The 141,398-nt window shown below is 53.7% G+C and overlaps 2 protein-coding genes and 1 long non-coding RNA gene across 9 annotated transcripts in view; 2 read left to right on the top strand and 1 right to left on the bottom strand.

Moving 5' to 3' along the window:
- The window catches only part of TRAPPC9 (trafficking protein particle complex subunit 9), a 556,901-nt gene extending 547,554 nt beyond the window's left edge, over positions 1 to 9,347 (top strand). For all 5 annotated transcript variants that reach the window (XM_082433781.1, XM_082433777.1, XM_082433780.1 and 2 more), the window contains 2 exons: positions 7,722 to 7,942; positions 8,586 to 9,347. In XM_082433781.1, coding sequence (XP_082289907.1) covers positions 7,722 to 7,942; positions 8,586 to 8,753 — 389 coding nt within the window. In that variant the 3' untranslated portion in view covers positions 8,754 to 9,347. The remainder of the gene's footprint in view (positions 1 to 7,721; positions 7,943 to 8,585) is intronic.
- A 21,056-nt stretch (positions 9,348 to 30,403) lies between these two features.
- Positions 30,404 to 37,700, bottom strand: LOC309646984. 3 transcript variants are annotated; one of them, XR_014255709.1, is made up of 4 exons: positions 37,610 to 37,700; positions 32,814 to 34,279; positions 31,317 to 31,405; positions 30,404 to 31,167 (listed from the first exon to the last, which is right to left on the bottom strand). It is a non-coding gene; the product is annotated as an uncharacterized lncRNA (long non-coding RNA). The 3 variants fall into 3 exon arrangements; XR_014255711.1 differs by lacking the exon at positions 37,610 to 37,700 and having other exon boundaries at positions 32,814 to 33,916; positions 34,105 to 36,005; XR_014255710.1 differs by lacking the exon at positions 37,610 to 37,700 and having other exon boundaries at positions 32,814 to 36,005.
- On the top strand, positions 37,556 to 126,200 carry KCNK9 (potassium two pore domain channel subfamily K member 9; the record flags this gene model as incomplete). Its single annotated transcript, XM_082433848.1, has 2 exons — positions 37,556 to 37,838; positions 123,345 to 126,200. 2 exons carry the CDS (start codon positions 37,556 to 37,558, stop codon positions 124,184 to 124,186), a joined length of 1,125 nt encoding a protein of 374 aa, XP_082289974.1. The 3' UTR covers positions 124,187 to 126,200.
- Positions 126,201 to 141,398: the final 15,198 nt, after the last annotated feature.

The following is a 141,398-nucleotide window of genomic DNA, read 5'->3' as shown; positions in this document are numbered from 1 at the left end:
TCACTCCAGCGTGAAGAGGAGGGAAGTGCGGGCTCCCACAGGGCTGAACCTTGACAACGTCACGCTCAGGGAGGGAAGCCAGTCCTTAAAGACCGAATATATATGATGGTACTCATGTGAAAGTCCAGATGTGGGGCGTCTGGAGAGCTAGAAACTCGATTCGTGGCTGTTCAGGGCTGGGGGACGGGGAGAGGGGCAGGGATGGTGAAGGCATATGAGGTTTCTTTTTGACGTGATGAAAATGCCCTCACATTGCCCGTAGTGATGGTTGCACAGATCTGGGAATCTATGGAAAGCCATGGAATTGTACACTTTAGTAGGTGAGCTGTGTTGTTTGTGAACTAAATCCCAGTAAAGCTGTTTAAAAAATAACACAAGCCCCTGTGCCCAGGGTTCGGGTGGGAGCTGGGCTCTTGGCTGGGCGCCTCTCCACACCGGAGCAGGTTCACCTGTAACGTGGGGCAGTGACAGCGCCAGCCTGATGGGGTTGGTCTGAGGACCGTGTGAGGCAGTGCCTGTGAAGGCTTAGAACAGTGGCCAGGGTGCCACTGGGAGCTCCTGTCACCAATAAGACTAATAACAGTGAGAAGCACAGCGGGCTGGTGCCCGCGGGGGAGGGCGAGGGGGGCGCCTGGGTGCAGAGGGCCGTGCCGGGACAGGCTCCTTCCACCGCGCTCTCCACCTGCTCCCGGGCTCACGTGGGCCCGGAACCCTCTGGAGTGCAGTGGGCATGAGAGGTTGGCAGGTCCCCAGGGCGGTGTCTGCCTGTGTCCTGGGCCGAGAAAGGCCGGCCCCCTCCAGGCGCAGCGTGCAGTAGGGGCGGCATTTGGCGAGGCCAGGCGGGGGTCTAAACCGGCCCCGAATGGGAAAGCAGAGCTGTTGCAGCCCGTCCTGGGGCAAGAGGGGAGACCGAGGCTGGAGGACAGAGCCGCCCCCTCCAGAAGCAGGACTCCAGCCCCCATGCTGATGCCAAGCCCTGGATGACGGGCACTCCGTCGGGGCAGCGTCTGGGGCGGGCCAGAGGCCCCGGGCCCCGGCAGCCCCATCGCAGCCCCATCACTTCCCGGACCTCAGCCTCCCTGCTCAAAACCCGCTAAACCCGCCCCTGTTCTCTCTGCCCTCCAGGAGCACATGAGGGTGGGGGGGAGGGAGTGGGCAGCGGAAGACTCGCCTGACCTCCTGGTGGCGCCTCGGGGTGCGGGCACCGCCCCTTTTCAGCGGCTCTCACTTCGTGAAGCCCCGCCCGCTGGCCGCAGGGTGGCTGCCCTTGGCCAGAGCGCAGGCTGGCACCGCCGGCTGCCTTCCCCCTCGTGCCTTCCTCGCCAGCGTGGGCCCCGCAGGCCCTTCCCTCGTCGTGCCTTCTATTTATAGCATGGGTTCCTGCCAGAGCCTGTCAACGTGCTATAGCATAAACGTGGCAGCCGTTTCAGGAGCCATTCTGGGCCAGATAAAATTAAGTCCGTGACTCTGGCTGGTATTAAAAATGAAGGAGAAGCAGGGCCGGGGGCGGCGGGAGAAGATGGACTGTGGCCCAGTTTAACGCTTTGAGGGAAGACTAATCCGCTCCCCGGAGATTTCTCACAATATGAGATTCTCCTGCATAAATAATCTCCTCCACGAAAGCCGGGTCTGCGAGTCAGGACCAGAGCCGGGCAGTGGCAGCTTGGTCCTAACATCCTCTCTGCAGGGGCGCTTCGGGGACGTGGCCCAGTCCCCTCAAGTCCCAGGGGGCCCGAAGGGGGCAGGGCACGGCTGGGATTTGAGCCCAGGTACCCCAGCCCCAAAGCCCACTCATCTACTCCTTCATTCATCCACTCATTCACTCAAAAAATATGAACTAGAAGAGTGCCTGCCTGGCCTGGGTGTTGGGGCGAGGAGGGAGGGACACACAATGGTTAACAAACAAATGGGTAAAGAAGAACTTCAGATAAGATGTTGAGGGTCACGAGAAAATGAAGAGAGTGGAAGAGTGACGGGGCAGGAAGGCTCTTTACTGTGTGGTCAGAGACAGCCTCCCTGAGGAGAGGGCCAAGGTGGTGCGAACAGCAGGTGCAAAGGCCCTGGGGCAGGGATGTGCTGGGCCTGCTGGCCTAACAGGGAGGAGGGAGGCAACGTGGTAGGAGCGCGGGGATGGGGGAACCTGGCTCAGGGCCGTGCAGGGCCCTGGAGACCAGGGTCAGTGGCCGTAATGTGATCAAAACTCCCTCTTATTCTGGGACTGGGCAAGGGGCGAGCGAGGACGTGACAAGGTGGGACCATGGTTCATGCCGCTGTGAACCGTTGGCTGCCATGCGGGAAGCTGGCCTGGGCTAGGATGGAGTGGGTCGGGGTGGAGATGGGGATGGCCGCCGGGCGGGCTGGTAGACTGGGTGTGGGTGCCCGGGGAACACCTCAGTGTGACCTCCGGGCGCCAGGCGGGCCTGCCGGGTAGGGCCCCTTATGCACGGAAAACCCTGGGGAGGCGGGGTTTCAGGGAGAAAGTGGGAGGGTTTCGTTTGGGCCAAGTTAAGGGTGAGACCCCGCTGGACACCTGGGAGAGGAGGTCAGGGCTGCCCAGAGGAGCCGACGCCTGGTTGCGGCCCTCACTGGGTCCTGAGCCCCTCCTGCTCGGTCCTGCAGGGTGGCCACCTTTCCTGTCCAGGAGTCCCTCCCACCTGGAGCTGCTGGAGGGCAGGGCCACATCCAGGGTGTTCCACAGACGCTCGTTAAGATAACGAGTGCTGTGGCCTTGGCCTCGGGCCTTGGGTTTCAGAAACTGGGGGCTTGGGGGCAGGTCGGGCAGAAACGAACCCGAACCTTTGAGCACTTCCCTTTGGCGCTTTTCACAGAGAGTGTGACACTTGCTGCGTTTCCAGATGAGGGACGCAGGCAGGGTTCAGACCGCGCGGTCCATCCGCCCTCCCCTTGGGCCTGGGAGGCGGCGGCAGCTCTTTGGTCCCTGAGCGCTGCCGGGTTGGGCTCCTCAGCCACTCTGACAAGTGAGCGCCAGCCTAGTGGCTGAGAACAACACGAGCTACTACCCCACGGTCCTGTAGGCCGGTCTAAGAGGTGGCGGCAGGCTGCGGGCTGGGGAGACCCCGGTTCCCGCCTTCTGGGCTCCAGGGACGCCTGCACCCCTTGGCCCCGTCCTGTCTTCAAAGCCAGCCGTGCAGCTCCTCCCAGCCTCCCTCCGCCACCATGGTCACGCAGCCTTCCAGGCGTTCTCCTGCCCCCTCTTGCCCTTGTAAGGACCTTTGTGACCACATTGGGCCCACCCAGATACTCCAAGATACTTGCCGTCTCAGGGTCCTTAACTGAATGTCACCTGCAGAGTCCCTTTACCGTGTGCGGGAACACGCTGCACGGGATCCAGGGATTAGGACGTGGACATCTTTGGGGGTGTCATTCTGTCTAGCACACCACCCCCTCTGGCGGCACAGACTCAGGGTTCCGGGAGCTTCTCGGGGACAAGACTGGACCTCACAGAGCCAGAGTTCTGTCTCTCCCGCCCACCACTGTCGAGGTCCCCCATGCGCAGCTCCCCGGCAGCCTGGGGGTCAGGAGATGGGCTTCCAGGCTGGGACCCCCCTCCCTGCCTCCCCGGGGGGGTGGGGGGCTGCCTCTCCCCTGAGGCTGGGACGTTCCAGGTCGCGATGTGGCCCACCTGCAGCTTGGCTGTGGGTCTGCATCCCTCCTGGACAGAGTGGCCGGGAGAGGCTGAAGGGACTCGTCCTGCTGCCTCGGTCCCCTCTGTCCATCGCATCAGCGCCGTGCTGGTCACCTTTCCCCATCAGCATTCACGGCCAGCCTGCGGGTGAGGAGCGGCCCTGGAGAAGCTATATAAATGCAAAGCGTCCTCCTCGGCTGGGGATTAGAGCTGGTCAGGGACCTGGCCCGCCCCGCGCATTCTCCGCTGCCCAGGGTGGGTGTGAGCCTAATGGAGGTAATGATCCAGCCGTCCCGCTGCGGCCGCTGTGTGCCCCGCCCCCTCCGCTGTGTGCCCCGCCCCCTCCGCTGTGTGCCCCGCCCCCTCCGCCTGCGCGTTTCCAGTTCTCACAGAACCTCTTTGAGGTGGGCTTTCCTGTCAGCCCTTCTAAAGGTGAGGAAACTGAGGCTCAGAGAGGGCAAGCGGGGGGGAGTCAAGGAGAAACTACTCAAAAGTGCGCAGCAGCAGGGATCCCTCTACCCCAGCCTGGAGACGGGCAGGGGGGTCACCACCCCAGGAAGTGGACAGTGGCAGTGGCCTGACGGGCCGACCCTGGAGGCCAAGGGGAGCAACTAGACCCCGCACACCCGGACATCAGACCTGGGGTTCCCACGGGGGTCTTAACGAGCCCACCCTGGATGCTGCGGGAAGGCTCCCAGGGTGATTGTGAGGAATCCTTGGGGCGGGGAGGCGCCAGCTGCGCGGGACACACTCGGACTGGTGTGCCCACCCCCTCCCTGCAGCTGGCCAGCCTGCTGCGGACACAGAGGGAGTGCTAACCCGCCGTCCCTGGCAGGGGCCCCGGTCTGGCGATCGAGTGGACGCGGCGCCCACCTTCCCCACCTGAGGGTGGAGGGGCCGGGCCAGGCGCCCCCCGGGGACGGTGGTCGGGAAGTTGAGCTGAGCCCTGCACGTGCCACAGGGCGGCTGAACTCCCGGCCGTGCCGCGATTTAACATGTGGTTTTCATTCCTCTGGGCAATTTAGAAACGGCTCCGACACAGCTTGCCTTTGAGAAATTTTTAATTATTTGTTCCCTGCTCCTTCCTGGTGAGTTCTGTGACTCTCTGGTGGACGGCTGGGGCTTCTCCTTGCTGGTCTCAGCTGCTCCTTCCAGCCTGGCGCAGCGGGGCTTCCACGCGAGAAGGGTCCCCTCTCCCCAGCATGGGGCACAGCTGCCCTGGTCCAGAGTCAGAGAAGCGAATTCACTACAGCAAGGGGTGTGCTGGGACATGAGTGCCGGTGGAGTTACGACCCCCGACCTGAGCACAGCCGTCACGGTCACCGTCAACACTGTTATCTCAGGTGCATTTTCACTAGACTTCTCGCCCAGTACCCCGTGGGTCCCAGGAGAGGCCAGCCCTGGCATCCTTTTCAATTCAGGAAGCATGTCATATTCTCGGAGAAAACGGACCTCTGCTGTTTCCTCCCAGTGAGGGACGTGGGAAGGTTTGATGCTCTCGGACCCAGGTTGGAGGTGCTGGAGCTGCAGAGTGGAAGGAGACAGCTGCTTGCTGAGCCCAGAAAGTCGTGAGTTTGGCAGGCAGTTATTGTGGGTGCCAGGCATGGGTGTGGCGTGACCAACTCTCCCAGTGTGCCTGGCACTGAGGGGTTCCCGGGACGCAGAAGTTTCAGGACTAAAGCCAGGATGGATGAACCATGACAGTTGGTCACCTGTGACTGGGGACACATCAGGGAGCAAGACAGGTGGGTCCTGCCCCTCTTGAGGGTCGCCCTTCTCCCCGGGGAGGCAGACGAGGAAGCAAGCAGCTCTCCCCAGACTAGGGCCGGGCAGGCCTGGCTGGGTCCTCTGTCTGCCTCTGGGTCATTACCCCGGTTTTGCAGATGAAGTGAAGGAGGCTCAGTTCGGCAGAGGGCCTCCTCCAGGGTGAAGGGTTGGGGCAAAGCCAAGATCCCAGCCCGGCCTGCTGCTCAGCCAGGGGCCAGCTCCGTCCCCCATCCCTGCCACCCTGGCCTGACCTCGGGACCATGCCCCTGCCCCTCATTTAGAGAATGCCAAGGAAAGAGTCCCACTGGGAACTGTGTCCACAGCCTCATTTCCCCTCTTCATTGCCCCAGGGGCCAAGTAGAGCTGGGCATCAGGGAAGGGTTAAACGGGCACCACCAGGTGAGCTGGGGCTGCTCTGCAGATGAGCCCATGGGCCAGTGCCTGTGGCCCACGCGGTTCTCTACAAGGGAGGACAGAGGGGGCAGAGATGCAGCGAGCCGGCCACCCTCCGCTGATTTGCAGATAATCCTGTCTTCCCCTTAATGGAACCATCAGCCGAGGCTCTCCTACACCTGCTCTCTCCACACGAGGCTCAGACTTGCCTGGCTGGGTTCATTGTTCAGCACGCATTACTGGGGCCCGGCCTGAGCAGGAGAGGGACCAAGGACTGTCATTACGCCCACTTCTCAGGTTTGAAAGAGGCCCAGGACAGAAGCCAGTGTCTCTTGTTCCTGATATATCCTCTCTACACACTCACGCACACACACACACACACTCTCTCACTCCGAGCCCTGGATGTGCTATGGAAAGGTCAGCTGAAGAGATTCCAGCACTCCTTGGGGATATCCACCTGCCTTGGAGGGAGGGTCTGCATGGCCCGTCCAGGGCTGGCCACTCTCCAGACCCGTGCCTTCCAGGAACCCCAGTGAGGCGCTGGCCTCCTCCCATGGGCACCGAGGCCCCATAGCTGTTGGGCAGGAGGGTCTTCTGTGCAGTCGCCTGGTGTCTAGAGCAGTGTCAGTGACTTAGGGGGTGTCCCCGACTAGCCTCCACTGCGGGATGCTGGTAATGGCGGGGTCAAGGTTGAGACACACGTGACGAGTCCTTAAACAGCAAGGTGGGCAGGCGTGAGGAAGTACACAGGTGACACTGTCACACCATTACTCCTGGGCCTGCAGATGTGACGAGGCCAGGGCTCAGGGTCGGCGCTTGGTAGCCCCACGGCCAGTACCGTGTGGTGTGAAGTCCCATTGCAGGTCTAGGACCCCCTTCCCTGGCCTCCGTGGCCGGATCAACAAGCCGGTGACCTTCTGGTGTCAGGAAGGACCCTTACTGACCGTATCAGCATCCAGCACTGCCATAGCAAATTACCACAGACTGGGGGCCTCGAGACAACGGGGCTTGACTGACTCTCTCACTGTTCTGGAGGCTGGAAGTCCACGTTCAAGGTGCGGGCGGTGCTCTGGGGGAGGACCCCCAGCTCCTGGAGCTGTGGCTGCGTCACTGCAGTCTCTGCCTCTGTCTTCACCTGGGCTCCCCTCTGAGTCAGTTTTCTCCTCTTCTGCCTCTTTTAAGGACACTTGTCGCTCTCAAATCCCAGCCCATGCCTCGCACCCATGCTTGAAGGCGGGTCCCCCAGACTACCCCCCCTGCCGTCCTGCTGGGGTGTCTGGTGGTCTGAGGAGAGTGGGGGTCACAGCACAGCCTCTCCAGTCTACCTGCCCCATCACCCCACCCCCTTGCTGCCCCTCGTTCCCTGTTCCCTGCCTGAGGGGCGCTCGCCCTGCTCCGTGACTCCCAGACCTTCCCCCAGCTGGCGTCCCGCCTCCGTGGTGCCCCAGGGCCACCCCGGCCCTCAATGCGGCAATCTGGGCGGGTCGGTCTGCGGGTGACTTGGTAGAGGCCCAGCCACGTGCCGGTTGGCTCCTTGGCCCCGGCCTGTGCACGCTCCCCGCCAGTTCTTAGTCCCTCCCCTGGCTGTCCTCCACCTGCAGGAGCCCCTGGGGTCCAGGCCAGAGCTCAGCCCTTCCAGGCGGGGGCAGCTAGGAGGCCCTTCAGGACCCCCAGGTGACCCTGGGGCCCTCTCGGCCTCTCCAGCGTGGCACAGACCGCCCCCCCGGGGTACAGCTCCGGCCCCGAAGCCTGTCTCTGCTGGCCTGCACGTCAGGAGAGCAGGAACCAGGGCCCTTCATCTGTTTTCCAGGAGGCAGCCTTGGTGGGTGAAGGAGCGGGGAATGAATGAATGAATGGAGGGAGGGAGGCCGGCTGGGCGGTGCCCTGACAGTCTCGTGCCCCGTGTCCCTTGCAGACGTGCTGGTGGACGGACAGCCCTGTGACCGCGAGGCGGCGGCCTGCCGGGTGGGCGACCCCGTGCGCCTGGAGGTGAGGCTGACCAACCGGAGCCCGCGCAGCGTGGGGCCCTTCGCGCTCGGCGTGGTGCCCTTCCAGGACCACCAGAACGGCGTGCACACCTACGACCTGCGCCATGCCGTCTCCTTCGTGGGCTCCGGCACCTTCTACCTGGACAAGGTGCGTGTGGCCCCGGTCACTGTCCCCTGTCCCACCCCTCCCCCAGTGGCAGACTTAGGGGTTGGTAGACGTGGCGGCCTCTCTGCGTTGACCCTCGTCCCCCTGACTCGCCCTGAGACCTCAGACGAGTTCACGTCTCTGTCCCTGAGTCCTGGGAGCAGAGCTAGGATGGGGACACCAGCCCCCGAGGGTTGTTAAGGAGCAGAGGACGAGTGTGTCGGGGGAGCGGCAGGGCAGCGTCAGATCTCTGTGCCGCTGGCACCGTTGCCCTGGCCCATGTGGCCGGCTCCTCCCTGCTCGCGGTCACGGCACGCAGGCCCGAGGGGCTGATGGGGTCACGAGGCACAGTACTCATTCTCCACTTACCTGTTGAGATGGTGCCTTTGCCCCAGACGCTCCCCACTCTCCCCGACCCCCAGACGGCCCAGGGAGGGAAGTGTGATTAGCGCCATCCTAGGATAGGAGCTGAGGCCCAGAGAGGTGCAGTGACTCGCCTGGGGCAGCACAGCAGGGAAGCCCTGGAGGGCCACGGGAGCAAGTGCTGGGGGCCCGCCCGCCCCCGTATCTAGGTAGGTTCAGGGGTCTCCTGGAGGCTCTGGGGGTCCGCGCTGCTCCCGCCTGATGCCCCTCCTCCTCCCCTCAGGTGCGGCCGTCGGGCCAGTCAGCCTGCCTCGGGGCCCTTCTGTTCCTCTGCACGGGCGACTTCTTCCTCCGCATCCGCTTCCACGAGGACAGCTCCAGCAAGGGGCTGCCCCCCTCCTGGTTCCGCCTGCCCAGCGTGCACGTGCGTGCCCTGGGGGCCCCGGCCTGAGCCGCTGCTCCCGTGGGGAGAGGTGACCAGAGTGCCCCCGGGCAGGGGACAGGCCTTTGCTGCAACTCCTGTCCACTCCTCCCACCCCTCACCTCCCCTCCTACCTGCGGCGTCCTCTCTGGGCTTTGCAGGGGCCCCCAGACTTGGCAGCCGTGCCCCTTCCCACACTGGCCATCAGGGATCCCCTGCAAGAGGCCGCTGCTAGGGTGAATGCTGACCAAACCCCAAAGTGTGGCCCTGGGTCCCTGCACCTGTTCTGTGACCTGGGGTTCACAGCCCAGCCAGCAGGAAGAAAAGGTGAGCGTGAGGGAGGGGCACAGGCGGGGTGGGTCTGGGGAGCCTCCCTTGGCCCCCTCGGCCCTTGGAATCCCCCGAGGGCTGGCTCTTCTCCCAGGGGCCCTGAGGCAGCCCAGCCAGGAGAGATGGCACCGTGGTTGACTCCAAGAGGAGCCACCTGCCCCCGGTGGGTAGACGGTCACCTGTGTCAGCTGTTCTGGCCCCTGGGCTGGTTCCAGGCTGGGCTCTGGGGGGCCACGGCCTGTGTGTGTCTGCGTGTCGGTGGCAGATTCTCCAATAAAGGGCCTGCCTCGCTTCTCTGCTGGTCCGCCTGCATCCCTGCCTCTGCTGGTCCGGTGCGGTCAGGGGGCCGCCCCCCAGCTCGTCAGCCCCCAGCGCAGGTAGGGACTCCCACGACCCCACACAGCACACACGGCTGGTGGCCGGCAGGGTCGGGCCTGTGTCTGTCTGTCCCTGTGGCCCCCCCAGGCCCCTCCCATGCGTGTGCTCTTTGGGCCTCTATGCCGCCCCTCTCAGAACACCGTCTCGAGTCCCGCACTATGGTCCTCAGCCCCCGCGATGGCTGTGGCCATCTCGGCCTCTCACTTTCTCTCCTGAGGTCCACACACACTCGGGAAGATGTTTGGGGGTGACACACGCGTCCAGAAGTTGAGGTGCAGATTGGAGGTGGGCGTTCCGCAGCCACCCTCGGACCCACCTACCCACCCACCGCGAGGGCTGCCTCGCCCCTACTCCCTCCTCGCTCCCCTCCGGGTCGCCCAGCCCCCTGCCCCCTGCAGCCTCACTCCCAGCCCTGGAGGGTCAGACCACCTCTGCCCAGGCATCCTCAGGCCCTGTCTAGCAAACTCCACCTCCTGAGCGGAGTTCTGGGGCCAGAGAGAGGGCGAGGGTCCCAAGGCACAGAGCAGGGTGGGGTGAGGCCGGAGGCGTCCAAGGCTCCCGGGTCACCCCGTTTAAACGAGGCCACCCAGGCAGCAGGCGTGTGGCCAGCCCACACACAGGGACAGAGGAGGACGGGCAGTGAGCGGGCTGTCGTGGGCCTGGGGCGCATGGCCCGTGGGGTCCCCACGACTTCAGAGGTGGGTGCCCTTCACGTGTACCGGCACACCCCGATTAGAAAACATCTCAACGAGAGCTCTGGGCTCAGGGCAGCGAAGAACTTCCCTGGCCCGCCTCACATGGGCTGCACGTGTTCCTGGCACGCCTCCCAGTGCCGGGACTTCGCCCTGCTGTGCCGTCCTCAAACCCTCTGGGCCCTGGGGCACCGCCCCATCTCGGGGCCTGGGGGACTGGGTCTCCAGGTGCCCGGAGCACAGAGCCAGAGGCGGCTGAGCAGAATCCCGCTGCCCTGGCAGGGTCACCCCAGGAGACACCTGGCAGGAGCCGCCTTCTCCCACACTCCACCTCTCTGACGATGCTTATGGCCCCTCGCAGGCTCTCGGGGCCCAAGTCCAGGCCTCAGGGGCCAGGCTGCCACCCGTGGCTTTGCAGGCTGCTTGTCGCCCACAGGGAGGTCGAGTGAGGGCCAGAGCCCTGTCTTGCCCCTCGTGGGGCTGTGCCGCCTGGGTTGGGCGGGGGATGCTTATTCAAACTGCACAAGCTGCCACGTGGCCTGGGGTAGCCCGTTCTCCCCACTCCATCAGCCTCCACCCTCGCAGACCTTGCTTCTCCCAGAGCCCTGCCCTTAGCCGGCCCTCCCTTCTGCCCAGGGCGCACACACCTGGTTCCTCGCAGAGGCTGGCCCAGGGAGGCTCTTCGTTTGAGTGCCCCACGGCAAACCCTGAATCTGAGCACAAGTTCACCTGGGAGATGGGGGGGTCCCCCGCGGGGAGTGAGGGGTCAGGGGCAGGGACGAGCCAGTGCATTGTTGGGCCCCCGGGCTGAAATCCTGGCGGGACTTGCGGGGAGCGAGAACACAGCCTCAGACTCCTGCTACCGGCGGTGAGAGCTGACCCGCGTGTCCCCCAACCTCAGGGGTTCATTCCCGCCATGCCAGCTGTTCTCGGACCTGAACAGGTCAGATGCCAGCCTTGGGAGCCCCAGGGATGCTGGACATTCCAAGGAATCTTGGGGGCTGGGAGTGAGGGCTCGTCCACAGCCATGTTCTGGGACTGGCCGAGTGTAACACGGTAGGAGTTTGGTCTCTGCCCTCAGTTCCTGACAGAGCTGTTTCATCCCTTGGAACTTCCTGGGTGACAGGAGTATCTTTTGTTCGAAAAAAGGCGGCTCTGGGTGGGCTCCTGGATGGCTTCAGGATGGGGGCTGGTCACCAGAAAGGCCCAGCGCGACTGGAAGCTTGGGCCTCCCTCTCCCACCTCATCCTCCGGGGAGGGGAGGGGGACTGGAAATCGAGTTAATTGATCACGCCTACAAGATGAAGCCCCCGTAAAATTCCCTCGGCTGTGGGGTGTGGAGAGCTTCCTGGTTGGTGAACACGCCCACGAGCTGGAGGCCGTGCCCCCCACCTCCACGGGGACAGAAGCTCCTGCACCCAGAATCCTCCCAACCTCACCCTGGGCACCTCGTCATCTGGCCATTCATCTGTATCCTTTATGACGTCATTTGTCATCAATTGGTCAACATAAGGGGTAAGTAAAGTGTCTTCCTGAGTTCTGTGAGCTGCTCTAGCAAATTATCACACCCGAGGAGGGGGTCATGGGAACCCCATGTGTTTTTTAGTTTCCAGAACAAATACAACAGTTGCCAGTTACTGAATGCACCGAGAGAGAAGTCTCAAAGGGCTTCTTGGGGGAGGGGGTGTTGGAACTAACCCGGGCACCCTGAAAGGTGACCCATGTGAGGCCTGTGTCCCGAGTGCCCCCCACGGCGGAGGAGATGAGCTGTATCCGGTCCAAGGACACCCTGTGTGGACCAGGAGCATTTGGAGCTTTCTCGGAGGGTCAGCGGGAGCCCGGGAACCGTGTAGAGCAGGGATGTTACTGTCGGCCTTGGCACGGCTGGATCGTTCCAGCGTGGAGGTGTGTGGCCGAGGCAGAGAACCCAGGCGCAGGTGTCTGGGTGACAGCTCGGCGTCCTGGTTCTTCAGGTCCCATGCTGTCGGCTCCTGAGCACGACAGTCCTACAGCTGCTGTGTCTGCAACCCTCCTCCCCCCACAAGGCCGGAGGAGGCTAAGCCCGGAATAGACTGTGTCCTTTTCATTTCACTAGCTGAGCTGGCTTGGTTTTGCCTCCTGACATTGTTCCCTTTGGCCAGGACAGGCCTGCAATGACCCCGTAATCACCCAGCCATCTCACTCTTGTCATCCGAAATTCACCAAGCAGAGCCCGGATCCATGGGAGGGGGTCTGAGGAACTGAACTCCAACTCAGGCACTTGTCAACTCTGTGACCTCAGACACGTCACTTAAGACTCCATTTCTTTTCGTCCGAATAAATGGAGATAAAAATACTTATTTCATGGGCACTTTTACGCTAAGAGTTTGGTTTGATCTCCTCAACATTCCTACATATGAGGGCAACTCCTCGTGAATACTGGTTCCCTCCTCGTACCCCTCCCATCGCCTGTGTGCTCCCATCCACATCCCCGGCGTGTGCCTGGAATTCCACCATTCCCCTGGGAAGCTTAACAAGGGATATTGCTGTTTCCCATTAGACCCCTGCACAGGTTAATTTATTAGGTAACATGAAATAATATAAGGCAGGTATTTCTAACACAAATGCTCAAATGGGAAAGGGATTGTCTGACAAAGGGGTGAGCTCCGTGACTCTTTGTAGTCAAGCAAAAGCTGGAACTGTGGATGGTTTCAAAAGATGCAGGTGTCGGATGAGGCCTGTGAGCCCAGAAGCCACTGTCATTAGATGTCTTAAGAGCCAGCCGGGTCCCAGTAAGCAGAGAAGAGAGTGAGGTGCATGTGATCACCTGGTTCCTGGGGCCTCTGAGCAATGTCTTAAGGGATTAAAACAAATAATAAGTAAAGATCAAAAGAGGGTGTCAACATGATGGAATAGGGGCTCAGACTAAGCTCCTATTGAAAGTGACTAAAAATGATGGTAATTATATAAAAACACATTTGTGAGTACATCCACAAAGCTGGCAGGGGAGTAAGAAATACTCAGTCCAGTACCTGTGTGTAGGCAGAATCCAAAAAGGCAAGCAGTGAACTGATGCCAACTTTCATTTTGAGGGTTTTTGCCAAAGCAGGAGCATCAGTTTTTTGCAGTCTCACAAAACAGGAAGGAGGAAGACAAATCCTAGGACCCGTCAGGTGGGAAGTCTAATAGAAGACCACTCCCCAGTAACTTGGGAGCCCTACCATACTTAGAGAGTGGAAATAAAACTACTCTGTCTCTGGGCTTCCCTGGTGGCACAGTGGTTGAGAGTCTGCCTGCTAGTGCAGGGGACGTGGGTTCGAGCCCTGGTCTGGGAAGATCCCACATGCCGCGGAGCAACTGGGCCCGTGAGCCACAATTACTGAGCCTGAGTGTCTGGAGCCTGTTCTCTGCAACAAGAGAGGCTGCGATAGTGAGAGGCCTGCGCACCGCGATGAAGAGTGGCCCCCGCTTGCCGCAACTAGAGAAAGCCCTCGCACAGAAACGAAGACCCAACACAGTCATAAATTAATTAATTAATTAATTAATTAAAGTAAAAAAAACTACTCTGTCTCAACCCTTTGATTCCAATCCACATTGGCCTTCCCTTGAATCTGCAGTCCCAAGGCACACTCCCTGAAAGCCGCCCCCAAACTTCAAGTCATTCATTAATTTGAAAATGACCCTAAATATACACACCCCTACCGCCACATACCAGACATTTTACAGAAGTAAATGCATCCTTTCTGGAGGAATCTACTCTTGTCCCAAGCTCCAAGGGTTTCTACAAGGAAAATGAATAATTCAGAGTTTCAAAAGAAAGAAAGTCATTAAATACACAAGGAAACAATGCATCATGTGTGAGAGCCAGAAGAAACAAAAGCAGCAAACTTGGGCTTGAAAAGGAATCGGACATTGGCTTTATCAGACATAGACTACAAAATAAGTATGCTTTATATGTTTTGAGAAATGAGGAAGAAGATTAAAATGGGTAAAGACCTAGAACATCATAAAATAATCAAATGGAACTCCTATAATTGGAAAATAGAGCTGAAATTAAATACTTAACAAATAGGTTGAAGAGCAGATTAAACCCGGCTTGGAGGAGAACTAGTGAATGAAAAATAGAGCTGAAGATGTTAAGGAAAAAAATGCAGCCCAGAAAGGCCAAAAAATATGAAAGAGACTTAAACACAGAGGACAGAGTGAGACACTCTCTCATACATCTAATCAAGTTCCTGGAGAAGTGGGTAAAGAGACTAGAGAAAAGGCAGTATTTGAAGGGATAATGACTGAGAACTTCTCAGAACTGATAAAGACAAAAGTCCACATATTTTAACAAGCCTGATAAATTCCAAGTAGCATAACATTTAAAAGACACAATAGACACATCATAATACAATTTCAAGGACCAGATACAAAGGGATGATTTAAAAGGAGCTGGAAAGAAAAGACAGATTACCTTCAAAGAAGTGGCAATTTGATTGACAGCTGACTTTCCATCAGCAAAAACAAAGTCCAGAAGTCAGTGGTATAGTATCGGAGAATGTGCTGAGTGATGCAAATATTTTTCAATAGATAAAATGATTATATTTTCATATAAACAAAAATAGGGGTTCCACCACCAAAACCTCATTAAAGGGAGTTCTGAAGGATGAATCTCAGGCAGAAAGAAATTGATGCCAGATAGAAAGTCAGAGATGCAAGGAAGAAGGAACAACAGATTGAGTGGTACACATGTGGATAAATCTAAACAAACATTTACTGTATAGTAATAATTATTAACTTAAAACAATTAACATATAGCAAAACAACACAAGTGTTGGTAAGGGGATGATTGGAATTAAAGTATTCTAAAATGCTTTAATTTCAATTTTAAAGGTTCAGGAGGAGGGTAAAGATATTGAGTAATTTAGACTTAAGCTTTGGTGCTTTGTTTATGGAAGTTTCCATTTCTGGGATAAGCACAAAGAAAATGAGAAATAACATGAACAACTTCTAAACTAGATGCTCCAAAAAAATGGAATAAGGAAAATTAATTATTCAATCAAAAAGTAGGAAAGACAGAAAAGAAAATGACCAAAGAAATTAATGGAAATGACAGAACAAATAGAACAAAATGACAACCATAATGGTATTATCCCCATATTACAGGTGAAAAAAATGAGGCACAGAGCAATTAAGTAACACCTAGAAGTGGTTATAAAATAAGTTGTAGAAATAAAGCATATCCATACTTAGAGTAAATTAAACTAAATATCCTAGATAAAAGACTAGACAAAACCCACAAAATCATGTTTATGATATTTACAAGAAACACTACAACCTAAAGATATAGTAGGTTGAAATGAAATGTTGGAAAAAATGTACCAGAAAAATCCTAATTAAAAAGTAAGTCTAAAGCAAAAAATAAAGTACTTTAAGAAATAAAAACAATAACATCATGAAAAAAGTAATAACATCAGGAGGCCTATAATAACTCCAAATATGTATGCAGCCAATAATACTGCCTTCAGTACATAAAGAAAAACTTGGTAGAACTAAAAGGAGAAATAGACAAACCTCTCACAGTAACTAAAAGATCAAGAAGATAAAAATTGTTAAAGACATAAAAGATTTGTAAAATGCCATCATTAAATTTGATTTAATGGATTTATATAGAATACTCAGCAGCTTAGAAAGACATTTTTATCAAGGGCATATGTTAAAGATTTGCTTTATGGCCCAGTAAGTAGTTGAAGGACTGTTATCATACGGATACATTATCTGAACCCAATATACTTAACTTAGAAATCAGAAAAAGATGATTATAAAATTCTCATGTGTTCGAAATCTAGTAAACACTTCTAGATAACTCAGAGTTGAGAGAGGAAGTAACCATGGAAAGTAGGAAATACTGAAATTGAACAGTTAATAAAGTATATCAGAACTTGTGTGATGCACATAAATCAGTATTTAGAAGAAGGTTTTATAAACTTAAATGCTTACATTCAAAAGAAGAAAGTGTGAAAGTTAATGAACAAAGCACTATATCCAGGAGCTAAAAAAGATGGCGTAAGAAATCAAAGAAAACAGAAGACTATAATAAACATAAGATCATAAATTAATAAAATAAGAAAGACACACACAATAACAAAAAGCCAAAGGTTGTTTCTTGAAAAGGCTAATAAAATTGAGAAACCTCTGAGTAGATTAATAAAGAAAAAAGAAAAGGCACAAATAGCCACACTACAAGTAAAGAGGGGACGTTGGATACTGCAGACAATAATAGGAGACTATTATAAGAGGAAATTATGAAGAAATTCATAACAATAAACTTGAAAATGTAAATGAAATATAAAATTTCTAATAAGTATAATAACAATTAAAATGTCTGGTAATAAATAGGATGAATAATCCTAAAACCATTAAAGAAATCAAATCTGTAGTTAAAAATCTTAAAAATCTTTTCAAAAAGAAAACTCCAGGCCCAGATGGTTTTTTTACCAGTGAATTCTAATTCAAGGAACAAAAAATTCTAATGCTACACAATATATTTCTGAACATGGGAAAAGAGGTGAAACACTCAGGTATATTTTATGAGGCTGGTATAACCTTGATATCAAACTCTAACAAACACAGCATAAGAAAAGAAAATTTTAGGCTAAATCCTAAAATTTTGCATCAACGTAGATGCAAAAAATTTGAATCTAAATGTTAGCAAACAGATTCAGTGATATGTGTAAAAGAATACCATCATCAAGTGTTTGTTGGCAATCTGTATATCTTCTTTGGAGAAATGTCTATTTAGGTCTTCCGCCCATTTTTGGATTGGGTTGTTTGTTTTTTTGATATTGAGCTGCATGAGCTGCTTGTATATTTTGGAGATTAATCCTTTGTCAGTTGCTTCGTTTTGAAAGGATGATCAGCATCACTAATCGTTAGAGAAATGCAAATCAAAACCACAATGAGGCTGAGTAATATTCCATTGTATATATGTGCCACATCTTCTTTATCCATTCATCAGGGGATCAGCTCGGTGCTTTGCGACCACCTAGAGGAGTGAGATAAGGAAGGTGAGAGGGAGACGCAAGAGGGAGGGGATATGGGGATATATGTATGCATATAGCCAATTCACTTTGTTATACAGCAGAAACTAACACAAAACTGGAAAGCAATTATACTCCAATAAAGATGTTAAAAAAAAAAATCAAAAACCACAAGGTATCACCTCACACCTGTCAGAATGGCCATCATCAAAAAATCTACAAACAATAGATGCTGGAGAGGGTGTGGTGAAAAGCGAACCCTCTTGCCCTGTTGGTGGGAATGTAAATTGGTACAGCCGCTATGGAGAACAGTATGGAGGTTCCTTAAAAAACTAAAAATAGAACTACCATATGACCCAGCAATCCCACTACTGGGCATATATCCTGAGAAAACCATAATTCCAAAAGAGACATGTACCACAGTGTTCATTGCAGCACTGTTTACAATAGCCAGGACATGGAAGCAACCTAAGTGTCCATCAACAGATGAATGGATAAAGAAGATGTGGCACATATATACAATGGAATATTGCTCAGCCATAAAAAGAAATGAAATTGAGTTATTTGTAGTGAGGTGGATGGACCTAGAGTCTGTCATACAGGGTGAAGTAAGTCAGAAAGAGAAAAACAAATACTGTATGCTGACACATATATATGGGATCTTAAAAAAAAAAATGGTTGTGATGAAACTAGGGACAGGACAGGAATAAAGACGCAGACGTAGAGAATGGACTTGAGGACACGGGGAGGGGGAAGGGGAAGCTGGGACAAAGTAAAAGAGTAGCATCGACCTATATACACTACCAAATGTAAAATAGACAGCTAGTGGGAAGCCAGCTGCATAGCACAGGGAGATCAGCTCAGTGCTTTGTGACTACCTAGAGGGGTGGGATAGGGAGGGTGGGAGGGAGATGCAAGAGGGAGGGGATATGGGGATATATGTATACATATAACTGATTCACTTTGTTATACAGCAGAAACTAACATGACATTGTAAAGCAATTATACTCCAATAAAGATGTTAAAAAAATAAAATAAAAATTATTTTTCACAGCAAAAAGAAAAAAAAAGAATACTATGATCAAGCTGTATTTATTCAGAGAATACAAGGTTGATTTTACATTGGAAAAGATAGTAATGAATCCACCACTCTAACAAATTAAAGAAGAAAAATCATATCATTCTTATAGATGTGGGAAAAGTCTTTGATAAGAGTTAACATCCTTTTATGACTTTCAAAAAAAACCCCAAAACCCCGCAAAAACCTCTTAGTAATCTAGGTCTAGAAGAGTTTCTTTAACCTAATAAAAGGATATCTATTAAAAGTATACATACAGAAAACATAATTCTTTTTTTTTTTTAGGGTACTTGTTTTATTTTTTATTTTTTTAAACATCTTTATTGGAGTATAATTGCTTTACAATGGTGTGTTAGTTTCTGTTTTATAACAAAGTGAATCAGCTATACACTGATGGGAATATACATATATTCCCTTATCTCTTCCCTCTTGCATCTCCCTGCCTCCCACCCTCCCTATCCCACCCCTCTAGGTGGTCACAAAGCACCAAGCTGATCTCCCTGTGTTATGCGGCTGCTTCCCACTAGCTATCTATTTTACATTTGGTAGTGTAGATATGTCCATGCCACTCTTTCACTTTGTCCCAGCTTACCCTTCCCCCTCCCCGTGTCCTCAAGTCCATTCTGTAGTAGGTCTGAATCTTTATTCCCATCTTGCCCCTAGGTTCTTCATGACCTTTTTTTTTTTTTTTTAATTCCATATATATGTGTTAGCATACAGTATTTGTTTTTCTCTTTCTGACTTACTTCACTCTGTATGACAGACTCTAGGTCCATCCACCTCACTACAAATAACTCAATTTCGTTCCTTTTTATGGCTGAGTAATATTCCATTGTATATATGTGCCACATCTTCTTTATCCATTCATCTGTCGATGGACACTTAGGTTGCTTCCATGTCCTGGCTATTGTAAATAGAGCTGCAATGAACATTGTGGTAAAGAAAACATTATTCTTAATGTTGAAATGTAAGCACTCTCTTTAAGATCAGGAACAAAACAAGGATGCTCATTATCTCCACTTTTATTCAACATTGTATAATTGGTCCATGCCAGCACAGAAACTTAGATACAAGAGCAAATAAAAGGCATAAGGGCTGGAAAGGAAGAAGCAAAACTGTCATTATTTGCAAATTATATCATCAATTACACTAAAAAATCCTAAAGAATCTTCAGGTTTATCAGAATTAGTAAGTGCTTAAGCAATGTTGTTGGATACAAAATCAATATAGAAAATCCACTGTATTTTGGTACCACAACAAAAACCAGCTAGAAAATAAAATCATAAACATTACCATTTATAGAACTACAAAAAATATAAAGAATCTGTGGTAGGCAGAATAATGACATTCCACACATGTCCACGTCCTAATTCCCAGAACTTGTGAAAATGATGGGTTCATGGCAAAGAGTAATTATGGGTACAGATAAAATTGAAGTTGCCAATCACCTGACTTTAAAATAGGGAGATTATCCTGGATTATCCGTGTGGGTCCAATATATTCACAAGGTTTCTTAAAAGGGAAAGAGAGAAACAAAAGAGAACCGGAGAGATGACAGCATGAGAAGAATTTAGCCCGATGTTGCTGGCTTTGAAGATGGAGGAAGGGGCCGTGAGCCAAGAGGCGCCTCAACCTCTAGGAGCTGGAAAAGGCAAGGAAACAGATTGTCCCCCTAGAGCCTCCACAAGAACAAAGCCCTGCCCACATCTTGACTTTTGCTCAGCAAGACTCATTTTGGACTCTGACTTCAAGAACTGTAAGATAATCAGTTTGTGTTGTTTAAGCCACCAAGTTTGTAGTAACTTGTTACAGAAACAATAGGAAACAAACACAGAATCCAGGAATAAATCTTTAATGTGTAAGACCATTATGGAGGAAGTTATAAAAATTTATTGGAAGACATTAAAGGAGATCTAAGTAAATGGTTGGAAGACTCTTTCATAAAGATGTAACTTCTCACTAAATTGATCTATAGGTTCAATGCAACACCAGTAAAAATCTTAATTTTTTTGTGGGGTGGTGAAGATTGGCAAGGTGATTCTAAAATTCATATATAAATGCAAAGGCCCAATAATAGCCAACATACTCTTGAAGAATAAGTCAAAATGTATTATAATGCTAAACAAGTACACACTGTGGAATAGAAGAATGGGTCAATGGAAAGCCCAGAAACAGACCTATGCATATAGAGACCGACGATGTATGAAATATTGCTGTCACATGCCAGTGGGAAGAGGATGGACTTTTCCTTAAATAGTGCTCAGAAGGTAAGTGAGTAGAGTAGCCGTAGGGAAAGAGAGATACTGGGCCCTGCTACACACCGTACATAAAAATTATTCTAGGTTAAGACCTAAATGTGAAAGGCAAAGTATAAAACATTTAGAAGACATTAAAGATATCTACGATCTTGGGGTAGGGATAGATATCCTAAATAAGACACAAAAAGCACAAGCCATAAAAATGATAAGTTTCACTATATTAAAACTAAGAACTTCCATTCATCAAAAGACCATAAAGAAGATGGAAAGACAAGTCACAAACTGGGAGAAATATGAAGAGGTTCTTACACCATAATGAGATTATTCAACCTGGAAATGGCCTCGCCTGACTGCAAACAAGGCATGTCTCTTTTAGGGAGGAGGGGAGAATGAGCACCAGAAGTTTCTACCACACCTAGTGAGGTTGAACTGGTCATACCCTAGGACCCAACGATTCTACTACCATGTACATAACGTAATGAATGTACAGTGGCTTGTGTAACATGAGCTGTGTGCCAGAATGTTTATAGCAGAATTGTTCATAGTGGGAAAAAAAGGACATAAGTTCACATTCCATAGTAAGAATGGAATGTACAGATCCGTTTTAGCATATTCATATAGCAGAATAGTATACAATGATGAATATGCAACAATGTGGATCCACTTCCAAAACATAATGTTGATGGAAGAAAGCAGACAACAGAAAAGCACATGCAATATGATTCTAATTACATGAAGTCCAAAAAGCAAATCAGTGTATTTGTTAAGGATACATACCAAGTTGTTACAAAAAAAAAAAAAAAGACAATAGAGACAAGTGAGTAACTGACACAAAATTTAGCATAGATTCCCTCTGGATTCCCTCAGATCCCTCATGGGACCTGAGAGGGGAAACGGGGCTCTGGGAATCAGGTAATATTCCATTTATTCACCTGGGCAGTGAAAACTTAGTTCTCTTCCTCTCTCCAAAAATTGAGATGTTCAATTCAGGCCCAGGTGATGAGAATTGTCAAAGACATGGCTTTCGGTAAAAAAAAAAAAAAAAAAAAAGAAAAAAAGCTCCTTTGGCACAGATTCAGCAAACCAATAAAGAAATTCTTTCCTTCCACCTTTAGTTTGCCATTTCAAACCTGCTGATTAATCACAGTGTGTTCCTGGCAGCTGCCCAGACCAGCTCCTCTGAAAATAGGTGAAGTGGGAGCCCTCGGACAAGAGCACCTTCAGCACCACGGACAGCAACCCACGGCTGGCCCTTCTGAGACCAGCTATGTAGGGATTCAGAATGTTGCAGAAGGGCAGAGGATGAAATAGAACCCAGGTCTCCTGATACCTCATCTAGTCTTCATTCGATCTCTCCTGGCTTTGGCTAAATGAACTGCAGCTCCTCCCTAAACCAAGAAGTCGCCAGGGGACTTCCACACGTGGCGTTCACATATGCCATTGAAAGCTTGGGCTTTGCAGTCAGTGTCAGCAGGGTTGAGATCTGACTCTGCCTGCATCATCTGAGTGCTGTCGGAAGTCTCTTCACCTCTCCAAGCCTCAGTGTCAACCATATCAACTCCCCACGGAGCTGCTGCGAGAATTCAGTCATATTAGATCTTGTGCTCTGGTGTGCATTTAAAACCAAGAAAATTCCCTTTCCCTCAGTGGATTTCATATAGAAAAAAAAAAAAATTGGTTCTTTGGAACATTTAAAAGATGCTGAAACAACTAGAGGCTGTTTTGGAAATAAACCCCACAAAATCTCCATGTAAAATCTTGGCATTTGCTAACAGATACTAAGGCTCCCTTGGATGTCGATGTCTTCGTTTTGTCCAGTCTGGTTCATTAGAGCCCCCTGATCGTTGCCTAATATGTCCTTACTTTGTCATGCCAAGAGACGCTCAGAGAAGAGGGGTGAAAATATGCCTACAAAATGTCCCCAAGGCTAAGGGTCCTAAACCACACACTGCTTTCCCACAATGAACCTGAAGGGTAATACATTGTTCTCTTGATTAGTTGCTAGATTCTATTTGCTAGTATTTTATTTAGAAATGTTCACCTATATGTGTGCCATCAGTCTATAGTTCCCCTTATTTTGTATTATTTGTATTAAAGATATTCTAGATGCATAGAATGAATAAGGGTATTCCTCTCCTATCCTTTTCTATGGCCTCAAATAGCTTAAACAGTATTAAAATGATTCATTCTTTAGAAATTAGATAAAACTCAGCTGTGAGCCTGTCTGATTCTGCTGTCTTTTCACTGATAGATCTCCAGTCACCTTCTAATCTCTTCTATGGTAATTGGTCTATTAAAATTTTCCATTTTTTCTTGGACTGATTTTGGTAATTTACTAGGAAATCATCCATTTCCCTGAGGTTTTCAATTTGTTATCACAGAGTTGCATGTAATATTCTCTCATAATTATTTTTATCTCTCCTGTATCTGTAGTTATATTGGTATGTCTGCCTTCTTACTCCTAATCTTGTCTAATTTTACTCTCTCTCTTCATTCTCCATAATTGGACTCACGAGGGTTTTTTCTATTTTATTAGCAATTTCAAAGAATAAGCTTTTGCATTTACATATTCTTCCCACTATTTAAATTTTTTTTCTATTTCATCAATTTCAGTTCTTTATGAATTCCCCTTTTCTTGTTTCTTTTGTTGTTTCTTTTCCTAATTGCTTGAGACAAGTACTGAAAATGATGTTATGTTTAGCCTTTGCCCCTTCGAATGAAGGCATTTAGGCTGTGTGTTTCTAAGCTGTTAACTTTACTCCATATGTTTTAACATGAAGCATTTTCTTTTTCTTTGTTTTCCAGATGATATATAATTTCTCCCTTGATTTTTCTCTTCGATCCAAGAGTTATGCATGAATGTTTTAAATTTGCAAGTAAAGTGTTTGGCTCCCATTTTATTATTAATTACTACTTGTATTGAATATGGCTGGAACATGAGGCCTGTGAAAACTTCATTCTTGGGTTCTTGAATTTGGTAATGTTTTCTTGTCAGCCTATTATATATATACTGATTTTCCTCAGTGACATTTGGGCACATAAAAAGGGATTCACTATTTGAAAAAAAATATATATATATCTATATCTGTATATATATATAACTATATTATATATACAGTCACAGTTATTGGTTGCATTATTCAGTTCTGGTGTTATTACTTTGTTGTTTTTGAATTTCAAATATACATAAAAGCAGAGAGATAACGTATACTATACATCCATCATCAAGATTCAATAACTGTGTACATTTTGCTATGTTTGTTTTTTACTGAGGTATTTAGAATTAAATTATAGGCTTCATGGCATTCCACCCCTAGATACTTCAGTTTATCTCTTTACTAAAGAAGGATGCTTCCCTACTTAACCATGATACCATTACTGCACCTGAGAAAGTAACAGTGATGTTCTATAATCTTCTAAAACTCCATCCATATCAAATTTCCCTAATTGTCCCTAAAACGGCTTTTAAAAATCTGATTTGTTCAAACTAGAATCTAATCAATGGCCATGCAATAAATTTGATTGCCTCTTAACTTCTAACAGTTTCTTAATTTCTAATACTCTTGTCCATTTCTCACAGAGATCGTGCAATGGTCTCTCACTCTAATTATATTTTTATCAGGTTCTCTTTCCTTTCCTAATAGGTTTTGCTTATATATTTAACTCTTTTTTTCTTTTTAAATACAGGCTTATGACTGTATAGCATTTCACTGTATAACATTCTAATTTATCACATATAAATATTTTAAACCTTTTTGAGATTACTATCTACCCGTCCTACTTTATTTTCATTTGCTTTATCCTTGTAGATATTTTCCCAGCAACTTATTTTATTTTATTATTATTTTTTTAATGTTTTTTCTTTAACATCTTTACTGGAGTATAATTGCTTTACAATGTTGTGTTGGACTTCCAGCCTCCAGAACTGTAAGAAACAAATATGAGTTGTGTAAGCCCCCCAGACTGTGGTATTTTGTTATGATCGCCCAAACAGATAGACCCTAAGACCCCTTCCATTGCACTGATGGCCATTCTCTCTTCCCTGTTTGCCAGATCTCTCTACTTTGAAAATAAGATACCACCTATTCCACACAATAAGATATTCTATTTTTCCCTTGATTATTCCTCCCCAGTCTAATAAGATGACACTTCTAGACATCTTTTATTTTCTTCCTTTCCCCTCCCCCTCCAAGATGAGATCCTTGGAAAGTTTATAAATTTCCTTCCTGGCCGTAACTTGTAGCTATTGCTGAGCTATGACTTTTATAAATAGACTATCATTACAATTTTTCCTTTCAGTACGGACCTTCAATTTTAGGAACCCTTACTTAGCAGTTAGATGATACAGTGCGAGACAGGTCTATCCTTATTCATTTTTATTTAATTTACCACATAGCGAGTTCCATTGCTCACCGTTATGTCTTTCCCTTTTCATCATTTCGTGGGCTCTGTTCTGTCTTCTTTATTTTCAGGTTTGGGTCTTCTCTTGAGTCTTTTCTTCAAATGAAGGATGCAGGGGATAGAAGAGAATTTGGGAAGTGTACTCTCAGAATCTTCCTTTTGCTTTCACGGGTGAGTGGGAACTTGCCTAGAGACAGGATTCTTGGGTGAAGGTCTTTGCCGGGTATGAGGGTGGACAGAAGACCCCAGGCTTGGCCATGTGGCCTGCTTTGGCCAACACAGTGCATTCAGAAGTGATGGAGGATGTTTCTGGGCAGAAGCTTTTGGGACCACGGTGAAATCTGTCAGGTTCTGTCTCCCTGTCGGGGATGGTGGAAGCCTAGGGCAGGGGAGCGTCTGTCAGCCTGGGTCTCAGGGGGCCAGTGAACAGAGCTACTATCAACTCGCATGAGCAGGAAATAAGCCTTTGTAATTTGAACCACTGATTTTTTTATTTAAAAATTTTTCTGGTACTGCTATGTCTCAGCGCAGGCTGCTGTGACAAAATACTGCAGACAGTGGTGGGGATGGGGGGTGACTTAAACAACAGACATTTATTTCTCACGGTTCTGGAGGCTGGAGTGTCCAAGACTGGGTGCTGGCAGATCGGGCACCTGGCAAGAGCCCTCTTCCTGGTTTGCAGATGCCCTTTCTCACTGTGTCCTCACGTGGCCGAGAGATAGTGAGAGAGAGAGGGCTCTGATCTCTTCCTCTTACTATAAGGGCACTAATGCCATTACGGGGCCACACTCTCATGACCTCATCTAAACCTGATCACCTCCCAAAGGCCCCACCACCAAATGCCATCACACTGAGGGTTAGGTTTCAACATATGAACGTGGGGGACACAGACATTCCGTCCATAACATGCTGTATAATCTGTCCCATCCTGACTGATTCAGAAACCGATAGGATGCGGGGAGAGTTCTCACTCTCCAGGTACAACTCTCCCCGTCCTGTCTGGCTCTGGGCACCCCCACCGAGATGCCATGATTTTTCTTTGTCAGCTCTTTGGAGGCTCAGATCTGATAGCTGAGTGCCCCTGTGTTAATCTGGGTCCTCCAAGAAGCAGATGTTGAGACGCAGCTAAACACACAAGAAGTTTACTAGGGAGGACACGTAAGAGAGGAGACGGGGAGGGAGCTGGGAGGGCCATCACGCCGCGATCTGCCCCAAGTGAAAGAGGGAGGGAAGGAAGGATGGTAGGGTGGAAACCGAGTACTCAGTTAAATTTAGCTGCCAAAAGGCTACTGCTCAGAAAAGGCAAACAGGCAGGAGGTGAAGTGAGGCCTGGCCCCGGAGTCTGGCCTGACCCTTTTCCTGATGCTTCCCACGGCAGCTGAGGTGCAGGCCAGAACACAGGTCAGTGTGGCCAAGCATGGGCTGCACAGGAGAGAAAGGGGTGTGGGGTGCATTTGGGACTGAACTGTGGACGGTATTGATGATGAAGGATCATGGAAGCCAACATGTACACAGTACCTTGGTCTGTGACGTGTAAGCATCCTGACCTCACCTTTGCAGCCTCCAGGGCCTGGACCAGGAACTGGCCGAGTCGATGCTTAACAGACATTCGTGTCAAGAAAGAGTGAAGACCTGTATCTCTACTCTGGTCTCAGATTCTAAGACATAGTCTGGGAGAGAGAGACTTTGGGTGGAAGCACCAAGGAGGTGTCCACCAGGACCAGAGTCAGGGAAACTTACCCTGATCGTTTCACCCCCGCCCGTCATCGCTCCCCCCTTCTACCTCGTCTGCACCCCACATTCTCCCTCCTCTTTGGTTCCTGCATCTCTCCTTCTTCTCCCTGATCCCCCAGTCTCTCCACCCTTCTCTCTGGTCCTCCACTTTCCCTTCCTCTTTCCGATGTCCCACTTCTCCCGCTCCTGCCCCTGCTCTGCTGGGTTCAAAATCTCAGGACTGTTGTGCAGGAGTCACTGGTGACCCTGCATTTGGAGTAGCACCAGTAGCTCATGAGAGAGTGAAATTCAAAGCTAGGGGCAGAGACAAACACAACCAGCTCGCCTTCCTTCACTGCTTACCTGTGCCAGGCACTCTGCTAAGTGCAAAACACACCACATCCCCATTTCACAGATGAGGAAATTGAGACTTGGGTGAAGTGACAGGCCCAAGGTCAATCAGCCAGTATATGGTGGAGCCAGGATTCAAACCCAGGACCATCTGACTCCAAAGCCCACCTGTTTGCACTACCTCCACCCCAAGCTTGGAGACTGTGCCAGTGTGGTACCTGGCTTTTCATCCTCCCCACCATCCAATCAGCCAGGAGCCCTCATTCCACCCATTCTGCAAGGGACGGGCCTGAGGCTTGAAGTCCGGGGGTTCACCCAGGAAGTCGGTGCCCAGATCTGAGCCAGGTCGGCCCTAGTGCACACGCAGACTGAGTCCTTGACCATTATGGGCCACCTCCTTGCACAAGGTGTCCCCTCCAGCCCTCCTCCACCCCCAGCATCGTGGTCCTGATGCGCCCATGCTCCAGCCGGCCTTGATCCGGGGCTATTCACTTGCGCTGTGTTAGGACTGCACGGTTGTCACATACTCAAGGGACAGAATCTCTGCCTGGCTCCATCCAAGCTGCACAGCGGCAACTGAGCGTGAGGAAAACAGGAGTGCAACCTGTGATGTGGTCCTTCTCAGCTCAGCCTTCTCTCCTGGGCGTCCTCCTCTCTAACCGTATCCTCGAACCTTCTTGAACATCCATCCCCTTTGCGTTCTCACCTGCTCCCTTGCACTTGACACTTAAGGAAGGTCTTACATCAGCATCCGTGGACTTTAGGGTGTAAAAGTCAGTGTTTCCCAGGGCCGGACCTGTTGCTGAAATGGTGCTAACTTCCCTGGGGAAAATCCTTAGGATTTTGTTTCTTTATATTTCTATCTACTTTTTATATTTTATGCAAAAAGTATTGTTTGTGATCAAGAATAAATAAATTAAAAGGGTACAATGATTATAAAGCGTCAGTAATTCAACCTGCCACCATTAAAGAGATTTTAGGCATCTGAGTGGAGGTGTGGGAGGGATTTGGGGAATTGGGGACTCTTCCTGTTGCTGCGGAAATCACACCTTGTCCACCAGGCCTGTCCTAGGTCGTTGGAGACCAGAGAGCATCAGAAGCTGCAGTGATTTCACCCAACTCACCCCCGGGGCGCCTGGTCCCCTGTGAGTGGACCCCAGCCCCGACAAGAGACGCTCAGCAGTGGCCCCTGGGAGGCTGGGGCCGTGGGCTGTGTGCACTGCAGGCCCCGCCCCTTCACAGTCATCAGAATTGGAGTCATCATTGTTTTAATTGACCACCCGTTTCTTGGGGACCTTTCTTCTTCCAGGCTGGAGAGCTCCCCAGGTGCCCTGTGGTGCTGATTCCGCAGGACGTGGGTGCCCCACGCCGTCCAGTGAAGCAGATGTGCCTCCTCTCCCTCCCCACACAGTGCACGCGTGGACTTCCGTGAATGCACAAGTGAAATCCATCTTCCTCCCATGGGCTGCGAGAACCTCCGTGATATGGCCCTGCCTCCCGTCCTCCTGGGGGGGGCTCGGAGCCCTGACCTCTGACCTCATCTTGTGCCAACTTCCTCTGGGCCAGCATCCCAGCCACATTTGCCTTCTGGCTCTTCCCTGGATAAGCCAGTGTCCCTCCCCTGGCCCCAGGGCCCTTGCACAGGCTGTTCCCTCTGCTTAGACACCCTTTCCTGGGTCCAAACGTGTCATTGAAGTCTCAGTTCCAGTGTCATCTCCACGGGGTGGCCACCCCTGACCACTGCACCTCAAATCTCTCTCTGCCCAGTACACTTTTCACCATCCCGTGTTTCTCATCTTCCTGCAATCACCTGTCTCTGGCTTTTCCCTGATGGTTAACTGGTTTGCTGTTCACTTTTCCAGCAGGACGATTGCTCCGTGACAGCAGAGACATTGCTGCTGGCTCCCCAATACTCCTCGAGGCAAGGGCTGGATTGCCAAGCTATGTGGACTCCCTGGAGACCCTCTGAGGGGCCCTGGACCTGGGCTCGGGGGCCTGGGAGGTGGATGGTGTCCCAGCTCTGCAGACAATGGTGACTCTGTGACCTCCCATAAGTCCCTGGACTTCTCCGGGCTGCGGTCTCCTTATTCATCAAACGAGGAAGGAGACCTAATTGCCAGTGTACCTTCTGGCCCTGTGGGAAGAGACTTAAACCCTGGATGGGGCCCTACAGTGTGTGCATCCTCAGAGTGTAGTTGTGCCTGCTTCACGCCCATAGCAACCAGAGAGCTGGGATCAGCCCATCCCACGGCCTGGGGACTGGCCAGGAGGAAGCCCTTTGGAGTCCCACAGTCTAGGCTGGTCTGAGCTCCCACAGCCCCCGTGACTCACGGGTCTCCAGCTCCAGACTTGCCATGGCCATCTCCCATCTATCTTGTGTCACAAACTCCCAGCCCCTGCCTGGCACGGCGGCCCCGAGCCCGGCAGGTGATGTTGGGGCAGAGAGCAGCTCAGGGGCAGAGAAAGCCTCTCTGAAGCCCCAGACCCTTGCAGAGCTCCCATCAACTCAGTGGATGTTTCCTGATCCCTGCTCCGTGCTGGGGACACAGACAGGTCGGACAGGCCCTGTCCTAGGAATCTCGAGGCCTGGACCGGAGCCGGGGATGGAGCAACAGAGCTGAGGACGGGCTGTTCGCACTGGGGCACGTGGGCCACGCCCAGACCCCACCTGGGCCAGGAGGGCTTCCAGGGGAAGGCTCCCGTGGAAGAGGAGCCTCTGGAAGCACCCCACCCTCTCTTCCCTCCCCCCGGGAGGTGACAGGCCCGTGATGATACAAACGATACACCTGCGAGTCCCCAAAATAGCAGCAGTGTGTACAGGGATGCCGTGTCTCGGTGCGAAATCGCTGCTACCTCGGGTGCGTTTGCAAAAATACCTTCTGCCACACAAAGGTGAAAATGGCAGAGGCGAGAACCAGGCTTCTGAAAAGGAAAAATATTTAAACACCTTCCGCGGGGATCTGTAAACTCTCGGCACAGGGACAACGATGGCGCCACGTGACCGGACTAAAGTTAGCTCCCACCCGGAGGAAGCTGGCTCCCGGCCGGGGAGGTGGAGGGAGGAGGGCAGCGTGTCCTCCGCGGGGCGGGCGGGACGAGCTCCCGCACCGCGTGGCCCCGCCTGCGGGCCAGGCCTCCGCCCGGGAGCCGCACACGCCTCCCCGCGCTTCATCCGGATGGACGGAGAGCCCTCTTCAGCCCTTGCCAGCCAACCGGTGGGGTGGGGGGCAGGGGCACGGAGCGGGTCGCCCACTCGCCCACGGTCGCGCCGGGTGGAAACGACAAGCTTGGGATTTGGATCCGGCCGCCTGACTCAGAAGCCGGTCCTTATCCCACAGCCCGAGCGCCAGTCGGGGTCCGTCTGGGAGAACTGATCTGCTGGTGATGGACAGGCTGCTCACAGCCCGTGTGCGCTTTAGGGACGCTGCTTCGGGCGGGGGGTGGGGGGGGGGGTCCGCAGAGCAGCCCCCGCGCCCCGGCTCTGCCCCGAGCCCGTGCTGGACAACTTCCAGGCGTTCCTGTCCGCAGCCGCATCAACAACCGCGGGTCAGCCCGTCTCACTCCCGAGTGCAAGCTTCCCCACGTCCCGCGTTTAGAGCGTTTTCCATAAGCTATTGTTTGTTTTTAAGAGCGGAAGATTTTTTATTTTTAATTAATCTTATTTACATCAGCATTAGTATTACAAAGGAGAAGAGCTGGGTTCAACAAATGTCCCCTCTCTATGGGCGCCTAATTATTTTACGTACTGGGTGGTGATGAGGAGGTGACTGAGAGAAAGGTCACCAATGCCATTTCCTGGCCACCGGTATGTCGTTCTTGAATCCATTTCATTAATCTAGTCAGCAACTGCCCAGGAGCCTCTGCTCTGCCAAGCCCCGCGTACCCAGAAGCGGAGGCTGGGGACAGGCTGCCCTCCCCACGGCCCAGGAGTCCCGCTGTGGGTGTAGACGTGCTGCCCTCCCATCTCCTGGGCCTGGCTTTCGAACAGCCTCCCTCAGGGGTTGGCCCTGCCGCTCCGGCCTCGGTTAATGAGACCCTCCTGGTGGGCACAGGGTTCGTGCCCCTCCAGCAGCCCCCCTCAGGAGCTGTCAGCTGGTGAAGCCTCTGCCGATGGCCTGATTGATCCTGGCAGCACTGGGGCTCCGTGGGGAACACGATGGAGCTATTTATGGACCAGGTGTGGAGCTGGGCAGTGGTTCAGGCTGCGTTAAGAAGCCTGAAATCCACTAATCATATTTCCTGCAGTAAAGCAAGGGCTTGTGTGTGTGTGGGGGGGGGGGGGGCGGGGTTGGGGGCCGCCCTTGGCTCGAAGGCGGGGCCCCTGGCCTTGCCTCTGCCGTCGTTCGCATGTCACCCTGAGTCCCAGAGAGGGCTGGCTGGCTCCTCACCTGCTAGATGAACTTCCCACTCTTGAGTCCTCTAACTCCGGGGGCAGATCGGATCCTCCCTGAGCCTCGAATCTGCACACCGATCGTTCCTGCAACAGTTTAGAGTGTGAATCTCCCAGGCGTCTTTGCCCACGTGGTCACAATTGGAGACATCACCGCACAAGGAGAACTCTGGGGCTCAGAAATTCCAAGTAAGACCCCCCTTGGGCTTCACATCTCAGGGAGGAGGCCCACCCATCTGGGGCTTTGTGTCCTCACATCACCTGTTGATGGACTTAGGGGGCAGCTGGAGGTCCAGCAGCCCCAGGTCACAGGCTCTGACTGTCCACCCTATGAACTACTTCCCCTGCCCCTGACATGACATTCTGGAACCCTCTGGGCAGACTGAGCCTGGCCGGCCTCAGTTTCCCTTTTCTGGCATTGGCTCTGCCTCTTGTGTCTTAGAAGCCCTGGGCCATTTTCCTGCTTCCCTCCCCCGGCTCTCACCACATCAGCCCTGGGACCAGCCTTAGCATATTTGGGATTCAATCACGGAGCCAATGAAACAACTTTTAGCACCTCCTGTGTACCAGGGGCTGGGCTGACTCCCTCTTCCTTCTCAGCCTTTTCGCCATCACACTGGTCCAGCCTGGTTGCCTGTGCCTGGAGAGAAGGACGCAGCCCCCCAGCTCCCACCCCACCCCACGAAGGATCTGCAGTCATGGTCACTGTCCTAAGCTTAGAGCCTTGGCTTCATCTCCGGCCAAGGGGATGACGATGGCCTCACAGGGTCATCATGAGTGCTCAATGCCCAGCTCAGGCTGAACACCCAGCAGGTGCTCAAGAAAGACTCACTCAGGACCGGCCCACCAGGGCGCCATACACCACCATCACGGTGCCACTTGCTCACGGCTCCCTACGTCCTCTCACGATGGGTGTAAACACTTCTTTGCCATCTCAGCTGGGGCCAGATTGGTGATGGCCTTGAAAGGAAACAGGTGAGCATTGAGCCCAGGATGAGCCCTGTGTGGACCCCTGTGTTCAAGATTCTCAGGCTGTAACAGATCTCGACCAAAGACAGGGCTGGGGTTGATTAGCAATGTCTGCCGTGGGCCCAGGCCAAGGGAAGGCAGCCTGTGTGTCAATATTGGTGAGCTCACCCTTGGACCCACTCCCCTCTCCAGGCTCACTCCTCACTCCTTCCACTGTCTGAGCTCTTGTTGCTTTCTGCCCTCTCTTCCACCTCTGCGTTTCATGTTCTTTCTCCTCCTTCTTCATTGTGTTGGACCCCCAGGGACATCAGAGTCAAGGCCTAAACCTCAGAGACTCTCGGGGTCCTGGCAGGCAACCACCTTTGCCATCTGCACAGCTATTTTTTTTTTTTTCTCTCACTCTTCTGCATCTACCTCTTCCTGCCTTCCTTTGAGAGATCTCACTTGGGGTGATGACTTCAGACACACTGGCATGTGAACTCAACTCTGCTCTTTAGTTTTTAACAAACATTTATTGTGCACCTACTGTGTGGCAGGTCCTGCATGACCAAGTTGAGGCTGGCGTGGCCCCTGCCCTCAAGGAGCTCACAGTCTGGCAGGGGAGGTGTGACTGGCACCAAAGGGGTCACAGGATAGAAGTATGTGCAGGGACACAGGCGCCTCATCCAGGCTGGGGACAGGGGAAGCTTCTGGAGGAGATGCTGCCAGAGCTGAATCTTGAAAGATGAGGAGACGGGAGCCTGAAGAGGACAGGGAAAGGTATATAGGCAGAGGGAACAGCATGAGCAAAGGCACGGAGGTGTGATGTGCTGCACTGGGTAGCTGGCCTGGAGCACGGTACCTCCCTGCTTCCCGCCCGCAGCTGAGTCTTTCACAGACACATAGCGCTGATGTAGAAGCAGCACTAGACTGGGAGTGAGGTCCACTCTGACTCACTGAGGGGCCCGAATAAGCTGGTCGGCCTCTCTGGGTAACACAGGGTAGTGATTCTTAGCCCCAGGGGCTACGGACACGCCAACTGTGTGTAAAGAAACTAGCAAACAACTAGGTGGTAGATAGCGTTATAAAACCATGATGTTCTCTATTATCAGATACATCTGTTTTTACTAAAGAAGACACTGAGGTCCAGGGAGGCCCAGGGACAGATCACTGGAGGAGCACAGACAGGCTGCCAGCTCACAGGCACCAGCAGCACCGGTCTGCTTGGAACCAACTCACAGTGGCCTAAACCAAAAAGTGAATGTATTTGCTCCCTGTAGGGGAGTGGCCTGCAGCCTCAGTACCTGCCTCCCTCCCACGCCTCCTCAAAGAAATGCTTTCCCAGGGTTCTCATTGGTTGAGAGGTGAGCCACGCCCAGCCAATCACCGTGGCTGGGGGAACCTGGCTCTGATTGGCCACACCTGAGCTCTGAATCCACCTCTAGGCTGAGCTGGAGTTGGTGCTCCCAGACCACAGGGGCAGAGAGGGAGGTGGTCTCCCCAGACGCACTGCCACCAGCCTAACCGCTTTCTGGACTGTCATGCGGCAGCAACCCACAGTGCTAGCTGAGCACCTGCCTTGGGGATGAGTGCTGGGGACACAGGGAAGATGTCAAGACCCAGGCTCTGCTTCAAGGAGTTCACTTCCACCTGCAGGTCAAGACCATGGAAGGAGAGTGTAGGGTGAGGAGAGGAGTGTGGGTGCTGGATGGACAGACCAGGAAACCCTCCTTTTACCCCCCTCTCCGACCAAGAACCCTCCAGAGGCCCGGCTCCCAGGCTTGTTTCTCTTGAGTCCAAAGGCCATATTTGGGGAGGGGGGGAAGTAAAGGAAGAACCGGCGTTTGGGAGTGGTCTGTGGCTATTCGTGGCACTGTGAACTTGGGGTCAGAAGGCAGCTGGGTCCTTGAAGGAACGCAGGACAGAAGCCAGGAGGAGGTTCAGTGCTGGTTCTGGATCCAAATTGCCTGTGTCCCTGGGCACGTGATCCTCTCCGGTTGGAAGTGTTCCCATCTGCAAAACAAGCGGTTTGGACTAGTTTATCTCTGAGGTCCCTTCCAGTACTCACACAAAGCGGCTCCGTTTTCCTGAAAGGTTGTATGTAAACTGAATAAAAGCGGCTCCCTACAAAGCTTGGAATCTGTGGGTGGACAGCATCCCATCCCCCGCTCCCGCACCTGCCAGCGGGGACAGCTTGGACTTTCCTACGAGGGGTTGACTCAAAGCGGGGCGACCTGTGGGTCGGAGTCCAGTGCCCCCTGGTGGCGTCCAGGCGGGCAGGCTGCTTCCGGACGGCGTAGGCCCGACGGCTGTGACTCAGGGGTGGCGCCGCTGCAGGGCGGCGGGAGGCCCGACTGGGGTTCCGTCGTGGGCCGAGCCACGGCGCAATTAATTACCAGCTGCTGGGAATCCTTGTCGCCCGCTCGCGGTGACTCACCGGGCGGCCAGGCTCATTCGCCGAGCGCGGGGGCCTCGGTTTCCAAAATGAATTCTGGGGAGAGCGCCTGCTAGGGGTGGGGCTCCCCGCCCCCGCGGGCGAGCTCAGACCCAGTGGAGACCGGGCGGCCCAGACGTCGCCCACAGCGGGGGCCCCCTTCCCTGGTGCGCCCGGGGCGCAAGCACCCGCGAGTCCCCAAAATGTGATGGAGAGCATCCCCGCCGGGGAGCCTCCGTGGGTCCCTAGACTCGCTCGACCCAGACAGAGTCCCGTGGGCGGGGAGCCCAAGCACGGCCCGAGGGGGCGACGCAGAGGGGTCAGGGCTCCCGGAGCGAGCTGCGCGAGGGTTGAGTGTAATTCCCTGGCCTACCCCTCATAGCCCATGGCTAGCCTCTGCCCCGTTTTTTAGCCCGCCGCCGGGGCGGGGCGCCCCTTTCCCCAAGTCTCCATCTCTTTCTTGTCTGGGGTCCAAGGGAGATCGCCTGACCCAGGGAAGTGGAGCCCGGGGGTCTCCGCCACTTGCGCTTGCCGCTTTCGGGCTCCATTGCTCAAGAGGCAATTAAAGGGGCCGGTGGTTGAGGGAAACCCCCTCGACGACCTGAAGGGAGATGGGGGGAAGAGGGCAAAGGAGGCTGAAATAGAAAGGGGGTAAAGCCGAGCGAGGACCCCTCTCTGGACTCAGGGAATAGCTACGCCCAGGCCGAGCCTCGGGTTTCCTCCCCAGGCTGGTCCCGAGAGGCGCCGTCGCGCGGTGCGGGGAGCAGGGGGGAGGGTCAGGGTTGAGTTCTGGGTGCACCCCGCGCCCAACCTCGGGGAACCAAGGAGTGTTTCTCGGAAAAGCAACAGGAAGCAGACAGGGAAAGGGGAATGCGGCGTCCTCCCCAGCGGCCCCGATCCCAAGAGTGGCGGCTCCTGCCATCCTCAGCGCTCTCCCTGGGAATGGCTCAGGTCGGCCGGTGCTGGGCCAACCGGCCGGCGATGCTCTCCGGGTCTGACGCGGCCCTTGGGACCCCAGCACGCGACGAGGAGGTGCCCCAGGCCAATGACACGCACCCGCGCCCGGGCCAGGTGGCTGACCCCGGGGGAGCCGCGTGAGCCGCCGCGCTCCCGGGAGCCCACCGACCCTCCCCTCGTGCTCCCACCCTCCGCCGGATTTCCCCTCTCCCTTAAGCCGCCTGTCTGCCTTCTCCGGCTGGGCTGCATCCCGTTTCTTCTCCCAACCCCGGGTCCCTCAAACTCTCCGCCTCTCGTGGTTGCATGTGCTCTCGGGGAGCTGGCCTAGAACGGCCCAAGCAGCCTCATTTATCCTCCCATCCCCCGCCAAAACCTGCTGGTGGCTCCGCCCCCCACCCCCTCTCGGGCGACACACAGTCCTCGGCCCGCCTCCGCCCCCTCCCCGGCTGCACCGGCCGCCCCTCCCGAGCTCTCTTCGCGTGCGCCCTGCGCCGCGTTCGGTCTGCAGCGGGAGCCGCCGCGGCAGCCTCTCCAGCTGGCTGGTGACCAGGCGGGAGGTGGCGCGCCCGGGAGGCTGCGGGAGGGAGGGAAGGAGGGAGGGAAGGAGGGAGGCCGGGCCTCGGCTTAGCCCGGCCCCCGCCCCCCGTGGCCCTCCCGCTGGAGCAGGGCTGCCGCGCGCGCGCGCGCACACACACGCCCGCCCGCGCGCACACGCGCGCGTCCGCGCGCGCATACACACACACACACATATACACACACACAGGCACACATACGCACAGACACACGCACACACACTCGGGCTCCCTCCGGCGCGCACGCACGCAGCGCTCCAGGCAGAGCGGCGCTGCGGCCGCCTCCCCGGACGCCCGGACGCCGGAGGGCCCCGACCCCCGCGCGGCTCATGCGCCCGCGCCCACCCCGCATCTCCGCGAGGCCCGCGGGACCCCTCCCGCCGCCGCCTCCGCCGCGCCCGCCGCCCCCGGAGGAGCGGGCTGGGCGACCGCCGCCGCGCCGTTCCCCGGCCGCCCCCGAGGCCGCTCCGCCGCGGGCCCTGCCACCCGGGGGCCGCGCCCCGCTCCCGCGCCTCGGGGGCTGAGCCGAGCAAACTTCGTGGACCGGCCGACGCCTGGCTGGGACCCCGCCGCGTCCCGGCTCGCCCGGGTGGACGCAGCGCGCCCGGACCTTCGGGCACCCGGCCGCCCCAACCGCTGCACCTGCTCGGCCCCCTCCCCGCTCGCTGGGGACTCCGGAGACGCCGCCACTTCGCAAACTTTTTCACCCCCCCTCGAAGGGGAACGCGGAGGGGTAAAAGGGGCAGGAGGTCCCGCGGGGCGCGTGCGGACCTGTGGTCTCCTAGCTGGGCGCCGCCTCCCCGGAGCCGGCCCCGGAGGGGCGCGGGCCCCGGCGGCCGCGCTCCGGCTCCCGCTCCCGCCCCTGCTTTTCCGGCGGGAGCTGGGGGCGGGGTGCGGAGGGCAGCGAGGCCCGCGCGGTGCCCGGCGGGGCCGCCGTGCATGGCCCTGCGCAGTGGGGCGGGCTGTTTCGGCCGGGTCTGGCGCAGGGTGTCGGGGCTCCCGGACGCCTGGCCCCGGCGCTCGAGCAGCCTCCTGTGCCTGTCCGCCTTCTCGCCGGAGCCCGGGCCCGCGCCGCCCCTGCCCCGCCAGCCGCCTCGCGGTGGCGGCGGCTGTGGCGGCCCCGGCGGAGGGGGGCCCCCCCAGCCTCCCCGCCCCCCGCCTCCCCGCTGCTGCTGCTGCTGCTGCTGCTGCCGCCGCCGCTTACAACTTGGAGGCGGCGGCGGCGGCGGCGGAGGAGGCGGCGGCGGCCGCCGGGCGCTGCAGTGGGACGCGCGCGGCTGCGAGCCTGCGGGACATGCCCCCCGCGCCGGCTCCTTGCTGGCGGCCATGAAGAGGCAGAACGTGCGGACTCTGTCCCTCATCGTCTGCACCTTCACCTACCTGCTGGTGGGCGCCGCCGTCTTCGACGCCCTCGAGTCGGACCACGAGATGCGCGAGGAGGAAAAACTCAAAGCCGAGGAGATCCGGATCAAGGGCAAGTACAACATCAGCAGCGAGGACTACCGGCAGCTGGAGCTGGTGATCCTGCAGTCGGAGCCACACCGCGCTGGCGTCCAGTGGAAATTCGCCGGCTCCTTCTACTTTGCCATCACGGTCATCACCACCATAGGTAAGGGCTGGGCGCGCCGCCGCCCGGCTCCCCGCGTCCCGGGAGGAGTCCGGGGAGGCGGCTGAGCGCGCGGCGCAGGGCTGGGTGCGGGGCGCCGAGGGTTAAACGCAGCCTGTCGCCGGGGCCCCTCCCGCAGCGCCCCCTCCTCTCCGGGAGCCCCCGCCTCTCCTGCGCCTCCGCGCCGTCTCACCCCTCGCGGACCCCACCCGGTGCTCTCCTCCGCGCCGGTGTCTGGGCCGGGCGTGCGAGCCCGGAGCGAGCGTGCCGGAGCCTGGAGGGCGGAGGCGCCACTTTTGCGAAGAGAGTGGAGCGCTAAGAATAATCCCACAGCAGACACCCACCCACCCACCGCCCCGGCGCGGGCTGGGCTGCGCGGGCCTCCAAGCCTTACACTTACTACCTCTCCGGGAGTTGGAGAGGGCTGGCCTGGCACCTGCGGCGCGGAGACCGACTCAGGTGGCCGCGGACGGCTCTCGGAGCGAGGCAGGCGCTGACCCTCGCCAGCCTCCAGCCTTCTCCGAGCCCAGGTTTCAGTTTTCCTGCCTCCTGGCTCCTCTTCTTCCATGCTGGAACCTGGTCGTGCCAGGCCCCTGGGAGGAGAGGGTTTGCTCTTTGGTGATGGGGGGGCGGGGCGGTGGCAGCCTGGTGAGAGGCTCTAGGAGTGCGGCGGAGGGCCCGTGGGGGGGCAGGACCAGCCCACCCCCAGGCTGTGCCGGTGGGTAAGGCACGTGTGCGTATTGCCCAGAAGCCGGGGAAGTTCAGCTCCGGTCTGGGGAGAGAGTCCAGTTGGTACACCCTGGGGATTCCTGGGGGTCTGAGCCCAAAGGTGCTGCCCGTGAAGCAGCCTCTCGTGGGCACCTAGGGCAGGACCCCCACTGAAGCCAAGGGGTTCGGGCAACTTGCGTCCATCATACTTGTAGACCTGTGGGGAATAGAGCAGGTCACTTCATCCCAGTGGGTTTGGGGCTGCCCTCCCCACGGCTGCAGGAGGCAGGGTGGTGTCTCTGTGGTGTGCACCTTGTCCCAGCGCGGCACCCGGCCTCTCATGGCCACCTCCTTGGACCTGTCAGGGCCACTGTATTGGCTTGGGGCCACCTCTAGTTTGCTCCCCTCCAGTTCTTTGTGCCCCTGTGCCCTGAGAAGAGGCCTCCTCTTCCCCATCCTTCTCTCCGTCCCTCCTGCCTGACTTCTCTGGACCTCCTTCTCTGATTTTCCCCTTGATATTTTTCCTTCTCTGGAAAGCTCTGCGTGCTGAAAAAACAGGATTTCTCAGTGCCATATGCAACAGGAAGCGCCAGCACAGGACGGCTTGTCTTTCCTTCTTGGTTGAAAAGAGTTTTTAGAGAGTCATCTTGTTTGAAATGTTTAATTCATTGGTGTAGGTTTTTATGTTTTCAGGAGGAAATTGTCCTTCTGTTGTCTGTGGAAGCAGCTTTGCTCCTCTTGCCACACGCCCTTGGCCCAGGGGCCAAAACACAGTAAAGTCCTTCCTTTCCCACCCTGTGCTTCCAGCTCCTGAAAGGGCCAGCCAGTCATAACCATCGTTTCTGTTCTTTACACTTCCAGTGTGAGCTGTGGCCATGACACACATGCACGGGGCGTCCATCCTGCGGGGCAGGGGCCTGCTTACACGAGAGCCAGAGAGCCGGGGATATGCCTCCAAAACTGACCACCCCTGGGGAGGGGAAGAACTCATCACTCCCTAAAGTGCCTTGAGTGATGTAGACCCAAATCAGATGAAATCTGCGAGCACGCTGGCCACCAGTAGTGAAATGAGCACAGGAAACCTTGGGCTGGTCCCAAGAGTTGAACTGCAGCATTGAAGAGACGGTTGGAGTTAAAATCAAACCCAGAGATGTTCCATTTACCTGATAAGGTTCTTATCGATTGCGTTTATTGATCCTGATTGGCAGTTCTGGGCATGTGCCTCTGACGGTTAGGGCTCCAAAGAGAAAGGGTCAAGGCAGGGTGGCCAGGTGAAGCGTGTAGAGGGGCAGCTGGTGACTGTGCCGACTTCTTTTGTTGAGTTTCCAGCTGATTTTCCAGAAAGAAAGGATGGAATATATGTGTAAGGCTAGGAAGAAAAGACTGTCCTAACTCAGCTGCCCTGCGGTGGAAAGATGCGAACCTGGAGCCTGCTGACTGGGCTTGGAACCTGAGTCCTGTCAGACGGGAAGACCATGAAGGGGAGGGTGGTGTGCTGACTCCCAGCCTGTTTCCCCACATGTAGAAGGGGCGTGACACGGTAACCTCCCGCCAGGGTGACTCTGAAGGGCCAGTGGGATCCCTCGTGCCTGCAGCCGCCTGGTACAGCGCTGTGTGCGCTTCGTAGGTGAGAATCCATGAATTTTGACATCAGCTGAGCCTCGGACTCTGCCCTAGGAAGTTGTTGAGCTCTGAAGAGCTCAGATTTACGGGAAACCAAGCACCTTTCTAGTTAATTCTGTTTGTTTTCTTCTTTTTTAATATAAATGCAAATTAAGGTGCTCCTAGGCCTAGACCAAAACCCAGCCCCAAGCCAGGCCCTCCAAGGAACCTCCTCCTATCGGGCAGTGATATTAATGAGTCAGGTGCATCTTCACGGGCGTTCTTCTTTTTAATCTAACCTTGAGCGGTTTCTTGAGCATGCGTGCTTCAACTTTGCGCTCCAGTCTCCAAGGTGGGGCAGGAACCACCCTCACTCCCTCTGCTAGTGTACGCTGCTTCCCGGATGCAGTTAGTAGCGCACTCGGTGAACGGGATCTTAAGAACATATATAATTACCACTTTGCCTTGGATCTGTGGCCGCTGTTTTCGTCAGAGGCTTTGTTGGGCTCTCACGCTGACCGCCGCCCAGCTCTCCCGGGAGCCCAGGCACAGGCACCTTTGTCCTAAGGCGGGACGAGCACAGGTCCCACTGGCTCCAAGAAGGCAGATTCACTCCCATCGCTGCTCCAGTTCTGGGTGCCATCCGTCCCCGCTCGCTGCTTCTGATGTCTGTGCCACTTGTAGCTGCTGCCCAGGAGATGGTATTGTTGCGTTCTAAATTTGGCGAGCCCGAGGCCTTCGGAACTCTCCATCATGTTCAAGATGAAAACTCCTTCTGCATCCCCTGCCGTGCCCATCTGATTAGCAGGCGGGTTGGAAACCCTCCCACCTGCCTTCCTGAGCTGTTGGTAGGAGTGGTGGCAGTCAGGAGTCGCGGCGGCCAGGGGCTGTAGAGCGCCTGCTCTGAATTGCTCTGCTCAGGGCTAAGGCCTGGGTGGGAAGGAACCCCCAGCACACTGGGGCTCTTCCTACAGGAGGCGCTTGAGGCCAAAATTGTGTCCCGCCATCAGCGACTACTTCTGACAACAGCGGGAATCTCCAGACACTTCTCTTTCGACTCTAACATCTGTGTTGCAAGTAGTTACCACCTTCAGGATCATTAAAGAGGAAACTGTGCTTAGAATTCAGATCTCATTTGGAGGATCTAAGAGGACGATTTAAAAACTGGGCCTCACAGGGGAAGGAGGGAAAGAAGGGCCCTGGGTTTTGTTTGTGCTGCTGTTTGGAGGAGGAGCAGACTGACGTCAGGCCCTTTGGGCCCGGCTGATGAGGGCCCCGGCTCAGGAGGTGGGTCCCTGGCAGGGGGTGGGGCACAGTCCGAGAAGGTTCTGCGCTCCTGCGGGCTCCCTGCTCAAGGTCCCCCACCCCAGCATGCGGTGGGGCACCCCCTTTTCTCGCTCATCCGCAGGACCTTGAAGAGACTTCTCACCAAGTGGAAAGCGTCTCCCATGTCCTCTTCTCGCGCTCTGGGGTGCAGGTTTCGATCCACGGTTTACACTCTCGCTGCGTGCCAGCCCCTGCCTGGCCTGTGCTGCCTCTGAGGCTCTGGGGACCGTCTAGATGACAAGATAAGGCCTGGCCTTGAGGCAGGAGGGGAGCTGGAAACCCAAACAGTTGGGTGCAGTCCAGCGTGAAGCGTGGGGACAGCTAAACTCAGTTAACCCTTCCCGAGCCGCCGGCAGACAGCCCAGGGGCTGGGCTGGGGGATCCCGGTGGGCCCTCGCCCTCCAGGACGGCGCGGCTTGCCCTCTGCCCCTCACTGCCCCCGAGCTGTGCCCTCTGCCCTCCGCACCTCCCAGCTCCAGCATTGTTGGTGCCATTTATTCTGCCCCTGGAGGAACCGTGTCTCCTCCGGGCACCGGCGGGGCCTGCACAGAGCCCCACACAGAGTGGTCACCTCCAGAAGGACCGAGGATGGAAGCACCACTTCTACGCACACGCGCTCACGTCACCCCCGAGGCGGGAGGAGGTGTTGCCCCACTTTACAGATGGGGAAACTGAGGCCCAGAGAAGGCAGTGCCCACTGAGGCCGAGGGCCTGGAACTCTGCAGTCGGGATCTCCTTACCGCAGGCTCCAAGGGTGGATTCCACCCAGGAGCCAGGGATGGGCCTGTGGAATGTTCCATCTGTGTCTTTCTGCTTCTCCCTTTACCTTCACGGTTCAGGAAACCTGCTCAGCCAGGCCCGAGTGAAGGACCCGGCCACCCAGCACACGGTGGGCTGGACGGGAAGGCTGGGGTCTCCTTGTGACTTTCAGTATGGCAGCTGGTCGGGTGCAGGAGGAGCATGAGGTGCCGTGTTCAGCTCCTCCTCCCAGGCCTGCCCGGACCTGGCCTTGCTCGACGTGGCCCTGGCCCTCCAGCAAGCACGGACTATTTATAGATGTCCTGGGGGAGGCAAAGGGGTGGGTTCCTTGACTTGGGGTGACCTGAGAGAGACGGCTCTCCCGAGGCGTGTGAGACACCACGCTGAGGGCTCTGAGACGGCAGGGATCACTTGAGACCCCGTGTGCAGACACCTATTGCCTTCACCTGCTCTTTCCTGACGGCCTGGACTTTCATCTGCTAAGTCCGGGGAGGTCAGAGCGGGAGGTGAGCCAGGCTTCCGTGTACATCTCTTCCCCTGTGGACCTGCGTTCGCACCTGCACCCATCCATCCCCGACTCTGCCCCTCAGGCAGCCCTCCCCGCACCTGTGTGTCAGGCTCCACACGTCCCCGCATCCGTCCGTTCTTCCCTCCGCGCTGTCGTTCACTTACTCGTTCGCTCACTCCTCATTGCTCGGAGCACTCACTCAGCTCCATGCGTCGTTCGTCTTCCCTCCGTCAGTGGGATGTTACCCAGTTCCTCCCATGGGCAGGTCAGGGTGGGCGCACGGTGGTGAGGAGGAGGGGCACGGCACCCCTGGCAGGGCTCAGTGAGTGTTAATGCCTCGATGGCGGGGGATCTTCAAGTTGTTCCAGCCTCATCTCCTTCCTGCCAAATGGTCAGCCGATCCCAGTCACTTTTTTAATTTTTAAGAGAGTAGAATGTTCGTATGGAGAAGCGCACGTGTCACAAGTGTACTGCTCAGTGATTCCGATAAACTCTGCCATGCAACCAGCACTCAGATCAAGAAACAGAACATTACCAGCACCCGCGATCCTGCCTCATCAGCTGGCCTTTTCTTGAATGCCTCTAGTGACAGGGAGCTCATCACTTCACATGTGATGAAGTGTGTGTGCTTAGATGAATGTTGAGGTTATTGTGTGAAGTTCTGATCTGTGGGCTTCCATGTGGAAGGGGGTGTGTGTACTGGGGGGGTCTTCTCTTAAAGGGCTGGCCAGTCTCTATGGTGGTCACCTGAGGAGGGGCCAGAAGGTCTCCATTTAGAAAGTGGAACTCGGGGGCCCAGGCCCAGGAAAGGAGAGGGAACTCAGCACACAGAGTGCAGGTGAGTCTGGAGTGGGATGTGTGTGGAGTGGTCCAGCCCTGGGCACCTGCCCCTGTGAGTCAGAACACAGAGCAGCCCCGCTCTGCCTTCACACCAGCCGCGCCAGAGGACCAGGGAAAATGCCAGAGGAGATGAATGTAACGCTGGTCCTGGCAGTGCTCTGGGAGGGAGTTAGGAGGCAAGGACCCTGGAATTCCCCGGTGGCGCAGTGGTTAAGAATCCGCCTGCCAATGCAGGGGATCCGGGTTTGAACCCTGGTCCCGGAAGATCCCACATGCCGCGGAGCAACAAGCCTGTACGCCACAACTACTGAGCCTGAGCTCTAGAGCCCACGAGCCACAAGTACTGAAGCCCGTGTGCCTAGAGCCCGTGCTCCGCAACAAGAGAAGCCACTGCAGTGAGAAGCCCGCACACCGCAACGAAGAGTAGCCCCTGCTTGCCGCAACTAGAGAAAGCCCGCGCGCAGCAATGAAGACCCAGTGCAGCCAAATAAAAAAAAAAGAGTCCGTGGGCAGTGGAATCTGGGACGTGAGAGTCTGGTTGAGGGTCTTCCCCTCCGCCTCGGGGATATCCTCCCCCAGGCCACCCATGGACGGCGGGCGATGTCGGGGTCCGGTGTTCAGTTTCTTAAGGGATTTTGTTCAACGTTCCCTTCTCCTGCCTGTCCCAACTCTGGGACCTCCGTCTGTAGAAGGTTCTCCCTTTTAAGCTGAAGGTACCCACCCTGTGGCTTACAGTTCTCCAACAGAAGGGCTGAGTCGAGCTTGGTTCACTTCCTGTCCTGTAACAGTCTAGGGAATTTGGAGATGGCCCCAGGGCCCCTGAGTTTCTCTTGATAACGCCTTTGTAAGCCGGCCGCTCTCCTCTGAGCAGCTCTGGTGCACACGTGCGCCCTCCAGGTCGGGTCTGATCACGCGGGGAGAGCACACATGTGGGAGAGCAGAGGGTCGCCTGCACTGGTCTGCACTGGACTACTGTTCACGCTCCCAGTCAGTACCCCAGTGTTTCTGGGCAGCCCCCTCCCTGCATTGACGTGTTTCCAGCTTCTGGCTCACGTGAACTTCTGTTATTCTCTGTCTTGGACTGGGGTGAATCCAGGCCCTGACGTTGATCTCGGAGCGCAAAACAACTATGTGCTGTGGACCCAGAGAAGAAGGGATGGTTGATGGAAAAATTTGCAGCAGGGGAAGATGAGAAAATTTAGGAGCGTCTGTGAGTGCATTGGCCCGGCTTGCCAGGACTCTGTGAGATGTCTGCCCCGGGGCCCGGGGGAAACAGGGAGTCCCCAGCTGAGGACCATCTGCTGCCCTCAGCCACCTCCGCAACCGTGCTCCTTCCTGGGGTCCTGAGCGATGACGGGCCTGGCCGGGAAACAGCTGCTCCAAGGCGGGGCTGCCCCGTGCGGTGGGCTTGCCCTGAACTGCCCTCAACCTTGTCGTGTCCCCAGCCCTGGGAGGAGCCCTGGGTGGCAGTGAGGTGAAGGATGGGGCCAGACCAGAGGCGGATGAGCTGTGGCTGGCGTGAGGGTGCAGGTGCCCCTGGGTGGCAAGGGGCGTGCCGGGCTGGGCGTATGGAGGGCGGAGGGGGCCGGGGCCAGGCCCTACCGCTGGCCTTGGTCTTCCGTCCGCAGGAGCGGGTCATGGTGCCGCTTGCCTCCAGAGCCTGCGTCCAAGGGACTCGGGGCCGGGGGCGGCAGGCAGATCACGGGGGTTCCTATAGCCGTGGGCAGTACTGCTCACGTCTGCCTGTCCTGGAGGCCTGATCCTGGGCACGTCCCTTTAGCCTGGGGCTTTCTCATCTGTGAAATGGGGACGTAGAGCTTGGTGGCTCTCGAGCATCAGAGAACGTGCCAGAACAACCGTGAAAGGCCTCCTGTCACAGCCCCGGGGCTTTGCTGTGCTGACCGTGGTTGCCAGGTGCCTCGCACCTCCTTGCACTCCGCCAGCTCTTGGCAAATTGGAGCGTCGTCGTTTGCAGCTTCCCAGCCCTGCTCTCCTGCCCCGTCCTGGGGGACATCCCATCCCCTGCCTGTCTCCAGCCCCCATCCCTGCTGGGTCCCGTGGCCCTGACCCTCGTTGGGGGGCTGCCCCATGCCCACTCTGTACTGAGAGAGCAGCCCCCGAGATGGAAAAGCTTCTGGCATCCAGCGGAAGGAGGCTCCCGTGGTGGGATGCCAGGCTGGGGGCCTTGGGGGCCTCTGGGGCCGTGGGGTCCAGCCCTGGGCAGTAGGTTTTCTCAACCCAGGCCTGTTGGGAAAATATGGCTTTCCGGGAGGCCGCCTTCCACCCTGCAGCCACGGTGACCTTTCTGAAGCCCACGCCACCATCTTCCTCTGCCACTGACACCCCTGCACCCCCAACTTCTCGGGTCAGAGCCAGGCCCACCACGCCTCCTGCAAGGTGCCCCGGGGGTGTGTGTGTGCCGCAGCCTCCACAGGGGGCACCTGAGTCCCCAGGGCCGCTCAGGGCACCTGCCGGAGGCCGAGGTGCGCGCCCAGCCCTGAGAGCTGTGGGGACTTGGAGTGGTTTGGGGCCATCTTCCCGCTCGGATGAGCCTCGGGGCCACTGGGCAGGTGCAGGGCAGAGGCCTGGCCGTCTGAACTTCAGCTGTTGGTTGTAAGGGAGGACAGCAGGTTAGGGACCCGTCTTGCCAAATGAGGAGCTTCTCACTCCCACACCTTAGATGTGTGATCTCGGTCCCCAAGGCCACCGCTAGTGACGGGCTCGTGTGAGTCTGTCAGGCGCCTGGCGGGAAGAGACACCCACCTGTGAAACAGCCTTGGGCTGTCACCAGCCCTGCCAGACGTGAGGTACGGGAAGGCGAGAGGTTCCCAGCGGGCAGCCTCACCAGGCCTTTGCCCGGGGCTGAGGCGTTCAGTGTGTTGTCATGGCACCCAGCCCTCCGCCCTGCTGCGCCCTGCCTGCCCCTCCCGCCCTGTGGGCCCCCGAACCTCCCTCCCTCTCTCCCCACGCCCCCTGGGACACCACTGCCAGGCAGTTCCCACCTGGGACCTTGCCCGTGCTGTCCCCTCCACCCAGCCTGGCCCTGTGCACGCACAAGATCCTGAGACTGTACTCGTGTGTGTCCTCTAGGCGCTGGTCAGTAGGTGACAGCAGGGGCCTGCACTGTGCTAGGTCTGCTCGCATGAAAGGCGCTTGAGGGCTGGGCTCAGGCCTTTTACGCCAGTGTCCCGAGCACCTGGCACATACCGGGCCCCAGAAGGTGTTTGATGATTGACTGCCCGATGGCCCGTCAGGAACAAGATGTTGTACACAGGGACCAAAATGCCAGTAACTGTGAAGCACGCGGCAGTGGTGTCTTTGGTCCCTGTTGGCCATTTGTTGGAGGCGTGCAGGGTGGCACACATCTGGGGTGCTGTGGGTTTCAGGGGCGGGTGAGGCCTGCTGGGAGTGAGGGGAAGAGCCTGGCGCCGGCAGCCACTTTGGGAGCTGCAGCCCTGAGGTGTCCAGGCTGGGCACAGCTGCTCCCTGGACCCTCCCCGTGTGCACGCCTGCCCCCCTTGCTGTCCCTCTCCCACACCTTCGAGCCGTGGTCTTCGTGCACGGGGGAGCTTGGTGAGGATCTCCCTGCTGACTCTTGGGGATTCCATTAGGTACTTCCGTGGTGCCCACTGGCAGTGTCCCCACTTCCGTGGGCAGGAGACCGTGATTGCTCATGAACCACAGTGAGGATGCCGGCATGAGGGCGGGAAAGAGCACGGGCTGTACGCGGGGCCCCGGCTCTGGTCACTGGGGGACCTCGGGCTGGGGCAGGGTTCTCCCCGTGCACCGTTGACATTCGGGGCTGATACCTCTTTGCAGTGGGGACCGTCCTGTGCATCGCAAGGCACGGAGCAGTATCCCTGGTCTCCATCCTCTAGTTGCCAGTGGCAACCCCCTCCCCCACCCAGTAGTGACAAATAAAAATGTCTCTAGACGTTGCCAGATATTCCCCGAAGTGCAAAATGTCCCCTGGCCTGGTGACTTCCCTTCCCTGAGCCTCTTCTGCAGACTGGGAGAAAAAGCCACCTTCCGAATCATGGCCAGAGGGGGCCGAGCGGTGTGGCGTGTGCGTGTGCGCAGTCAGTGCCTGGGAGGTGGGTTCCTTCCCTCTACCTGCCCCCTCCTCCTGCCCAGAGGAGGCCTCACAGCCACATGTCGGGAGGGAGGTGATTCTGGCGTTGATCTTTCAGGCACAGTCCCATGTGGATGGGGGGCGGGAGCCCAGGTGGGATTGGGATGAGTCGCTCAGGTGGGGCTGAGGCGAGCTCGCTCACTCCGGGCGGGTGGGGTGAGCTTGGAGGTGTTGGGGGGAACCGTAGGAGGGCGCTTGGCTTCCCCGCCTCGAGCAGAAGCTCTAGGCAGCGTTGTTGTGTTGCAGGGAGCACGAGGGTGTGGTTCCTGCTCCAGCCCAGCTGCGAGGCCCCAGGTACGTCTGGAGGCAGCCTGGTGTCCCACGGGCTGCACCTGCAGTGTCGGGGCCTTTTCTCTCTTGGACTCTGGTGGGAAGTGACTGCTCGTGATGCAGGGCTGGCCTGGCTGGGCTCTAACCACGAGGCTCGTCTGGGCCCCAGGAAAGGGCCTCGCCCAGGGCTGCCGCAGGCTGTGGGGGAACGTTCCCTTTGAGTCTGGTCGTAATGAAGGGTTTCCCAGTGTGAGCGCCACTTCCAGGGAGATAATGACCTCTTTGACTGCGCCCCGAGTGCTGAGGGGCCCTGGCATTTGGCACAATTGGCCTAGCATCTATTTGGGACAAGTGTTTAGGCCAGAGGGATTCGAACGCCGACGAAGTGGATGCCCAGTGTGTGTTGGTTCACAAAGTAGCTCCTACAACACAGAAAAGGGGAAGTAGTGAACCGTGGCAGAGATCGTTTCATAAAGAGGGGAGAAAAGTCCCCACCACTCCCCTGTGGTCTCGTCACATGCAGGAATGGCTTTAGCTTTTCATGTTCCCACTCTCCTCGTTGCCCAACTGTGCTCACTGTTTTTATCCTTTCATCAGGATGAATCTGTAAGGGACTACGTCCCGCTGCCTGTAGCAGAGAACCCAGGTAACCGTGACCGGACCAAACAGCGATGAGGGAGTCTGGGGCAGGTAGACGGGCTGGCAGGTGGCTCCACGATGCCTGCAGAGACGCAGGCTCCTTCTGTCTTTCTGCTCAGCCGTCTTAGCTTGGCTTCAGTTCTCAGGCTGGTGCCTCTTGGTTCCAAGATGGCTACCCTAACTCCAGCATCACCTCCGGCATCCTTTCCTGGCAGGAAAAAAGAACAAAAGACAAAGGCATGTATCAGCTGAGCCTGCTCCTTTCTAAACAGCTTGCCTACACGGTCCACCTAAGGACTTCTACTTACAAGTCATTGGCCAGGACTTTGTCTTATGGCCAACCCTATCTGCAAGGAAGTCTGGGAAAATGTAGCATGTTGCTTTTCAAGCCAAATGGGTTCTGAAGGTGAGGAAGGAGTGGAGATGGGTATTGGTAGGCCCCCATGGTGTCTAGGCATTTCAGAGTCTTTTTCTCTTTAAGTTTATATCAAACATTACCTTGTGTTTCTGCAGTCTTAAGGGAAATGTATTTTCACAGCTCCATATCCACTAAGTGAATGTATGATCATGTATTTAACCACTTCTCTATTTATAGTGTTTTAATGTGTCTTTCCTTTTTTTTTTTTTTGCCAATTATAGATAGTGCTTTATTGAATGTGTGTGTGTGTGTGTGTGTGTGTGTGTGTGTGTGTGTGTGTGTGTGCTGGGTTATTACTTAAGGGTTTGCTGTGGTGGTGGGATTCCCAGGTCAGAGGGCACGAGCACCTGGGAGTGATGTGTGTTGTCTTGTAAACAACAGCATATGGTGCAGGGCTTCTAGTCTCACTGCAATTTCAGCAGCCCTCAGCAATGTTGAAGACGTGTTTTGGATGTTCTTACTATTTTAGGACATTCTCTTAGCAATCTTTATGTGGCCTGGACCAGGTCATGTGGGGCTAGAGGGCTGGTGTCCACAGCTGTGAGAACCCATCGTCATCCCAGACTCAGCTAGTCCAAGGGAGTCTTGCGGGGGCAGTTGACACCTGGAACCCACAACCTCCTGGAAACCCCGGAACCAGGTGGAGGCAGGGGAGCCAGTGGGCCCTGGTCTGGCTCCCAGGGTCGGAGGTTTTGCCTGATCAGTCTGGTCCAGCCCGTTGGCTTGGTCACTGGAACTCTGAGCTGAGAAGCAGCTCCAGTGGGGAGGAGTGCTGTGATTGATTAGTCATGTGTGCCACGGGTATAGAATGGACAATGGCAGTATGCCTGCCATGTGCTTGCCCACCCCAAGCTAGCGGAAGACATAACTTCAGAGGTGGAGGGCTTTTCCCTCAATACGCCTGGAGTGACATCTCTGTGGAGGTGGATGTGGTTTGTCCCCGCTATTATCTCGTTCACAAAGCAGGGGCCCATCCACTACCATCTCTCATCCACATAACAACCCTGTGAAATAGGCATGGTTAGGATTAACTCTGTTATGCCAGCGAGGCCAGACACGTCCAGTGGCTTCCCAAGGTCACACAGTGGAGTTTGGGACTTGAACCCAGGTCTCCTGCCCTCAAGCCCAACATTCTCTTCTTTATACCACTGTTCACCTTCCTGGCATCATGGGTTGGATACAGGGCAGAAGACCTGCCTCGGTGATTACTGTCTGACAGTCAAGAGGATTCAAAGGTCATCTGGTCCTACCCTTTCAGGATGGCATCGTTGCTTGACCCTCCAGTGACAGGGAGCTCACTGCCTCACTAAATTAGTAGGGAAAGGCAGATGTGGGACTGATGTTAAAACAAAAGAAGACAAAAGGTTCTCATCTGCTTGTCTTGGTCATGCTGACCAGAGCACCCCAGGGCAAGCTTAATCTCTAGTCCCTGTCACAACAATAGAGCTATCACTCATGGGGTTTTGTTTTTCTACAGATACCATCTCAATTAACTTTATCCTCTCAACAACCCTATCAGATAGATATTTTCATGTAGTCCCATTTTACAGATGTGGCTATGGAAGATCAGAGAGGTCAAGCAATTTTCCCAAGGTTACACAGCAAAATAATGTCAGAGTCAGGAGTTACACCCAGGCAGTCTGACTTCAGAGTCTGTGCTTGTTACTCTTTCGTTAAATACTGCTTCTTTTGACCTTCTATATCATTTAGCTAGTGACGTGTAACAAATCACCCACAAATATAGAGGCTTAAAACAATGACCACTTATTATTGCTCACAGACTGTGGCTCAGATGGGCTTGACCGCTCCAGAGCACTCAGCTGGGCAGCTTTTTTCTCATTGCTGGTCTGAAGCTGACGGGACAGCTCTGTTCCAAGCCACTGTGTGTTTTCCTCTTGGTGATGGCAGAGGTGCAAGAGGGCAGTGAAAGCAAGTGAGGTGTCTTATGCCATGACCCTGCTACCGTGCTGTCATTTCTTCCACATACCGTTGTCTGAAGCAAGTCACTGACAAAGTCCAGAGTGTAAGGGCAGGAGATACACCTGCCCACGATGAGGCCAAGGCAAGGGTGCAGCCTTCTCATCCTCCTGGACCAACAGTTTGTCCACGCCCCTTGCTGAGCCTTTCCTGCTCTCCATGCTTAGCTGCCTGGTGCAGTGGAGAGAGCATAGCTTTGGACTCTCATCTGGGTTCAAATGCTGCCCACTTCATAGCTCTAAGATGTGCCGTTCTCTTATCTGTGAAATAGACAGTGTATCATCTACCTCTGTATCAAGCTCAGGCTGCCATAACAAAGCACCATGGACTGGGTAGCTTAAACAACAGAACTTTATTTTTTTTGCAATTCTGGAGACCAGTAGTCTGAGATCAAGGTGTTGGCAGGTTTGGTTCCTCCTGAGGCCTCACTCCTTGGCTTAGAGATGGCCACCTTCTCTTTGTGTCTTCGCATGGTTGTCCCTCTATGGGTGTCTGTGTCCTAGTCTCTTCTTATAAGGACATCAGTCACACTGGATTAGGGCCACCCTACTGACCTCATGTTAAGTTAATCACCACTTTAAATACCCCCATCTCCAAATTTGGTCCCATTCTGAGGTGGGGGGTTGGGACTTCAACATATGAATTTGGGGGACACAATTCAGCCCATAGTATCTTCCTAGGACTGCTATGAGCAGAAAAATGGAAATGAAAGTACCTATCCAGGCCTGTCGTGCAGAATTGCCTCCATAAGTGTTGGTCTCTGCCCTATCACATGTAAGAGTGTGAGCGTATATCCCTACGGCCAAGGAGCTTTTGTTGCCCCGATGTATTAATTATCCTATCATTATTTTCAAAATCTGGTTACATGTTGGGTCAAAAGGCTGCCACGGTAGAGCGGACCCAGCCTGGGATGTGTCATCAAGAGGCCCGAGCTCAAATCCCTGCTCCACCTCTTACTGGCTGGGAGACGGTGGGCAAACCCCTTCCCTGGTCTCAGCCTCAGTGTCCCCATTTGTTCACTCCGGGTGATCCTTCAGCATGTTTTGGGGTATATGAGGTCTACTGTGCTTCTTTTAAACTTCTTTCTTAATTGGATTTTCTAACAGGTAGCGTGTAGTACTTCCGTAATTAAACACACATACATACTAATGTTAAGTTTTTGGTGTGATTATTTTATTATGGTTATATATAATAAGTGAGTCCTTATCTTTTAGAGATATATACTGAAACGTTTAGAGATGAGATGAAATGTCTGGGATTTGCTTCAAAATTATCTGAATTGCAGGGGAAGTGGGTGGAGGTTTAGATGAAATGAGATTGGCCATAGGTTGTTAATTACTGAAGTTTGATTATTTGTGTTTGGGGGTTTATTATACTTATAACCTCTACCTTAGTATATATTTGAACAAAACGTAAAGTAAAAGTGGAAGTCTCTCGTCACAGTCTAGCCCCTTAGCCCCACTTCCAGGTAACAGCTGCCAGCAGGTTGCTGTGTAGAAGAGGATGAAACAGTTGGCTCCTATGCAGGCTCTGGCCTGCTCACAAGTTTTCTTTGGCCCTTACATTGCTTGAAAATATTTTGAATTAGTTGCCAACATATGTTGATCTTTCAAAAGAACCAGCTCTTGGTTTTATTATAGTATAGTAAGGTTATCTATCTTATTGATTTTTGCTTTTGTATTTATTAAATACTTATTTTACATTCTTTAGTTTTATTTTTCTTTTCCGCCCTTCACACACTGACAGTTTCTGTTTCTTAAATAAATGTATCAAAGGCTATACATGTTCCTCTGCATGCCACTTTGGCTATATCCCATAGGTCTCTCATTATCACTTATTTGTAAATAACTTGCAAATTAGTATTTTCTTTAATCCAAGAATTATTTGAAGTGTGTGTATGTGTTTTAAAATTATGCACACACACACACACATAAAGTTAGCATAGTTGGTTACAAGCATAAGCTTTGGAGCCAGACTGCCTGGGTATTATTCTTTCTTGGCCATTTACTAACTGTGACCTTGGGCTTTTCCCATCTATAAAATTGAGGATAATGATAGTAATAATAGGAATAATAAATAATAATAATAATAGCCCTCAAGTTGTTGAGAAAATTGTTAGCTATTGCATTCCGGAAGTTTAAGAGAGCTAATGTTTACTGAGTGTTCACTATCTGTAGGCACATTTCTAAAGCATAATTTCTGTATTCTAAGATTTACTATAATTTTTCTTTGTAGCTCAATGATTACTTTTTGTAGCATTCCATGTATATTTGAAAAGAACTTATCTCTTTGTTGTGCATGAAGTTCTATATAAATCTAAGTCAAACTTGTTTGTTATGTTGTTCAAAGCCTTTTCAAGGGTTGAAACTAGTGATTATTAGCTAAATCAGCCTGCACACCTGTGCTTCTATACTGTTTTAAATGATCATTATTTTGTTAATTCTCATGCCTTTCATGGAGCACGTGCTCTTTCCAGTTCGCCACAGTCCCCACCATCATCACATCAGGTCACCTCACTCATTTACTTCAGCTGCCTAGCTCTACAGACATTTCTGCTTGTGCCCTTGCCTTATAATCATCTGATTGTCATTATTATTAGGTCTACTTTATTTTTGAAGGAGATTGTTAGTGTCTCTTTCAGTGCTTCGTCACTGTGGTTTGTCACTTTCTCCTTGTATTTCTGTCAATTTTAGTTTTATGTATTTTGAAGCTATCTGGTTAGATGCATAAAGGTTCGTGTTTCTCATTCCTTCTTGGTGGGGAGATAAGCTTGCCTTTATAAAACATGCTTTTTTTTTTTAATGTGCTTGATATTTTTTGCCTTGGGTTCTTTTTTTCCTGATATTATTTCTGTGCCTGCTTTCTTTTATTAGCATTTGTTATATGTGTGTGTGTGTGTGTGTGTGTGTGTGTGTGTATATATATATATATATATATATATATATATATACACACACACACATGTTTTGAGCTTATTTTTACCCTTTCTCTTCTAGGAAGATTTTGATATGGCTTATAACAAAATGCCTAAAAATAAGGTACAAAGGTCCAGGAATCTGGGCTGTGTGCCTGTGTTTCACGTATATTAACTCTCATGATGGCCATTGTAGAAGTTCAAATTTACATGGAGTTTCCTAGGATAAAGGACAAAAAGAAAAGAAAACGTGTCAAATGTTATAACTCCTACTGTAGAGTGTTTGGCACTAAATTGCACAAGAAGGGCTCGCGGAGTAATGTGTTGGTGTCACGAACATCAATGGGGGCTGTGCTGAGATGTGGCTGACCTGGAGACAACCGGAGGACCTGGAGTTCCCGGGGGACGTCTGGGTGGAACATCTGGGGAGTGACGGTGCTAGTCTCTGCGGTACTCTGTCCAGGGCCATCTGGGCTCCCAGTTCCTTTGATTTTCCTGCTTTGTCTTCTTTACGTGTTGTCATCTATACCCGTGTTGATCATATCTATGTCCCAGGCAGGAAGAAGAAGGGTGGGCTAAAGGTCAGAAGGGGTATGCCAGCTGAGATTGCCCTTTGAACAAACTTTCCTGGAAGCCCCACCCAGCAACTTTCGCTTCTCCCTCATTGGCCAGGGGTGGATCCTGTGGCCACACTTAGACCAGTCATTGGAAGATGATGGAGAAGGGGGTGTGGCTGCGTGCCCGATTTCACACATGCCTGAAGGCCTAGGGAACATGAAGCCCGGACTTCTGGGGTGGAAGGCACCTCCTGGCAGCCTGTTCAGAGGCCTTGCAGATTCCGCCTGTACACCCCATGTACCAGGGACAGCTCTCTGAGCCCTCGGCCATGGTCAGCTACCACGTGTCCTGGTATGTGATCTGGTACCACGTGGTCAGCTCCGACCCCTCGGGCAGGTTTCCCTTCCCTGTCTGGGCTTTATCTCCTGAGTGCGAAGTGAGCCCGCAGACGAGGTTGGCTCTGAGGTCTCCGGTGGCTGGCGATGGAAACCCTTGGACCTGCTGCTGAAGACACAGGCCACTGGCTGCGTTGTTTGGCGTCTCAGGGTGTCCCGAGAGTCCCGTCGTAAAGGGGTCAGAAGAGAAGATGCAGCTGAGATGGGGAATGCTGTCGGCAGGGGATCACCTCGTGGGAGGAGCAGGGGTGGGAGAGGTGAGCAGAGGAAGCTGCCGGCCGGTGATGCTTTCCCTGGCTGCCTTCTTCTCACGCCTGGTGTCCAGACACCTGCTCTCCACCCCTCTGGCAGGGGAGATGCTGGCAGGCCAGTGCCCTCCTCTTACGTCTTGCTGGGCCCACCAGTGACCTTTACAAGGTGGGGTGTTAGGTGCTGTTGGTACCTTTTACTCGCTTCTTCCTATCCAGTGGGCATTGGCAATCAGCCAGGACCTTGTCCTGTCACTGTCGCCTCCCCCAGCCCCTGATGCCCCTGGCTGAAGTCCTGCCTCCCACCAGACCCAGGAGACCCAGCCATCGGAAATGTTCTGGGTTTTTTCCTTTGGGTTTTGTTTTCCAGCTCAGCCTCAGTCTTTTCTGGGCACACAGAGGAGCCCTCTCTAATTTTTGGCTTGCTCTGGGGATGACCTAAGCATTTGTTTTTAAAGGGCTGGCGGGGGGCCACGGGGCATCATGCAACACTGCACTGAGACCACATTACCCACTCGGCCTTGTCCCAATGCATGCATTTCTGAGATGGCTCAAGGCCTGTGCTGATATGCATCAAGCTGGCCACAGGCCATCAAATCAGATCGAGTCACTCCCCTGCTCCAAAGCTGTCGATGGCTCCCAGCTGCCTGCAGTGCACAGGCATTGCCCACCATGGCCCTTGGAGTCTGAGCTGTTGCCTACCACTCAGCGCCATTCAGCACCGCACCCTGTGCCATGTAGATGGAGTCCCTAACCACTAATGACCGCTCCTCTCTGGCTGGTTAGGTGTCCCTCCTGTTGCCCCTGTAGCTCCAGGGCCCCCGCCAGCTCAGCCCCTGTCACCCCATGTCATGCCCAGCTCCTCCCAAGTCTGACTTCCTCCCCTGCCCGCTGCCTTCCCAGCAGGGACTGAGGCATTTGTCCGCCAGTGTCTGGCGCTGAGCAAGCCTTCGGAGAATGTTTGTTGAATGAATATAGGCATGGAAATGGAACAGCTTCCACAGGAGCTATATTTAATTGTTCTAGAATATTCTCCAAGTCTTTCAGAAAAGCAAATCCTTGAAAAACCACAGCCCACGAATCTGAATGGCAGGTGTTTGCACGAAGTGGTGGGTAGTCCCGTTGGGAGGGCAGCCCCGCTTTCCGTGGGAGTGGGGTTCTCCCTGCACCCCTCACCCTCCCGGCTCACACTCAGGAGCCTGCTGATTTTGCTGTTTTTCCTCCAAATCCCAGGGTACCTGCAGGGCCTGGTCTGGTTCCCTTGGGGTTGCCGGGAGCTTTTGTATGAGCAGGCCATGGGAAGGAAGGGGGCCTTCCTTCGTCCACCTGAGGCTGGGCTACTTTTCCAGGTGGCTTGCTTTCCTGAGCCCCGAGTGCGGCTCTGACTACGGGCCAGGCAAGCTGCCAGTCAGTTAAATAAACTTCTCCACAGCGTCACTCTGTGCACTGGTCCACGTGCAGACCTCTCTAAGTAGGGTGCTGGGTCCAGGCGTCCACTGCAGGTGGCCAGTGCCCCACCCCCTGACGTAGGATCAACCCACCGCCGGCCTCACCACGGAAGCCTCTGGGACTCTAGTACCTTCCAGCAAAGGGAGCAGTCAGCCTGCTGTCCCCTGTGGTGTGGGGTGAGCTTCCTAAAGCCTGTGGCCCTTGTCCCGCCCCCAAACCCTCAGGGGCTCTGGGAGGTCTGCAGGGTCAAGTCCAAACCTCGGAGATGTGTGGACCTCCCCCCACGACTCTACCCATCTCTGCCAGCATCCTCTGTCCTTCACACTGTGGTCTGTGCCTCCTGCTTCCCACCTTTGCTCAGGCTGGTCCCTCTGGCCCACATCCTTCCAGGCTGCCCTGCTGTCTCTTCATCCAATGCGCACGCGTGAAGCAGCTTGTTAGTGAGAGGAGCCCTGCTCCGTGGTTAGAACCGCTGTGGACTCAGGCTTTGTCGGTGCTTGTCCTGGCCTTTCTCTTGAGCAGCTCAGTGTTTTCATATGTAAAATGGGTAGACCAGTGGCTGCTTCTGAGAGGTTTTCTGAGAATTAAGAGAAAGTGGGTAAAGTGCTTGGCCTGGTACCTGGCATGTGGTCCGTGATGGATGGACAGTGGATGCTGTGATGTTGATGTGCTGGACTCTGCCAGATGCGGTTGGCTCAGAGGTGAATGAAACAGACACGAAAGCCACATGTCTGCTCCGGGAGATAGTTGTTAAACAAGTGAAGACACACATCTGAAGCTCCAAGTCGTGGGATGTGCTGAGAAGGGCAAGAAGTGGGTGCTATGAGAGTGAGTGCTGGGGACTAAACTCCGATTAGGTGGTCAGGGGCAGCGTCCCCCGGAAGTGCCATTTAAACTGAGACTTGACGTAGGGAGAAGTTACTTGCCCAGGACGAGGGAACAGCGTGGCATGTGCAAAGGCCCTGTGGCAGGAGAGGGACTGAAAGAAGGCTGGGGATGAGGCCAGAGCGAGTGCCCCGGGCTGGGTGAGTGGGCCTGGAAGAGTTGAGGGAGGTGGCAGAGCTCTGGAATTGGAGAATTGGGCCAGTGGGGCTCAAATCCTTGGCCATTTACTAGTGTGTGGCTTTCTTGCCCACGTTACTTAACCTCTCTGTGCCCTCGTTTTCTCGGCTCCAGAGTAGGGGTCGTGAGTGTCAACCTCAAAGGGCTGTGTGTAGATTCAGAGAAAGAGTACAAGTGCCAATCCCGGCACACAGTGGGAGCTCACCTAACTTCCAGACACTCCCTCGGCTAAATAAACCACTGCATGCACTTGAGTGCAAGGGGTTGCAAGGTGCACTTGAGAAAGACCTCTGGCTGCAGGGGAAGAGTGGGCTGCAGGGTGTGGAGGGGAGAAGGGGGAGCGGTGGGATGCAGCCTTCATGCCTTCTGGGTGCAGAGGGAGGCTCTGGGTGGGGTGGTAGCCTCAGGGAAGGGGAGAGGCAGACCTGAGATGCTGAAGTCGCCTCAGGAGGGCAGCTTCCTCCATGGGAAGGATCCCTCCCTTCTGCCCCTCCCCCAGCCCCAGGACTGTCCCCGAGGTGGCCCTCAGTGCTGTCCAACTCTAGCCGCTTGGAGGTATGCAGGGCCCAGCTGGCCTCAGGAGCTGCCACTGCAGGCCCTGGACGAGGCCCTTGCTCTGATTCCTGAGGCCAGTGAAGCAGGAGGTCAGGGTGGGCAGCTGAAGGGGAAAGCTCCTTAAGCTGGGACCTGCCCTGTCCCCTGTGACACCCCTGCAGGATTGGGCACTGGAACTTCCGGTCCCTCCACCTCTGCCGCTGCTGACCCAGGCCAGGTCAGGAGCCTGCACTTGGCTGGCCCTGGGCAGAGGCTGTGCCAGCCGGAAGAGTCTCTGCCAGCTCCTGCTGGCCTCGGGCATGACTCCCCAAGTCCCCGCAGGCATGGGTGGGCCCAGGTGGCTCGGAGGACAGGACCCAGGAGCTGCAGACCCTCAGGCCATGTGCCCCAGGCTAACCCCGCCAGGGTCACTGCATCACTTGGTGAATAATAACAGCTGTGATGTGGCTCGAAGCGAGGCTGAGAAAGAGCCTCCGGCTGCAGGCGAAGTGTGGGTTCCAGGGCCAGAGCAGAGGTGGGAAGGTAGTGGGGCTGCGGCCTCTGTCCTTGTTTCATCCTTGTCCCCATGTCCTAACTCAGTACTTATTAACGAGTGAGTCCTCTTGGAGTCCTGCTCTGCCCCCAGGTGTGGAGCTGCTTCCCGGCTCTGGCTTCAATCTCCCCTTCTGTGAAGGAGGAAACTGAGCGTCTCTGAAAAGACCTGGGTTCAGATCCTGACCTGTGCCCTCACAGGCTGTGTGACCTTGGGTGAGTTCATTAACCTCTCTGAGCAGTTTTCGCATCTGTAAAATGGGACTGCCAGTGTGAGGACTAATGGAGAAAAGGCTGGTGCGTGGTAACCTCTTGGTGACTTTGGCTGGTTCCTACTAACAATCCTTCAGTCTTATCCAGGCATGTGTGTACCCAGAGATCCTGGATTGAATGATCGCTACCTGTGTCAGTGAGGAATGGGTTGACTTCTTGTGAGTCTTGTAAAAATCTGACCACAGCAGCTTAACCAGTTTGGGATTTTCCCTAGAACAGGAAGTTTGGGTGTCAGCAGGCCAGCTCCTTGGGGAAGTCATCAAGGACCCAGGCCCTTCTGGCCCCCTGTGCCCCCATCTTAGCGAGCAGCTTTTATCCTGCCTCCTCGGTGGGAGGAAGGGGAGGAGTGAAGGTGGGTGTCTGTTGGGGCTGCCCTTGTGTATCGGGGACATGGGCTCCGCCAGAGCCCTGCCTGGCAGGCGCTTCCGCTGTCACTGGGCAGATCAGGGGCCTGTGCCCACCTCTGGTGTTTCTAGCTGGGCCTATGGCTGTTCCAAGTAAAACTGGGGTTCTCTCAGTGAGGAAAAAGGGAGTACGGTATGGAGTGGCCAACCCACGTGCAGGCCCCACATTGAATGCTTACTACTCTGAAATGGGCTTAAAAAGAAAGAACCTGCAAATGCGTCAGGAGTGGTCTTTCAGGTCAGTGTAGACCCGGGCCCCTGCAGTAGCCGCTGCGTCTCTGCTGCCGTGTGAACGTAACGCGGGGTGTAGCCATGCCCCGTGAGGGAGGGTGCAGCTTTCTTGCCCACTTAATGCCTGGGGAGAGGCCGTTCATTGCTGCATCTTAGAGCAAGGCCCTGGGTCCAGAACGGGAGCCCATATGTCCCTAAAGGCCCAATGATGACCCCCAGGCTGGCCACGAAGCCCCCAAGCCAGCAGGCCCCAGACTCCCAAAGGGAATAGTGTCTGTGTGGCGTTGGAAGTGGCCGTGCAGCTGAACCAGTGACCTTGCCAACAGCGGGCTCGGACGCCCGTGCGGACGCCAGAGGACATCCCAGGTATGTGAGGGCCCTGCTCCCCAGAGCCTCATCCCAGCAGAGCTGGAGGCCCCCGTGGAAGGGCCAAGCTGGCTGCGGACTAAGGTCCAGACGCACTTCGAAGTGACGTGGAGAGGGGTGTCCGGAGAGCCCGGGTGAGCACGGGGCAGTGGTTCCAGAGGGACAGAGACCTCGGGGCTCTCAGCCCACAGAGGGGAGGCGGGCTCAAATTCTGCATCCAGGAGGGGAGGCCCGAGGGGCATACCTGCCAGGAGAGGCCTCTCCGCGACCCTGCGGAATCCTTCCACCTGAAAGAGGGGGGCCCACACTTGGGCGGAATCCCGCTTCCAGAACTTCCCAGGAGTTGTTGCAGCCCTGCAGAGCCTGGGGAGGAAGGTTGGGCTCCCGAGTCCAGGAGGCTCCAGGCCAAGCAGGGGGGCAGCTGGGCGGCCCTGGGCTGGCCAGGGCGCTGGGTCTCCGGGCTGGGGTGCCAGGCCAAGCAGGGGGGCAGCTGGGCGGCCCTGGGCTGGCCAGGGCGCTGGGCCTCCGGGCTGGGGTGCCAGGCCAAGCAGGGGGGGCAGCTGGGCGGCCCTGGGCTGGCCAGGGTGCTGGGCCTCCGGGCTGGGGTGCCAGGCCAAGCAGGGGGGGCAGCTGGGCGGCCCTGGGCTGGCCAGGGCGCTGGGCCTCCGGGCTGGGGTGCCAGGTACTGCGCTGGATTTCAGAGCATCCCGCTTCTTTCTCTTCTTGTCAAGGGTTCCGACCCACTTTTCCCCCTTTGCTGAGTGCTCAGTGTTTAGAGGAATTATGTTCTCTCTTGACCCCGAGCTGTCTCTTGGGGTTGGAACAAACCAGCAGGCCAGGCGGGCTGAGTGATGCACGCTTCTTGGCATTTGGGGTCAGACTAGCCTGCAGGACAAGTGCTGTGCACAGAGCCACAGGCCCTGGGGTTAGGCAGGCCTGCTCGTGAGCCCAGCGCTGTCCCTCCTCCCCGGCGTGACTCAGTGTCTCGGCCTCAGTTTCCCCATCTGCCACATGGGGTTCGCACACCCAGAGGTGACAGGGAAAGCATCTGACGCCCGGCACAGCTGCGGCAGGGCCCGCTGCCCAGCATCAGCCTTCAGCTGGTAGATATGAGGGACAGGGCAGTGGGGTACAGGATGGCACGTGAGGGGGTGTCTGTCTCCCAGCTGGTGGGGAGAATGGCAGTGTTTCAGCAACGTGGGCTCCCTGTGTTGGTGAGAAGTGCTAGTGACATGTGCGCCCACCTCGCAAGGGATGGTGGCGTCTGTGAGGCACCTCATGTGCGGAGTGCGGTGTCCCTTTTGGTTCCCTTCGGTCTCCGGGCCCCTGGGATAGGTTCCTCCTTCTCAAGCCCAAGTAGGCTCCTGGGCAGGGAGGCCCACTCTCGCGGGCCACCGTCCCTCTCTGATGCCTCACTTCCACTCAGCTGGTGGACAGTGTCTGTCCCTCTTGATTCCTTTGCCCTGAGTGCCCGGAATTTGCACTCAGCTGATCTGGGGGTGAGCAGCTCACAAGGGCAGCCCTGGGGACAATTGACCCTCGGGCCAGACTGCCACGGCCTGGATGTGTGTCCTCAGCAGGAGGTGGGGCTGGAGCGGGGGCAAACACGATGCTGGCCTACGTCTGGGGGAAGCATGTACATTCCGGGGCCCCACGGCCTGGCTTTTATCCACTGCTTGCAACCTGCCTGCCATGGGCCGTGGACAAGTGACTTGCCTCGGTTTGGGGAAAGGTAAAGTGAGCATGTACTTGGGAAGAGCTTAGGACGGTGCCTGACGTGGCGCTGACCCATAGTCATTGCTTACGCTTGGAGAATCAGGCACAAGCTGAGACTGGAAGGCCCTCTGGGAACAAACCTCTCATTTTCCAGGTGATCCTATCCTGAGGAATTCTGGTGTCTTCATCAGGCAAAATTTATGATTGCCGACTCTGCACCAGCCCCAGCTAGGGAAACGGAAATGAGGAAGTGACAGGTTGTACCTTGGTCATAGACCAGGGTGGGAGACAGACAAGAACCTGGCTAGTGGTGGTGCAGAGGACCAAGGGCCAGGAGGGGGCCTGAGGAGGGAGCCACCACTGGACATCTTTGTTGTTGGAGAGGAGTTGGGGCTGTGTATTCATCAGCATAGGCTGACTGCTGTAACAGACACTCCCACGTCCCAGTGACTTAGCACAATACAAGTTTATTTTGCTCAAGTTAATACAGGTTAGAGACTCTGCTCCACTAGGTCACTCAGGGCCCCAGGCTTCTTCCATCTTGTGGCTGTGCCTTCTTCTAGGTCCTTGGAGCGCTCTCCGTTCAGCTAGCCAATGGGGAAAGACAGCTTGGAGGTGTGTGCAGAGACAGACCTGGAATTGGTGTGTTTCATGCCTGCCCACATCCCATTGGCCAGCACACAGTCATGTGGTCCTGCCTAGCTGCAAAGAAGTCTGGGAGATGTAGTCCAGCTGTGTGCCCGGGAGGAAGTGTGTGAGGTGTGCCAGGTTTGGCGAACACCAGCAGGTCTGTCCCAAGAGGCTTCTGGGAGAAGCTAAGGCTGGCCCGGGCCGTGGAAGATGCCTGGGAGTGGGGAGGGGAGACAGGCCCTCCAGGCAGGGGGGCAGCTTGGGTGAGGGCTGAGAGAGCCCAGCACATGTAGGGGAGACAGGAAGCCCAGGGGATGGGGTGAGTGGAAAGGCGTGCAGGGGATCATGGGATGTCTCCCCTCATCCCCCAGTCCTTCAGGGTTTTGGTGTTCGTTTCCAGTTGAGGCACTGCCTGTGCCCCGAGCAGGCCCCGCTGTGAACATTATTACCTCATTCAGTCCTGCCGCCTCTGGTCCCTTTGGGGCTGGTGGACACCCAGGGCTCCGGGACATGAAGTCATTTTCCTATAGCTCACTCAGACAAGTAGCGTGGAGCCAGGATTCGAATCCCAGTGTGCAGTCAGTGCTATTTCTGGTGCTCCACACCGCATCTGTGTCACCGGGCCAGGAGTGCATGCGGGCACCCAGCGTGGGGAAGCCTCTGGGCTGACATGCCAGCCCATGGACATGGCCCTTGGGTGTGGCTTTCAGGGAAGCACGTTCCGTGCACAGGGGCCTCTGAAGGCCGCACCCTGTGCTGAATCCCCATCTGCTGCTTGGCCTCAGGGCCACCGGGTGTCTGAGCTCTTGTGACCCTGACCGCACGGGTCCCGTCACAGTGTCATTATTCCCATGAACATGTTGGCGAAGGAGCAGGGCCTCAAGCAGAGCAGAAGTGGGGGAGGGAGGCCGTCTGGCCGGGTTGGGGGTGGCACAGGTTTCTGGGCAGAGCTGGGTGCCGGGGCATGAGGTCCTGGGTTCGAGTCCTGGCTCCCTGCTCCATAGCTGTGTGCTTTGTACGAGAAAGCACGTTGGGCTCCTCATCTGTGAAATGGGAGTGCCGGGTCCCCTGCCTCACAGACATAGTACTGGGGGCACTGCTGTCTGTCCACCTGGCCCTGGCACCCTGTCTTGGTCAGCTCAGTGACCATAACAAAATGCCTCAAGCTGGGTGGCTTAAACAACAGAAATTCATTTCTCACAGCTCTGGAGGCTGGAAAGTCTGAGATCAAGGTGCCAGCCTGGTTGGGTGAGGGCCCCCTTCCTGGTTGGCAGATGGCCGCCTCCTCGCTGTATCCTTCTGTGTTGGAGAGAGAGAGAGCTCTGGTCCCTTCCTCTTCCTATAAGGACATGAATCCCATCATGGGGCTCCACCCCCATGACCCCATCTATAATCAGTTACCTCCCAAAGGCCCCACCTCCAAATACCATTGCATTGGGTATTAGGGTTTCAACATGTGGACGTTGGGGAGACACAAACATTCAGTACATAACACACCCCAAACGGGCCGTGGAAAACAAGCTTGGGGTTTTGTCTCCCTGGTGGGTATGGTGGTCTAGAGCTGGAAGGATCCAAAGACAGCCCAGACAGCCGAGGCGGCAGGGAGGGCAGAGCTGCCTTGGGCTGGAGCAGTGGGGTCCAGCTTTGGGAGGAGGGCGCCCCAAATCCGGCCTTGGAGGAAGCCGGGGCACTGGGTGGGCTCTGCACTCAGTGTAATGCTGGAATGGGTTCTCTTCTCTCTGTGGGACCCTGAGGTCCCACCACCGCAGAAGGAAATGGGAGGCTGGGCCGCCTCCTGGGTGGTATCTTCACAACCTGCAGAGGTGTTTAGCCCACTGTCTCAAATGTGGACGGCTGGCGTTTCGCTTGTCTCCACGAATTCTCTCTCCAGCCTGTGTTTGCCAGCTCTGCGGCCCTGGTGAGCTCCTGAAGCTCTCGTAACCCAACTGTCCCCACCTGAAAAGTGGGCTACTGGCGTTTAGCAGGTCAGATTATCAGGGCTGTCAAGTGAGATATTGACTGTCGAGGTGATCGGTGGAATGTTTGGCGTCCCCGCTGCTCACCTGGCATCGGCCAGGTCCTGCTAAGGTGCCCCTCCTGATTGTTGGCACAGGTCTGGCGGGGTTTTCTTTCTTCTTTGTAGTAGCTTTATTGAGATATACAGTTCATAGACCGTACAATTTCCTCATTCAAGGTGTACAATTCCATGGTTTTCAGCATATTTACAGATCGTGCAACTGTCCACGGTCACTTTTAGAGCCATTCATCACCTCAAAAAGAAACCCTGTGCCCTTTAACCATCACCCCGTCCCCCTTCCACCAGCTCGAAGCAAGCGCTGATCGCCTTGCTGCCTCTTTCAGGCAAGGCTTTGAGCTCGTGTCTGCTGGGTGTTGGTTTGGCCGCTCGGGGGGATTAGGTCCTGAAGCCGAGGACCCAGGGCTTCCTCGCTGTCACTCTCTGGGCCCACACCCCGTTCTGCAGGGGGTGAGGCGGGGACTCTGTGGCTGGACCCATGGCTGTTTGTTTATTTCTCCCCCTTGTCGTGTCCCCCCGCTGGACTGGCCGCTGCCCGCCTTGCCCACCCTGTGGGGCCTGGCACCTTGCTTCGCGGGAGGTGTTGCTGGGGAGCTGGGCTCGGGGGAGCTGTGAAGGCCCTGCAGGCTTGGGCAGCTTCTCTGTGGCCCGTCCCAGTCCACACGTTCTAGGCTGTTGCTGGAGCCCAAGATCCTGACTCACGTTGTCCCTGGAGAAGACACAGGACTGGAAAGGGGGCCGGGCCCTCTGCCCCCGAGGTGCGCCGTGTCCTGGAGCGCCTGAGCCCACCTGCCCCATGGCCATACTCCTCCGGAGGCAGCCCTCAGGCGTGGGGCAGTTGCCATGGGAATTGTGTATTGGGATCTATTTTGAGACCATCTTGTAGCATGATTTTTATTACTGCCTGGTGTTGGCTGTTGGTTTTTCTCTGTTTTTCCCAAGTGAACGGGTTTTGACTGGCCAGTAGGTTGGGCCGGGTTTGTTTCTGGCTGCGGCATTGCCCAGAGCACGGTCTGAGGAATTAGTAACGGGGGCAGGGGCCTTGCGAGGACCCCCTTCAGAGGATGCGATGTGGCGTCCCTCCCCCGGCCTCTGGCCAGCCGGGGCATCAGTGGGCGGGGCCCGTGCCATGTGGGACAGATGAGGAACCCAGGAGGGAGTCACCCCCCGGGCTCTGGGAATTCGATGAGAGGCCGGGGGTGAGGGACTGACTATGGCCGGTACCGTGATGAGCGGCTGACATTCACGGGAGCTCCAGCTGCGGCCTGGCCTGATGCGGGGTCTCGCCCACTGCTGGCTCCCGGGGCCCCCGGCCTCCCCCGCATGGCATTCATCATGCATCAGAGCTTGACCTGTGAGCTGAGAGTGTATTCCTTCAACGTCTGCCTCTCCCACTGGGCTGCAGGCCCCAAGGGGAAAGCCGGGGGCCGTGCTCCTCCCGCCATCCCCGCGGTGTGCCTAGCACAAGGGAACCGTGAATAAATACTTGTGAATAAGAGAATGGATGTAAGCGAGAGGCCTCAGGAAGGGGCTCTATGCTGGCCAAGCCTCTTGCCTGCGGGAGCTTCTGGCGGCATGTCACCTCCCCTGGGCAGGCTTCGGGGTCCTGCCTCTGGGGCTACAGAGCAAAGACGTGAGGACGTCGGCCAGAGGGGGTCCGGGAGGGTGACCCCTAGGAGGGATGAGCCAGGAAAGGGAGGGAGGGAGGTGCTGACCGTGGAGAGCCTGTCTTTGGGGTCAGGCCACCTGGAGCCCAGACGTTCTCTGCACATGGGCTCTCTTTGCTGCCTCTGCTTCCAGCAGGGGCCTGGCAGGTGACCTGCCTGCACGTGTGCAGACCAGCTGCTGCTCTTATCTGGATATTCTCTTACTGATGTTGTGATCAAAGCAGACATGGATCCGGGAAGGAAGCCCATGGGATGAGCAGGGGACACTCCCCCTCCTGCTCCATGTGGCTGGGTGGGGGCCGGGGTCAAGGTGACGCGGCCACAGAGCCCCTGCTCGGTGATGGGGACGTCCCTGGGGCCATCATCCAGTCCTGGAGCTGGGAAGACTCTCAGTGGGAGGTCAGGCCGCCCAAACGTGTCCTGTTGCAGTGTTTCTAACTTTAAAAAGCAAAACATTATAATCAGGTCAGCAATACGTGATCATTGTAAGCAACGTTAGAAAGTACAGGTGAGGAAAAAGATCTGATTTCCTACCCGCTGAATCTACGGTTTCTAGTGTATTGGTCCACATTTTTCAAATACATATACAGCCGGCATCTGTTTCCTGTTCTTATTCTTATTTTTATTTTTTTTGCAAGAAAACAGGATTGTACTACACTTACTTTCCTGGACCTTTGGTGTTTGCCATTTAGTGTATCCAGAACCTACTCTTCATGGACATAAGTATAATAGTGGACATCTCTAGCCCTGCTTTAATGGTCCATCTGTGCGGTGGAATCTTTTTTTTTTTTTTAACATCTTTATTGGAGTATAATTACTTTACAATGGTGTGTTAGTTTCTGCTTTATAACAAAGTGAATCAGTTATACATATACATATGTTCCCATATCTCTTCCCTCTTGCATCTCCCTCCCTCCCACCCTCCCTATCCCTCCCCTCTAGGTGGTCACAAAGCACCCAGCTGATCTCCCTGTGCTATGCGGCTGCTTCCCACTAGCTATCTATTTTACATTTGGTAGTGTATGTATGTCCATGCCACTCTCTCACTTCGTCACAGCTTACCCTTCCCCCTCCCCATATCCTCAAGTCCATTCTCTAGTAGGTCTGCGTCTTTATTCCCGTCTTGCCACTAGGTTCTTCATGACCTTTTTTTTTTTCCCCTTAGATTCCATATATATGTGTTAGCATACTGTACTTGTTTTTCTCTTTCTGACTTACTTCACTCTGTATGACAGACTCTAACTCCATCCACCTCACTACAAATAACTCAATTTCATTTCTTTTTTGTGCGATGGAATCGTAACAAGCCATAATGAACTGCTCTCCGGTGTTGGAGATTCAGATCCTTTCAAGTTTTGCTGCTATAAGGAACGCTGTGATGACTGTCTTGTTCACAGCCCTTTGTACACTTGTCCAGTTGTCCCCTTAGGATGCAGTCCTGTGAGTACAATTGCAGTGTCATCATCTACAACCCACTCTGCTCCATCCTCACAAAAGCTGCCTGGGTTGTGAAGGTGGAGCCCGTGCTGGGGGGTCCTTGCTGGAGGGCGTGGACAGCGGCTGACGTCCTGCCCCGGAGCTGCTAAGCCCTCTTCGCTTACACGGCAGTTATGCACGTGACCAAGAGCCTCGGGCTTCTCACCTTTGCAACGGCGATAACGCAGTTCACCTCTCTGCATCTTCCTGTAGGTGAAATCTCATGGTACCGGGTCCCTCATGGTGTTGGGCGCTGGCCTTTCTAAGGAAATGCGTGGATGGTGCCTCTGGCCGGGTGGCATCTGGGTCTTCATTCTCTCCATCCCCGGGCAGGGCAAGGTCACAGGAGAGCCGCACACGTCAGCAGGACCTACCCGGGAGTGAATCACTTCACCCTCTGGGCCCCGTGGTGTGTGGGATCGATTTTACAAAGGGACAGGGTTTTGTAGGGATGACAGAGCGGGGGTGGGCATGAACGGGGGAGAGCCAGCGTCCTCCTCTGCCACTTTCAGGGCCCCTTGAGTCTCCTGCAGGTTGTTTAGGGAGGAGAGGAAATGGGGTCCAGGTGAGTGATTGGTGTAATTGCTAAAAAACAGTTCCGGCGTGGTGGGTCAGAGGTGTCAGACTGAGGGATGTGGTGTGTCTGGGGTCTCTGAGCAGCCCCGCTTTGGGAGGGGTTGGTGGGCTGGGGGTTGTCCTGACAAAGGCTTTGTCCGTTAGCCTAGCGATTCCCAAAGAGGGGAAGGGCGTCAAGGCAGGTGGGATGTGTCCTGCAGACGGCAGGGCTCTGTGGCTCCCACGCTCCCTCGGCCTCCCCAGCCCGGGGCTGGCGGCCCTTCACGTGATCCCGCCCCGCTCGTGAGCCTGTCTTTGGGTCCTACCTTGCCCAGAACCCAGGAAGGGGGCTCTGGGCACCAGGGGACGTTCTTGTGCCTGAGAAGGCAGTTCAGCTGTGATTTGGGGGCCAGAACTGTTTTCAGTTGATGCCAGTTGCAGCCGTGCCTTGGGGAAGGGGTGTAAGGCAGCTTCGAGGCGAGGCTGGGAGGAGGCCAGGGACCCGGACCCGCGTCGCCTGCCTCGGTCGCTCTGCGTGCTGCTGCTCCTTGGCCCTTGACTGAATCCTTGTCCCGCTCAGGTCACGGTGCCAGGGAGGCCACCAGGAGGGCTGCGGTCAGAGACTCAGAGGGACGTTGAGGGCGATGGCGGAGGCGCTTGCGTTGGCTCCGGGCAGGGGGATGAGCGGGAGGGGCCGTGAAGGGTCCCCAAGGGAGTGGTTTCCCTGAGCAGCTGCTCACAGGTCGCCTGGGCCTCGGTGGAAAATCCTTTTAATGGAGGTTCCGGAATGCAGCCAGTGTCTCAGGATCCAAGCAGGTGGGGCGCAGGCTGAATTTGGTCGCCTTGTCTCCCTGGGTGACACCTCCAGAGCCGTCTGGGCCTCCTGGCTCCCTTCGGGGCTGTGGAGCCGGAGAGGTGACGTTAGGATCGTGCTCAGGGCCCCATGGCCATTGACTCCCGCCCGGCGCCACCTGCCACCCCGCGTGATCCAGAGATGGTGCCGTCCCCACGCCCCCTACCCCAGCCCACGCTCCTGAGGGGGAACCCGGTGGCCCAGGTGGCTGCCGCGGGTTTGCATCGGGACCGCCTCGGCTGGTGCATTGTCCAGCGGGTGTGTGTGGCCCATCAGCCTGGCGCAGGCATGGGTGGTGGGACGTGATGGGCAGGAGGGCTGCCGGCCCCGCGGGGCCTCTTTGTTTTATCCACAGGTCCGGGCTGGCGTGGGGAGAGCCAGGGTCTGCGGGCTGGCTGGTCTCGGCCCCGCCTGGCTGGGTGGCCTTGTGGGCAGGACCCTCTGTGGGTCCTCGATGTTGTCTGCAGGGAATGGACGGGTCAGCCGGTGGCTCGTGAGACTGCAGGCTGAGAGGGGTGAGGGACACGTTTACCCTGTGGCCCTGCCCGCCCGCCCGCCCGCCCCCCTCTCTCCTGGAAAACTGACAGTTCCGTGCAGCAGGGAGGTCGGTGCCACCCAAGCTGCACTGGGCGCTTCTGGTCTTGCCTCTCTCTCCCTTCCCTCCCCGTCTCCCCCCTCCTCTCCCTGCCCCTCTCATCTCTTCTCTCTCTTCATTTCTTTTCCATGATCAGAAAAAAAAGAGGATCACAGCCGCAAAATTGATTCTCCGTCCACTGCCCTTGTCTGTGGGTCTCTGGTACAGGCTCTGCTGGGCCAGGCCTCTCCCCGCCCTGCCCCTCTCCCTTTCTGGATGCCCACGGAGACCCCAGCAGAACTGGGAAGACATCCTAAAGATGGGACCTTTATTAGTTTATTTTTTTAAGTCAGTGGACACTCCCTAGGGGCAGCGTCCGAAGGGAGCAAGCTGTCTCCAGGGTCCTGGCCTTGACTTTGGAGTCAGGCTGCTCTGAACGCTTAGCACAGAACCTTGGACGAGCCCCTTGGCCTTGGAGGCCTCGGCTTTTCCCAGTTGTGGGGTGTGTACGGGGGCCCCGGCCTCTGGGGTCCTGGCCAGGATTCAGAGAGAGAACACATGTCCCACACGGGGTACAGTGTGGCCCTCGTTCTGGGAGCTTCCATCACCCTTGGCTGGGCTCCTCCCCCACCTCTGGCCTCTGACTCCGCCCCCGTAGGACGGAGAGCCGAGTCCTAGTGAGAGGCTGCACAGCCGGACCCCAGCCGTGTCTCCTCGCCTGTCGCCTCTGGAGCAGAGGTATTAAGTGCCTGACCCGTTGGAGACCTTCCAGAAGCTGCGGCGTGTTGCTGGTGTGGACCCGTTGCGTAGAGGTGTTTTAAGGTTTGGCGGTTGGTGTTCCGTCGGTGGACGCTTCCCCCTCTGCTGTAGATTCATCGTGTCGAAAAGTCCTCCGTCTCCGCGTCAGCAGTGCGGGAACCATCGCGTGCCGGGTGTGTGCTGTGTTCTTTCTCATGTCGCAGGGCTGCTTGTGGAACGTAGGCCTGGGGCCTGACTCCCATCTCACTCAGGCGCCTCTGCGGCTATGCGGCCTTGGCCCGAGCCAGGCCACGCGTCCCCACTGGGCCCTCGACCACTGAGCCGTCGGGTGCCGGGCGGGTGGGTGTTGCGCCAGCCTCACATGCAGCCCCAGTGATGCTGCCGTGGGCGGAGGTGGGGGGCCTTTGCTCAAGGGCGAGACCCAGCCCTCCAGGCCAGGGCAAGGCCACGGGCATCAGTGCCCAAGGAGGCACGTGGCTGAAGGTCAAAAAACAGGTGGGGGAAACCCAAGTGGGAAGAAATAAAAACCACACTGCCTGTTGGTGAAGAGGTGGTGGGCTTTCAGGTATCAGATACGATTTGATGTGGATCTGGACTTTTCTGTGGAGCCTTTTCAGATAGCAGGCATTTGAGCACCTGCTGTATGCAGCGCTGCTGTGGCTCAGAGCACAGACTCGGGCCGGCTGCCAGGTTCACGGGCTGGCTGTGCCGCTCATCGGCCTCCAGAGCTGGCTGATGAATGGGGCCTCCCTTGCATCAGTTTCCTCATCTGTAAAATGGGATGACCCAGCTTGTAGAGATTGCCAGCGAGGAGCTGATGCATTCAAACCTGCCAGCACCCAAGAGGTAGGTACTCATGTGTCTATATTTATTTCGCACTTCATAGAAAGGGCATATAGCAGGGCTTAAGATACTATTGCATATTGTTTTAACCACCCTGCACAACAGGCTTTATTCCCATTTTACAGGTAGGGAAACCAAGGCTCAGGAATATTAGGAACTTGGCTCTGGTCACCCGGGCAGTACTTGGTAAAAGCAGGATTTGCACCTCTATTCCTATTAGTCACTGTTATTGGCCCCCAGTTTTCTCTGCTCTAGACTAGGGATGCCTAACTGCCACACGATGCATGGCTGGTAGCCGGGTAGCTGGGATCAGATCCCAGATGCGTCCCCGGTTCTTCCCTTGCAAGATTCAGCTTTGGGTTACGACCCCTTAGTGCATCCCGGGTATGGTGGTGATGGAGTAGAACGTGGGCATTGATGAGCTTAGCTCCGATGAGATGGGGTAGAGCCGAGATCCTCCCACTCGGCCGCGCTCAGTGTTGTCTGGGGCCAGCAGCGCTGGCCTCACTGGCAGCTGGGCGGACAGGTGAGTCTCAGCCAGACCTTCGTCATCCAAGGCTGCCTTCTGATGAGACCCCCCCCGCCGCCCCGCCAGGGGACTGTGCATGTTCAAGTTGGAGAAGCCTGGTCTGGATGGCGGGCTGGGGGTCATCCTGCCTCGGCTGTTCTGGAGTGCATCTTGGGGTAGTGCCCCTCACCCCCCTTTGCGCCTCCTCGTCCCATTTCACAAAAGGGGAAGTTGTTAGGGGAGGGGTGGGGGGAAGGAGCCAAGCTCCGGGGGACCACCTGTGAAATGTTCCAGGCGGGGTGGGCACCTGGCAGTTGCAGAATAAATGTGCCCCTCACCCAGAAACATCCGCACACCTGTGAACATGTTACCTTGCACAGCAGGGAGAATTAAGGCAGCAGGTGGAGCCGAGGTTGCTAGCCAGCTGACCCTGAGATGGGAGCGTGTCCTGGATTGTCCAGGGCCCAGGGTAATCACAGGGTCCTTGAAAGAGCGAGACAGAGGCCCGGAGTCACAGACGGCACGTCGTGATGCGAGCAGAGGTGAGAGGGGGAGAGATGGGAAGAGGCTTGGAAAGTGGAGGAAGGGGCCATGGCATCCGACAGCCTCCAGAAGGAGTGCAGTCCTGCTGATGCCTTGGCTTTAGTCTAATGAGACACAGTTCAGCATCTGACCTCTCAAACTGCAAACAAATAAATCTGTGCTGTTTTAAGCCACCAAGTTTGTGGCAATCCGTTATAGCCACCGTAAGAAGCTGATACACAGAGCAGATGTCGTCCTGATTACTTTTTTGTTGTTGTTGTTTCTTAAATTTTATTGAAGTGTAGTTGATTTACAGTGTTGTGTTAATTTCTGCTGTCCAGCAAAGTGATTCAGTTATACATATATATATTCTTTTTCATATTCTTTTCCATGATGGTTTATCACAGGATAGTGACTATAGTTCCCTGCGCTCTACAGTAGGACCTTGTTGTTTATCCATTCTCTATATAATAGTTTGCGTCGGCCTGAGTACTTTATGTAGAACTGTGCTGGTACTGGGGTCTGCCCATCCTTGTTTTGGGAAGGAAACATCCTCCAAATCCCTCAGGTAGAACTGCCGAAGACCCCTGGGCGTGGGGAGGCGGGGGCCAGCCTGGTGAGAAGCTGGGGGCAGGGGAGCTTCCTTTTAAACTCCTCACACTGAGGGGTCACCCCAGCCACGCTGGCTCCCAGCCTACTGCCATGGCGCCCCATCCCTGTGGTCCACTCCTGGCCTGAGGTTGGTCCCCTGGCCCCCTCTCCTCCCAGTGCGCCAGCAAGGTCGTGCCCAGCCGTGTCCGGCTCAGCGTAGGCCCTCGTGAGATACTGAGTTGCTGGAACAATGGTGCCCAGTGACGGCCCCCCGGGCTTGACCCTTCCTCAAGGCCAGGAGCAGCTGGGTGAGCAGGGGTTGGGGGGAGGGGGGGCACTGGCCGAGGCCTTAAGCCAGATGTGTGCCCACAGCCCCCTGGGCCTGCCTTGGTTGGAGGCTCAGGGTAAGGCCATCCCTGACCGCGTGCCTGTCTCACTCGGCCACGCCTGTGCCTTTGGCCCCTCTGAGTCCTCCTCCTGCCTTCACTTGCTGAGCCCTGGGCAGGGAGGGGGGACCACCGGCCTCCCCACTCGCCCCTTCCTGCCCGCAGTGGAAACTCAGGAGCCAAGGGACTGGGGGAGGCCCCGGGCCGGCCCGAAGAGGGGAGGACACCAGACAGGCCACAGGGAGTGGGACAGCTCCGTGGTCCGGAGCCCCAGCAGCGGGGAGAGAGGGGGCTCAGAGCATGGCAGGCCCTGGGCCGGCGCTGGAGGAGGGCAAAGCCGCCCGCCCAGGCCAGCACTGTCCAGTCCTGAGCCCCTGGTAGCCTCAGCTGGGATACTCCAGACGCTGTGTCCACCCTGCCACTTGGGCGGTGAGGAATTATAAGGCGATTGTCATGGCAATGGGGAAGCAGGGTGGGGCAGGCTCCCAGAGGGCTGGAGTCTGCAGGCTCAGCCTGCCTGGGCGGTGGGGCCCAGGCCTCAGTCCCAAAGAAGACCTGGGGAGCTGGGCTATCTCCACTCTGAGCCTCAGTTTCCCCATGAAGGAAAGAGGCTGTGCCTACGTCTGGGGGCGCCCGGCAGGCCTGGGTGCTGAGGCAGCAGCCTGGCGGGGGGACTTCTGCTGAGCCCTGGTTCTGCAAAGGGCAAGTCTAACCTCTGTGTGCCTCAGTTTCCTTATCTGCAAAATGGGAGTGCTGTTAGCAGTCATCCTCATAGTTGCCCCACCCGGTGCCTCCAGCAGCGCCCGCCTTGCCCGGGTGTTGGCTCCTCCGTCCTTCCAGTGGTTCAGGCTAGAAACCTCGGCTCCGTTCAACCCAACACCCAGGCTTGTGGCCCACCTGCAGAAGCGACCCAGCATCCAGCCCTCCTCCTGTCACTTGGCCACACCCTGGACAGGCCACTGACGCTAGCCTGGCCTCCCTTCACCCTGCAGCTGCCCCGCTGGCCCTTCATCCCCCACACCACAGCTAGACCGAGGCAGATCCGCTACAGACGGGGTCTGATTGCATGGTTCCGGCTTTCATTTGGAAGGAGATGGAAACTTCTGGAAGGTTTGAGTCAAGTCCTCACAGTGGACCACAAAGCCTTAGGTCCCCCGCCCCGCCTTGTACTCCCCCCAGGAAGCAGGAGGAGAGCAGGAATTCGGTCACCCTGCTCCCTGACACTTCATCTTCCTCCAGAAGAGATGCTGTCCCCTTGGACACCTCTACGTCCTCCGAGATCTGCTCAAAGCCCACCTGGCTGCCTGGCCGTGCTCTCTCCTAGCCCTGACACCCCTCCTGCGTTATCACCTGTGCCCTGGCCCTGCCTCACTCCATCTCACAAACTAAATGGTCACCTCCCCTCCTCAGGGAGCTTACATTCCAGTGGGAGAGAGGCTGTTCCCAACTCACTGTCCTCAGTGGCTAGAGCAGGGCTGGCACATAGTAGGAGCTCAGGGCATGTTTGTGGCATGAGTGGTCCCTGCTGTGTGGCTGGAGGCCCGGGCATGGCTGGTGCTCTGTCGTCCACCGCCCTCGGCCCTGGCTCTGCCACGTTCTAAGTGGGGCCCCAGGAAAGTTATTTGGATCTGAGCACTGTCATTGCATTTCTACCAAAGATGCATGGAAGGTGCCAGTGCTTGTTGGGAGCTGGGGGTTGAGGATGCCCCCCCCGGCAGTGGGGCAGCAATGGGGGTTTTGAAGCTGAGGGAACTGGGCTCCTTTTACTGACTGGCTCTGAGACCTCCTTAGGCAGATGGCTTGACCTCTCTAAGCCTTAGTTTTTCCATCTGGAATATGGGGATGGTCGTAGACACAGAAAGTCTCAAAACAGCCTGGGTGCGAGTGACTGTCTAGCGCGCTAAGCCCCTTAATGGCCAGCAGCATGTATCATTGATAATCAATAAATGTCTGTTAACTGAGTGAAAAATATATCCAATATGTAGGTTTCACCCAGTCATTTTTGTGCTTTATATGAAGGAGTTGGGTCATAATAGCCCCATTCTTCCTTGTCAGCTGTTATTACCGAGTGATTGCTACCTGCGATTTGGCGGTCTAAGTGCTTTTTAGCGATTCTCACATTTCATCAATATAATAATATTACAGAGAGGCTAAGGCTCAGTTTTATTGCTAACACTAGCACCTTCGGAAATGTGTTACTCGCCCAGGGTCACATAAGAATAAATAAAACCGCTCTGACCAGCTATTTGATCCAGTAGGTAATATTGATACATTTCCATAGTTCAGATATTAAGCCAAGATACGAAGGTGTTCATTGAAATAACTCACTCCCATCCTGTTTTTTCCATCCCATCTGCATCTGTTTTTCCATGTTCTTACTAATAAAGTAGGAATCATTTTTATTAATATCTGTGTTTCTGATGGAGACACAAACATCTATTATTATCCCCCCTTTCTTACACAGAAGGCAGCATCTCTATCACTGTTCTGTCTCTTGCTTTCTCATAACAATAAATCCCAGAGATCTTTGCATACCAGTACGTAACTTCCCCCCCCCTTTTTTTTTTTGACATAGGCACAGTTTTCCATTGTGCGAATGTACCAGAATTCAGTGAGGTCTCTACTAATTGATGTTCTATTCCTGATAGAAAAGGACTGGGAACAACTCGTGAATGAATAACTTTGTACCAACGTCATTTCATACGTGTGCAGGTGCACCTTGAGGATAAATGTGCAGAAGTGGAATTGCAAATGCATTTGTAAACTTGGTAGATGTAGAAATTCCCCTCCATTGGGTTGTACTATTGTGCCTGCCCACCAGCAAACTATTAGTGGGAAATGGTAGCTTGGTGTAGCTTGAGCATGAGGTTGAGTATCTTTTCCTATGTTGAGTGGTTATTTGTGGGGTTTTTTTCCTCAGGAAATTGTCTGTTCATGTCATTTGCCCAGGCTCTCAGTTTTGACCCCCCATGTTCAAATTCCAGCTCTCCAGAACTTGAGAAGAAATAGGGGAAATATAATAAAAAGAGGAGGGGGAACCTTTGAGAAACAGGCCCCCAGGGAAGGAGCCCACCCTCTCCCCTTGCTGATCACTTGGCCACTGCTGTTGGATAGGCAGCAGGCGGGTGCCTTGAACCTGGCACCGGGGTCAGGTCTGTGCTTCCAGGGGCTTGGGGCCCAGTGCCAGAGGGCAGGACAGGGCAGCATTCTTCATTTTTAATCAATGTGCCTGAGTCAGAGAGCAAAGAGGAGAGAAACCCAGCCTGTGCCCTCAATCCTAGGCATGAGCTTTGCTTCAGAAATTTGAAGGGGACCCCTGGGACCAGTAAGGAAAACCTAGCCTGCAGCTGTGTCCCTAGGAGGCGGGGGGCCTTGGGCCAGTCCCCTATGACAGTCAGGGCCCCCATCCACATGGGGTGCCTTGGGGCACAAGCACTTTCTGGCCTATGAACTCATTTGGTACCCACAGGGCCCCCAGTGGCTTTGCACGTGCTGTTCCTCCCCCCCGGGAATGCCTCCCTTGGTGACTTGCCCTGCCTCAGTATTTTAATTTTTACTTTCAAATCACTTCTGATCTTGTCCCCTCGGGGAGCTTCCCAGGGCCGCCCCCTCCACAACCCCCCAGAGAACATTAGTTCTCTCCACGCTGTGTTACCCTCTGAACTTGGGGGTCTCAGCACCTTGGACAGCGCCCGAGTCAGCGGGAACCTAGAGAGCTGGTCCAGGGCCCTGACAAGCCTGGGACTCTGCGGGGAGACGGAAGCTAAGTCACGCAGAGCTCCTGGAACACGGCCTTGCTAGCCGTGACCATGCCATCAGCTCCGCTTGGCAGGTGGGAGAAGGGCTGTGCTCGCAGACGCACGTGCCCCCTTCTCCTGCGGTGGACGGCAGGGAACTCATTCCCAGGCTCCCTTGCGCTCTGGTCTGGGGGATTTTCGCCCAGGGCAGGCAGCGGCAGAAGTTGAAACGGCAGGGTGATGAGAGGGTGCACACTGCACCCTCCCTTGCCCCGCATCCCTGGCAGCGGCTCCAGCTCCTGGTGGAACGTGCCATGGCTCCTGCTCTGGCCAGTGACCTGACCCTGGCCTGCCTGCTCTCACTGCCCAAGCCTGGTGGCAGCTTCTGGTCCCCACTCTGGGCTGCTTCAGCTTTCTTGTCACCCCCATGACTGGGTGGAATTCCCTCTGTTCTAAATTTTTCAAGTGGGTCCTCGTTTTCTGGTTAGACTCCTAAGAGGATTACACTCAGAGAGGCTCAGCGACCTGCCTAAGGTCACACAGCAGGTTAGGCGCACCAGGATGCCTGAGTTCAGTCCTAGCTCAAGCCAGCGCCTGCCTTTCCGCTGCTCAGTGCAGCCTGGCTACCCTGGGAACACAAGGGCAGGCTTCCTGGAGGTGGTGACGTTAGAGCTGAGCCCTGGGGAGGAGCAAGACTTAGTCGGGAGGACCTAGCAGGATGGAGATGGCTGTTCCTTGGAGGACACAGCATGTGCAGTGGAGTGGAGGGGCAAGGTGGTGGCTTTAGAATGGATCCCGAGGCCAGGAAGGCTGCAGGAAGATGGGGCTGGAAGGGGGAAGCACAGGCTGTGCAGGGGTGGGTCAGGGTGGGGTAGAGCCCTGGCGCTGGGGGGTCGAGCAGGGCTAGGGCATGATCTGATTTGTGTTGGAGAGGACCGTTCTGGCCACTGGATGGTCCGTCCCTTGTGCCAGGGACGGGGAGGCCATGAGGAGGTTGTGGCCTGTGTCCAGGTGAGAGATGATGGTGGCCTGTACCTGGCCAGTGCGTGGAGCCCGAGAGAAGCGACGGGTCTGGGAGAGGCTCGTGATCGTTCGGGAAGTCTCTGCGGCAGTAGATGGAGCACTGTGTGAGTCTGAGCCCCTCCAAGGTTTGGCTTAAAGGAGGAAGTAATCAACTGTTTCCGGGAAGGTGAGGGCAAGGAGGCTGGAGGCTTCCTGGAGGAGAGGCCATCTGACAAGGCTCCGTGCACCCAGCCGCTTGTTTGTCTGTGTGCTCCTCGGGGCTGGGAGCGCCTTGGGGAGAACCGGCCTGAGATGGTGAGGGAGAAGTCAGTGTGGTCCCACCTGAGATGACGGTGGGGCGGAAGCATACCAAGGAGAATGGGGAAGGGCGCTTTGGGCAGGAGGAACAGCGTGGGCGGAGGCCCAGAGGTGAGAACGTGCTTGTTGCCTCTGGACAGCAGGCGTGGCAGGGAGGTGTGCTCTGGAGGAGGCTGGAAGGTCAGGGTCTGGGCCGAGCCACTTCCAGCTCCCCTCTCAGGCTGCTCCCATTTTGCTTCCTGCGCTCTTGAGGGCCAGGCTGGCGGCGGGGAGAGCTGACAGCTGCCTCTCAGCTCAGATCAGAGGCCCAGTGGGGTTCATTCACCTGCACCTGGGGGCATCAGCAGCCCCTGACCTTGGCTCCTCCAAACCTCCCTCGCTGGGCCTGTGAGAAGAGTGGAGCAGAGGGGCCCTGAGTCACCTGAGTGTCCACCGAGCCATGTGGCTCAGTGCCCATCAGAGGGCAGCCCTAGCTCTTTATCTGATTTGAACCTCACTCCACCTCCCTCCCAGGGTTCTTGTTCCCATTACGCAGATGAGGAAGCTGAGGCTAACAGGGCTCCAGGAACTTTCCCAAGGTCCCCCCAGCGTTGCTCTGCCTTTCATTTGCTGTAGGTTGAAATCCTCTTTTGAATCCTGTCTTCTCCTCCAGGAAGCCCTCCCTGACTACCCTGCATTGGCCTGCCACATCTGCTTTCTCCCCTCCAACTCTTTGGCAGAGCCCCTGGATGAGGAGGCTCAGGGTGTGGGGGAAGCAGGATGGTGGAGTTAGCCACACCTGCTTGTGCGAGTTTAAGCAGTTACTTCCCTTCTCTGGGCCTCAGTTTACTTGTATGAGAAATGGGGGCCACAGTGCCTTCCTGGAAGGGTGGACTGGGGATTCTCCACGTCATGACACCACAGCACAGGGCTTGACGCCAGTCAGCTCCCTGCTTCCCTTCTGGACCTGGTGGGAGTCCAGCCTCTCCTGCCCCTTCCCTCCCCCATCCCCAGCTCAGGGCTCTAGAAAATCTGCCTAGTCAGGTTTGAATGAGGGAGAGCCAGCCAGCCAGTGTGTCTGGGTGGCGAGAGAGGCTATTTTGGGAACGAGCGGGGAAGGAGTGTTTTGTTTTGTTTGCTCCTTGTGATTACAAGAGGTGGCAGAGTTCTGCCTCTCCTCCCCTGGACACCAAGTGAGGGCTGAGCAAGGGATGGGGAAGGGAAGGAGGGCATGGCTCTCAGCGAGATGGACTGTCAGACTTCCTGACAACTGGAGGCCACATGGGTCTGCAGCCTAGCCCCCGTCACTTGTCACTGTCGTCTTGTCCCCAAGCAGTGTCTGAGAGAAAAGGAGTGGAGGAGGGGAGGGTTGAGAAAGCAGGGAACTCAGATCCTGCCACACCAGAGTTTTGTTTCCAGCTCTGCCATCTGCTCGTGCGTCCACCCATCCACCCACTGACCTGTCCATTTGCAACAAACCGTCCTCTTACCCATTCACCCATCCACCCATTTATCTACCCCCCCATTCATCCCCAACCATGCACTCACCCATCCATCCATTTGTCCATATGAACCATCTATTCATTGAAACAGTTATCCATCCATCCATCCATCCATCTATCCAATCACCCACCCATCTATCCATCCATCTATCCATCCATCCATCCATCCATCTATCCGATCACCCACCCATCTATCCATCCATCCATCCATCCACCTATCCAATCACCCACCCATCTATCCATCTATCCATCCATCCATCCATCCATCCATCCATCCATCCATCCATCCATCCATCCACCTATCCAATCATCCATCCATCCATCCATCCATCCATCCATCCATCCATCCACCTATCCAGTCATCCATCCATCCATCCATCCATCCACCCATCCATCCACTCACGCACCCATCCATCCACCCCCCCACCCATCCATCCTTTTTCAGCAGATACCACAGGTGCTCCATGAATCTGTGCTTTGTCTTGTACAAGGCTCCAGGATAGAATGGTAAACAAGACACACTATTGCCACCCGCCTTCCCCACTAGAGGCCATGATTAAACAACTAACCTGGCATTTAGTGCTTATCTTTCTGGACCTTATAGTATCCCGAGGGGTCTGGAAGATTTGAACCAGGTACTGTGTGAGGGAACCACTGGGGGCCAAACTGAGAGGCTCCTGGAGGGATGGTGTCCCAGCTTCGACCCAGGCAGAGTCCAGGTGTCTGCCCAGCACACTCAGCTGAGCGGGGAGCCAGCGAGGCCCCGAGGTGGGAGGGGCTCGTTGTCAGGGAGCCTCCCCGAGGTGGGAGGGTCTGCAGCTCAGCGAGGGAGAGGGGGAGGGTCCCTGAGGGCTGGAGAGTGTCTGTCTGTCTGGCCATCTGATATAGTCCATGGCACACCTGGACGGGCCTGGACACATGGGCACACGCTCTGAGGCCAGCTTCCTATTCAGAAACTGTCTTCTTTGATCAGGCAGAGCTGTCCCCAGATGAAGGGGGCTGGGGCAGCTGAACACTGGGGCACCCAAGCGATTTGGTGCCTTTTGTTTTACAAGTAAGTCTTAAAAACCCTCCCCGAGCTTTCCCTGGCTATATAAGCTGAAAATTCAGATAAACCTCAGCTATTCCTAAGTTATGCTTGGACTTAGAGTTTTTTTTTCTTAAATGAAAGCATCTTCCTTTTTCTCATCAGGTGTGTTAACCTGGAAAGCTCTGTTCCTGAGAAAACTGAGTGGACAAGGCCTTGGGCATGAGGCTGCGCGTCCTGGCACTGGATTGCTGTGTGGGCAGTGACTTGCTGTGTGGCCTTCGAGCGTTCGCTTGCCCACTCTGGGCCTCCACTTCCTCCTGGCTAAAAGGAACGTGGGGATTAGAGCCTGCCACTTCTGCTCTGAGGCTCTGGGGTTGGGGGACTTGGGGGGCCGTGGGGCCTTGGGCAGCATGGAGCAGACATTCTCGGGAGGGTGCTGCCGAGAGCTGAGCCGGGCTGGCGTGGGGAGGAGAGAGCTTGTGGGCCTCTGGACTGCGTGGAAGACGGATTCTTTCTGAGCCGATAATACTGCCTTGTGTTTGTAGAGTGATTTATGGATTTTGAAAGCACTTTCCCTTGTGTCATCTGAGTTGAGTTTTGAGTGTGTGCCGAACAAGTGTTTGCATATAGTGGACAAGGGGAAGCCGGGCCCTGCGGGGTCAGAGAGGCAGTGGGGATGGCTCTGCCCCCAGGGGCTCACATTCCCACGGGGGCCCCAGGCCCACCCCAGAAATCTCTGGAGAGAGCAGGAGGAAGGGTAGGTCTCTGGTGGGGGGTTCTGAGTGTGGACCACCAGAACCATGGACCCTGAGATTGGAAGGAGGGTCATCTGCGGGGGGACGGGGAGACTAGATCAGGCAGGGTCTCGGGGTGGGAGACCTCAATTTGATTCAAAGCAAATATGACACCAAGAAAGCAGACATTTCAGGTACTCTTCTAATTATGCTAAGGTAAAGCCAATGTGTATAAAGTATGTCCAAACATTTTTTATTCCTGGCCAGGCATTTGTGATCTCTCATAATACAATACTTTTTAGAAGAGTGGTCTCAGCTACTTGGAAACGGGTCTGGGATCAGAGGCCGACAGGGCCGGTGGCTTGTGTGATGGTTCTGCATCGCTTCCTGCAGCGAACACCGGGCGGCAGGGCACAGGCAGGCCAGCGCTTCTGCACCCCCATCGGCCACACGTGGAAGGAGGGCCCCTGCGGAGGCCCCAGGGAGCAAACTGCCATCACGGCACACAGCGCGCCATCCCCGGCCCCCAAGATGCCAGGTTCTGACTCCAGGAGGGAGGGAGAGGCTGCAGCCGGGGTTGGGAGCCCCTGCCTGGTCTTGGTGGCTTTGAACTCAGAGGGACCCTGGGCTGCTGCCAGCCGGGAGCCGGGTGTCAGGGGTGCCCAGAGCATGCCACCTGCTGACAGGTGCTCCTGGCAGCCAGCGGCTGACAGCGCTTGGCTGCACAGCGCTTGGTGTATTTATGGACCTATGAAATATTAAATAATCATCACGCAGCACTTTTTCTCCTGAAAGCTCTTTAGGGTGCATATTTCCCCTATCTGGAAGGCAGAACAAATAACCATTTAATTAACCCCCAGCTCTCGGCACGAGAATTGTGCCTTTGGAGGACTCCAGGGCCGGCAGCCTCCACCTCTTCCCGCCCCTCACCTGATGAATATCAGGGGAAGCCTCCCCCCAGCTTTTTACAGGGAGGGGTGCTGATGCAGGCAGCAGGCCAGTGGCAGGACAGGGGCTTGAACCCTGAGCCCCTGGGACAGCCAAGGTAGGGTAGGGAGGGCGGTTCTCCCAAATCGGCCGCCCCACCTGCATGTGATTAGCTCGCCACGCCCAGGTTGCTCAGGTGTTGGTCCTTAAATGCATTTAAGTGGAGAAGCGTTTTTCTCACAAACGAGGACACAGAGCTCTGGAGCCGTCGTGGGCTGAGAAGTGCGTGTCGGGCTTGAAGCCAGGGGAGCTGTGGATGACTCCAGCGTGGTGGTGCCTTCGGAAAATCAGGTCTGAAGCTTCCTGTGTGTCTGATCCTGGGTGGTTTTGTCGCCGGTCTACTGGGAGGGCTCGGCGCCGTGTGGAACCTCTGCTGTGGGTGTTTTTCATCTGCTGGCCACTAGCCTGTGCCCGCCTATCCTACCGTTTCATTTAATTTTGCAAAAAGCTGGGATCATGTTACCCAGGTCACAGGGGGTTGAGAGTGAGGACATTTGAGACTCAAACTGGTGACATGGGGGGTTCACAAGATGGGGAAGTTCAGGCATAGAACGGATTTTAGGTGCTTTGGTTGGGGATCTGAGGGCTCAGGTGATGCTGTTAGAGCTAAGAGAGGAGCCCAGGTGTTTCTCTCTGAGGGGGGAGGATGCAGAGGGTGAGTGGGGCTCAAACCGCAGCCTTAGCCGGAGCGGAGACCGCATCCTTATATGCGACGCCAGGGAAAGACTCGGGCCGAGGGTGGGATGGGGCTGTGCTTGGAAGCCCCCCGCCCCAGGACCACAGACTGGGTGTGTGTGTATGGTGGGGTGTTGATCCTGGAGGTGGACCAGATGCCTGTGTCTCTGACTGTGTGGTCGTTGGTACCCGTTGATAGGGGCTGAGTTGCGATTGCAGATTGTCCCGCATTCACACCCCCTCCAGGCCTCCCTCTGGCTCCAGCCCCTCCTCGAACGTTTGGTGAACTGCTCACGGGTCATCCAGCCTTGGCCTTGCAGCCAGGAAGAAGTGGAATGGAATTTAAAATGCATTCTCTTGACCCGCAGCCTAATCCAGAGATTCTGGAACTTTCGATATTAGTAGGAGCAGAGGTTCTTGCGGTTGGCTGGGGCTCCAAGGCCCCCACCCAGCATCACTTGCGAGGGGACGAGGGGCTGGGGGAGTCTCGGTGAGTCTCCGGGCCCAGCCCATTGAGGGCCGATGGGAGGCCGCTTCCTTCCTCCCCTGTGACGGCACCAGCTATGGCAGGGCTGCACCCCTCACTGGGCGCAGGCCACCTCACCCACATCTTGGGCAGAGTGTTGCCTTTCCCAGGGACTTCTGGTTGTTGAAATTCACTCTGGGCCAGTTGCAAACTTTCATTCTGTATCCAGTCCAAAGCCAGTCCCTTCCTGCTATGGTCAGATGGCAAGGACCTGAGGTGGGGAGGGGACGTGGGTCCTCTGTTCACCCTCCTTCCCCTCCCTCCTGGGGGTCGCCTCTCAGTGGGGAGGACAGGGAGGAGGAGTGGGGGGAGAGCAGCCACAAGCACCATGGTGGGCACAGGGGCACCTCGGCTCAGCCCCTTCCCCTGTCCTAAGGCAGCATCTGCCTCCACTGCCCCCCCTCGGGCTCTTTGGTGCCCTGTTAACAATCATAATAAGCACTGAATTAACCAGTGGTGTGTGTGCCAGGCTGCTTCAGGGTTCACGGTGAGGCTTGAGGCTGGGCTGGCGGGGGGGAGTTACTGGTACTCATAGAGCTGCCACGGGGGTGACATGACTAACCAAAGGTGCCCCACCTTTGCCCTCAACAGTCTACGCTTCACACAGTAGCCAGAATGATCCACTGAAAACTGAACTCAGATTCAGGACGCTGGAGCTTATTCTGGGTGAAATGAGAAGCCGTGGGGAGTTTTGCGCCAAGCTCCTCCCATGGCCTCGGGACCTTAATTTGCCTGGGTTGGCTGCTTCTGCCCCAGGGCCTTTGTACATGCCGTTCTCTCCACCCCTCAGGTATCTGCCTGGCTTGCTCTCTCACTGCCTTTCGTAAGATGAAATAGAGGGGCCCTCCCCACACTGCCTCTTCCCCCCAGTGAACGGAGAGTTTCCCCCCAGTTTCTTTGGCTCCTCCGTTCTGGTGGGGAGACTTTGTTTACTGCCTCCCTGTCAGCGCTGCTTTGTTCTCTGCTGTATCCCCAGATCTTAGAACATGCTAGGTGCTCAGTGAATATTCTCTTAATGAGTGATTGAGGCAGAGAGGTTAAGTAATTTGTCCAGGGTCACACAGCTGAGAAGTGGAAGGGCTGGGATTGGAAGCCAGGCAGTGCAGCCCTGGAACCAGACCCCGGTTGCCTTGCAGGTGCTGGGGAGCCATCAAAGGTACTTGAGCAGGGGGGTGCCCCCTTGGGCACAGCGCAGGAGGAGGATGGGGAGTGGGAGTTTGACCAGGGTGGGATGCAGAGTCCACGGCAGGAACCCAGGGAGCGTGGCATGTGCGTGGGACATGTTGGGGAGTGGATTTGGCCTACCCTGTGACTCTGTTTTTGCTCAGCCCACCCCCTTTCTACACCCACGATGTCCACTTGCCGCCAACCCCCAAATCCAACAGCGAGTTCATCACAGGCCTCCTGCGCCCCCAGCGCCAGCGTTTGCATAATTAAACACGCGCTTCTGACACGCCACTCTGGCCAATTTTCCAGATCGTGTCTACTTGAAAATCCTGTCATTTTCCACCAGCTGAGTTACAGTGAAAAAGGAGAATTTAACCGGAGTGCATCCATCTTCAATGCAAGTGAGCAATTGGACCCCGTCTGCAGGTGAAGGGGCTGAAATCTGGGGTGTGGAAGGAAAGAGAACACTTCCTGGAGGGCAAACAGCAACTCAGCCATCTTTGATTATTTTGGGGGGACATTTCACAGAAGTGAATTATGAAAACCCATGGAAAGAATTCTTTAGGCTTCAGGAGGCTCCTTCCCTCTTACAGGCAGATGACTTCCTGCCACGGGGGAGATGTGAGGTGGAGATTGAAACTGGGAAAGATGGGCGGGGCAGCAGCAGCCCCCAGCCCAGTCCCCAAGACGGAGCTCCAGGCAGTGGGGCAGCCCGTGGGGCGTCTGTCTCTCCCATCCACATAGCCCAGGGGGTGGCTCCCTGGGGGCAGGCACCCTGTCCTTACCTGTCTGCAGGCCAGCATGTGCTTTTCACGGGTTAACCCCATTTGCGCCAGGCTCTGGGTTGAAACACGGCTGCTCTGGATGGGCTGATGCCAACGGGTGTTTATGGTCACTAGCTGGTGACGGCGAGTTCCTGAATTTGTGTGCTGAGCTAGTGGCCGCCCCCTTGGTGGGGGGAGGGTGTAGGAGGCAGGAGCCCCAAGTCGGGGTCGATACTGCAGCCGCTACCATCTTGAGTCGGGCTTGTGTGGCCCCCATCTCCAATTAAGGTAAAATACATCCCATAAAATCAGTAATTGTAAAGTGTACAATTCAGTGGCATTTGGTACATTCAGTGTTGTGTAATGTAACCATCACCTCTATCTGGTTCCAAAACATTTTCATCCTCCCAAAAGGACACCCCGTACCCGTTAAACACTAACTCTCCATCCCCACTCCTCCCAGCTCTCAAAACCATCAGACGGGCATAACTTGTTTTACTGTGCTTCGCAGATACTGGTTGTTGCATATTGAAGGTTTGTGACAACCCTGCATCAGGCAAGTCTATTGGTGCTATTTTTTCCAACAGCATTGGCTCACTTCGAGTCTCTGTGTTACATTTCGGTAATTCTCATAATATTTCAATCGTTTTCATTATTGTTATATTTGTTACAGTGATCTGTGATCAGTGATCTTTGGCGTTTCTATGATAACTGAGCATTTTTTTTTTGCAACAAAGTTTTTATTTTTATTTTTTTAAAATACCTTTGTTTTTTTTTTTTTTTTTTAGTAATTTAATTAAATTAATTTATTTTTTGGCTGAATTGGGTCTTCACTGCTGCACGCAGGCTTTCTCTGGTTGTGGCGAGTGGCAGCTACTCTTCATTGCAGTGCACGGGCTCTAGGTGCACAGGCTTCAGTCATTGTGGCCCGTGGGCTCAGTAGTTGTGGCTCACAGGCTCTAGAGTGCAGGCTCAGTAGTTGTGGCGCACGGGCTTAGTTGCTCTGCGGCATGTGGGATCTTCCCGGACCAGGGCTCGAACCCGTGTCCCCTGCATTGGCAGGCGGATTCTTAACCACTGTGCCACCGGGGAAGTCCAACAAAGTATTTTAAAATTAAGGTACATCCATTTTGTTAGACATAATGCGAGTGCACACTTAATAGACGACAGTATAATATAAACATAACTTTTACATGCACTGGGAAACCAAAAAGTTCATGTGACTGGCTTTATTGCCATATTTGCTTTGTTATGGTGGTCTGGAACCCAACCCACGGTCTCTCTGAGGTGCGCCTGTCATCTGCTTTCTGTTCCTGTGGCTTTGCCTGTTCTGGATATTTCACGGAATCATCTAGTGCGAAGTCTTTTGTGTCTGGCCCCTTTCCCTCAGCAGAATGTTTTCGAGGTTCGTCCACGTTGCAGCCTGTGTCAGACCTTCATTCTCTGTAGCGTGTGTCCACGGCTGAGCAATGTGCCATTGTGAGGACATACACGTTCGTGTGTTGATGGACACTTGGGTTGTCTCCGCCTTTTGGCTGTTGTGAATAGCATCGCTTATGAACATGTGTTTGTCTGAGTTCTGTTGTCAGTTCTTTGGCGTACATACTTAGGAGGGGAATTGCTGGCTCATGTTGTCATTCTAGGTTTAACTTTTGGAGGAACTGCCAAACTGTTTGTACGTGGCCGCCCCATTTTATATTCTGTGGTAGCCTCTGGAGAGGGGGCAAAGGATTTGGAGACCTACCTTTTAGAGTGGAAGCCAGGGCAGAACACTGTGGGTTCAGAACCTTCTAGACCTTCCTGTGTCTGTTGGAGGAAAAACCAAAGCCCTTAAAATGGTCCACAGCCCTGCCCGTCGGGTCCCTGCGACCGCCCCTGTCATTCCCTCCTCCCCCTCACCAGCCACCCCGGCCCCTCTGCTGTCCTCCAATGGCCAGCATGCCTGTGTCTCAGGGCCTTTGCACGGCTGTCCTGTAGCCATGGGGGTTGCTGCAGAAGACAGTGACATGTGCCCTTACCACCCTCTCTCCTGTTGTATAATTTACTTATTTATTGTGTTTGGTAATCATTGTCTGTCTCCCTTCCTTCCTCTCCCCACAAAAGAATCCAAATGTCTACAACTGTGCCTACCGGTTAAGTGCTCAGTAAATATTTGCTGAGTGAATGAATGAAGGTGAGGACACAGATGAGCTTTTTTCTTAGACCTCCCACCAGCTTCTCGGGGCTATGGGTTTGGGGAGACCGGACCCCTTCTTCAGACTTCTGTTCCTGGGCCCACCCCACTGTGTTAGTGCCCCCCTCAAAAACCCACGCTCACCGGGACACAGCCCTAGCACCCCTTCTCGTGCCTTTGAACCTCAGACTTGCAGAGAATCCTGCTGCCAACAGAGGGTGGGAGGGGATGCTTGGTTAGGGACCTGTGTGCCCAGTGCACAGAGGGACCGATTCGCCTTTACATGCATAGCACACCTACTATGTGGATGTGTTAGGGCTGGTGACCAGTTTCAGGGCAGTGAGCCAGGGTCCCCCTGTTAGAGATGTCAGAGATCTCTTTTGGGGCGGTCACGTCAGTTTACTGTATTCAACTAAGAGTTACCCGTTAATGTCAAGTCTATGTTTGCGCCATAAACTTAGAGCCCATTTCTGGGAATTCGTGTTTATCACGATTTATTTTATCTTGTTAGGGTCAAGATTTTAAAATGCTGGAAAGATGGCCAGAACTACCATCCAAAATACCATTCATTCATTCATTCAGTTAGCAAGTGTCCCTGGAATACCGATTATTCCCATGTCTCAGATACTGCTTGACACAAAGACATGGTACCGTCCTTGAGGGCACCCATCCATTTACAGTGGGCTGTCCCTCATTGTTCTGTCTGAGAGGCTTCTTCTGGGTCATTATCTGAGTCATTAATGAAAAATATTGCTCGGGTCAAGTCCGAGATAGAGCCCTGTGGCCAGCCACTAGAGACCTCCTTCCATGTTGACCTGGTCACTAGAATCCCTGTTGTGCTATTATTAACAGAAGTTCAGATGCCACTGCCTCATCTGCACATGTTCACCCGTCTTCTCCACGGGTTACTGGAAGAGATTCAGAAACTGATGAATTTGGCAAAATGTCTATCGTTATTGGTCTTGGTCTTTGCAAACGGAACCAGCACTGTACATCTGCAGGAACCAGCACAGGGCCGGCAGGGGACATGCCACAAGGCGTGTGTGCCATGGGGCTGCATCTCAGCGGGGCTGCCGATGTGCCATGCTCACAGCCTTTCCCGATAGGTGCTGGCCCCAGGGGTCCTCCTGCTCGCTGGACCCAGGCAGGGTTTCCCAGGGGAGGTGACATCCACCTGGGCCTTGAACACTGGGTACAGTTCCGACCTGAGAAGGGGGCAGGAGGGATCCTTCTGGTGAGCGGCAGGGCCACGGGGTGGAGGTGTCAGAGGATGGGCAGTGGGGAAGCAGCAGGCTTTTCCCGGGAGCTCTGAGCATGCCAGGAGGGGCAGGTGGGTAAGAACTGGGAGAAGTTGGGGCGCCAGGCTAAGGTGGTGGGGTGCTGAGCAGTGTTGGGGGAGTCTTTGGGGTCTCCTGCAGGGACAGGGCAGCATCTGGTCTGAGGTTCAGGAGGCCCCTCTTGCTGCCGCCGGGGTGGAGGCTGGGGCGTAGGTGGAGGAGTGGGAGGCCCCAGGCAGTGACAACAAATTCCCCCATATACCTCTCGGGGCTTCAAAAGCAGGTGCTCAAAATGGATGGCTAATTGGCTCCAGGTGATGTGAGAGAGTGTCTGGCTGAAGCTGTCCCCGAGACAAACGTGGACCAGGCTGGCGGTGGTGGGTCCCAGGTGCCAGGAGGCTGGGGGATGGGCAGGAGGGCAGAGGACTGGCTTCCCCGGAGCACCTGCTCTGGGCATCAAACAAGTTCAGTGTTTTCTGAGATACCTTCTCTTGTAACGTTTTACACACCCTGTGCGGGGGGCAGTTCAGGCCTTGATTTACAGACAGGGAAGCCCAGAGCTGGGGAGGCTCCCAGCTCTTCCACTGCCTGGCTTTGCCAACCTCCTGACGGCCCAGCCTGGACTCTGTTGGTCCCTGCCCTTTCCAGTGCTGAAGGCAGGTAGGCCTGGGCGGGGAGGGGCAGGGGCTTTTGCCCTCTGCAGCCAAATCCTTGAGTGGGATGGGCCTTGGGCTTACAGGGCAGCCTTTGGAAGGTGAAAGAATCCTGACCTCTTCATGTAGGTGGTTCCACAAGAGCCCAGAGAGGGTGAGTGAGACACCTAAAGTCACACAGCATCAATCTTCAGCTCAACCTTGATGCTCAGGGCCCCATGGGCACCTGTGGAATGCTTCCCTGGGACCCTCTGGAGCCCTCAGGGGTAGCCCCTGCTTGGGAGGCCACGGCCCATGGTTCCCACTCCACATTCTTAATTCTGAGATGACAAAACGGCCCACGGTGTGGGGAGGGAAGCAGCCTCGTGTTTCAGTCTGGTGCCAGCCTTCTGTTTCTGCAGCCTCCTCCCGCCTGGTATGGACCCAGGTAGGCACCCTGTGCCCGCTGGGGCCGCGGAGCAGGCCTCCCGAGCCTGTTACCGCAGCTCCGAATCAGGGGCAATGATGCCCACGGACAAATGGGAGTCTGAGCCTCTGGACCCACCTGAGTGTTCCAGCCGCTCGCTCCCAAGCCCATCCCGCCCGCCTCAGGCTGCAAAGCCCTGCCCAGGAATATCGTCTAAACCATGGGCTGTGATCCATTAGTGGGTCATGAAATCAAGTTAGTGGGTCACAGCCAGCATATTAAAACACAAACTAGAATAGAAGGGAATCAAATAGTAGGATAGAGAGAGGGAGCCGCGCTGTCAGGAGAGCCTGCTCTGAGACCCAGCTTCACACGCTGGCTGCTGCCACACTGCGTGAAATACATTTCTGGCCACATTGGTTTCAGCCTGGCTGGGTCTGTTGGCCCTGCCACCTGCCAGCAGGAGATGCTGGTTAGCTCCTCCCTCTCTGTCCCTCGTCGGTCAGACAGGATAATAAGGATAATGATAGTACCCGCACCCCACAGTCCCCAAAATCCCTTTATTTGCAGAACGCTTTGCACGGCCCTGGCCCTTTCTAATGGCAAGAGTATTAAAGCTGGGATTACTGTTACTTCAGCAGCAGCCACTAGCTTCCGAGCGAAGATGCCATGGGAGGGTGGGGACCACAGCCACCACCCTGCCGGGGCCCGTGTTGATGCCGAGAAGACCCCAGGCCCGGGGAGCTGGAGTCCAGGCTCACCTTTCTGCCTGCTGCATGATGCGCGGTGCCAGGTGGAGGTGTCGTCAGAATTCTCAGGGCCCCTGTGTCCCTCCTCCCTGCTAGGCCCTCTCAGTCCCTGGACCCCTGGCTCCCCACGCGAGCCCTCCCCTCCAGTGATCTCCCTCCCTAAGCTCCCAGCTCAGGGGGCACAGGGTGTGGTCCCTGGCCCTCACTCCCTGCCCCGGCTCTCTAGGGCCTTTCTTAGAAGCACCTGCTTGGTCTCACCCAGGTTTTGGCTCAGGCAGTCCTTCTGTCTGGGACCCAGTTCCCCCCCCTTTTCCGCCCCTCCATGTGCAGGGTTTTGTCCAGCTGCAGCTGAGTCCTGCAGGGGGACGGGTTTGAAGTCCTCTCCTCCAGGGAGCCTCTCTGGACCCCGATCCGGGTGAGGGACACCTCCTGCCGGCTCCCAGGGTCTCCTCCTCATCTCCTTCCACAGCCCAGGGACGGACCAGGGTGGACCTTGAACCTGGCTTCCAGAGTGGGGGGCCCTGGCTCTTCCCTGATCAGCCCGAATTGTCCACCGTGAGCTCTCTGGGCTCCCATGAAACCCGCACACAGTGGGTGTTCAGCCGTGAGATGAATGAGTCAGGGAAGGGATGCTTCTCCCCCAGCTTCTCCAAAGTGCTTCCTGTTGGAATATCAGGAGGACTTCCTGTAAGGGGGGGGCTTTGTGGAACGGGAGCAGCTTGGAGACACAGAGGTGGAGGGGATCCGGCTTGGCTGGTTCCATGGAGTCTGAACTGTTTGCTGAGCGTAGTGCCGGCAGCAAGTCCCTGCTTTGCGTGACAGTGACAGGGTGGGATGAGGGGGCGTTAGGATCTCTACTTGCCAGATGAGAACACCTGTGACCTTGGCAAGCTGGCTCGCCCGCTGCAAGGATGAGCGGTAGAGGGATGAGGCCGAGGGTGTAGGGGGGCTCTTGGAGGCCTAGCCGAGTTTGGGGCGGGTTGGGAGAGGTCTCGACTATTAGGGGTCTGGGCTTTGTTGGAGTGTCTGGGGCGTCCCTGGGGTATTTGAGCAGGGGGTGGATGGTAGTTTTCCCCTTTCTGACCACAGTACACAGCTCACGTTCATCAGCCATCGACCCCCAAACCCGCTCTCCTACCGGACAGAGAGGATCCTGGTGTCCCGGCGTGGATTACATACTCACCCTGGGCCCGGAGCCAGCTGGCTGGCGCCCTCTGCCCACATGGGGGTGCCACTCCAGGGGCTTAGTTTTTCACTTTGGGGAGTGGGTATGGCAAGGAAGGAGGCTGGAGGAGGTGTCCTACTTGGTGATCTCACGGTGGGGGGAGCAGCTGGAGCTCAGGGGTTGGCACCACCATCACACAACAGATTCAGAAACCACCCCTTGGCCTCCGGGGTCCGGGTTCTGGAATGTTCTTTGCTCTCACCCCCAGCCCCCCGTCCTGTGTCCCTTGGGTGTGGGATCCAGCTTGGGGCTGCCGACCTCACCCTCGCTCCTCAAAGTCCTGTGAGGGGGTGGGTTCTACCCAGAGAAAGGAGCTTCTCCCAGGGTCCCTTCTGGGGGGCGACCTGTCGAGAATTGTCTGTGCTCCGGGCCTTTTGGCCACCAGGCTAAGCCAGGTGGGGAGAGATCCCAGTGGATTCCAGGGAGGGCATGTTGACTTGCAAAGTCACTTGTCACTTCACAAGGCTGGGGGCTAGTTCACACCCATGGCATTCTACAAGAGCCTCACTTTAAAAAAAAAAAAAAAAAAAAAAAACTCAGACTTTTAAAAAAAACATGCTTTTAAGCTCACTAAAATTGTTTATTGGTTTTGATTACAGCAAACGAGTGAATTAGAGTTCTTCTTTTTCAATCAATTTAATTGTTTTGGTGCTGTTCCCAATTTTTTCAGCAGGGGTTGAATCGCATTTGTTCAAGGACCTCTGGTTCCAGCCCCGTACTTAGCGTCTCCTGAGCCTGGGCGGCTGTCTCTGAAGGAGCCGCTAGATTTGCACTAAAACCTGCTGTCGGTGGGGGATGGAATTTAGTTGATTTCAGTTTTAGGTGGGGAAAGGGCTGTCCCCGAGCCGTAGATGCCACTTGGGGTTATAGGGGCACCTGAGCTGGAGTAAGGACACTTCAGCGTTCCTCCTCTGATACAGGGGTCTGTTCCGGACCACCTTGGGTGAGTGGCTGTCCAGCCCTAGCTTCATACGCTCAGCCATGGGCACTTCACTGGCTCACCGGGCTATGGCTGGTCTCTGCTGCAGAGCGGCAATGGACATCTGTCTGGCAGAGTCTGGGAGGAGACCTGTTCATTGCACAGGGTGAGCCCTGCCAGCGGGACAGGTCCTCCAGTGGGCCCTTCCAGAGTTCTCGTCTCTCACCTCCTGCAGCACAGGCCTTGCCCTCAGGGAGCTCCTGGTCAGGTGTGGGCTGGCTCGGGGGATGGGCGAGGAGGGGAGAGAAGCATATCACCAGGGGATCATGGCCCTGACCGGGCGCAGAGGGTGGGCGCTGGGCAGAAGCGGCATCAGGAAAGTTGTGATGGATGGGCAGCCGAGGTCAGCTCGTCCTACGATTGGGGGTCAGACCAGACAGAGGGCGTGGCAGGGCAAGGCTGCTGGTGAGAAGGGGCTCTGCCTGCTCACGGACGAGGGGGTAATGTGGTGTATTAGAATTGGGTGTGCCGCCGGGGGCAGGCTGGAGAGGTAGGTGTGGGTCAGAGTGGGTGAGGACACTGTTATTTGGGGTGACCCTCACGTGCCACTCCACCTCCAGGAGAAGAGAGGTCACGATGCCCATTTCCTGGGGGCTGAGGCGGTCTGAGGAGGCCAGGGCCCAGTGTCCCTCGGGTAATCTGCAGCAGGCTGTGTGGTCCGTGCCGAGCTCGGCATGCTGACGGGTGGCCTTTCTGCCACAGGCTGGGGAAAGCCGGGTAGTTTTAGGAGACAGAAGATGGAGAGGGAAGTGTCCTGTGCCCCGAGGGCACCCTGGGGTGGGGCTGGGGTGCAGCTGCAGGGAGTGGGTGAACTCTCCCTGCAGGGTGGTCCAGGCATCCACTGCCACCCCCAAAAGTACAGGTCACAGGGTGCCCCAAACCACCAGGAGAGACAGAGCCCCTACCTGGTGTCAGGCCCCGGGCAGGGCGATTCCCTGGTCATCTCCCTTAATCCTCTCTAGAAACCAGTAAAACTGAAACACAGGTATGAAACTAATTTTTTTTTTTTTTTTTTAATTTTTGGCTGTGTTGGGTCTTCGTTTCTGTGCGAGGGCTTTCTCTAGTTGCGGCAAGCGGGGGCCACTCTTCGTCACGGTGCGCGGGCCTCTCACTATCGCGGCCTCTCTTGTTGCGGGGCACAGGCTCCAGACGCGCAGGCTCAGTAGTTGTGGTGCACGGGCCTAGTTGCTCCACGGCATGTGGGATCCTCCCAGACCAGGGCTCGAACCCGTGTCCCCTGCATTGGCAGGCAGATTCTCAACCACTGCGCCACCAGGGAAGCCCTGAAACTAATTTTTAAAAGTGGGTGACCCACTGATAAGTGTGCTTTCTGACCGACGCGTTCAATAACAGGGACCATGGTGGGCCCAGCGACTACCATGAGCCCCCAGCGATGATCATGTCTGCGATGTCTCAAAATGTCCCCAGCTGCACACATGGGAGGGAAACACGTCTCATTTCTGTTGACGTCACAGCAATAGCCACTACTGACCCCTCTTTGTGGTTTGTTGTTCATAAGTGTAATAGAAGGAATCGCTAAATTTCAGCCAGAGGGTGGTGAAATTGAAGATGGTGTATTTTTCCACATCCAAGTTTTGGACACCCCTGAATTCTATCCACAGAGCCACCCCCGCAGGGTTCAGGGTCCCTGTCCAAGGTTGTCCTCGGCAGCCCCGAGGGCAGATGGGCTCATGGTTCGAGGAGGCCCTGGTGAGCCCCAAGTGGCTCTGGGTGCAGGTCTGTGACCAGGATGAACAGCATTGAAGAAATACATCCCTCTGACTGAGGGTTCTGACCGTGGCCAGCACGGGGCTGCAGGAGCACGGGGAGGACCCCAAACCAGTTTATAAGGGCCCCGCAGATGAGCCCTGACTGCCGACTTGGAGAAAAAGAGGTGTGAGGTGTCACAGGCTGGGGTACTAGCCCATCCATCATCCCAGTGGCGTCAACAACTTGTTCTGGGAGTGGGAAGTGTACAGCATAGCAGGAGCTTGGCGGGTATTCTGGGGTAGAGCAAAGGAGAAAGACATTTAAGGAGGTGGGTTAGGTGACAGACTAGGGTTCAAGTCACCAGCTCGACTGCTGACATGCTCAAGCAGGGATGCTTTGCAGATGCGAAGGCCATGGGCGTTATTTCATTTAAGTGGCACACCACCTCTCTGTGCTGCATGGAGCTGAGCACAGTGCCGGGGGCCCGCTCCTAAGCGTTAGCCGAGCTTGGCTGGTTTTACTGCTCTTCTGGGGCTGGGGGGCGTGCCGAGCACAGGAGGCCCCACGATCTGCGCCTTGCCCAGAAGAGCAGGAAGAGGCGGGGCTCGGGATGGATGGAGGTGTGATTAGCAGGCTCAGAGGCTTCGTGACCCGCTGGAGGCTCGTGCAGGGACCAGGTGAGGCATGAGGCTGCCACTCAGCCCCGGCACAGGCAAGCTGTCCCCTGATGCCATCTCTGGGATGGATGGGGCAGAGCTGGGATCCTTACCTCTTCTTGCAGATGTGGACGCTGACCTCAGAGAGGTTATGTCTGAGGCCCAGCTGGGCGGCCCTGCGGTCTGGCCACAGCTTGCTTGTGCAGTGCCGGCGAGCCGGGGGCTGGTTGGTTTGGGGGACTCGGCTGGGTTGGCTACTCCATGTGGTCTCACTGCCATAGGGAAGCTGGGGTCTTGTCATGCACACGGAGGCTGGGCTTCAAAAGCAGTCAGAGAGGCCAGCCCTGAAGCAGAAGCACTTTCCTAGCCTTTCTTAAAATAGTCTCACCTCTATGCTGTCTATAGGAGACTCTTTTTTTTTTAAAGATTGATTGATTGATTGATTCCTATGTTGGGTCTTCGTTTCTGTGCGAGGGCCTTCTCTAGTTGTGGCAAGCGGGGGCCACTCTTCATCGCGGTGCGCGGGCCTCTCACTATCGCGGCCTCTCTCGTTGCGGGGCACAGGCTCCAGACGCGCAGGCTCAGTAGTTGTGGCTCATGGGCCTAGTTGCTCCGCGGCATGTGGGATCCTCCCAGACCAGGGCTCAAACCCGTGTCCCCTGCATTGGCAGGCAGACTCTCAACCACTGCGCCACCAGGGAAGGCCCCTTCCTAGCCTTTCTTGCATCGCATTTTCTACTGTCCCTTTGGCTAAAATGAGCCTCGTGGCCAGGCCCAGATTCCACATACTCAGAGCTGTGGGGATGGAGCCACAGGCCAACGCAGGGCAAACTGCTCTGTAACTGGGTTCTCATCCTTCCCCAGTTGCTTGGCACAGGGCGTTTATTCACCCCGTGGCCTCGGGGCTCGTTGGCACTTTTGGACAGAGAAGGGAGAGTAGCTAGCATTTGTTGATCAACTACTATATGCCAGGCATGGTGCCAGACACACCTGCAAAATGAACAAACGCATGTAGTCGCACCGCCTGGGGTCAAACCCCAGCGTTGCTACTTGCTAGTGGCCTGGCCTCTGGTAAGGTCCTTCACCTTCCCTGTGCCTCCATTTCTGCTTCTGCAGAGTGGGGATAACACTAGGACCTGCTGGGGGACTATGATGAGGGTTAGTGGGCTTATCCATTTAGCATCACTTGGCATGGAAATAGTGTTCAGTGCATATCAGCAGCTAATATTTTATGAGAAAAGTGGAGCTCGGAGAGATGAAGTAACGTGCCCAAGGTGGCACAGCTGGCTACTAGGCTTCAAAGCTCAGGTTTCATCCTCTCCATGCCCCTCTCACTTATGTTAATTAGCAGCACATATGGGATGCGTCTATCAACCGTAGAGCTCCACGTGAATACTGGGCTTTGATATTTGGGTGCAGTTAGCTTGGGAGCAAGTGCCCAGAATACGTCGTGGGAGACAGCTGAGGCCACGGGAGGGAGCTGAATCCCCTCCCCCTGCTCTGCCATTCACGCAAGACTGAGTCTACGAGGGGATGGGAACAGGTGTCTTCGCCAGGCTGTGGGTCCCTTTCCATTTCTTCCTGTTCCCAGTCAGGATGCCAGCTCCATTCTGCACTGGAAGTAGAGGAGGAGACAAGATTTAAATTGAGTTTGAGATGGCACTGTAGGCTTTCTTGAGATTTGAATAACTGAAAGGGACTGGACAGTTTTGGAATCTTCCCCAGGTATCCTGAAGGGTTGATGGGACAGGGTGTGGTTGATGGCAGTTGACTGGGAAAAAAATTAAACCAGTCCTTACATCAGTGAAGTTCTGTTTCATGCATTTTGGGCCTCTGTTATTAGGTAAATGTATGTTTATAATTATGATGCCTTCCTGATAGATTGAACCTCTTATGCTTCTAAAATGTCCCTCTTTGTCTCTATTAAAAATCTTTGCCTTAAAGTTTATTTGGTCTGATAGTATAGCCACACTCCAGCTCTTTTGGCAAGTTTGCATGATCTATATTTTCCATCCTTTTGCTTTAAACCTGTTTGTGTCCTTGAATCTAAAGTGTGTCTTTCATAGACAGCCTATAGTTGGATCATGTTTTTGTTCTTTGTCCAATCTGCCAATTTCTGCCTGTTAATTGTAGTATGTAGTAAATTTATATTTAATGTAGTTATTGATAATGTAGGGTTTAAGGCTATCATTTTGCTATTTGTTTTCTGTATGTATTCTTTTTTGTGCCTTGATTCCTCCATTACTGTGTTTAAATAGATATTTTCTAGTATATAATTTTGATTTCTTTGTTGTTTGTTTTACTATATATATTTTTTGAATTATTTTCTTAAGTTTCCCTGGGGATTATAATTAACATCTTAACTTTAAAAAGTCTAGTTTTGATGGATACTCACTTAATTTCAATGGTATGTAAAAACTGCTTCACTATAACTCCATTCCCTCTCTCTTCCTTTGCACTATTATTGTAAAAAAAAATTACATCTTTGGGAATTTCCTGGAGGTCCAGTGGTTAGGACTTAACGCTTTCACTGCCAAGGGCCTGGGTTCAATCTCTGGTCGAGGAACTAAGATCCCGCAAGCTGTGCAGCCTGGCCAAAAAAAATTACATCTTTACACATTATAAGCCCTTCAACACTGTTTTATTATTATTGCTTTATTCAATTGTCTTAAATCAGATAGAAGAAAAGGGTTACAAATAAAACACATATGTACTCATACATTTACCTATGTAAAGTTGTTAACTTTACTGGCATTCTTTATTTCTTTCTGTGGATTTGAGTTACTGTCGAATGTCCTTTCATTTAATCCTGAAGGACTTCTTTTAATATTTTTTGTAGGGTAGGTCTGCTAGCAATGACTTCTTTGAGTTTTTGTTTATCTGGGAATGTCTAAATTTCTCCTTTGTTTTTGAAGGGTAGTTTTGCTGGGTATAGAATTTTTGGTTAACAGTCTTTGTCTTTCAACACTTTGAACATGTCACCAGAGCCTTCTGGCCTCCGTGGTGTCAGATGAGAAGTCAGTTGTGATCTTATTGAAGATTCCCTGTACATTTTGGGTTATTCTTCTCTTGCTTCTTTCAAGAGTTTATCCTTGTTTATGACTCAATAGCTTAACTATTATGTGTCTAGGTGTGGATCTCTTTGACTTTGTCCTATTTGGAGTTTGTTAGTCTTCTTTGATGTGCAGATTAATGTTTTCATCAAATTTTGGTAGATTTGGGTCATTATTTCTTTGTAATTCTTTCTGCCCCTTTTTTCTGTTTTCCTTCCAGGACCATAATGAAATAAATGGTAGATCTTTTATTACAGTCTCATGGGTCTCTGAGGGCTCTGTTTATCTTTTTTCCATTTTTTTTTCTGTTCCTCAGACTTGGTAATCTCAATTAACCTGTCTTCAGATTCACTGTTTTTTTCTTTTGTCAGTTCTTATTTGATGTTGGACCCTCTGGAGGATTTTCCCTTTCACTTACTGTACTTTTCAATCCCAGAATTTTTATTAAGGAATAATTTCTATCTCTTTACTATTTAGTGAGACATCATTCTCATGCTTTCCTTTATTTCCTTAGACATGGTTTCTTTTAGTCTTTGAACATATTTATAAAACCCGATTTAGCATCACTACTAATCTCTGGCTTCCTCAGAGACAGTGTCTATTGACTGTCCCCCCCCCCTTTTTTTCCCCTGTGTATGGGCCATACTGTCCTGTGTCTTTGGTGTCTTGGAATTTTCTGTTGAAAACTAGACGTTTACAATGATATAATATGGAAACTCTGGAAATCAAATTGCTCCTTAACCTCTAGGATTTAATGTTGTTATTTTTTGTTGTTGTTGATGCTGCTGTTTGCTGGCTTAGCAACTTTCCTGGATGAATTCTGTAAAGGCTGTATTCTTTGTCACATGTGGCCATGCAGTCTCTGCCTGGTTAGCTTAGTGGTCATCTAATTGTTGGACAGAGATTTCCTTAGATGCCTTGAGCAGATAAGTCTCCCCGTCTTTGCTGAGGGAATCTATGTGTGGGTTGGGGTACACAGTGCTCTGGCAGGCAGTTTACCACTTCATCTTAGCCTTCACTTCCTGCTTGGGTAGAGTCTCGTGGTCATCCAGAAGTGGGGGATTAGGGCCATCTAAAGTGTTCCCTGGTAATGTGCACCTTCTAGATTCCCAGGAACATGTCAGAGTTTTTCAAAGTCTTCCATTCCCCAGTTTTTAAATTTTTTGGTCAGCCTCTTGTTAGCCCCAACTGGTAACTCCACTTCAGGCAGCTGCACTGTTAAAGAATTTTCCTCTGACTGTTTTCAGCAAATGCCCTGGGTATATGGTTTCTCACAGAGCAGGCTCTGAGTCAGGTCAAATAAAGACTAGCCACGGGAATGGAAGTTTTCAGGAAGCTGCCAGACAGGTCAAATAGTGGCAATTCTCTGGGTATAGGTTTTTTTGGGAGCTCCAACCCTCCTCTGCCCCCTCCCATGGCTGCTGGGATGCTGTTTTCACAGCTGTCACGATTGCTGGGCTGTTGGCTTTCAAGGCTACCATGGAGCTGGGGACAGGGAGATGGGGCTAGGAAAAGTTAAAATACCATAAAGCTTTCCTTTCTTACTGTAATTTAGTCATTTTTCTTGAATAAACATCTTGAATTATTGAAAGCCTTTTGTTAATTTCCAGAATTTGAAAAAGTTGATTTTGACACTTTTCCCAGTGCTCTCATTGTTTATCTGGCGGAGCAGATTTTTGGAGGTCCTTACTCTGCCATTCTGGAAGCTGGCTGTCCAGCAGTGAAGTTCTGTGACCTCAGAAAGCACATTACGGTTTGGGTTCATCAGCAGTAGGTGGGACCCACCTCTGCTGAAAGAAAAGGGCCACAGTGAGGGGAAAAGAGAGACTCTGGATCTGGCCAGGTGAGAGGCTCAGGAACTGACCCTACCCTGGGGCACAGGGCCGGCCCTGTTCATCCCAGCCTGGATGTCTCCAGCCCTGGCTGTGACCATCAGCATGGGAATAGCTGGAACTTTGGGGTCGTACTAGCCGTGTGACCTGGGGCAAATCACTTGACCTCTCTAAGCATGTGTGTCTTCATCCAGGAAAAGGGGGTGACTGTTCCTAGAAGATGGGCATGCCGTGGGAAGAAGGTTCTCATTAGATGCGGCCCTCAGGAAAGGGGACAACGAGGAATCCTTTTCAGCTTTGAATCTCTTGCTGTGCTCAGCCCAGGTTCAGGCATTTCTTTGGTTTCTGGTCTTTTTAATGTGGTATGAATAAAATACCAAGGGCCAGAAACAGTATGGTTTTGGCTAAAACACAAATGGTCATTAGCAACAGAGACAAACTGGAGATCAATGGATTCCCTATTTAGCCTATTTAGGTGAAGAAATTATGGCACGTCTACTTGAAGTTTATGAAGAATTAAAAATGTTTATGAAAATTTTTATTAGCAATATAGTGGCATAAGCATTTTCTTGTAAGTAGAAGAAAGAAGGCTACATAATTGCTTAGATTCAGTTTGCTCTCAGCCATGGAAGATGTATTTAGGAAAAGGCTGGAGGAAATATAACAAAATGTTCACAGGGCTGCCTCTTGAGTGGTGGGATTGTGGGTAATTCTTTCCTGCTTCTGTAGACTTTTTTTTTTTTTTAACTTTGCGATGCTCTTCAGTAAGCAAGTATTATTCCTACAATTAGCAATTTACAAAATGGAAAAATCTCAAAAGTAGAAAACAAAGAGAAGTGGCTGGAAGTCCAGGAGATAAATTAAGAAGGATTAGGTCGGTGGGGATTTTTCCATCTCTTGTTTTGCGTCTCAGTGTTTGACTTCTGCAAGGTTAGGTGACTTGCCCAAGGTCACACGGCTGAGACACGGAGGAGGTGGCGCCGGGACCCGGGTCTTCTCTCATAGTTATGACAGAGTGATTACAAATATAGTGCACCCCGCTCAGAGATGCCAGCCTGCTCGCCTTGCTGGTGGTGTCTGATGCTCCAGCATCAGATGGTGATGGGAATTGATGGTGACAGATTCAGGAGAGAGTCCACCCCAGTGACTGTCGCCCTTGGCTTTTTCGGGAAGGGTATTAAGGGCAGTGCTCTGGGTGGGCAGGATTTTCTCCCTGTGGGGCTGGTACAGAGAAGCCTAAAACAGTGGGTATCTGCCTTTGGGGGCCCTGCGAGCATCCATCCAAGCTACATCCAAACCCTTGGAGATCCATCCAACTTTCCACCTCACACCAGGCTCAGAAATGGGCACCAAACCCAGAGCCCAGCTCAGGTTAGGGCTGTGGCTCTCAGAACCCGGTTTGGGTAGTTTTATAAGGTAGATTCCAGGGCCTGCTCCCAGGGTCCTGATTCCATGGGTCAGGGGCAGGGCCCAGAATCTGCATTTTGACCGTTGCACTAGGGAGTCCCATGAATGGTCTGTGGCCATGCTTTGCAAAACACTGGGCTGGGGAGCACCTGAATGGTTGGTGCCTCAAAAGGACGGGATGTGGGATTTTGCGGAAAGACACGTGGGGGTGGCCCAGGGCTGGCTGGGGGAGAAGATGACCACCGTTGGGACTTGTGAGTACCTGGCCCTGGGCAGGAATCACACACAATGTCCACCCCCCATTTGGGGGGTTCCTTTCCCTTTGACAGATGAGGAAATGGAGGCTCAGAGAGGCTAAGTGACTTGCTCAGTCACGTGACCCATGTGAGCACGTGCAAGTCCACTTTAGACCAACCAGTACAGGGCTCCCCGAATGTCACCTCCATCCTGTAGGCAAAAGGTTGGACAGCTTTCCTGCTGCAATACCCACCTGGCTCTTCCAGCAGACTGTCCTGGAGGAATAGTGTTCTGGGGACGGGTTTTGATTGGGGGAACGATGGGGATATGAAGGGGGCTAGGTTTCCACTCACATTTGTTGAGGGCCTACTGTGTGTCTGCAATGTCATTTCACGTCAACTGCGGTGTTCTCAGGAAGGTCAGAAACAGATGGTGACGTTGCGTTGTTTTTAGTGGTAATGCAGCAGTTTCTAAATACCTGGCCCTGTCCGATCAGAGTTCAAGTTACCCCACTGAGCCCTCCCAGCCACCCCAGGCAGCAGGACCAATCTTGTTCCATGTGGCAGAGGGGAAACTGGGTCCCAGAGAGGCCAGCACTCTTCCTGTAACCGGTGCCCAGTGCTTCTCCCTGTGGCCAGCATCTGGGGATCTCCAGAGGAGTGCGGTGCAGTCAGAAGGGGACCTCACCCAGGGCAGCCTAAGAAGCGGAGCCCGTCCTCATTTTCCCTGGGGGCTGAGTGGGGTGGAGCCCATCCTGGCAGACAGCACGGCCGTGTGGGCAGGAGGATATGGGGCGGTCCTCTCTGGCCTGGCTCCCTTGGCTGAGGCTGAGTCTCCAGGCCTGCACAAGCAGCTCCAGGACACCAAGCCACTAACAAGACTGATACAGGGCCGCTCTCACAGTCCAAGGGCCATCCCTCATCCACAGACAGCTGGGCAGGCTCTTTAATTAAAAGGGCTCCGTGGCTCTGGAGAGATGAATTGAGGCCAGCTTCTGTTTGTAAACGCTTCCTGCAGCAGGGCTGGAGGTTCTGGGCAGGCTCTTCTCCATGGGGATGGGTGGGTGGGTAAGCGGGTACCCTGCCCTCCTCAGATCCTGAGCCCAGGACTGGCTTCCTCATTTACAGCCAGGGGCCGGGTGGGTGGCTTAGCATGTGAGGTCCTGGGGAAGTGACAGCGTGAACTGAGGATACAGTAGGCTTATCCGAGAGCCCTTCTGTCTCACATCCTTCACAACACCCTAGTGGCTGCTGTGCCTTCTGTGACAATGCCACTGACTTACAGCCTTTAGAACGGTGCCCGACACAGAGCATCTCCCCCTCATCATCCTCGTGGTGTTGCCCTCATCATCCTCACCACTCTCATCATCGTCATCACTAGCTTGACCTTCCCAGTGCCTAGCACAGTGCCCGACACATAGCGTCACCGTCATCATCGTCATCATTGTATCCTTGTCATCATTATCATCATATCACTGCTGTCATTATAATCCTCATCGGCCTCATCTCCATCATCCTCCTCCTCCTCTTCTTCCTTCCCATCATCACCATCATCACCATCACCATCACCATCATCACCATCGTCACCGTCACCATCACCATCGTCACCGTCACCATCACCACATCACCATCACCACCATCACCATCACCATCATCACCATCACCATCATCACTATCACCATCACCGTCATCACCATCACCGTCATCACCATCACCGTCATCACCGTCATCACCGTCACCGTCATCACCGTCACCATCACCATCATCACCATCACCACCATCACCACCATCACCATCACCACCATCACCACCATCACCATCACCACCATCACCATCACCACCATCACCACCATCACCACCATCACCATCACCACCATCACCATCATCACCATCACCATCATCACCATCACCACCATCACCACCATCATCATCATCACCATCACCACCATCACCATCACCATCATCACCATCATTACCACCATTATCACCATCACCACCATCATCACCATCATCACCATCATCACCATCATCATCACCATCATCACCACCATCACCACCATCACCACCACCATCACCATCATCACCATCACCATCATCATCATCACCACCATCACCATCATCACCATCATCACCATCATCACCACCATCACCATCACCATCACCATCACCATCACCATCATCACCATCACCATCACCATCACCATCATCACCATCATCACCATCATCACCACCATCACCATCACCACCATCATCGTTGTTGTCCTTGTCATCATTGTCATCCTCCTCCTCTTCATCACCATCATCTTCGTTGTCACGGTCATTATTATCACCATTGTTGTGATCATCACCCAAGTCATCCTCACCACCATCCTCCTCCCCCTTCCCATCATCATCCCCATCACTGCTGTCATCACTCTCTTGGCCTTCCCCATGCCCAGCTCATGGTGGGTGGGTGCTCAGTAGTTACCTGTTGGATGAATGAAGGGATGAAATAAGTGCCTGCATGTCCCAGGCACTGGGAGTGCAGAGATGAAAGACACAGGCATTTCACCGGCTGAGGCAGGAAAGGAGATGCTCCCACCCTGCCCTGCGGCAGTCTGTTCACATAAAGGCAGGTGTCACCCTTGGAGACTTTTGAGCCATTTGGCCCTGATGTCAGAGCCCTCAACCTTCCTCTCGTCCACTTCGACACTCCCCACCTGCCTCTTTGCTGCCTTCCCTCCTCCTGCCCTGGCCTCCTTCCCAGGGCCCTGCCCTGTACCTCCCCATGGGACAGGGGGCACTGCTTTGTCATATGTGGACAATCTGACCCCACCCTGGCAGCAAGGTGGCCTCGGGGACAGGGGTTTGAGGGAGCAGCGTTCTGGGTTTGAATTCCCTCTTGGCCGTGTTGACAGCTGGGTGATCCTGTGCTAGTTACTGGCCCCTGGGCCTCAGTTTGCTTGTTTAAAATATGGGTGTAGTAACTGTACCTCCTGTGGGTGTTTAGAACAGTGGCCGGCACGTGGCTGACATGTTATATACTTGATGGTTTGTATTTGTTCACTTACTCATTCGTTTCACAAATGTTTTATTGAGGTTCTGTGTACCAGACACTGGGGATACTTATGGCCGTGAATAAGATGGGCTTTAGAGAGCTGTGTGAGGGACACCGCCTGCCCCCAACTCTGCCCACAGCCTGGCCGCCCAGCCCCCTCTTCCAGGGCTCTGTATGCCACAGGGGAATGATCGGATGGTGACCTGAGGCAGGGAGCAGCGCGAGGCTGCCCCTGCCTCCCTGGCCAGTGTTACAGGTGATTCCTCCTCATCCACTGACCACCCCTGTGCCCCAGGCAGCGCCCCTCCTACAAAGTCCTTGGTAAAACACAATTCCCGTGCACACCACGAGAGGCCTGGCATGCCTCGGCCAATTTGTATCATCTGCCTTCACCCAAGGATCCCACTGACACCCAGTGTCAGTCCTGAGTGGAATCATACCTGGAAGAGACACACCAGAGGAGACCTCCCTTGTCTGGCCATTCGTCATGCCAGGCTTGGTCCTGGGGCTCCAGAAAAAAGTCAGAGGCTGCCCTTGAGTGTTCCTGCTGGTCTGGGGAGGACAGATGGTCCAGCACGGGTGAGCCGGCCCCTCCAGGAGATGGGAGGGAGTGGGAAACCTCGAGATACGGGAGAGATGGTGCCGTCCTGCAGGGCTAGTGACGGTGGACGTGCCTCCCCTGCAACCCTCGGGCTGAGGGGAGTGAGGGCTCCGGGGAGGGCACCTGGCAGACCCCTGGCACCCAGACACCAACGCCTCCTTGCCGAGAGGGTGGGGAAGACATCGATGAGGCAGAGGCTTTGCAAACGTTCGGTCTGTGCATCTGGACGCCTCCCTTTCTGCGAAGGAGGTCAGGCCCCCTGGGCTGTGACCCTGCAGAGCAGTAACTGGCTGGGGCTGCCCACATGCTCTCCCCTTCCTCAGGGTCTCCTCCCACTGACCTCTGGGACAAGTCCTGCTCCCTCGGGACTGGCACTTACCCGGTCCCTTGAGGCCACCAGCCTAAGGGAGCCACGAGGCAGGGGCACCTTGGTTCTGCACCGGGTCCCTCCGCTGAGCCATCCCAGCCTGAGGCTGAGGGCCCAGGGGTGAACCTGTAGGCAAGGTGGAGCCGAGGAGGGTGCCGGCGCCCATGGCTGGCAGCACAGCACGTGCAAAGTCCCTGGGCATAAAGTAGAAGAAAGGAGACTCATGTGCGCCTGGGACAAGCTCATTTACAACGTTTGCAGGGTGTCTGGGAAACCAAAAGGCAAAAAATCACAGGCCAGAAGGGTCCAGGGAGAGGCCCCTGCCCTTAGGGAGGCCAGTGCCGGTGTTTCGTGTCTGTCACCTTCTTCAATGCTCGCAGCAAGCCTTGGGGGAGTCGCGGGTTGACATCGCCTCCAGGACAGACCCGGGTGCGAGGTGCTGGAGCACGTTCCCAGAGTCCCACAGACGAGCAAGCAGGCCGAGCTGGTGTGGCTCACGCCGGGCTGTTTCCACTCGACCTGGAGACACCTCGGGCTGCCGTTGTGCAAGTGAGGGTCTGGGAGAGCCGTGGTCTGGGCCGTGTGCGCACGCGCGTCTTCCCGCAGGGGCTGCAGCCGCGGGAAGGAGGTGAACACAGGGTGGTCATATGGCGCCGCGGTGGCCCGCGTATTAGCTGTGCATACTTAGGCACGTGGCTTGGCTGGAATCCTTGAGGCCTCCCCACTCCACGAGGCTGGTGCTCTTGTTACTCTCCATTTTCCAGCAAGGGGACCGAGCACAGAGGCTGTGTGCCGAGCGCTGCCCCTCGGCTTTTGTGAGTGCTCACGTGTAACGCACGTTCACTCTTAATAACTGGAGAGGGGGTGAGGGGCTTGCTGTGCTCCTCAGCTTTATCTCGCTGCTTTTCTGTTGCTCTCCAGAGTGTCTTGGGCCCCAGAGGTGCATATGTGTGTGTGTGCGTGTGTGGGCATGTGTGTGTGCACATATATCTGTGTACGTCTCTGCATGTGTGGGCATGTGTGTGTGCACATATATCTGTGTATGTCTCAGTGTGTGTGCGTGTGTGGGCATACATGTGTGCATATATATCTGTGTACGTCTCCGCGTGTGTGCGTGTGTGGGCATGCGTGTGTGCATATATATCTGTGTACGTCTGCGTGTGTGGGCATGTGTGTGTGCACATATATCTGTGTATGTCTCTGCGTGTGTGGGCATGTGTATGTGCATATATATCTGTGTACGTCTCCGCGTGTGTGCGTGTGTGGGCATGCATGTGTGCATATATATCTGTGTACGTCTGCGTGTGTGGGCATGTGTGTGTGCACATGTATCTGTGTACGTCTCTGTGTGTGTGGGCATGTGTGTGTGCATATATATCTGTGTACGTCTCCGCGTGTGTGCGTGTGTGGGCATACGTGTGTGCATATATATCTGTGTACGTCTCCGCGTGTGTGCGTGTGTGGGCATGCATGTGTGCATATATATCTGTGTACGTCTGCGTGTGTGGGCATGTGTGTGTGCATATATATCTGTGTACGTCTCTGTGTGCATGTGTGGGCATGTGTGTGTGCACATATATCTGTGTACGTCTCTGCGTGTATGTGTGTGTATCTGTGTGTGCACACATGTGTGTGTGTATGTGATGTGTGTCTACAGGTGCATCTCTGTGTTCCTATGTATATGTGCATGTGTATCTGTGTATGCCTGTGTCTGCCTGTGCGTGCACACATACATGTGTGTGCATGTGTGTATGTGGTGTGCCTGCATGTGTGTGTATCTGTGTGCATGTGTATGTGCATAGGTATGTGTCTGCCTGTGCGTGCACACATACATGTGTGTGCATGTGTGTATGTGGTGTCTGCATGTGTGTGTATCTCTGTGTGCATGTGTATGTGCCTAGGTCTCTGTGTATGTCTGTGTGTGCATGCGTGTGTGTGTCTTTGCATACACATGCACGGGGGCTGTCAGCATCGTACAGCAGGCTGCACTGTGTAGTCACGGCCATGTCCCACGCCTCGCCCCACTATATATGGGATGTCCCTAAGGTTGCACAGCTAATCATGTCCCGGAGACCAAGTTTTCTCACCTGTGAAATGGACACAGCCGTCCCCGCCTGGCCGCCCCTGGCAGATGTGGAAACAGGTACAGAAGGGCTCATCCGTGTCTGCACCCAAGTCGGGGGGATCCTGTTGGACAGCAGGGTCGGCGATGACGGCCTGTGCGTACCTGCCCCTTGAGTGTGGCCCCTGTGCTGGTAAACCCTGATCTCCACTAAGTGCTTGTTGCGAGCCGGGGGCGCAGCAAGCACCTCCCCTCATCCCCGGCTTCATGCGACCCCAGCTCCTTTACCCCTCGTGTCCCAGTCACCGGGGATCGGCAGGGCCTCTGTTGCGCATGGTCATTCAGGAACCCGGGCTCCGAACAGCTGGAGGCTCCGTCCTCCCCGAGGTCCTGGGTCGGCTCCCTGTTCAGGCAGAGCGGGGAAGAGGAAGGAGGGAGGGGACACAGGAGAGAGAACGGGAGTCCCGAGGCCGGGTTTACGGGCCAGGCCTGGAGCCCTGCAGGAGGCCTGAGGGCCGTGTGGCCCGCCGTGCGCGGAGCAGGAGAGGGCCCACATCTGGGTGGGCACCAGCGCTCTCGGCTAGAGCCCCCCTGCTTCCGCTGCTGCATGAGGAAGTGAGCCTCTCTCACCACGGGGAGCAAGTCTGCTGCTGTCAGACCCCCGGCGGGTGCCGAGTCGTGCACGCGACATGAGCTCAGTTCTAACCATCACCACACACTTGGGACCAGGCCGGGTGACATCCGCTGAGGCCGAGCGCTGACCCCCTCAGCTCCGACAGGCCCCTGCTTCCCTGCAGATCCCTCCCTAGTGGTGGGAGGATCCAGGGAGCTGGAGAGAAATGCAGAGTCCCAGGCCCGGATCCCTGCCTCAGGACCTGCCCTGGAACAAGACCCCAGGGCGGCCGGTTTGGGAAGCCGAGCTGTCTACCTTTTACCTTCACTTCAGCTCATCGGGTGTCCCAGAGGCAGAGGCGTTTGCATTTTAGCATTTTCAGCTGTGAAAGCAGAGTGTCTTTGCCCTCAGTGGCGTAAATCACGGTCCTTTCACCGAGAGGGGAGCCAGGCTTGAAGACAGGCCACCTAACGCCGTGTCCCTTAGGTCCCTGTGTACCCAGAGCGCCTTTGGGATTTGGGGGTGAGGAGAAGAGGGCCTCCCCGGAGGAGGTGGCCTTTGAGCCGGGCCCTGAGAGGGGGCAGAAGCTTCCGGGAGGGAAGGGCAGGCTGCACCTGGGGGGCTGGGGGCTTTGGGGAGCTGGCACTCAGAGGCTGAGTACCTTGGCATCCAGGGCTCTCTCTGTTCGGCCCCCACGGATCTTTCCTCCACGAATTCGCCTGCTCCCTCCTTCTTCTGCCCTCCAGGCCCTGAAGGAGCGTCTCCACCTCAAACAGAAACAAAGCACGAGTTTGAATAGTTGTGACTTGGTTTTACTTCTTTAAAAACACAAGTATCAATGATTACCGAATGAGTGGGTATTCTTGGGTATTAAGCCTGTCTTAAAATTGTCTTAGTCTACCCTAGACTTTTCAAAAGTCAGCCCGATTTTATATAATTTTTATGAACTTAATTTTTAAATTTAGGTTTGTTTCCCCAGATTTCCTTGCAGTTTTTGTTTTGGGATGGGGGGGCGTTATGGACCGTGGGCAGCGAGGGAAGGAGAGTAGAATGGGAGAGGGAGGAGGATTTTCTTGCAAAGGGCTGGAGGAGACAGAAGGAAAACACCTCTTCTTCAGTATGTGGCTGGCTGAGAGCGGGGAGTTAGGATGGGCACCAGCTCCGTCTGACTCTGGGGCTTCCCATCCATGCCCCCCACCCCCTAGAGAACACCACTCACTACGCAGAGGGCGTTCCCTCTCCCCGCAGAGCGAATGAGTTAAGGAACGTGAAACATGCTAGCTCGGTCCCTGGCGCAGTGCATGCCCTCCGTAGACAGTGGTGTGACCACCATCATCTATTATTATGTTTCGTCAGTGATGCCGTTGGTTGGTGGTAACTTGTGAGAAGTTCACCACACGGCACACGTCCTCTGTGAAAAAGATGAATGGCTTTTCCCTGACTCCCTGGTTCTGGATGCTGTCCCAGGGGAACCCAGGGCTGGTGGCCCATGCAGCCGAGTTCCGGCTCTGCAGTTGTCCGTGTGCCCGCCAGAGGGCGCCCTTGCATTTTGGTCTCTGACTGGCGGTCCGAGGCTCTTTAGCAAGTGGGCCTGAAAATACTGAGAGTTGTAGGCTTTAACCATCACTTCAGCCCCTTGAACTCTTTACTGGCCACATTTTATATGATCCTCTTCAAGAGCAAACTTAATTGGCGGATGGAGGGCCTTTAACCTCTTCCAGCAGTGAGGCTCCGTGCCTCTGAGGGTCCAAGCTTGAGATATTTGAGGGGCTGGGGTCTGGGAGGGGGTATGCCTTGACCCAGTCCTGCTCTTGATGTCTCTCCTGTTCGGGTCAGAGCCGGGACCCCCGGAAAATGGGAAGCGTTTGGCTTTAAAAATAATGTTTTTTTCCCCCCACTTCTTGAGGTACAATAGGCATAATATAAAATTAGCCATTTTCAAGTGTATAGTTAAATGGCATTTAGTGCATAAATAATTTTTGCAAACCACCACTTCAGTCTAGTTCTGGGACATTTCCATCACCCCAAAAGGAAACCCCCGACTCATCAAGCAGTCGCTGTGTCGTCCCCTCCCCCAGCCCCGGGAACCCCTAATCTGCTGTTTCTGTAGACTTGCCCATTCTGGATATTTCATGCAAATGGAATCATACAGTGTTACCTGTTGTGTCTGGCTTCTTTCTCTTTGAATAATGTTTTCGAGGCTCAGCCACATTGTAATATATGTCAGAGAGTCCTTCCTTTTAAAAACATTTTTTATTGAGATATAATTGAACCGTAACATGGTAGTTTCAGGTGTATGACATAACGATTTTATATTTGTTTATATTGTGAAATGATCACCACAATACATCCATCACCACACACAGTTACCGTTTTTTTTCTTGTGGTGAGAACTTTTAAGATCTGTTCTCTTAGCAACTTTCAAATATGCAATAGAGTGTTATGAACTGCGGTCGCTGTGCTGTACATTACGTCCCCAGGACTTATTTATTTTACACCTGGAAGTTTGCTCCTTTGACCCCCTGCACCCATTTTGCCCACTCGTCCCCCGAGTCCCACCTCCAGCAGCTGTCAATCTTTTCTCTATGAGCTTGATTTTTTTTTTTATGATTCTATATATAAGTGAGATAATACAGTATTTGTCTTTCCCAGACTCATTTTACTTAGCGTAATGTCTATTTGTGTTGTCACAAATGGCAAGATTTCCTTCTCTTTTATGGCTGAGTAATGTTCCATTGTATACATGCACCAGCTTTTCTTTTTTTTTAATTAATTAGTTTTTTAAATTGGTTTGTAGCATTATATGTTTCATGTGTACAGTGTTATATTTCTACTTCTGGACACAGCACCGCACGCTCACCCCTGAAAGTTTAGTTTCCATCTGTCCCCACACTGTGGACCCCCTTTACCCATTTCGCCCTCCCCCGACCTCCGTCACCCTGGTAACCACTACCCTGGTTCTCAGTATCTGTGTGCTTGTTTTCGTTTGGTTCATTCATTTATTTTTTTTCTTTTTAAAATTTTTATTTAAGTATAGTTGATTTACAATGTTGTGTTAGTTTCAGGTGTACAGCAAAGTGATTCAGATTTTATATATATATGCATATATATATTCTTTTTTAGATTCTTTTCCATTATAGGTTATTACAAGATACTGAGTATAGTTCCCTGTGCCATACAGTAGGTCCTTGTTGGTAATCTATTTTATATATAGTAGTGTGTATATTTTAATCCCAAATTCTTAATTTATCCCTCCCCTGACGCCCCTTCCCCCTTTGGTAACCATAAATTTGTTTTTGGTGTCTGTGAGTCTATTTCTGTTTTGTAAACAGGTTCATTTGTATCATTGTTTTAGATTCCATGTATAAGTGATATCATGATATTTGTCTTTGTCTAACTTACTTCAGTTAGTATGATCATCTTTAGGTCCATCAGTGTTGCTGCAAATGGTATTATTTCATTCTTTTTTTATGGCTGAGTAATATTCCATTGCATCAAAATACCACATCTTCTTTATCCATTCATCTGTCGACGGGCATTTAGGTTGCTTCCATGTCTTGGCTATTGTAAATAGTGCTGCAGTGAACATAAGGGTGCGTGTATCTTTTTGAATTACAGTTTTCTCCAGATACATGCCCAGGAGTGGGATCACTGGGTCATATGGTAGTTCTATTTTTAGTTTTCTAAGGAACCTCCATACTGTTCTCCATAGTGGCTGCACCAGTTTACATTCCCACCAACAGTGCAAGAGGGCTCCCTTTTCTCCACACCCTCTCCAGAATTTATTATTTGTAGACTTTTTGATGATGGCCATTTTGAGCAGCATGAGGTGATACTTCATTGTAATTTTGATTTGCATTTCTCTGATAATTAGCGATGTTGAGCATCTTTTCATGTGCCTGTTGGCCATCTGTATGTCTTCTTTGGAGAAATGTCTATTTAGGTCTTCTGCCCATTTTTTGATTGGGTTCTTTTTTTGATATTGAGCCGTATGAGCTGCTTGTGTATTTTGGAAATTAATCCCTTGTTGGTTGAATCATGTGCAAATAGTTTCTCCCATTCCGTAGGTTGTCTTTTCATCTTGTTTATGTTTTCCTTTGCTGTGCAAAAGCTTTCGAGTTTAATTAGGTCCCACACCACGTTTTCTTTATCCATTCATCTATCAGTGGACACTTAGGTTGCTTCCATTCCTTTTTTTTTTAAGGCTGAATAATATCCCATTGCAGGGATAGACCACATTTTGCTAATCCATTCATCTGCTGATGGACATTTGGGCCGTCTCCACCTTTTGGCTGTTGTGAATAGTGCTGCTATGAACATGCGTGTACGAGTATTTGAATACCTATTTTAAATTCTTTTGGCTGTATAACTAGGAGTAGAGTTGCTAAAAAGGGTTTTTAAAGGAAGTATTTTTTGTTACTTTGGTCTGCGCTAAGAGTAGAGAACAGTCTTGAGCAAACTGTAAAGTCTTGCCTTTTACTTCCCCGCTGACTTCTGGGTGGTCACCACCATCTGCGGTGGGCGTCATTCTCAGCACCCTCAGGGACCCTGGGAGGCATCTCTGCCCCCATCTGTGGGGTCTCCTGATGCCAGCCTCCCGAGGTCTTTGTGGGACTAAAGGAGAAGCACACGGGGCTGCCCAGGCTCAGTTTCCTCCTCCGTAAGATAGGGATACGACACGTGACTGGATCCCACTGGATCCTCATAACACAAAGGAAACAGGAGCCAGGGAGGTGCAGCCCAGAGCCGGGAAGAGGCCCAGCTGGAGTCTGGACCAGGGTTTCTAGGAGCCCACCGTCTCATCTGCCAGGTGCTCCTCAGCGATAGCACAGGCCGAGCGAGAGACGCAGTGTCCATTTAGCACAGGCGGGGGAGTGGGTGCCAGGTGGATATGAGTGGGAAGGTCCCTGAGGCCGAGCGGGCTCTGGCCTCACCTGACACCCCTCACCCCGGCCTTCCCAGCCCTCCCAGGAAGGGGCTCACCGGGCTCTCCCCAGGGCGTCCTCACGTGAGCCCTCCCTCCAGACAGAAGAGAAAGACCTATCATGAGCTGTTGTTAGAAATCTGCGCCTTGTGAACTTGCATATTTTTAAAAATGTATTTTTAGGTCTTCTTTCCCTCTTAAGACATATCAAAACAATGAAGCGAAACCAAAAGGGAACGTTTCGGGAAATTAATGAGGGAATTGCTCTGTCATTAAATAAAACACCAAATCTGCCAGGTTTTCTTCCAGGGATCACAGTGCCAAACTGGTGACTGAGCAAGTCACCAGGCCTCCAGGCGCCGCTGAGAGGGGCCGGGGCTCAGGCCTTGGAATCCCCGGCCCTGGACAGAAAGCCTCAGGGTTCTCGTCTGTGAGATAGGGTCATGGTCCTGTGGGCTGAGTCCCCTTGGGGATGGTGCCCAGGATGGTCACACTCACCTGGCCGTGGCTCTGCTTGCTGCTCTGAGTGGGGCAGGCGCGTCTATGGCCTTTATTTGTGCATCTGTGAAATGGAACCAGCAGATGACTCTTGCAGCAGGGACCTCACTGTGATGGGGGAAGGTGAATGGGGGGTGTGAGGTGGGGCTCGGGGGTGGGGAGCCACGGGCCTGGCTGGCCTCTCACTGCCCCCTCCTGCTCCCTCTGCTGCCCCCGCCCTCCCTTTCCTCAAGTCCCTTCTGTCCTCTCCTCCCTTTCCTCCAGTTCTTGAGCATCATGACTTATGCGTTGGACAAACAGATGGTCAGTTTTCTCTTACTGTGCTTGGCCTGTGCCACGTTTTAAAATGTTTCATTAGATACCAGTTAGATCCCACATTTTCAATATCCAGTGTTTCCAGCTTCTCTTTAAAAATCAGGACATTGGGTCACCCTGGCCTGCAGCCCCGGTTGCTGGGCTCGGGGAGCAGCTGCTCTTTCCGGGGACGTGGGTCTCCAGCTGGCCGCCGGCTGCCCACAGGCCTGGTTGGCCTCACCTGCCCACTTCCCCTCAGACAGACCTAGTGGCTGTAAGAGAAACCGTGTGGGGTGCAGGGGTGTGTGAACTGCAAAGTGCTTTGTTATCCATCCCAAACTGCTCTTCGTTATTTGTAGTCATGCTGAGGTGTAGGACATGTTGAGTGTTAATCCACTGCAGTCAAAACACTGCCTGAAGCCAGATTACTGGGACACAGACAGGAGTGCCTGAGAAGGGCTGACTGGAGACTGGGCTCAGACCTGGGGGTGGAGCAATAGCCCCCGTTTCTCAGGATAGTCTCCTGCATAGTTGGGCTCATCCTCATGGTGGTGAAATGACTTCAGAGGCTCCGGACATCACACTCTGGCCCCTTCAAGTCTGGCAGGAAAGAACAAAAGGCTCATTGGTTCAGGGCTTGGCCGGAGACCTAATTGGAGCCCACAGGATGCATCATCCCCTCTCAGGGGCTGAACGGCAGTCCTGCACATTAGCCCAAGCCCCCGTGGTGGGACCCGGGAGAAATTCAGGTTCGGTTATGATGTGAGAAGGGTGGCTTGACCTGGGGCTGCCACAAGGGATGGCCCTTTCAGATGAAAGAATGAATGCAGAAAAACTTTGCAGACTGTAGAGTGCTGTGGAACTGACTGGAAGGGATGCCTCGTTCCTCACTCCCCTCTACAGAAGAAAGGCTTAGAGTCTAGGTGGCTTTCCCAAGGTCATGGTTGGTAAAGTAGGAGATGGAGCCAGATGTAGTCCTTGGGACTTACTGATTTCCATCCAGGAACCTCTGGAGGACCCTTCCTGCCCACCCTCACCCCCACTCCCCAAGCCCCACGGGGCCCGTGAATCATTTTCCTTTTTGGTGTCTGCAGACACCTGGGTCTTAATAATCATGCAGAGCCCATGCGGGGGCTGGAGCCAGGCCAGCACAGTTGGAGGACAGATGAGTGGGATGCTTGTTGCAGGCTGAAGTGGGGAGCCAGCCAGAAAGCACGGGGGGCTGAGGGCAGCCCCCTTCTCCGGCACCTCTCTCCACAAAGCCACGTTGAGTCATTCTTTAATGGAATTTGTGCCTATTTTAACTCATACAGGCACAAAATCCTTGCGTGTCCTTTATAAATATTTCATTCTCTTCCAGCAGCAAATTTCCTGATGCCCAAATGCCTGGTGGCCATCTCCTTCCCTGGGCCGGGCGGCCTCTGGGCTGGAAGAGATGCCCATGACCGCTCTCACCTGGCACCTGGCCTTGATGGCCACTTCTGCTCAGTGAGCAGCAGGTTATCCCTGGGAGGCTGGGATCGCAGTGAACTTGACTGAAGAGAATGAGGAGGCCTGGGCACCCATGGTCCCTAAGGGGCGGAGTCAGGGCTTCTGATGCCAGGTTGTCCTGATGCCAGGGGCCAGCCTTGTCCCACCCGCTGAAGTGTCCTGGAGGGGAATTCAAAGCTGGGTTGGTCGTTTCTGGCAGAGGGATCAGGGCAGGCTTCAGGGAGGGGCACTCCACGGTGGGGGAAGCTTTGCAAACTGTGAAGTGCTGTGAGAGTCTGGAAAGGGCTTTTACGGCCAACTGTTTATAGGCCTAGATTCCCAGGGAAAAGGAGGGAGCCATGGACAGTCCGGGAGCGTCAGGAGTGAGGCTAGTCTATGACCCACACTGCCCAGTTGCCTTATTTACTTCTCACAGTGAGGACAGCCCGCTGGACACTCATGACATCTTAATGAAATGCTGCCCAGGGCAGGAGCTGGGCCTGGGAACGTCTCGGACCCGGCGGTTGTCAGCTTCTGGGAAATCTAGTAGGAGCCGGGGGAGCACAGGGTGTCTTGCAAGGGAGTGCTGCCTTCTAGCTGCAGCTGGCTCTTTGGGGAGCCCCCAACCCAATAGAAATGATTAGTTTTATTACCCTCCTTCCCTGCCTCATTCCCCTCCGGGAAGACAGAACCTATTCATTTGTTTTATTTGTTAGCCAGCTGCAGTCCAGAGATGCAGGCCTCTTCTCTGCAAAGCCTCTCCCAGGACAGATCAAAGAGACCCACTAAGTATATTAAAGGGACCATGAAAATCGGGCTGGATGATGCAGTGTCTTGGGCAGAGCTGCCCTCAGCCGTGCTGGGCTTGGGGATGGGCCAGGACTTCAAGGCGGGCCTGGAAGACGGAGGTCATATGCGTGGTGATGCCGCCCTCTAAATTCTGAGCGCCTGTTCCGTGCTGGGCTCTGGGGGTCCACAGGGGTGAGCCAGGGGTGGGCTCTGCCCTCCTGGGAGCTCAGAGTCTGGCAAGAAGGCGGTGGAAGGGAGGGAGGGAGGGAGGGATGACCTCCAAATGTCATCTCACTGGGGGGGGTAGGGCTTCAACGTATGAATTTGTGGGGGACAAACAGTCCGTAGCAGGGACCTGGTGACCTGATAAGAGGTCAATTCCCATTGCATCTCTGTTTCTGCTCCCTGTCCTTGGCCCCATTTCACAGATGAGGAAACCGAGGTGTCTTTCTAGGATGCTCAGGAGTCCAGATCAGCTTTTCAAGGTGGGGCTTGTTATTTGAACAGTTCTGTCCCCTTTTGGGATTTGTAGGTTAGGAAGCCCATCCTGGCCTGTGGTGTGGCGCTGGGATCTGCAGCCCTTTCTGGGTGGGGAGGTCGGCCGGGCGAAGTGGAGGTTCTTTGCAAGGCTGACTTTGTGCATTCCTCTTAGCAAATAGCCTTGCAGCTCTTCGAATGCTCCATCTCTACCCCTGGGCTTAGCGCGTGGGTGCACATGCACGGGCTGGGATGTGGGGCTGGGCTTGCGGTCTTCCTTTCTGTTCTGCTAAACCTCCTTCACCGCATATGTCCACCTGCCCTGCTCTTAGCACTCCTGGTGGGGAGGCCAGGGTCCTGGGCTCAGGCGCTAAGCAGAAGCCCATATGTCCACCTGCCTCTGCCCTTAGCCTGGTCCTGGGCCCTGCCACCTGCTGACAAAGAGAACCCTGGCCCAGGGAGCACAGTGTTGGAGATGCAGCTGCCGTGTGTGCACACTGGGGGTGGCTTTTCAGGTTGTCAACCGCCGTCGCCATCCATGTCAGTGGTCCCCATGGCTGGCCTCACACCCAGGGGCCTGGCCCCTTGTGGCCACCTGAGCAGCCCATCGGGGCCACAGGCAAGTCTGAGTCTCTGGCTCTGCACACGTGGAAAAGTCAGCAGAAAGGGGGCGGCAGGGCTGGGTGCAGAGGGACAGTGTGAGTCACTGTGTCCCCTGTGTGTAGGGAGCTTTGCATCTGGTGGCTGGTGGTCTTCATGTTCCCCAGTTTGTGGAGGTCTGGGTGACGGTCATGTTGGTCACTGCTGGGCTCCTGCAGGGCTGGGGAAGGATGACCCTGTCTCTTGCAGAGTGGCCGTGAACTGGTCTGATCTCCCCTTTCCAGCCTCATTTCTCACAACTGTCCAGGGAACTGAATAACTCTGCTGAGGTCACAGAGCAGCAGCCCAGAGGTTTCAGCATATCTTCTGCACCCCAAGCACACCTCCTGAGCCCTGTATAAATCAATTTTAGATGTCTCTTTGCCAAAAGGATGAATTGTTTATGATGATGGAAGGATGAGCAGTATGGTCCTAGGTGGGATTCCTGAGGTTTTGTCGGTGGAGGAGAAACTGGCTCCCAGTGCCTGGGAAGATGGGGGGCAGGGGGAGCCCAGGATCTCAAAGGGAAAACCTGGACAGGGATGTGGCTCTGAGCTCAAGGGACTGGTCCTCACAGGTGGGGTGGGAGGCAACCCAGGAGAACAGGCACCAGCCTGGGAGTCCTCAGTGGCATTGCGACACCCATGCCCTCCACCTAAGGTCCCCTTGTCCAGGCACTGGGTGGGGCTCTGAGCACGGGCTGGCTGGTGCCCCTCTGGAGATCTCGGGGGAATATGAAAAGCCCCCGTGGATCCCCTGTGCCAGGCACAGGTCATGGTGCATAGTCAAGGCTCTGGATGAGTCTCAATGGGTAACATATGAGTAGATGCATAAATCCGGCTCCCAGCCCAGGAAGGCCAGGCTGCCTTCATTCACTCACAGATTAAAAAAAAAAAAAAAAAACCACCCACAGTCTTCTAGGATCTGAGTTGTCACACAGGTTCTCTGAGAGCATTGAAGATTTGTAGCTTGTTCTCCTCTTGGGCTCTCTACCCTGTTCCATTGATCTATATTTCTGTTTTTGTGTCAGTACCATACTGTTTTGATTACTGTAGCTTTGTAGTATAGTCTGAAGTCAGGAAGCCTGATTCCTCCGGCTCCATTTTTCTTTCTCAATATTGCTTTGGCTATTCGGGGTCTTTTGTGTTTCTATACAAATTAAAATTTTTTTGTGTGCTAGTTCTCTAAAAAATACCATTGGTAATTTGACAGAGATTGCACTGAATCTGTAGATTGCCTTGGGTGGTATAGTCATTTTAACAATATTGATTCTTCCATTCCAAGAACATGGTATATCTTTCCATCTGTTTGTGTCATCTTCAGTTTCTTTCATCAGCATCTTATAGTTTTCAGAGTGTAGTAGGTCTTTTGCCTCCTTAGGTAGCTTTATTCCTAGGTATTTTATTCTCTTTGATGTGCTGGTCAATGGGGCTGTTTCCTTAATTTCTCTTTCTGATCTTTCGTTGTTATAGAAATATAACAGATTTCTGTATATTAATTCCATTCTCCTCTTGGGAAGGAGAAGCCGTCTTCTCTAGTGTGTCTGGCATATGTGTATTTTGTATGTTCTCCACTGCATATACCTGTTATCTGTAGATATCATGGATGCTATTGAGATATGGGTACGTACAATCCCTGCAGCCTATGCATACATGTGGTGCACACATCCTGTGTCTTGAGTGCACTTTCCGTGCACACGCACATCCTGCACAAAGTGTGTGACTCTGGGTGTGCGGTGGGTATACTGTAGATGCTTTGTGTGTTGGTCTAATACATATATGGTATGTGGCTTTTGCCCACATGTTTCACATCCACGTGCAGTTACTCTACCCAACACATCCATCTTTCACAAAGTTCCAAGTGTATACCATGCGTATTTGTATAAAGCATCCATGCTACGTCTGTGTGTTCCATTGATACTTTATGAATATTCTATATGTAGACTTGATATGTGTTGACCCGTTTGCATGCAGTGCCACCGTGTTGCATCATAAGGAGACCTGGGAAGCAGATCCAGTGGAGAATACATGTGGTATATCAGCCAGAGTCTTTGCAGGAGGTGGCACTCTCAACTTGAACAGTTAATTAATGGCTATTTATAGTGTGGGAGGGTGGGTAGGTTGGAGGGAAAGCAACGAGGGAAGGTGTGGTAGCCTGGGATGAGCAACTGTGGAGAGCTGTCAGTCAACATGCCTGGGATGTAGCTGCTAGCGCTTGTAGAGTTGCTCCATGGCGTGAACCTGCTGGCAGATTCGTTACCAAGGTCTCATCTTCCTCCCGTCCTCTGACCTCCTGCTGGGGCTGTGCCTTGGATGAACTCAGCTGGACACCAGAGGGCCAAGAACCCCTTGAGGTGGCTTATGCAGACTTAGCCTCCCCAGTGGAGAGCAGGGTGGAGATGGGTGCGTCTAGATGGGGAAATTTGAAGATATCCGGCCAGGCCTCTGTCTTCCTGAAAGGCTCTGCAACTTGGGCAGCTTCTTTCTCGCTGCAGTGGGAATGGTCCTGTGTCCTGGACCACTGGGGCCCCAGGAGATTTATTCTAGGGCCTGAACTTTGGAAGGCCCTGAACTTTGGGGGTGTTCCCGGCCCACACTCGCTTGTGCACGTGTCTTGCTAAAGGATGTCATTGCTGTAACGGATCAGTGAGATATACTGTGGATGTCAAAATGATGGAGTTCTTTCTGTAGTTTGACGGGCCACGGGAAAATTGACACCACCCCGGGACAGGATACACGGGCATACTGCCGTCCAGGCCCTGTGAAGGGACACCGCTTCTGATCATTTTCACTTACAGGAGGGGGGCCTGAGCACCTGGGTTTGAGCCAGCAAATGCTGTGCTGGTTTCTCCAGTAAATATATCCCATCCGGAACCGTTAGCTAATTTACCGCCTTATTAAGTTGCCAGCAATCTACTGTCTTCCAGCATCCATCTGGGTTTTATATCAGCCACACAGGTGAGCTATATGGCGATGTCGCGGGATTCCCACCCCTGGACTTTGTATAAATATAAACCCACTTGTTTACCAAGATGCACTTCATTCTTTCCTGAAGACCTAAGCCTCCATCTGGTGCCATTTCCCTCCAGGCAGAAGAACTTCCTTAGTAATCATGCTATGCAGAGCAGCAGGAAACAAGTTTTTAGTCTGAAAGTAGATTTTGCCTTCATTCTTAAAGAATACTTTCCCTGGATAGACAGTTCTGGGTTACGGTCTTTTTTAAAAAGCTCTTTAAAGATGTTATTCCACTGTTTCCTGGCCCCTGTTGTTTATGATTGGAAGTAAGTGCTGTTCAAATAGTTGTTTTCCTGTATGTGATACATGGTTTCTCTCTGGTGCTTTCAAGATCTTCCCTCTCTGGTTTTCAGCAGCTTGATTCCGATGTGGAATGTATGTGGTTTTCGTTGTATTTATCTTGCTTGAGGCTTACCGAGTTTCTTGAATCTGTAAATTTGTCTCCCACCAAATTTGGTTAATTTTGGCTATTATTTCTTCAATTTTTTGGTCTCATTCTCTTTCTTCTAGGACACCTGGTGACACTGTCCTACATGTCTCTGAGGCTTTTAAAATTTATTAATTTTTGACCTTTATTCCTCTCTTCAGATTGGATGATTTCTATTGATATGCCTGTTGTCCTCTCCTTCTTGCTGTTTCCCTGTTCTGTCCTTTCTGGCCCAACTCCAGTGTTGACCTGCCATTTCTGCTCTTTCGTAAGGGCTATGGGGTTGCTGAGGGGTCAGAGCTCTGCACTGGCTCAGTGGGCTGAGGGCCAGAGAGGATACAAACGTGTGATGTCATCTCTGCCATGAAAGTGTGGCCCCCGGGGCAGGCAGGACGTGGCACAAGTTCATGCCAGGGGAGAGGCACGCAGGCTGAACGGAAGTGATGAGTCTCTGGGCGAGAGGCCTGGGCTAGGGCAGTCAGGGTGGTCTTCCTGGGGGACGCAGTGGGCGGGGTGCAGGTCCCTCCTGAATCCTAGGCCCTGGGCTAGCTGCTCTCTGACCTCAGCAGATCTGCACAACATCCCCACCTCAAAATTATCATCGTCCCACGTAACAGATGAGGAAACCCAGGCTGGGAGAGGTAGTCTGGGGCCCAAGGTAGCGCAGCTGGTTAAATGACCATGCGCTTGTGGCTCAGGGGAGCGCCAGGGAAGCCTTTTTTGATGATGGGGCAGGATTTGAGATGTTGGAAGGCCATGTGCATCCTCCAAGTTCTCAGTCCAAATACTGCCCATGATCCTGGTATTTTTCTGGGCAGTATCAGTCCCGGAACTTGAACTAGTCTTAGGTTTCTTCTGCCATGTTGTGCAGACCCTATCCTGGCTCTGATATGATCACTGACCAGCTGGGTGACGCCGGCAGGTAACTTCACCTTTCCGACACCACTGTCCTCATGTGAATGTGAGGATATACAGGCTTGGTTTTGCACAGTTGATGCAGGGGATCAACGAAGTGATGGTCTGTGCAGCTGCGTGAAGAGTTTCAAAAGCACTTACACACATGAGGTCTCTAAGGATTATTCGTTCCCTCGATTCTGACAAGGCCGCATTCACACAGTGGCATAAATTTATTCTGTCCTTTGTTAAAGCGGTATTTTATGTGCTTGGTGTTTCTCTAGGTGTGAGGATACAGCAGGGAACAAAACAGGTAACAATCTTTGCCCTCGTGGTGTTCATGCGCCACCCTGCAATGACCTCTCTCAAGTCAAGGCGTCTGCTTTTAAAAAAGCCTCATTCTTGGGATTTGAACCCAGACTTTTCAGCCACCAACTCTGAAGAAACCAAGCTACCCTGCTACTAAGTAACTAACTCGGTTTCCTAGCCAGTGGTGTCAGATGCATCGTGCCTCTTTTATAGGGTCGTCACGAGGGTAGAAGGAGGTGACGTATGACGAGGAGTCCACACAGACTAGCTGTGGGCTGGCGGATCCCCGACGCCTGAGCTGGGGGCACGGGCAGCCTGGGGCAGAAGGCAAGTCGTCTTTGCTCCATGCTGAGCTTTCTGGCACCACCGTTGAGAACGTGGAAACCGGGGTTCTTTCTTCCCTTTCCCAGCACACGCAGAAAGGACTCCAGGGGATCCATCATCCCCTCCCACCCCGTGCACCCCTCTTACCTTCCGTGGTGTCCCCACCTCCCTGGGCAGCCCCACAGCTCCCAGCGGGGGAGGTGCCGGGAGCCACACCTCCTTGGCTGTCCGTCCGCCCGCCCACCTGTCCGCCCTCCCTGGTCTTGGACGGAGCATTTATCTAAGAATAAAATCATGGCGGTCAAAAACAAGAACAGCAACAACAAAACCCAGTTAGTTAGCATTCTTTGACCCTTCACTCTTAATGTTGATCCATGTTGGGATATTTAATTTTCGCCCTTGGGCTGGCTACTTCTGGAGTTTTCTGCAAAATATTATGAGTGAATATGCTGCTTTTCTTTGAGAAAACTTTGTGTTACTGGAAGAGCAGTGAAATGACCCCCAAGCGCCTCTTGTGACCACATGCCCCAGGCCACCTCCCCCGTCCCCAAACTTCTTCACTGATTCCTCCCTGTTCTTCGCCCCGCCCCTCAGGCGCCGGCCCCGCCCCCAGCTCCATCGCAACTGCCGCGCCCACCTCCACACCCACCCCAAACCTCAGGAGACCCCAGCTGACTGACTCCCTCTCCCTGTCCTCTCACCTCCCCCCGCAGGTTACGGGCACGCCGCTCCCGGCACGGACGCGGGCAAGGCCTTCTGCATGTTCTACGCGGTGCTGGGCATCCCGCTGACCCTGGTCATGTTCCAGAGCCTGGGCGAGCGGATGAACACGTTCGTGCGCTACCTGCTGAAGCGCATCAAGAGGTGCTGCGGCATGCGCAACACGGAGGTGTCCATGGAGAACATGGTGACCGTGGGCTTCTTCTCCTGCATGGGGACGCTGTGCATCGGGGCGGCCGCCTTCTCCCCGTGCGAGGAGTGGAGCTTCTTCCACGCCTACTACTACTGCTTCATCACGTTGACTACCATTGGCTTTGGGGATTACGTGGCCCTGCAGACCAAGGGCGCCCTGCAAAAGAAGCCGCTCTACGTGGCCTTTAGCTTCATGTATATCCTGGTGGGGCTGACGGTCATCGGGGCCTTCCTCAACCTGGTGGTCCTCAGGTTCCTGACCATGAACAGCGAGGACGAGCGGCGGGACGCCGAGGAGCGGGCGTCCCTCGCCGGCAACCGCAACAGCATGGCCATCCACATCCCCGAGGAGGCACGGCAGGGCCGGCCCCGGTACAAGGCGGACGTGGCGGACCTGCAGTCCGTGTGCTCCTGCACCTGCTACCGCCCGCAGGAATACGGTGGCCGCTCGGCGGCACAGCAGAACTCCTTCAGCGCCAAGCTCGCCCCCCAGTACTTCCACCCCATCTCTTACAAGATCGAGGAGATCTCACCAAGCACATTAAAAAACAGCCTCTTCCCGTCCCCTATTAGCTCCATTTCTCCCGGGTTACACAGCTTTACCGACAACCACAGGCTGATGAGACGGCGGAAGTCCATCTAGGCTCTGGGGAGGGAAATGCAAACAAACAGAAGTCATTTGTCATATCGGACGTTCAGTCTCATTGGCCCACCTTGTCTTATTTATTTATTATGGTTATCCTTTATTGTTACGATTATTGTCATCATTTTTTTCTCTCTCTCCTTCCTTTTCTTTCTCGGTTTCATTTCTTCCCCACCTTTCCAGCGAGACAGAGCAGGCCAAAGGGAAAAAAGAAAGGCCCGTCTTCCTGTGAAACTCGCATCTGAGCATGAAGCATGGATTTCTTCCTTCTTCCCAGCAAAGTATGCCTTACATTTCTCCCCAGCCCGCCCCATCTCTGGGGTGGCTTTCCCAGGACAGGTGTGAGACCCAGACAAGGAGACAGAGCCCGGAGGATACCTGACCCAAAGTTGCACACGCGGCTGAGAGCCTCGAGTGCCCACCCACGGTGGTGTCTCTGACCCAACTCCTTTCTCTTTTCCTCCCCAAGCAGTGGGTGGCCGAATGTGTGTGGTCTGAGTGTGTGTGAATGCGTGCACACACCAGTGTGCTTCTGTGTGCTTGATGTGACAAAATGGAAAGTATCAGGTGTTCATCTTTCTTTTCCGTCACACAATTTTGTTAATAGCCTGCTTTTGGCTGCTTCCAAACAAAACGGGAAAACAAAACCCACAAGGTTTTTGATTTATCATCTTGCCAAATCAAGCATGTTCCACAAGCAGTCTTTCTCCCAGATATGTCATGACCACATTTTTAAAGTGCTAGGTTCTAAATTATATTAAAACTTCTTTTTAGGGGGTGGGTGGGCAAGCCGACACAGATCATTTTAGCTTGCCAGTTCAAAAATTTTTTAAACAAGCATGCACTTTGTTAAACTGGTATGCGTTATCAACACAAGAAAACAAAACTAGCAATGGAATAATCAAAAGCCAATAATATTAATTTATTAGAGACATTTTTAATTTTACCATCTCTAGTTCCAACAATTTTCCATGTAACTGGACGTGTTGGGGGAAACTGGAAAATTGTTGCAACCACAGAGTATTTTATTCTCTCTTATTTGTGTGATGATGATGATTTGTGTAGCAGCTACCTACATGAATAAGAATTACAGTTCAGGATGCTTGGATGAGAATGGGTATTAGTAAGTGGATGTGGTTTCTTTTCCTAATGAAAAATGACAGGGCATTCCTCATTTTAAAGAATATATATAATGTATTTTAAGAAAGATTGTCTCTAACTGCATTTGATTTGTAAATAAGGGAATGTTGATGTTGGTCTCAGGAAGAGTTTAGAGGCAAGGAGCTGCGTCTTGGCCTGCTGGGAACTTGTCAATCTCAGGGGGTGATTTTTTTCTGAATAATGGAGAAATTCCTCCCCACTCTCAATAGGGGATGACCCCAGAGGGAAGGCCTGCTAACATCCTGGGGGGGGGGGCCTATAGAACATGGCACATTGGAGGCCCTTCCATGACAGGAATAAAGGAAAGTCTCACCTTCAGATTCACGGGGGGACCTTCATTTCCCTCATCACTGTCTCGGCCATCTCTAAAAATCAGCCATCCTCACGGCCCTTTTTCAAAACCTGGAAGTTCTTCCAGTTCTTCCAGCTCTGGCTTTGGCTGGGCTGCTCAGCAGGAGCAGTGGGGGCCCCAGTGGGATCTCCCAGGACGGAGGATCTGCTCCCAAGCAAGAGGAGACCTACAAGATTTCCTAAGAGACGGCCCCAAGTGCACCCCTCCCAAGCATCTGGGCCATTGGAGTGACCACAGCCCTCAAGATTCCTCTGAAAAGGCAAGCACTTTAATGTTACATCCCATGTTGAAATGGCCCCTTCATCTAGGACACAGGGCCTGTGGAATGAGTCTGGGAACCTCAGATTCTCTAGGCCAAAGAGGACAGTTATTGATCTTCAAGGTCATATCGATTAACTCATTTTTAAGACTTAAAAAAAAAGTTTTTTTAGGGCTCTAAAATCTGTCTAGAGAATAGAAGCAGTTGCTCTTTAATTTTTTTTTTCTCTTGGAAGAGATTGTTGGCTTTAGCGAGTCACAGGTGCAAAAGTACTAGTGCATATTTGCAGAGTGCTTCATGCTCTGGAGGAGGCTGCTTGTAGTAAGTGTGGGGTTTCTCAGCAAAACCTTTGTACAGTTAAGACTTGACCTCAAATGGGTGTATGTGTGATAATCTTTGATCTATAAAAGAGAGAGAGGCACTGAGAGGGTGAGAGATTTGCTCAACGTCAGAGAGCTGGTCTTTGCTAGAACTGAGACATTAGTCTCAGTCTGGACCCCAAAAGGGTCCAAGAAGCTGACCCCACCACACTATGGCACCCTCATTCAGCCCTCAGATGAGGGAACCTGCATCTCTTTCTCCGCAGGTAAGTGCACCAGGCTCTTAGAGTCAGCTAGAGGAACATGGGTTCAACCCTTCACTCAGAACTGGTCCCCTCACCAGTGTACAGTGGTCATAAAGTGACCTACTTCTGCTTGAATGCTTCCAGTGACAGGGACCTCCTCCCTTCGCAGAGAAGTTTAGAAAACACCCCATAATCTCTCTTTCCACAGAGCTGACTCTTCTTTGTAGGATTAAGGATGGTAAGATGAAGTCTTTTCTGTTTGTGGGATGACCACCAGCTTAAGTGTCTGAAGCAACTCGGAATTTCTCTTGGTTCCATATCCTCCCCCCCACCCCCTGCCCTTTGCTACCAGCTCAGCCCCTGAAAGACATGTACCGAGTCTTCTGTTCCGAAGGTAAACATCCTTGTTTATGCTCAGAGTGGTCGGGGGTGGAGGGGAACCTTGGTTTGCTTCCCTTGTGATGTCCTTTTTCTCAGATGGTCCAGCTCTTCCCTACTGCGCTCTCTGGCCAAGGAGTCCTCTAGGTGCATCCAGTGAGGTGCTCTGATGGGGGCGCTGAGTCAGGAGTTCTCCAGGGTTCTCCTCTCTTGATAAAGCAGGCCTGGGGCATCTCCACCTAGAGCTTGGCCCACCCCATCAGCATTGGAATCCTCAAAAGCCAGGGGGAAACTTAGTCTGGGTCACCTCGCTGAGGTCCCTCATCTTCAGGAAAGGAAATCGAGGTCCAGAAAGGCTGGACACGAATCTGAGGCCCCACAGCCAGAACCTAGGTCTTCCCACTTGTTTATCCTGCTGCTGCTTTCTTGGCTGCTTTGTCATTGCTGTCACTTACACCCTCCAAACAGTCCTTGTTGCTGGACTTTTTAGCATCTCGGACCCAGGTCTCTCTTCCCCCCTCACAGCTGATGATTTCTTTCTTTCAGCCCAGGTTTCCCACACCCTTCTTCCAGTTGACCACACCCACTCAGGGATGGGGAAGAAATCTCACCAGGTTGTTTGAATTTGGGCCCCAACTTCTGTTAGAATGAGCTGAAGAAGAGCCACATTCCACCAGCATCACAGGAGGTTGGCCTGCCACGTGGTCCCTGGTGGGGGTCTAGAAATCAACATGCCACATAGATACTCAAAGAGATTTTGGACTCTCACTTGAATGCTTTCCAACTAGGAGATCTCAATCCATCCCCTCCATCAAAGACAAAAGGAAGGTAGGCAGTGGTATCGATTATCCCAGCAGCTCTGAGTGCTGTGCTTTCTAGAGACCATCCCATTTTGATCTTTATGACATCCATCCTGGGTGGAAGGTGCTGTCATGCCATTGGTCTACTAGATTCTTTACATAGGAGTGAACCAACCTGTTTGGCTTTTGAGGTACCCGGTTAGCCGCAGAGCTGGGATCAGAGCGCTTCTTTCCATCCACACCACTCTGTCCTGAAACTCAGGCAGCAGCCTCTTAAACATAGCAGGCTGCCTGGTGCTCTAAATTTAAATACTCTCTCTGAAGCATCTGTTGTGCTCCACTGTGCATCACCAGTTGGGAGGAGGGTACCTGCGCTTTGGAATGATCGCAGCAGATCACTTGCAGCCCAGGAATCCCCACTGGTTCCCTAATCCTTCCAGCAGAGGAAGCAGATGGATGCAGACTGCTGCCCAGGAGGCCTGGCTTTGCAGGTGCTCGTTAAAACCCATCTGTAGAAAAGGGTGAGTTGACTGCTTAATCTTGGTGCACCGTTTGGTCTCTGCACACGGGGCCTCGCTTGGGAGAATATCTGGCTGGTGACTTGGAAACCTGCAGATAAGCCCAGGCAGGTCATTTTTCTCTGCCTCCAGATCTGAAAGCCTTGATTCCTAGTGATTCTTAGTGATTCCTGGTCACTAGCGGTTTGAAGCTGGAGGGAAGAATGGTTTAGAGGCATTCGTTGTGCACACTGAGTTTGGAGGGGAAGGTGAGAGAGGTAAAAATGATTAAAGAAGGAAAACCATCCATCACTGAGGTTTTCGGCCCTATCTCTGTATGTAAACTTCTTGAATAATAGGCCCTAATTAGGGTACCCGTTAAGGGCATCCACAGAGGCGTGGGGTCTGAGGCCTGCGCCGGACTATGTCCGTTCTCTTGGTGGGATGGGCGGTATCATCTGTCCAACACGCCAATGAATTGTATCTTCGCCCTGAAAGGTGTGGGATGTGGGGTCTGTCACATGCAGGCCTGCTGCCTGGGAGTGGCTACCGTGTGTTTCTTACGGAGTCATGGTTTGTGTGGGACCCCGGAAGCATCGCAGGCAAGGAAGGTTTGGCAGGACACGGACCCGGCTCTCACCTCCAGCTTCACTGGGCTCCTGGAAATCCGTTCCCCTCCCTGGGCCTCTGCAGCTTCCTCGTCCTCACAGTGGGCCAATTTGGGCTGAATTTGTGAGCATTTAGCACAAAATCAGTTTGACCGATGAAGACATCTGGCCTGATGTCCTGGTCACTGGGCACATGTGAGGCTTGAGCCACAAAAATGAAAACCCGAAATCGTTTTGTTTGGCAGCATCCTGGGAGCTGGGAAGATGGCGAGTAAGTAGGCAGAGGCATCAGGAAGGGTGGTCATCGTGCAAACCAAGGCCCCGTGCGTGCTGGGTTCCCCAAGACCCTGGGCATACATCCATTTTATCTGGTTATTTCTTGAGCACACCTTAGTAGAGATTGCTGTTTTGAGGGGGGGAGGGAAACCTATTACCATGATTCCTCCCTATCGCCCCAACTTCCTGTTGTGAAAATTCCAGATTTACAGAAAACTTCCATATCCCTTTCACCCAGACTCACCAGCCTTCAGAACTTTGCCACATTTGCTTAAACCCCTCCACACCCCCGACATTCATACCCAGGGGCATTTGGAGGATGAAGTGACGTCTGCAACTTTTAGGTGGTTCGGCCAAAGGAAAAAGTGGTTTCTCTCCCAGGAACAAAAGCATTCTCTTTGGTAGCGGTGCTGTTATCACCCTTAAGTTTGGCAGTCATACAATAATATTGTCTAAGACGTAACCCATATTCACATTTCTCACGTCGTCCCAAAAATGTCCTCCAGGGCCTTTTTGTGAATCTGAGAGACAATCCAAGATCGCATCCCACATTGCTTGTCTGCTCACCCCAGACTCCCCCAGTCTAGGACATTTTCTCCGTTTTTGTTTGTCATGACGTTGCCGCTTTGGAGTCTGGGCCAGTTCTCTTGTGGGCGGGCCCACAACCTGCCTCTGTTTCCTCAGGTTAAGGAATTAAAGGTGATGTTGTTATGATGAATGCATTTGAGAAATTTGACTTTCTGGAGACCTCTGTGATCACCTCTTTCATCGTAGATAAATGAGGCATATTAAATGCTGTTCTCCTTTGCCGGAGACACGAACTGAAGCTGTAGGAAAGGTGTCCGGGAGCCCCTGGACGCTGGGTCTCGTCACCAAAGCCGCGCAAGGCTCTGCTACTTCTAACTTCTCACATGGATCTCTCTTCTCTGCTGAGAGTCATCAATCTTCCCCCTAAACACCCGTGGGCATGATCCAGCTATAAATAGACATAAAGCACCAAGACATTCGTTCATGGATTGCAAAGGGCTAGCAAGCGCAGCCCAGTAGGGTGGTTGGAAGGATGCCAGTGGGGTACTCGGCACCCAGTTGCTTCTCATCTCTGCTTGAGGTTTGTGTTTGCGCTGGCAAGCTCTACAGCATGGCCTTCTCAGTTCTGGTAACACAGAGCAACCCACCGGCTGAGGCTCGGTCCCTTTAATTTTGATCAAGAAAATATGTCCATACAGATTCCCGCCTCTGAGCCTTTGCCCTTTCTGTTCCCGCTACCTGGAAGGTATCCCTGCTGCTGTCCAGCATGGCGGTGGAGATAGGAGCATCTCATGCATACTTTACAAGCTCCTTCTATTTGTTCCATGAGGGACTCAATGATGCCCTCCTCTGGGGTCCCCAGTCCTTCTTTCTATCATGGACAAATACACTGGGAAGCAAACCTCCAGTGACCCGGCCATAGGAGCTATACGTGCTGGGCAGCGCCCACAGCAGGGCGTAAAGACAATCAGACTTCCAGCATCTTGCCTAAATGGCCACTCGCCCCTGTCATCGAGGCACGTCTTAACTTCACTGCAGGCCTTTGTTCCATCCCTGGAAACCGATGCACATCCACGGGACGAAAACCATCACCCCACCGTTGGCGATTCAGAGGCATTTGCCCGGCAGAGTTGGGTGGGCCGTGTGCAATAGGGCCACAAGCTGTCCACAGCTGGGCATTTCCCATAAAGCAGGTGATCGGTACATCTTCAGATGTACCAGGGGCACGCTTGTGACATTCTGCCCTGGAGTGAGTGAGCCCTGAGATGCGCATGTCACCAGGAGCCAGGGCAGCACCGTTTTCTCACGGGAGTACTTCTGGTAGAGGCTGAGCAGCGTGGGGCGCACACAGCAAGTGACGGGATCCCTGGCCTCGGCTCTGCGCCTGCCCAGTGCCCGCTCTGGGGCCCTGAGACAGGACAGGGCGGACTCCTCTTTCTCCGCAGAGCAGCGTGAGGGAATAAAGCTGCACGCGCACCTGGGACCGGCTTCTGCCGTTCCCAGGCAGGTGGTGGTTTTGCCGCTCTGAGCCTCAGTGCTCCAGCCTTTAAAGTTGGAGATTTCAGATAAACCCCATTGCATAGGGAGGCTGCAAGAACAGCATGTGACAACGTCGGGCACCTATTCTGAGCAGAGTGCCAAGCTAGAGTTCTTAATGCCGTTTGCATTTCTCGTAAAGGCCAGTCCGAGGCTCCTGCAAGCTTACTCCTGGGCACTTGAAGTCCAGCTATGGAAAGAGGTGATCAGTCTGGTGGAGGAACGCAGGCAGGGCTTCAGGGAGGAATTGGCTTTTGGTAATCTTTGAGGAGAGCCTTGAAGGAGCAAGTGGGCCCTGCTGCATGGGCAGAGGCCCAGGCGTGTGAAAGGGCAGGGAGCAGCGATTTCATCCAGTGCTCAGTGGCTCCCTCCCACAGAGCCACACCTGAAAGATGAGTCAGTGAGCTGTCAAGGCCCTTCACAAGCTGGTCACACCTTAAATCATCCAGGCTATTCTCCTGCTCAAGAACCTTCCATGGCTCCCCAGTGCCCACACATTTTATTTCAAGGTCCTTCACTCTAACACCCATAGCCTGAGTCTTGGGCTCTGATGGAGGAGCTATCCATCCTGATATCCCTACTGGGTTCTCCTCTGATTACAAAAGTCTGAAACTAGATCCTGGAGTCTCACCCAATTTGAATTCTGTGGCGTCCTATTCTTTCTTTAGGTGGAGGTTTTCTTCCTTCTTCTGGACATTAGCTCTAATTTGCATATGGGAATATTTCTGGATAAGATCTACTTGGTCTTTCATTTAAGCATCCTGGGGGCTTGTTCTGGTGAAGGCTTCCAACAGCTTGACCAAAGCTTAGCATGAAACCACTAAAAGGAAAATGTATAATTCTTGGGCTTTCTTGGCGTGAAGAATTCGCTGTTTCCTGAGACTCTGGGAGCAACAGATTTTGTGACTGCCTGTGACCAGGAATCAGGGATGGAGAGAGGAGAAGAGGACGCATTTGAGGGCAAGGTAACTTTTTACTTGGGGAGTTTTTATCCTTCACATCATCCCATTCACTCTTGGATCCTAACTCCAGCCTCTTGGAGGCTCCAGTCGAGTTGCCTGGGCACTCCTACCATCCAGAGAGCAGCTCTTGATCTTGAAGAGGGAGGTCTTGTGAAGTTTAACTATAAGCCTCGACCACTAAAAACATAAAACCTCAGCTTTGCCCCTTCCAGCTCCTGAGCATTGGGAGGTGGAGACCTCAGGGCCTTCGTAAGCACCGCCCCAGCTTTCTTTCCTTCCTCTTTGTATTCAGGCCAAGTGGCCTTGGGCAAGTCAATTCCTCTCCGACAAAGGATGGAATGGCCAGGGGAGAGGCAGATGCTGGTGAAGATGACAGGAGATAAGTGTCATTATGTTCCACACTCTTGGTTGACATTTCCTTGGGGGGGGGGGTGGGAGGGGGGCTTTGGAGGCGGGATGGCCAAGTCCTCCCAAGCATAGGGTTCCTGAGCGGGGCCAGCTCCTTTCCCCTGGGGAACGTCACATTTTCCAGGTAGAGTTGTTCTATAACCCTCCTCGCACCAAAGAATCATGTCTTTACCCAGCTCCTCTGACCCTTCTGTTGACAGGTTCTCCTTTGTGGCCCTGCTCAGTCCCCAGTGGACCAAATGCTTGGCAATGGGGGGGGGGGGACATTGCCCAGTGAACCAAAGCCCCCCTTTCCCTGACAAACCTTGGGGAAAGTCCTACCTTTCCTTAACCTGAGAGATCAAAGCAGCTACTGACATGAGCTGCAGCAGTGGCTCCGCAGGGCCCCCTCGGAGCAGTATTCCCTGCTGATTGATTCACTTACCCAGCGATTATTTATAGAGCTTTTGGGCATCTGCCATCAACCTCAGTGAGAGGCCACTGTGGTGAACTGGACGGTCGAATTCCGTGGCCTCATAAGGCTAAAATTCCACTGGATCACATGCTCCCAAGAGGCACACGTTCTAGAAACAGAGTCAGATGAGCACTTCTTGGAATCAGAACATGGCTCAGCTATCGCTGCATTTTCTTGAGCTGAATTTTAGAAGCTGGGTAGAAAAATAAAAATCGAATGAGAGGCAAAACACGATTAGTGGGAATCCAACAAAGCAGAACCCACAATTAACCAGATTTCTCTATAATTTGATGGCTCCTCAGAGAAGAACATGGTCCTGAAAAAGGCTAATTACATATTTGTTTATTCAGCCCACAAATAGCATTTTGACGGCCGTTGGGGGCTGGAAGGGACCTCCAGAGGCCATCTCAGTCCACGCTGTGCTTTATCAGAAATCTCCAGGGAACAGAAAATGCATTGGATTAGGTGACGCTGTTGGCCTTATTGAGTGAAATTTAAATAGGAAAACAGACTAACCCCACCTGGAAGGTCTGAGGCTCTCTCGTTTGTCCGTAATGTTGATCAGAAGGCTTGTAATTGAACAAACAGAGGAGACACAGGAAAGATGTCAAAGAGGATGAGGAGATTTTAAAAGTCACTGAACCGCTTAACAAGAAGGAAGAATTTCTAGTCTATTCCCAGCAGGCCAAGAAATTGCTGATACTCCCTCTACCATGTACCCTTTTTAACTTCAGCCAACTGTGTATCCTTGTACCTCAAACATTAAACATTTTAAAAAGTGTCATTTGTGACCCTAGGCATAGAAGAGGTTAAGCTTGAATTAGGTTCAAACTCACACCCATTAAAATGATTGGCCTATATGCACAGGGAGTTCATTCTGGGAGTTGGGGGCACAGAGTTGTGATCCTCACTTATTCATCTGGGGCGCGCGCGTGTATGCACTGACCGGGTATCTTTGGGTCTCTGGATTTTTTTCTTTCTTCTTGGCACGGCTGGACATTTTCATGACTGCATGCTAAAAGGACCTGGGTTTGTTCTGATGGCAATGCTGCTGCTGGAAGGCTTCCAGAACATTCCCGAGGAGTGATGGAGATCAGGAAGTTTCTAGCAGAAGCTGGGTCAGCCTGGCCACATGCCAGGAGGATGCAACGGTTTGTCCCGAACCCCTAGCAGGGCCCTCCCTTCCCACGTTGGTGGGCGTTTGGGATTTGGATGACAGGCCCAACTGTGGTCAAGGCATCAGACCTTGGGTGGGAAGCCGCACCAGATTTGGCAGATTCAGTGATCCCAACTGGACCACAGTGAACCCGTTTCAAAGAAGCCTACTGTTCCTGTTCGTTTTCCTTTCGTTTATCTTCTCTGGCCTTCTCCACCTGTGGAGAGGGCGCCTTCACAAATGGCCTTAGAATGCCGTTCTGAAGTTTAACAGAATGAGACAACCATCAAATGAATATCAGAGGTATTTACTATCGCAGCTTATCTGAAGAATGAAAAACAAAAACAAAACAAAACTGTATCACCAATGTTTACAAGTCCAAGTAGACATCCAGCCCATGTAAAATATGTAATTTATGCAAGGGATTGCATCTTTCTTTTGTAACGAATGCACTAAGCAACCCTGTATATATTTTACAATGTCTTTACAGAAAAAAGAAAATCATTTACTGTAGTGTTGTAAAATAATGCACTTTTCTAATTTTTTCATTAAAATCTCTATGGCACGTTTGCAAATGTGTCTTGGTCTTCCTTCACTAAGAAAGGGGAATTAAGAGCTGTTTTTGTCCAGGCTCTCCTGCCTTAAGCCACGTTCGGAAAACTTTCTCAAGCAAGGTGGACAGAGTCAAAATTGGGCACCAGTTGTCACTGGTCTTCCTCACTGCAGGCAGGCCCGCTAAGAAGCCTTGCCCCTAAAAACCTTGGCAAGGACTTCAAATCAACCGAGAGCCCCCGATTTGCCAATTTTTGTTTTTCTGGCTGAGGAATTTGAGTTCAAAACATGAGACAACCCCTTTTGCCCTTTTCTACCGGTCTCTGCGTGTGTGTGGAAAAAAGGAGAAACAGGCAGATAAAGAGGCTCTGTGATCTCTGCGTCAAAGGTAAACTCTGCTCCCGGCAACCCACAGTAGCTGCTGAAAGGTTAGGGGCTTCTGACTTCACTCACGTTCCAGAGGCCTGGGCATCACGGAACTCTGGGGGTGCCAGTGTCAGAGCTTCCTGAAGGGGTGGTATTCTCCGATCTTGCCCGCATCCAGAAGGCTCCTGAAAACACAGATTGCCAGGCCCCATCCTCACTGTGGGTCCAGGATGGGGCCACAACTGTGCGTTTCTAACAAGGCCTCAGGGGTCCTGAGGCTGCTAGGGTGGGGACCACACCTTGAGGACCGTGGTCTTCTCCGTGCTGTCCCAACTGAGATTAAGGGGAGATTCTGGACCAAAGCGCATCACGGCCACAGGTGGAGCCCCACGGAAGCCAGGCTCCTTTCTACCGGTCCTGTCGGAAGTGTACTCATTCATGGGGTACCTGCTGCCTGCTCTGCTCTGCTCCCCCAGAACAGAGGCTCATACAGGGAACAGGGCTGACCTTGGTAAGAACCTTGACTCTCAATGATCAACGTCACATCACCACAGTTTGTTCCTCGATAGAACACCTTGTTTCGGGAGCCGGGTCTTCTAAGCCAGGGGTTAGACAACTTTGACAATAAAGAGCCAGATGGTACCTATCTTAGACTTAATGCCAGACCCCAACTCTGCCGCTGTAGCAGGAGAGCAGCCGGAGATAATACGTAAATGAACGGGCACAGCTCTGTCCAATACACCTGTCTTTATGGAGACTGAAACTTGAATTTCACAGCATTTTCATGGGTCACAAAATATTCTTCGTCTTTGGTATCCACCCCCTGCACCATTTAATAATGTAAAACTCATTCTTAGCTGGTGGGCCACGCGGAGACCGGGGGCCGGGTGTGGCCTGGAGGCCACGGTGTGCAGACCCCTGTCCTAAGCTCTTCTCCAGATATGGACTCGTTTCCTCTGCCCACGACCTCCGAGCCTGGGACTGTTTTCAGCACTCAGTGTTCTCATCTGAGCCAGGGTTTCTCACAATAGCAGCAAGGGCTAAAAATCAGTTCACGGGTCAGAGGAGGCTTTATTTTGTCCATCCTTCATGGACGTCCACCTTTGGGAGGGTTCAGAGAGATCATCAGCCCGGCCAGCCCAGGCCAGCCTCCCCTGACCGTGGTTCCTCTCCTCGCTCCGTACCACCCCAGCCCCGCCTGAACATCAAGCATCAGCGAAGACACTGCTGGAACCCAGCAAGTACAGTTAAGGGCCAGATGCTGCGTCCCCCCCGCCAGGTGAGGTCAAGGAGCCCAGGCCATTGTCCCTGGCACTGTCGCCCCACAGAGAACCTCTTCAGGCTGGGTCTCCTCGTCCTGCCTCTGGGAGGTTCCCAAGGAGATCACAGGCAGCATCTGGAAGAGGATTTACAATCTGTGTTGACATTTTAGAGACGAAGGTCTCGCTCTGACCCATGAGTCTCAGTGCGCGGTGACAGACCTCCATCTCGTGTCAGCCGGCCAGGCTGCTGAGAGCACGGCAGGTCTCGGACGGGACAACAGTCGGGTGTGGATTCCTCCTGCTCTACCCCCTCCCTCCTTCTCTCCTTCCCTCGCTCCCTCTTCCCACCCCCTCTCCCCTTCCTCCCTCTTCCTCCCCTTCTTCCCCACCTCCCTCCCTTCCATCCAGCAACCATTCATTAAAAGTCTCCGGTCTGTACATCCACCTGCCCGTTACACGTGTTCACTTGGGTTTCCAACAGGCATCTCCCACTTCATGGGTCCAACGTGAACTCCTCATCACCTCCCTCCCCCCACCTCCCCAGACTCCTGCTTCTCTTGAAGGGCTTCTCATCTCAGTAAGTCAGTGCCATCCTTCTAGCTGTTCAGGCCAAAGAACTCTGGAATTATCCTCGACTTCTCTTTTCTACCCCAAATCCAAGCCCTCAGAAAGTCCCGTTGGTTCTACCTTCAACATTTATCCAGAATCTGACCCCTTCTCCTCACCTCCACCAACCCGCCCTGGGTCCACAGTACCAGGTCTCGCCTGGATTATTGCATCAGCCCTCTCCCCCCACCTCCCCTCCCCCTTTCCTCCCGTCCGCTTTCAATACAGAAGCCAATGCATGCTTTTGCATTTTAAACTCAGGGTTAGTGAGGCATAATTCACATACAGAGCAAGTCACCCTTTCTGGGTGTAGAGTTCTCTGAATCCTGACAACACACAGGGACTTAAAACAATCCTTCTAGAGTGTAAATAAGGTCGGGTCACTTTCCCTGCTCCACCCTCCCGGTGGTTCCCATCCACCCCAGCTGACAAGGCCCTCCCAGACCTGCTCCCCTGACCCCCTTGCAGCCCTGCTGGCCTCCTGGCTGTGCCTGGGCACCATTGCCCAGCGTGCTCTTCATGCTGTGTGGCCTGTCGCCCCCAATCAGGAGTCACAGGCCTCTTTGTCACTTTGGTTTCAGCTGCACTGGAGTATAACTGCACTTCCCCCTGGGGTCCTCTTCAGGGACCCCCAAAGTGAATGTTGTGTATACCTGTATTCAGTGCCAGGCCTTCACAAACATACCTAACAAACTTGGTGAAAATCTAACCACACGATACAGTAACGGAGCCCATAGTTTACATTAGGGTTCACTGTTGGTGGTGTACATTCTGTGGGTTCGGGCAAATGTGTAATGACGTGTGTCCACTGTTAGAGTGTCATACAGAGCAGTTTCACTGCCCTAAAAAGTCCTCTGTGCTCTGCCTATTCATCTGCTGAGTCTTTCTCACGTAATAACTCATAGCCTTTCCCAAAATACGTTCCGTGGAATGCTTGTCCCCAGCCCCACCCGCCAACACAGGTTATGTGCGCTGCCGTATCCCGTGTCCCCTTCCTGGAGATTGACAAGCCACCACACCACAGCGCCTCATAGCCTTTGCTATATGAAGAAACCCAGAGCTCTGACAGCCCAGCGACGCCCGAGCATGATGGGTAAAGGGGTCCTTGCTCCCCAGCGCACCTGTTTACAACCGTCAGAACCCCACCCCGCATGCGCTGGTGCACCCGTTCTTCCCGCTCCCCATGCTCCAGGCACAGGCAGGTGGCACTTCCTGGTCCCCTGGGTGGGTGGAATCATGGGGCTAGGTCTGGCCAATGAATCCTGAGTGAAGTGACATTGGTCCCTTCTTGGCTGGAGCATCAATTGTCGACGTGAGACCCTCCAGAACATCATGCTGACAGTCAGGTTTCAAGATAGAGGCTGCTGAGTCCAGGTCCTGAAGTGAAGAGGTGGGGCATAGAGTCCCCAGCTGGCCCACAGCGGACACAGAAAGTGAGGGGGAAAAATACCTTTACACCACTAAGATGCTGGGGTTCGGACTATCCGCAGCCTATATCCTGACGGAACCGCACCCCTTGGGACACTGGTTTCTCAGGCCTGTGGTGCCTGGCACATGTTTGGTTCATAATGAAACCAAGTCTCCCAAAACCAAGTTCCTCTGCCGAGTTTATGGTTCACCGTTGAAACCGTATACAAGCCTCCATGTCCCTGTCCTTGGATATAAAAGGCTTTTGCTTTAGTTTCTCAGGCCTCCCCTGAGTCTCAAAGGCTGGCTCAAGAGTTAATGATTAGAAATGTGAAGATGTAGAAACCAAGAATAGCTGTTGGGCCAGGAAACTGGTAACAATTTAGACTATAAATACGTCACGTGGCGGAGTGGCCGAACTCCCAGTTCTCTGAAAGATATAGATAAAGGCCTGACACACGGTCCTAAGTTGTTTTTCATAGGAACCAGACCCCCACCAGATGACAACTGCTGACCACAAGCACATAGACCCCAGACCATTGAAACCAGAGATCTGATGATACTTGAAACTTCACCTTGATGCCAACCAATCTGAGAACTGTGCATGAGCTGATCACGTACCCTGCAGCCCCTCCCTCGCATTGCCTTAAGACACCCTTCCCTGAAAGCCGTCAGGGAGTTGAGCATGAGCTGCGCATCCTCCTTGCTTGGCACCCTGCGATAAATGCTGCACTTTCCTTCACCACAACCCAGTGTCAGTAGATTGACTTTACTGCCTGCAGGCAAGTGGACCCAAGTTTGGTTCGGTAACAGTAAAGAATATCTATGAGTTAACGATCAGCCCAAAGCATCTTCCTGGAGACAGTTGCATGCACTGAAATCAATTCCACGTCAGGGTCTTACTCATCTGGGTTAAGCATAAGCCACTCCAGTCCCATTCCCATTTTTGGGACTTCAAAAGAATCTTTGTCATGTCCAGCATTTCCCTCCTGTGCAGAAGAGCCCATGTCAGGGGGTAGTGACACCCTCTACAAATGAGGACACTGAGAAAGCCACTTCCTTTCCTGGACCCTCAGCATCCTTCAATCAGCAGTGGCAGACGTTGGATCAAGAAGCACTGGCTGTGGATAAAAATCCAGATCTTGGTTTTCATGATGTGTCCAGAGCTGATGGCAGCAGGGCATAAACCTCAGCCTAGCTGTGATTCCAGCCCTGCCAAGCCCTCCCAAGAGCCCAAATCAGTCTTCCAAAGAGAGAACACAGATGGGTGGAGGGAGCTCCAGGCACAGGGTCAGTGACACAGCCCGGGCAGCCTTTCCAAGTCCCTGCCGAGGAGTTAGAAAGTCCGTGGATTCAGCTATTAAATTGCCTGAGAAGCTCAAGTCCACTGTCTTAGCAGCTCCGATCAACTCAGCCTCAGCCAGACCAAGAATTGCATTGAAAACCAAAACCCAAACAGCCTGAGGATGCATGGCTCTGTCCCCTGGCCCACCTGCAGGGCTGGGCACCGTGGCAGGGAGGGTGGGAGCTCTGGGGTCAGCCTCCCAGCTCAGCGCCTACAGTCTTAGGTAGCAATGCTTAGGTAGCTTACTACATCACAGGTTTCCTGTGTGTAAAACAGGGCTCTTTTGAGGAATTATGATTATTAACATCACCCCCTGAGTCAAGGTACCTACTGAGATAATATATTCAATGCTCATAGTAAAAGCTAGCTGTGTGCCAGCACTGTTCTGAGACCCTGATTTCGTGGTTATTGTTTTCGGTTCCGCTGTCTGCATTCCACACACATTCCCTTTGACTATTTGTCTACCGTGGGCTGTGTGTCTACTAGGAAAAGCGGCTTCCAGGGTGTCTATGCATCTGGTGCCTGCCCCCTGTGGCTCTTTCTTCTGGTAATTGTTCAGACTTGAGCCAGATTACTGACTCAGAGCCCTCTGAATGAAGGGGAGGCCGGGTGCCCTTGAGGAAGGACCCGGGCACAGCGCCTAAAGTGTATATTATTAACCTTTCTCCCAGCCTTCTCTGAAGGCTGTTTACCAGGGTGACTGTGCCGTGGGGAAAGGGAAATAATCAGACTTTGGGGGGGATTCCTGGACACTGGCTCTGAGCTGACACTAATTCCAGGAGACCCAAGACGTCACCGTGGTCCGCCCATCAGAGTAGGAGCTTATAGAGGTCAGGTGATCAACGATATCAAGTCTGTCTCACAGTGGGTCCCCCAAGTCATCCTGTGTTTGTTGTTTCAGGTTCTGGGCTGCACCACTGGGCAGTCACACTCAGCAATGGCAGGGCCCCTGCGCTGGCAACAGACCTTGCTCCCAGCCACAGGTGTGGTCTGTCAGCCAGGCTGGGCTAATTACAGCATCATGTCCCCTGGGCCACCACGGTGATTGCTCCAGGGATGACCACGTGACCCAAATCAGCCAGTGGGAGCCCTCCCTTTTTTTCCCCCTGGCAGGACTTGGTAGGGAAGAGCTGTGTCTGGGGCCTCTTGAAGCAGGTGGGCTGACACATCTCACAGAGCCTAAGAGCATTTAAGTCTTGAATCAAGTTGTACCTGAGACCAGATCTACCCTTGCACTTTCTACTGGCTGATGGTACAAGCTAATCAATTTCAGTGAGCCAGTGAGAGCTTGGATTTGACTCTAGTGTCCCAAGACAAATGCTGTGCTGGGAATCTTCTATTTCCCCCTCCAAATCTCTCTCCACCTTTATCCACTCCGCTCTGTGTCCATGGAAACGAACCTGTGTGGCTTCCACTTAGATTTGGCCAATGGGGAGCTCTGGCACAAAGTCAGGAGGTTTGAGGAAAGGGAGGGGGAGCATTTCTTCCCTCCGTTTGAGTCGTGGAGACTCTGGGGTCTGCGTGTTTCCTAAGCAAGGGTCCCAGCCTCTCCCAGGTAGCCTTCTCCGCACAGCCTCTGCTTCCAGGCTCGGAAGTGCCCCTCTTACCCTGGCGCAGGGGGTAATGGTGCCCTGACATTATTAGCTGCCGGTACTGCACTACCCTTTACGGTTTCTTTATACTCTAAGTTTTTGAAAATAGTCCCTTCATTAAACGGCTCTCAAATCACCCAGT

This window comes from Balaenoptera physalus (genome assembly GCF_965194825.1).
Source record: "Balaenoptera physalus genome assembly, chromosome: 17".
Classification (NCBI taxonomy): Eukaryota; Metazoa; Chordata; class Mammalia; order Artiodactyla; family Balaenopteridae; genus Balaenoptera; species Balaenoptera physalus.
The sequence above is the reverse complement of the archived record's forward strand: the minus strand, read 5'-3'. Positions and strand labels throughout refer to the sequence as shown.